The following is a 143,767-nucleotide window of genomic DNA, read 5'->3' as shown; positions in this document are numbered from 1 at the left end:
TAAATCAGCTCATGTTTGATGTTAACCCATAAATGCATAGCACATGTCAAGCAAAGCACAGTGTGCATGGCCCCTGGGCATGCATGGAGGAGCCCACCCTGCTGCTCCCATCACTTTGTACAAAATAATGGACCCCATCAAAGGATTGTGGCCCTGGCTGTGTCGGGGCCGTGGCTTTCAAGAGGTTAACTCTCAGAGATGGAGCATGCTAAGCTGTTGCTGTTTGATTTATTGTCCCTCCTTTGTTCTTGTTTCTCCTTGAAACATAAAAGCTCGCAGCCCACAGACTCTTGACATTTCTTTTAAATGCTCTTGTCATTCAGAAATTGCCACAGCCATCTCCTGCAACTTTGCACTTAGTGTTCCCAGCCTGCTTGGGGTTACTCACAGGAGTTGAAAAGGAAATATGAACAGATTACAGGGCTCAATCCAGCAAGGTGGAGAGTGTCCTAGCTCTGAACCAATAACACACTCAACCATTTACTTAACTCCCAGGGTGGGAGCAGTCTGACAGAGCTGTGTGGCCAATAACTGAGCTATAATCTTGAGAATGAGGTGCTGAAGAAGTCTGCAAAATAAGCAGCCACAGGTGATGCTCTGTGGGATTGTAGAGGATTTTGTTGATTCAGGAGCACAACTAGGACTTGCACTGGAACCTGCCACTTCAATGTTTTTTTAAAAATCTCCCTCTCTGGGACCTGAGGTCAAGTCCCTGGGCATTTTGAATCCTCAGCACAGCTGATTTTCTGCCTGACCATACCAGGTAGGACTCCCTTTCTCTAGCAGATGCTCATGAGGGATGAAGAGCCTTTCAATGTGCAAGACAGTTCAAAATTCTTGTAACTTATTATCCCAGACCCAAACAACTCCATGGGAAACTCATTCTCTGGGCTGTGTAGGGTTTTATTCTAGGATTTTATTCTCTGGGCTTTATTCTAGGGTTAAGAATAAAAGTTGAGAGCTAAGAATAAAAGTGAGGAAAGTCCTGAACTTTTGGGAAAGCACATTTATTTGCTTCAAGGGAATGCATGAATGCCAGGCTGCCAGGTGGAGCTTTCATACCTTCATGAGCCATTGAACTAACAGCACATTTTTTAGCTCTATTAGCTACATATATAAACAGTGATGGAGCTAATCAGCTTGTAAATGGCTCCACACTCAATATGAAAACAAGCATAACATCACCTTCAATATTTCCTTCTGAAAGGCAGCCAAAGAGAGGGAATACACTTATCAGGACCTTCACCTATCTCCTAACCTGAGTGGTGCTGTTGATCCCAGATAGTGCTTGGGTTTGGTTTCTCACCTGTTGTGAACCTTATCCTCCAACCAGTGCTCATAGCCAGAATAAATTCTCTGTGATCCAATCCCTGTAAACATTTTTTTTCTTTTCTTGGATTTTTTTTCATTAATCCTTTTGGTGAAATCTATGGTTTTTTGACTTATGCTTCCAAAATCCTTTTCTTTCAGCCCTGAGCTACAGGGAGCTTGAATACTAGCCAGCTCTTCCAAGGACACATGGAATTTGGATTTCCTAGTTGAATCCTGACAGTTCACTGGGCAAGAAAGTTGGGGTTTTTTTGGTCTCACACACACTGTAAATTGGAGTCAAAATCTAAAGTTTTTCAAGTAGTTTGTGGCTGACTGTAGCAGTTGTTTCAATGAAAAGGTCATGGAAATAAAGCAAGGCAGGGTGGTGGAGATGGGGGTTTCAGACATCCCCTGACAGATGAAAGGAATGGACCCAAATTCTCAACTTCTTGGGTAGGTGATTGAAGACAAGATGTCCATGGGAAATGAGATCCCTTCTCTTTTCACTCTAGCCTGCCAAATGCAGTGCTGCTGGAGTTCAGAGAGCACCTTGCTCTGCCTGGGGCATCCTGGACATTTAGGGCAGACACCAGAGTGGCTGTGGGGCCTGGATGGGCCTGGTGAAGGCAGGGACATCCCCAGGCACAGGGACAGCAAAACTTCAGGGAGCCTCCTCAGATGGAAATAGAGACACAGCTTTCCAGGCACCTGAGTGGGATGGCTTCATTTTTCCCCCACATCTCTCCTTTCAGCTGAGGTGTTTATATTCTGTGCAACTGCTGTTTTAAATGCTGCCCTTTGGGAGTTGCAAGATGAGGCCTCAGGTGGCTTCAGGAAGCTGTGCTGCACTGAAGAGGAACAGCTTTGTCTCAGAAATCCTGGGCGAGATAGCAGCAAGTGACATGAAAGGTGTGTTTTTGCATGATGTACATTGGAAAAGCCAATTACATGTAATTAATGTTGGTTAAATGCTTTGAAGATGAAAAGCTTTCACAGAAGTGTGATTAACATCTCTTCTGTCAAAATGATTGTCTTTCTAATGTTTTAAGAAGCTTAATAGCATGCTTCAGCTTTTCAGTGTTTATCTCTGAGATGTGATGACCCCATGGAAAGCATTCACTGGAAAACTGTATAAGAAAGGCCTTCAGTGGGAGTTGATGTTGGCCACAAACCAAAAGTAAAGACTGAGACACTGTGGGATAGAGATGATTTGTCTGCTGACAGCACAGTATCTTACAAAAGCCCCTAAGCACCAAACCAGTTGAACAATGCTAAAGTATTGTTTGATACAAGTCTTTAATTGTGAGTGCTCACTGCAGGGTGGCTTGAGAAGCCTATGGAAATGTGGTCTGTGTCTGCTGGATCCAGGTTTAGAAGGTGCATGGTGAGGTGTACCAGCTTAGGCTTAGCAGGAGCCCAGCACCTGGCACAGGACTGGACTGACACCTCCAAGTGGGAATTTTGCCACTGGTTTCAATGAGCACAAGAAATGACTACACTTTAGCATGCACAAAAATGAGCTGTTATTGACTGAGGGCTTATAGTCAATTGTCTTGCTCTGACATATTTTGCTTTCCACTGTAAATAAAGCGGATTTGATTGTAAACCACTCACAGGAGATGAGGAACAATAAGGGCCGGACACTGAACAATGGGAGTTCTGAGAAAATAGTGATTTCATACATTGGCAGTTGTTGTTATTTTCTGAAAATGAGTGCAGATGTTTCACTGTGCTGAAATCACTCAAGACTTTTATGGCAGAAAGAGGACATGGAGTAAATAAACTGGTGACAGGTACAGTGAAAGGCATTCCATTTATTTGCCTGTTCAGAGCTAGTTTATTCAAGGGAGCCCTGTTTTGCCTACCACAGGAAAATCCTTAAGACCATCTTGAAGGAGTATCTTCCTGGATAAAAAGAATTGTGCAAGATCATTTAGCAAGCCCAAGACTTCTGGATGACAATCAAATAGATTACTTAATTCTTTGTAAGCAATTCCTAGAAAGCATCAGTTCCCAGAAAAGACATATAGGAAGGCTCTGCTCTTTATTTGTTGGTGGGGAAATGCAAAAGCTGTGCCTCCAGTAGTGAAGTGAATGTCATTTGAATTGCTCTCAGTGCTGTTGCCAATAAAAGTGTCCAGATATCACTGCACATCAGCCAGATAAAGGTCAGGAGGTTTGCAGGCCTGTAGGAATGGCACAGATCACACACTTTCCCTCTGTCAGTAAGTCATCTTCCTGTATGAGCTGATCCATTTGGGTTAGGATCAGTGCCTGCAGCTTTTCCCTGTTCAGTGAAGGTGCCAGACAGCTCTGAGTTGCTGGGACCTCCAATGCCCAGCCAACCTGGCCAAACCCTGACCTGCACTGCCCTAGCAGGGGTGGGTGAGGGGGTGCTGGGGTCAGCATTGGGATCACTTCCAGCCATGTTTGCTCTAGAGCACCAGGACAGTGCCACTCTGAGCTGTCATCCTTCAGGACAACTCTCTTGAGGCTCAACAGATCCCTCAGAAGCACCAGTGATGGGAGATGGGGGCACTCAGCACTCACAAGGTGCCACCTCTACCCAGTGCAAGGTCTGTGCTTACCTTGTCAGTCTGCACAAGGAAACCAGGTGAGACAACTTCAGCTTCACTTGGACCTGCTAGCACATGGGGAAGATAGATGAGGTCCTCAGGGCTTATCTCTGTCAGTTCACATTTATTAATACTTTGTCTGCTTTGCCTTCACTGGGATTTTACCTCGGGTTAATTACTCTGTGTTTGCTAATGCCATGTAGGAACACGCATTTTTTTCCCCTGGTGAAGAGTAGCTGGATCCAGAGAAGAGCTCACTTTTCCTGCAGCCTGCTGGGGCACTGGCATCTTTGTCTTTCAAAAATGCAGCTGGAAAAAATACCAAAACCATTCCCACAAGACTGTTGCTGCAGGTGAGGATTTACACCCTTTCCCACCAGGCACCAAGCAATGCTGCCAGAAACCAGCTTTGTACCTATCCCTGGTATTTGTTGTGATCAGACTTTCAAGTCCACCACCTTTCCTAAACACAAAATACCCAGAAAAAGAGTTTTAGAGAGAGAACTGCAACAACCTTTTGCTCAAAGGGAGGCATATGATAACTTCAGCTTTTGTTCTTGTGACCTGCCCTTGCAAGACTGAAAAGAGCTTTGAGCACACACCCAGGAGAGCAGGAAATCTCTCCTAGGGATCACTTGTAAAATAGCCCAGTTTGAAAAACACGCTGCAGAAAGAATGAAGCCTGACTGCAAAGGAGAGCAGGGGTTTTTTTTCCACCCGTGAATAGGATTTCGAACTAGCAGCCAAAGTGAATCATTATACATCCTTGCCATATGCCACTTTCAATCAATAAGGCCTTATGCTCTGCTAACAATCATCCTAAACCATACCTATTAACAAGAATGCACATTTCTGTAGTAATATTCCATGCACGTCACGGCACACAGACTGCAAACAGTCGAGAGCGATCACAGCCGAAGGGAGATGGCTTCTGCAGCGACGTGTGGACACACACCACACTGTAGAGGCTGCCACTCTTACACGTGTGGGCTGCCTTTCTGCTTCTTGCTCCTACAGTCTGATGGGTTTTTTTCCCTCTCTTTTAGGCACAGTCTTGCTTGATGACCCAGACAGTTTATTTCCTGATGGCCCAAGACTTCCTCAGAGGCAGCTGATGCTCCGAGGATAAGGAGCAGCAATAGCCACGGGGAATGAGATATGGCTACAACAGGACCCCTTCAGCTGGGAGGGAGATGACAGCAGTCATCATGAACTAATCATCACTATGATGAGTTCACACCTGAACTAATGTCTCCTTGAAGATATGAAAACCTGCTATAAAAGAGACACAGGTTTTGAGGCATGTGGTGCAGGAGCAGGAAGCACAGACTTCATTTCCTACTGAAAACAGGCCACCTCTGTTTCCCACCTGCTGTTCCTTTTATCTACTTAACATTGCAAACTCCTCCTGAGGGGTGTCGTTTCTCCAAAAATACTGAGCTTGCTGAAGCAGTTATTGACTGAAATGCCACAGTTTGAGCTGCTCAGAGCAGCCAAGTCCTACACCATGGGCACGAAGCTCTCGGCAGGTTCACCCCAATAAAGCAGAAATCTGCTCTTGGGCAGCTCACCTGTGGCTCCCTTGTGAGTCAGTGGAGAGCCAGTCAATACTGTTGATGGAATCCACAGTGATTCATCTCTTCTTAAAGGAGATGCTTAAAACAGGGCAGATGAATGGCATAATAAACCCACCTATTTCTCCTTAATAAACCTTCCTATTTCTGCCTGGAAAGGCCAGAGTGGCAGCTCCCACTTAGAAGTCTACTCTGTAAATACCTAAAATGAGTTGAGTCTCATCCCAGCACCACCCTTAAGACCTTCCCCTGTCCTGGTGCTAGTGGTGCACCTCAGGCATTTGGTGGTGCAGCTCTCCCTGTACCCCACAGTGCACAGAGATTTACAACTGGACTGAAGAATGCCACAGCAGAGAGGCAGTCCCAAAACTCAGGTAGCTGAAACATTCCATTCCTGAGCAGCAGCTCACAGCCCCTGTGTGCCCCTAAGACCCCAAACCCAGCAGTTCCATGCATGGGCCAGAGGCACAGCACTGTGTGAGCTGAGATTGCACTGCCCTGGGTGTCTGGCAGTGCAGAGCTCCACAGACTACACAAAGTCCTGATGACTAAGAATCCTGGATTAGTAGAGCATGTACAGCATGGCAAGTCTTAATACAATGGCCTGCAGATGCTACCACATCAAAACCTCTCCTATCTTCCTCTCAAAGAGTGAATTTAAGCTTTGCTTATTCATGTTTTACATCTAAAGGCTGTTTCTGCAACCCTTGTGTAGATAATTGCACATGGTCTGTGTGACACTCTTCCCGAGTAATCCTTGTGTGTTTTGCAAAGTTCAACATAAAAACTCGTTGCTAATCAAAATGCATTGCTGCTCAGATGTTTCTGTGTTGCAAAATAACCCCCAGTCAATCAAAATTCCCTCTAACAACCCCTGTCTATGCTTTTTGCTTTGCAACCTTGTTTCCTGTAGGCGAAGGTGGGAAAGGAGAACGTGCTTACCTTTGAGCACAAAACCGTGCAACTTTGGGTGTCAGTGATACCTCCAAAATATAGCTGAGGTGCTGCAGTGCCCTTTTTCTGGCTTTCTGTGCGAGTACACATCCATAATAGCATCATCTCTCGCAAAGATTTCACTCTGTTTCTTCCTCTCTGACAGGGTGTGCACCCATTGAATGGAGAAATCCTTATTCCTCAGACAATTCCTCTTGCCTTTGATGAAGATTTGCAATCCTGGAAGGACTGTGCAAAGTTAATTCTACTAATTTATCATAATTGCAGATATTAATGATGTACAAGCTAGTGAATCCAGAACCAGAGAACTACTGCAGTCTATTTTATGTGTGAAATAAATATATAAGATCAAAGGGTTCCTTCTGGTTTGAAAAGGCATTAATACTACTAATATCAGCTGGAGTAATTAAAACACATGTTTTTGTTTAAGTGTTTAGTGTAGGTGTTGACCCTATGGCATCCTCTCCTTTCTTAACATCCAGAGACATTCTGACATTGGTGGGATTCAGGAATGAGAGCAGACAAGGTGGGCAGAAAATAAGTTTTGCCATCACAAGAATGCTCGAGACCATGAGAAATGAAATTTCAAAATCACAATCCTAGAATCCAATCCTCACAATGACAAAAGCAGACAGTCCCATCCAGTTTCACATCTGGAAAACGCAGACAAACACCTCCTAACACGTTTGGCAAGATGCAAGATGCACCTGCTCCCAAAGCAGCCCTGCATCCCTGGGGAGCCTGTGGATGCATGGATGGGGCTGTACCTTCCTGATGGTGATGCCAGCAGATGGCTTTATTGGGGCTGAGCACACAAGGTGGTGGATATTTCACACAGAAAGTCTCCTTTTACATGACTTCAAAGGGCTGTGGCTGGTTGAAAGATGGATCCTGATTTGCCTGTAGTGATTTCTTCCTGTGGTGTCCCCAGGCAGGACACGTTGAGAATTTGGGACTCAGAGCTGTTTCCTCACACGTGTCCTCTCTGAGTTTGCAGGAAGGATGGCACCCATTGAGATAATGATTCCATTTCTCCACACTACACCCAGAAATGCAGCTCCATCTCCTACACTGATGTGTTTTTTCAGGCACAGCCAGTGGGGCTGACTCTGCTCGGACATGTTGGGCTGCATTCAGAGCAAACCCAACTCCCTGAGCTGCAGCTAATTAGAAGGTGCTTCCAGTGGGTGAGAGGAGAGCTGCAGCCAAACTGTGATCTCCAGCCAGAATTCAAATCCACACCCCCAGTAACAGCACAAGTGTGTTTCCTATCCTGTGCAGACATTTATTAGTATTTGTGCGTTGTCAGTTTTTTCATCCCTCATTTCCCTTTGCGTAGTTTTATTTTTCCCAGTCAATAAGAGTGATTTTATTGCTCTTAATTAGATTTCTTTAGGTTTCCCATAGTAATTAATGCACTTTTCTTTGGCAGTATAACCTATTACAGTAGTTAAAATATTAAATCATGACTGTAGCCAGATGCAAGGGAACAAGAAACATAGGTTTTGCAATAACCACTTTGTCTTCATCTTTTGAATTAGTTTGCAGCCTGCTTTACATTTTTGGATAAGTAATAAGATTTGTTGATTTGAATGAAGAACAATATAAAAATAAATTGCATTGTACTTTTAATTACATAGTCTTAATTTTTTGTGGTGACACTCCAGGCTCTCATATAATGTTGTTTAATGTTTACATCTCTTTATTGATTTGATAATTTAGATACAGAAATGTGGCTTAATTTGCAAATTTCTACATTCATCGTCGGGGTGCTGTGCTCATTAAGGAATCTGGGGAATTGTGCATTTTCCCCCATCTCCTTCACACACACACAGGGATGGATGTTCTGTATTTGTCTTTTACTTAGGCAGCAAAGCTCAGCTATGGAGACGCTTTTCTTCTCCACTGTTGTGTGACCATGAACCTCCCTGTGTCTGACATTCCAAACCAGGGGGCTCAGTGTGAAATGGGCTGCTGTTGAGTTTGTGAGGGTCCCCAGGATGAGGTGAGAGATGAAGAATCTGACTCCATGTTCTCAGAAGGCTGATTATTATATTATATTATATTATATTATATTATATTATATTATATTATATTATATTATATTATATTATATTATATTATATTATATTATATTATATTATATTATATTAATGCCATACTAAAACTATACTATAGAAGAAGGATACAGACAGAAGGCTTAGCAAGAATGAATAGTAAAAAACTCCTGACTCCTCAGAGTCTGACACAGCTGGCTGTGATTGGTCATTAAGTAAAAACAATTCACATGAAACCAATCAAACATTCACTTGTAGGTAAACGATTTCCAAACCACATTCCAAAGCAGCAAACACAGGAGAAGCAATCAGATAATTATTGTCTTCATTCTTTTCTGAGGCATCTCAGCTTCCAAGGAGAAGAAATCCTGGCAAAGGGATTTATCAGAAAATATGACAGCAACAGGCTGCTGCTCCAGGGAACCTTTTTTGGGGACTGCTTGGCTGTGGTTGAAGATAGTGGTGGGCAGGGGTCACATCAGCCTTGGAGGGCTTTGTTCTTCACCTGGGAAATACTCTCACAGAATTGAGAGGAGTTTGAGTCCATGGTGGAAGCAGATCTTGCAAAACTCCACAGAAAATGTGGGATGAGCCCCAACATCTCTAAGCCACCTCTTCCCTCACCCCAGCTCTCCTGGGATGGAGCCTTGGACATCTCTCCATCCTACCCCAGGCACCAACAGCCCCTTGGTTAAATTCCCCCTCTACAAACTGTTTTTGAGGTGGTGGTAGTTTAGGTTTAATGCTCCAAGCACAATTCAGAGTTTCTACAAGTTAAGCAAAATTAAACTTTTCTTTCAAAAATCCATCACCACAAAACTGTTTTCCCCTCCTCTTCATTAATGATTTACTTTCTGTGGAATAAATGCACCAACTGAGGACAGAATCATTATTAAAATCTCAGTTAACAACACAATATTACTTTGGTCCTTTCATTTCCTCCGCTATTATAAAATTCAAGATTCATTTCACTTATTAATATTAGCAATCTATTTTTTTTTTAAATTTTGATCAGGCACAAATTAAAAGGGTAATGATATTATGGAACTGGCACTAGAACTTATTCCTTCTTATTCTTTTTTGTAAAATTTGCTTTTCCCTTTCCTTCAGTTCTTTCTTTGCATCTAATACTGCCTTCTTTTGCATTGATATTCTGGGTGAATTCATTTGATACCTGGCATTACTCCCATGGAAGTCAACTGAAAGGGGACAAGAGAATTTATTGGAAGGTGATTAAAATAAGGGTCAGTGAAAAGAAAGGCTTGCACATGGGTTTGGGAGCAAGGGAGCTGGACTCTGGTCTGTGCCCTGCCATGAAATTGCTCTGTGACTCTGTGCAAGTCATTTTATTTCTCTGTTCTGCAGTTTCCATGTGTTTAAAATAGGAACAGAAGTGTTTGCTGCTCATTGTTGAAGTCTCCCCGCAAATAAAACGTGATGTATCAGGGCTAACTGAGCAGGCAGGCACAGACCCTTCTCTCAGGAAAGCTGACAGTGAGGACAGGGCAGAACACAGACACAGTATTTTTTTGAGGGCTTACAAATTGCTCCTGCTCCTTTTATAACTGATCATTGTTGTTGGGCTCTAATGAGATTTCCCTTGTGCCTCTGTAACACTAAATATAACCTGTGATATTCCTCACGTGAGCATCTCCCTGTGAAAGAAAAGATGGATTTTCAAGCCTTTAGAATAACCAGCTTCTCCAGTTATAGCACAGGCACTTCTCAGCTTGATTCTGTGCCCCCACAATCCTGGGAGCTGCACATCAGCTCAATATGCATTTGATTGCTCTTGCAATCCTCTTGATTACAAACAGGGGATTGCTATTGTGGCAGGACTTCCCAAACGCTGAAGAACTGAATTCCAATGATGTCAGTGGCAACTGGAAGAAATAGGAAAAAAACCCAGATGGATAAATCCCTTTAAGGGGATCACAGTACAATCAACAACATCTCAACCATCCCTGCAAGAGCTTTGTCTAAGAACTTCCTGCAGTGCCAGTTCCAGGAGAGCCTGTGGGAATATCCCTGAACTGAACTATCCAAAACACTGGGAATTTTTCCTGACCTTTTACCCGAGCTGCTCCTGCTGCAGCTGAAGCCCATCATTCCCCTATTTGCAGAAGGTACAAGGGCACATTTTGCCATTCCTCTTTGCTTCAGCCTGGCAAGTATTTGGCAACTTGTTTTGTGTCAGCTCAGTCCCCTCTTCAGGCCACACATTTCTCTCTCTCAGCTTTACCTCAATGGCAAATGTTCTACACCTCCAGCCACTCTTCATGCACCTCTTTGGGTTTTTCCCAGCTAAGCCATAAGCTTAGAAGTGTGGAAATTGTCCTTGAGCCAGGACCATTGCCAAGTGAAATGGAGAGGTTATTCCATGTCTTCTGCAATGTGCCCCTCAGAGCAGGCATCCCAGGAGAGCTCCTGGATTTCTGCAGCACTGGGTTTGTGCTGTGCTCCCAAGCATCACAGTCCTGCATCCTTTTCCCCCATGGCAGAAGCCTGGCCAATTGCTCTTCATCTTGCATTTGAGAAATTGATTTTAACTCCCCCTGCCAGGAAGTGCAACATTTTAATTACTTCTGTGGATAAAGTCTGTTGTTCCCACTCTGATCTGGACTTAAGAGATAAGTAAAGCAAAGCCTATCAGAAATTCTGCAGAATCTTGAGCTGGAACCAGGATAGCAGAATACCCCAACCAGTACCACTGCCATATGTCCTTCACCCTCCTCATCCTTGCCTCAAACTATCCTTGTTTTTTTAAAAAAATCTTCTTTCTCCCTCCATTTTTATTAAATTCTTTTCTCACCTGGTATTAGCAGCCACTTGCAAGCATCTGAACAAATGCAGGTGAATAATTAAGGGTCTGTGCACCATCCCACAGCATGGATAGGCCACAAGAATAGAAAACAGATTGTTTGCATTCTGCATTACTGATAATTTCCCAGCTGCCAGTGCCTGTTTCTCAACACAAATGAGTGGCAAAAATAAAGGACAATATCAATGGCCTTTGGGAGCAAGAGAGGACTGAATGCATAAAAGCCCTGAAAAGTCAAGACATAAAATGCATTCTTCCTTCCAAAGGGCCTAATCCCTATTTGGGGAGCACCAAGACACCTACAAATAGATAAAAACTTGAGGCTGGCTATAAAAATATTTCTGTTTCATTCGTCTGAAATCCACAGAGAGGCAGTGCTGATGCCAAGAACCCATAATAATACCCTGGCATCACAACCTGCAGGGCTGTCTGCTCTCACTTGTGAATACATTTATCACTGATAACGTGCCAAAATGTCCAAGAGCTGAATCCTGGGAAGGAAAGCAAGTTCTCATAGGCATGTCTGGGTGCAGCAGGACTTTTTCTGCATCTGTACTGGCAGTGTGTCACTCTCACCTCCCTACAAAACTGATGGACCAGTTACTGGGATCTTAACAAAATGGTTTTTACACTTCATATTTGTTATGATACATGGAATGTCCTATGCAGAAAGTGCACTGACACAAGAGTTGGTAGGCAGGTAAAGAGGCAAGACCAAGGTGGAAGAACATGAAAGCCAGAAATGGCTTGGATGAGTCCATCAGAGAGCTCTTCAGCCTCCCAGGGACCTGCAGTGCAACTGGGAGGGATGGATGGATCCAGAGGAACCCCCCAGAGCTGAGGAGAGGATGACAGAGATGTTGGCATGGGGAGTCTAGGACTTCAGCAAGGAAATGTAGACACTGAGATTTGGGTAAGCAGCCAAGGGATGGAGTGAGGGCCATGCTGCACAACCAGAAATACAAGGAAGGGACAAAAGAATTGGATTGTTTGGGTTTGGCAGGACGAAGAGAGACAATCTTTCCTTGTGAAAAAGCTGAAGAAGAGAGAAAAGGAGGAATTGTTTCCCAAGCGCTCAGTAAGGACCAAATTACATCAGGAAAGGCTGAGGTTACACAGGAGGAAAGAAGTTCTGCAGGTGAAACTCTTAATGCCCTGGGAGGCTGGAGCACTGCAGGACGAGGCTGGGTGAGCATTTACCAGAAATGCCATAGGCCAATTAACCACTGCCAAAGGGAGGAGGATGGGATGATAAAATGGATGGGATGATATGTGAAGATCCCTTCCAACATTATCTCCCTGCTTGCACGCTGCCAGGATGTGGGATGAGCCTTGTCCAGAAGGGTTACACCAGCATTTCCACACAAGACAGGCACTTTACACAGTGTAAAAGCCAACTCTGCTCTCAATAAAGGAAAAAAAGGAAAACTACCTTGTTATAATGTCCAATTCATTACTCAATACCATGTAACACAATAATGTTGCACTTTCAATCTTGGTGCATCTGCCTTGCTCTATTTATACTGTGGTCTTGAGTGTTTATCATCTCTTGCTAATGGCAATAGAGGATTTGCCACAAAAACTTAATTATTTGCCTTCTCTGAGAGGGTATTTTTCCTGATTAAAGCCTTCCTGAGAGCAAGGCAGGAAGCACTCAGCCCCACCAGGCATTCTTATACCCTAACCACTGAAATCTGGGACAAAGGCCAATAATCTGGGACAAACTCTAAAAATACACCAAACACTCCAGGACATATTTTATTGGTCCTTCCACACATGCCTTGAGTGTGTCAGGAGGCACAAGGCCACAGGTAACAGTGAAAGTTAACCCTGCAGCGCAGTCCAGCTGGCAGCAGCAGGGATATGGATGATTTTCTTCAGCAAAGCCATTTCAAAGGGATATGGCACCTCTGCAAGAACTTTCCTGTTGTTAAATCTTAATTGCAACCAGCTTAAAAAGCCTGAGTCGAGCTTTTTAAATAAAACAGTGGAATTTGAAAGATATTCTTCTGCCAACTGAGCACCTGGGGAGAGAGGAAGGCGAGGGAGGGAGAGATGACAGGCTTTGGCTCTAGGCTGCTGTAGCCACCATATGTGCTTTAAAAGACCTGCATTGCATTTCCAGGTAAAACACCAACACCTGAATGCTATGTGGGTGAATAACTCCCATCCTCTTTCACAGGGGATGGTGACTTAAGCAGAAAAGGTTGAGGGGCAGCCCGAGGGCTCTCCTCACCCTGCAGGTTCAAGGGCTGTTGTGTTCCCAGGCTCTTTTTCAGGTGCTGCAAAACCCCAGAGGTTCTGCTGGCAAACACCCAAAGGCACAAAGCTCTTCAGGCTGCCCTGACCTGGCTCAAACACTCTCCAAGCCCAGAGCAGGTTTCACACCTCACCCTGCCCCAGGCAATGTCAGCAGCAAAGTGGAACGACCAGAGCACCTCAGCAGCCCCACACCTGCAGTGTCACACCTTGGCTGGCCTCCTGCCAACGATGGGGACATTTTCTTCAGCCTTTCTGCTTGTCCCTCTCACGCAGAGGCTTTGTAGACAGCAAGAATGCCAGCAAAATGATGGACCTGCATTTATTTACCTCTCGCTTTTAATGGAAGGAGGACAGAATGCTTTATGGCCACAGAGCAAGAGATTAATAGATTGCCATTACTGGAGGCTGTCAGTCAATAGGGCTGTCACCAAGAAGTGATTCCAGTGTTACTACACCAATTTGAGAACACATTTTCCTGCCAGGCAACCAGGCAGTCTTAAACAGCAGGAATTTTGCTGCCGTGGCACTTGGTAAACTGTTTGAATGGTCACATACCATCAGCTGGCAGAAATACCTTCCTTCCACAGAATTTAACCTGCACTGACTTCAACTGCCTGCAAAACATGCTCTAGGAACTTAGAAATATTTATTTTTTTATGAGCTACACCTCATCAATGCTGTTATTTGTATTTTACAGGGAATCTGAGGCAGAGAGCTTAAAAGCCTGAGACGTCTAAAGTTTAGGATTGTAGTTTGCTTCTCTCTCTCTATATATATATATCTAAACCATGCTTTTCCTGACTCCTGGTCACTGGCTTTGGAGCAGCCAGAGCTTTTGTACCTGATGTTAAGGGAAGGCCCTCTGTGAGCTGTGAAAGCAGCACAGCCTGGTGTTCCAGGGGAATTTGAATATTGGTTTCCCGACACTAAAAGGCAGAGTAGTGCTTGAGGGCATAAGACAAAGCTGGCAACTACAGTAGCCTTAAGAACACTGCTTCTCAATGAAAAAAATACCTGAAAGGAACCTCAAACATCAGACAGTCCTTTGGCACTGTGACCTGGGGTAAAAAAAGGATAGAAAATGCAATTCTTTACCAATTAAACGTGCACTGTCATTGCAAAATTAGTCATGTGCTGTCCCTTATCCTCCTTGTCTGCACACAGGAGACTCCAAGTTGAGTGTGGGTGTGCTTTGGTACCCAGCAAGCTGGCATGACTTGGGGGTATGGATTAGAGCCTGGATTCTCCTTTTTGGGGACAGGTAACGTGCCAATAGCACAGTCACTATCCAGCATCAACCATCCTCCAGAGCCTTCATGCAATTAAGTTCCCCACCCAAAAGGCCAGACAATCTCTCCTGGATTTAAAGAGGAATAATTATAAAACAACTGCTGGTCACAGTGGTAAAAATAATGAGCTCTGCCCCAGAAGTCCTAACGAAATCCATCGGTGAGCAAAATGACACTAAAGCTCCGACCTGAACAAAGCTTTGGCACGTGGCTCTGATGCCAGCTGACATGTGCCAGGGGCTGGTATTTACACTCTAATCAAAACAGAGCTGAAAACCAAGGAAAAAGTTCAAATTCTGGGGGACAGCAAAACTGCTGGATTGTGGGCATTTCAGTAACAAATCCCTTTGCTCCGTATATTCCCTGCTAATTTGTCAACATCTGATGCCTTGCTCTTTAGTCTGGAGCTAAGAAAAGCTAACGAAAAATATAGTTTAGGGCCCATTCTGTCTGCTGCATCACTTGCTATTTTTGCTAGCTGCACTGAAGCCAGACTGCAAAGGGCAAATTTGTCAACAAGGGTGGGCTTTTTTAGAGTGAAGCCCAAGGGCTCACACAGACAGCAGCAAAGACTATCTGCATCCACGTCTGGAAGTTCAGGCTCTCATTTCAAGCTGCTTCAAATATAGAAATTCCAGCAAAGTTAATTGTAGCTGCATTATGGAGAGGTGACAGCAGTGAGTCCTTAGAAAGCTGGGGAAGGTCTAAATCTGCCTCAGTCGTGTTCCCTTTGGAGTTAGGCAAATCCTCTGGGAGCAGAGGATATTACCCAGGCTGATACTGGGTAAAAACCCTAATGGAAAATTTGGCCAGTGAGATTTGATTTTGTTGACCACACAGGAACAGCATTTGTTGAAAATAAGGACAAGGCTCTTTAGCAAACCCACCTTTTCTCCGCATGTTGAGAACTGTGCAACATCACCCTGCTGTATCAACTGGTCTGGGCTTTTAAAAGCTCCCTAATTCTGCTCACAGCTGAGAACTTGGCTTACTGTTATATTAAGAGACGGCTCTGTGGTGTGGGTTGGTTATTACGGGGAAGCAGTTAATTACAATAAAATGTGTAGTTAAAGTGACAATTTATTTACTCAAGGTTATGAATATAAATTGGTTTTTCTTACCCTTGCATTTTAAAATGGGGAGGTACAGGCTGGGATCCCAGGAGTTTCTTTAGGCTGGGGGTGATTTTCTGCAAGTAGCTTTAGGGGCCAATGTGAAAAGTGAAGCCTGTGAACCAGTTTGCTGCCTTGAGGCCACAGCACACAGTTCCCACCTGTTGCAAGCAATGTGAATATTGCTTAAGAAGTCTGGAAATGGGTCCCTTTAATTGCACCAGGGCTCTGTAACCTGCAATGAACCAACGCTGAGCTGAAAAATAAATCCCCGTTAGTGAACACTTGAAGAGATAAAGAAAATGCTGGGTCCTCTCCTCCCAGTATTTTCCATGTTTTATAACACCTCTGTCAGTATAAATTTCCATTCACTGAAGAAATTACACTTCATGAGTGCTACAATAGGATTTTAAGATAAATGGCATGCGAGCACTGCAGTTTTCTGCAAGCTTAAGTGATCCAAGTATCTTAATCACGTGCGCAGTATCAAAATACATGAATTTGACTTGTTACAGGAGTCACACAAGAAAGATTGAGTGTCATATGAGGCTGCAAAGCATAAACCACCTCAGCTAAAATTTATTTTAGCACGGCAGAGTTTTTTAACTGTTAAGTGTAATTATTTAAAAGCAGTCTGAGCTGTGCAGCTCTAATGAAAAGTGAAAACAAAAAAACAGCTCTTGAAAGCGCTGCTGGTAAGGGCACTTCTTGCAAGCACTGCCTGCTCTGAGCACTTGCTGCCTTTATTCACCACTATTTCTGAAATTCTTGGAAGGCTGATGAAGTTTTAAAGTGTCATCTTGCCAAGGCTGTAACATTATCTCCAGTGACAATACTCACTCCTGGGCTTTGGTGTTGCAAGATGAGAAAAAATTTTAGCTTTTTGGGTGGTAAACACCTCCCTGTGAAACGCCACAAACTGTCACCATGATATTTTCTGAGAAATCCCTTCACCAGGATTTCTTCTCCTGGGAAGCTGAGAAGCCTCAGCTTCTCCTTTTTTTGCTGCTCTGGAATGTGATCTGGAGATTTTTTATCCAAACATGTGAATTGTTTTAACTAATGACCAATCACCATCAGTTGTGTTGGACTCTGAAGAGTCAGTCATGAGCTTTCATTATCATTCTTTTCTAGCCTGCTGATGTACCCTTTCTCTATAGTTTGGTATAGTTTTAGTATATAATTTATTTTAATATAATATCACAAAATAATAAATCAACCTTCTGAAATTCTCATCTCTCACCTCATCCTGGGGACCCTCACAAACAGCATGGCAAATGAGATAGGAGGGTGTGACTGTGTTTACAGAGGTTTGAGGATGAGGGAAGAGATGAGGGTTTGATTCTGTTTTAGAAGGTTTGATTTAGTATTTTATGATATATATTATATTAAAATTATACTAAAAGAATAGAAGAAAGGATTTCATTAGAAGGCTAGCTAAGAATAGAAAAAGAAAGAATGAATAATAAAGGCTTGTGTCGTGGACAGAGTCCGAGCTAGTTGACTGTGATTGGTTATTAATTAGAAACAACTTTATGAGACTAATCACAGATCTACTTGTTGCATTCTACAGCAGCAGATAATCAATGTTTACATTTTGCTCTTGAGGCCTCTCAGCTTCTCAGGAGGAAAAATCTTAAGGAAAGGATTTTTCATAAAAGATGTGTGCGACAAGAGGGAGTTTAATAAATGAAACTTCAGGGTGTCCTAAACTCCTGGGCAAAAATCCCCCGATTTTCAGCTCTGGTGGGTGGCTCAGTGTGCCTGTGCCACGCAGCAGGAGCTGCCCTGGTGCAGGAGGGCCAGGCTGTGCCTGTCCCACCGGGTGGCTTCAGGACAACATCCGAAACGCCCTGGGCATGTTTCCTCAAAAGCGACGACAGGCGCGTGATGGACGCGCTGCCGAGCCCCTGCTGCAGAGCAGCCATTCAGGTGCTGTGCAATGGAGCTTTTCATAGCACAGCCATGGTTAAAAATAGGAGCAGAACTGGCCAGGGAGTGCTCTGAGCCCAGGCAGGGAGCGATCCTCTGTTTCTCAGCCCGCCTGCTCCCCAGGGCTGATGTTTTCTTGGACCGAGCTAAATGTCTCGTTTTAGCTGACCATGGGGATGCTGGTTCAGTGAAACACTGGGTCATATTTTATCACCCTACATATTTCTCCATACTTTAGACACGTGGTAGCTGTTTAACAACTTATTCCCCAAATGAAATAAACAGAAATATTGACTCATTATTTGCTTTCAAATGAAATAAGCAGTTTTATAGGAAATATTGACACATTATTTGTCACTTCTCTTGAGGCTCCAAATGCATCCTGAGCTGCTGCAGCCCACAGCCAGGACATTTACTTCTCATTTGACAACTGATTTCCATTCCCTTTTTCATCTTGCCCGGCCTTCTCAGTGATTTTTGCCACAAGCAGGTGACAAACATTTTGGTGGCAAAACCAGTTCTCACTGTGTGCAGATTAAGAAGCAAGAAACCCAAACTCTACTTATGTGTTTCTGAATAAACAGTGATCAGCCCTGACCCATCCCTTTGACAATCTTATTTTCTGTTCTTGGTTTCACCAGCTGCATGGCACTATCCACCTTGCTATTTCTGTGCCATAGAACTTGATCTTTGTGGGCTTTTGCTCTAAAAATTATTTTCTTGAGCCTTTCACATCGTTTTACCAATTGCACTGCCCTTCAGTGCATGTGCTAGCTGTAACTTTTCCCCCCAAGAGTATCATGTTTAAAGTCACAACCACCGTGCTCCTGCCAATGTATTCCTCTTAACTTACAGGAAACCTATGAATGAGGTATGATACCATGAATGATACTATTAATCACTTTATTGCAACTGCACCCTGGCATCCCATTCACTGTTGAGACCTTGTTACGCAAGTGCTGTACGTATATAAAAACAGTCTCCAGCTTCAAAGTGCTTACAAGCCTTTGTAAAAGCCTTCTGAAGTTTTCTGTGAACTTGTTACTGTAAGAAGAAGAAGAAGGAAAAAAAATTACAGATTTCTTCTTGGAACAAAATGCTTTTCAAACTTTTAGAAGAATGATTCATGTTTACTCTTATCTCCCTCCAGAGGAAAAAGAAAATGAGTTTAGGAATATTTTCAGCCTTAGTCCCCATCGGGTGAATTTGAGGGAGCTGACCTGGGACTCACTGCTATGCACAGCATCCATCCCTGCCACATTCCTCTCTCTGATGAGTCAGTGGACCTCACAGACCCAAAGTCTTGAGAATGACCCGACTTCAGCATCTCCCCCTTCCTCCTCCTTCCCCTTAAGATTCCTTTGCTGCTCCCTATAGCCATATTATTGAGTTAGAATTAAAATAAAATTGTGGAGAGCCTTCAATTCCTGTAATCCTGGCAGTGGAGAAAACCTTATTAACCCTGAAATGGCCTAAAAAAGGATTCTGCTGAGGTGTCCCTTCTGCCCTGGGGACCCTGGACACTGAGCCATTGCTCCTGCTGGATCTTGGGGTGCAGGGGGTTCCAGGACACGAGCAGGGAGCACACATTCCCACTGCCTGGAAGTGGGGGATTGTTTATTCTGCAAGAACACTGTTTATTCCTGGCCTGGTGGAGGCTGTGCTGCCCTCTCCACTGGGAAGGCAAGGAGACAGAGAATTTCACCAAGACAATGAGATGGTTTTGCCCTGTGCTACCCCACCCTCCACCCCATCCACAGCCCTGTCCTCCACCATTCCCCGACCCCAATCCCCCCCAGCCACCTCTGCCCTTAAAACCTCCGCCCCAGCCCCCTCTGCCACCCCCTGCCCTATTTGCACTGCAAACCCTGCCCCATAACCTGCTCCATCGACACACACCTTCCACCACTCTCTTCCCCTAACCCTTCCTCTCCAGACACTCTCTACAACTGCCCCCCTACCCCTAAACCTCACTTCCTCTCCTCTGTTCCTAAATCTTCCCCCGTCTCCTAAACCTCCCCCCTGCAGTCCCTTGCCCCAAAACCTGCTTCTATCCACACTGCCAAGTTCTGCCCCTATATCTCTCCTTTCCCCTAAACCTTCCCCCACAGCACCCTGTCTTCAAACCTGCCCCTATCCACACATATCCTCCACCTTGTCCTGTCCCTAAATCTTCTGCCCCCAAATTTCTCCCACCAGCCCACTCCACCATTCCCTGCACTATTTGCATTTCCCCCGCTCCCTGCCACCCCCATGTCCCTAAACCTGCCCCTATCCACACACACTCTCTGCCACCTTCTGGCCCTAAATCTCCACTTCCAGCTCCTGCCCCTAAAACTGCTGTGATGCACACATCCCCTCAGCCACCCTCTGCCCCTAAACCTCCATCCCCCCACAACCCTCTGTTCCTAAACCTGCCCTTATCCATACACACCCTCTGCACACATTTCCCCTAAACCTCTCCCTCCAGCTCCTGCCCCTACACCCTCTCCCAAATCCCTACACCCTCTCCTAGCAGTGCCCTGCCCCTATCCACACACACCCTTCTGCCCCCCATGATCCTAAATCTGCACTCCCACCTTCTGCCCCTCTCCACACACATCTCTTTGCTTCTTTACACTCCTAAATCTGCACTCCTACCCTCTGCCCCTAAATCTCTCCTCCGCAGCCCCCTGCCCCTAAACCTGCCCATGTCCACACACACCCTCTGGCCCTAAACCTGCCCATATCCACAGACACTTCCTGCAGCCCCCTGTCCCTAAACCTGCCCATATCCACACACACAAACCGCAGCCCCCTGCCCATATCCACACACACCCTGTTCCTGCCCCTAAACCTGCCCCATATGCACACACATACTCTCCAGCCCCCTGACCCTAAACCTGCCCCTAAACCTGCCCCATTCCTACACATACCAACTGCAGCCCCCTGCCCTAAATCTGCCCATGTCCACACTGATCTCCTCTGCCCCCTTATGCCCCTAAACCTGCCCATACCCATACACACCCTCCGCCCCTAAACCTGTCCATGTCCACACACACCCTCGGCATTCCTCTGCCCCTTAACCTGCCCATATCCATAGACACCCTCCGCAGCACCCTGCCCCTAAACCTTCCCATATCCACACTCATCTTCTCTGCCTCATGCTCCTAAACCTGCCCATATCCACACTGATCTCCTCTGCCCCTTTATGCCCCTAAACCTCTCCTTTCCAGCCCCCTGCCCGTCAACCTGCCCATCTCCACACACACACTCTCCCTGCCCCTAAACCTGCCCATATCCACACTGATCTCCTCTGCCCCCTTATTCCCCTAAACCTCTCTTCTGCAGCCCCCTGCCCCTAAACCTGCCCATGTCCACAGTCATTTCCTCTGCCTCATGCCCCTAAACCTGCTCATAGCCACGGACACCTTTGGCAGCCCCCTGCCCCATATCCACACACACCTTGTCTCTGCCCCTAAACCTGCCCCATATCCACATACATCCTCTCCAGCCCTCTACCCCTAAACCTTCCCCATTCCCACACATACCAAACGCAGCCCCCTGCCCCTAAACCTGCCCATGTCCGCACTGATGTCCTCTGCCCCCTTATGCCCCTAAACCTGCCCATACCCATACACACCCCCTGCAGCCCTAAATCTGCCCATGTCCACACACACCCTCGGCATTCCCCTGCCCCTAAACCTGCCCATATCCATAGACACCCTCCGCAGCACCCTGCGCCTAAACTTGCCCATATCCATACTCATCTCCTCTGCCTCATGCCCCTAAACCTGCCCATATCCACACTGACTTCCTCTGCCCCCTTACTCTCCTAAACCTCCCTCTCCAGTCCCTGCCGTAAACCTGCCATATCTGACACCCTTCCATGCCCCTAAACCTGCCCATATCCACACTGACTTCCTCTGCCCCCTTACTCTCCTAAACCTGCACAATACACACACACCCTCTGCAGCCCCCTGCCCTAAACCTGCCCATATAAACACACACCTTTGGCAGCCCCCTGCTCCTAAACCTGCCCCATATCCCCACACACCCACCGCAAGCCCCCTGTCCCTAAACCTGTCCATATCCACGGACACCGTCTGCAACCCCCTGCCCATATCCACACACACCCTCCCCCTGCCCCTAAACCTGCCCATGTCCACACTGATCTCCTCTGCCCCCTTCCCTGCCCTATACCCATACACACCCCCTGCAGCCCCCTGCCCCTGCCCATCCCCGGTGCCCAGCCCCGCTGTAGCCGGGGCTCCCCGCGGGTGCGGCCGTGCCGGACAGCGCCGCTCCCCGCTCAGCCCGCGGAGCTCCCGCGCCGCACCGCCCCCTCCAGCCCCTTTGTATCCAACATCCGGGTTTCCCCGCTGGCTCCGCGCTGGCTTCTCCCTTTTTTTAGAAGCCATTTTGGACGCGGTTCAGTTTTTTTTTTTTTTTTTTTAATTATTAAAACAAAACCCCAAAACAACAACAACAACAACAAAACCCCAAACCCCCATCAAACCTCCCTTTCCCTTCCTCCTCCACATTGTGGTTTTGTTTTTTTATTAATTTCCCTCTCCCTCCTCCCCATCCCGCACATGGCACCTCCCGCCGCGCCCCCGCGCCCGCCGCCCCGCGCAGCCCCGCGATGCCGCGGCCCCCCGCCGCCTCTTCCTCCTCCTCCTCCTCCGGACCCCGCGCCCCCTCCGCCGGCCCTTGCCTGCCGCTCCGCAGCCTCCCGCGATGCGGGGTCCGTACGAACGGCGCACGGTCCCGCTGCCGCCGCCGCCGCCCCGCTCGCTGCCGGCGTGGGTTGCGCGGGGAGGAGGAGGAGGAAGGGGGGGGGGGGGGATGCGCGGGGGAGCGCGCAACCCGCGCGCGGCTGCGCGGGAACCGCGCGGGAACTGCGCGGGGGGGGGGGGGGGCGTGTGCGCGCTCGCCCCGCGCTGCTGGGGGAGCCGGAGGGGCTGGGTTGGGAGGAGGAGGAGGAGGAGGAGGAGGGGGAAGGGGAAGAGGAGGAGGAGGAGGAGGGGGAGTCGGTGTGTGGTGCACGCCGCGCTCCCAGCACAAAAGCCCAGGGAAAGAAACTCTTGGAAAGCTGGGAGCGAACGGTGGGGCCGGGCAGGAGCAGGTCGAACCGTCCGGGTCTGTTCGTCTCCACTGGATAAATTTTGCAACTGCGGAGGAATTAAATCCGATTTTCTTCTTGTTGTTGTTTTTTTTTATTTTTCTTTTTTTTTTCCCACCCCCTACCCCCAAGATTTTTTTTTCTTCTTTTTTTCTTTTTGAGAGCGAGAGAGAAGGCAGAGCCGCGCTTCTCTCCCCCCTCTCTTTTCACGCGCTCGATCTTTTTTATTTTTATTTTTGTTTCCCTTGGGGTAGAGGTGCACGCGAGGAGGGAAAAAAAAAAAAAAGTAAAGGACTATGTTTGCTTCGTGGCTGACTTTCGCCGTGCTCTGGGGAACTTTCTGTGCAGGTAAGAGCCTCTCGGCGTGTTTACCTCCCTCTCGGGCTCTCGGTCGCGTCTCCAAATGCAGAATTGAATGGGCCGTGCGGTTCTTTGCAGCCACCCTCCAGCACCCTCCGAAGCACAGCACCCGAGCTGGGGAATCCCCCCACCGCTGCATCGCCTTCATTTCCTTTATTGTTGCTATTATTATTATTTTTTTTTTTATTTTCCTTTTCACTCCCTCCCTCTCCGTTTTCTCCCTGCTCGCAGGACGAGCCTTCCCGTGCTGCTTTTTGTTCCCTCCAGGCAGCCTGTGGGAATTCATGGCAATGTAAACACGGCGCGATCTCGAGGAAACTTTGCAAAAATGGGCATTCACTCCTGGGGCGGGGGCGTGGGGGACAAGCCGAGGATGTTGCGGGAGGGGGGCACAAGTTGGGAGCAGCGGGAGGAGACCCGGGCTCGCTCCGGAATGCTGCGGGCTCTCTCAGGTAGTGGCCATGTGTGCGCTCCGCTCCTGCCGGGCTGCGCTTGTGTAACTAGGGGAGGGTGTGGGGGACCCCCCCTCCATCCCAAAGGGACCCCCCCCGGTTCCCCTTTTCCCCCCCGGGACGCTGCGATCCCATAGGGTTAGCACAGAACGAGCCTGTGGGGGCTGGCTGCTCCGTGGGGAGCGGGGAGAAAGTTGGGGAAAAGGGGGTGTGTGCGGCGGGGGGTGCCTGGGGAGCATCCCTCCGGAGGAGGCTCTGCGGGCGGAGGAGGGTGTTTATTTTGTAATAATCATCCCGTTTATTTTACGGACATGGGCTACAAACTTCATCATCTCCATCCTGCGGGGTGCGCGCTGTGCCGGAGGACGCGGGTGGAAGTTCGCCCAGAGCCCGAGCGCGGCCGGGGGAGTTGGAGGGGACGGCGGGCAGCTCTGGGGGACGCGGGTCGGGCTCTCCGTGGGGCGGCGGGAGCGGTCCGTGGGGCGGCGGGAGCGCTCAGCCCCTCTGTGCTGCCCTCGAGCACCTGAACACGCGGGCACGCTGGAAATCCCCGCGCTCCCCGCTTTCCCTCCTTGTTCTAATTATTCCTTATGTTATTGTTGTATTTCCCCTATTCTTTTTTATTGCCGCCGCGTTTTCCTTAGGAGAAGGCAGTGCGGCAGCAATTTTGCCTCCCCCCTTCTTGCCTGGTCACCAGGATCCCCCCGGGGCTGAGCCCCCCGCCCGGCCCTGGGCTGTGCCTCGTTACATCCTTAAATCCCTTCCATCCCCGGCCGGGGCTGGGGGGACGCGGAGGGGTCAGGGCCGGGGTTGGGGGGCTGTGTGCGGCCGGGGGGCTCAGGGCGCGGGAGGCAGCGATGCTGCAGCCCCGCGATGGGCAGCCGCGGAGTTCCCGGCGCTTTGGCATCGCCGTGGTACGGGTGGGGGCCCGAGGGGTTTCCCCGCGGATCCCGGTGCGGATCCCCCGGCCCGGGGAAGGCGCTGCCCGGCGGGGCCGCGGGGGGAGCGGGCGCGGAGCCGGCCCCGGGGCGCTCCTGCAGCCGGGCTTCCTTTGTTCCGAGTGCCCATTAAATATGCGCTGCCACCGCCTGCCTCTGCCATTACCCGCCGTGCCACAGCTTCCTTATTTTTTTTTAAGTCACACCAAAAGTGAGTGCGAGCGGCAATAAAAAAAAAAAAAAAAAAGGAGTGGACAATAAAAAATTAAAAAAAAATTAATTTCTTAGCGAGCAAAGCCAGCTCGGGATTTTTTTATCTGATGGCCGGGACACTTGTACGCAGCTTTGTTTGCATGTGTTGGGAAGGGGGATGTGCGCGTTTGTATTTACATAGCAGCGCTGAGCAGAGCAGGTATTTTGGAAGGAGGGAGCGGGGGGGCTGTGTGTGTGCCAGCAGCATTCCTGGTGCTCGGCGTTGCTATCATCACAACAGCTCTCCTGGCTGGAAAATTCTATTATGTGCATAAAGGAGATTTATGGTCAATGTATTTTCTTTCCATATATCTTGGAATCCTTTTATCTCGGGTGATTCAATAAAAGAGATGGCTTCCGGATTTCTTTTTTTGTTTTTGGTTTTGTTTTTGGGTATGGCGTTGGGTTTTTGTTTGGTTTGGTTTTGGTATTTAACCTGATCCTATGGCTGTGTGCACAGAGTGGCTGAAATCTAAGTTGGAGGGGAGAAAAGCAATTGCTCTAATAAAAAACAACACCCTGAAAGCTTCTTAAATGTATCATGATATGAAAAAGATAATCTGACAGGGCATACCTATGCTGAATTTTTCCTCACCCCCCTGAAAATACAATAAAGAAACCCCAGAAAATGAATATAATTCTGTTTATATGGAAAGGTCCTTTTGAATCACTAAATCAGTGCATTAGAACCATTCTATAAATCCCTCCCTCTTCTAAAGCCTTTCTTGTGATATTTATGAGTATTTATCAACGTGATCTTTATTGCCCAGTTTTTCCTAAAGCTGTTCAGTAAAAAAAAAAAAAAAAAAAAAAGAAGGAAAACAAGCTGAGATACCCAAAGTTGGAATGTGTTGCTGGGATTCAGAGCACTGGGCTTTGCTCAAAGTCTGCCTTTTGTGTGTGTACATGTTAGGGCTCTGTGAAAGTGGTGGGCTTTTCGAAAATCACTTAACCTCCATTGTTGATGCTTCTCATCTCTACCTTGGCTGGATGTAACAAAGCAAGCACGGGCTGCTGTTCTATAAAAAAAAAAAAAATCTGTCACGCTCAGTTTTTTGGAATATTGAGGATTCGTTGAGGAAAACATTATGTTTATTTTTAGCCCTTTGTTTGCAAATTCTCTGCAGCCCAAATGTTCAGAAATCATGTTTTAATCGACGAGCTTGAGAAAATACAGAAGGTGTAAAAGGATTTGTCTTGCAGAATGCATTGCTAACATGTTTTCCAAGCCATTACATTACTTTTATTTTGGTGCAAGTTTAAGTAATGCCATGCAGCAATGAACTGTGTTGCGAATGGATCTGGTCTCCTCTTTCACTGTCTTGTATTTATTCTCTTGTGCTTGAGAAAGGGAATAAAACTGGCTTCATTAGCTTGCTAATTAAACACAATGAAGTGCGTGGCCCAAGGTTAATGGCAATGGCCTTTAAAAACACAAAACTCTTGAACAGGTGTTTTGGATATATATTTTTTTAATCCGCTATCAAATCTAGATAATTACACCACCGACATAGCCACTGTCAGAGTTCTGTGGAGAAGAAAATGCTGTGTTAGAGATGCCAGCCATCAGTGCATTAGTTTTAGTGACATTATTTATAAACACCTCTTCACGTCCTGCACAACCTGTGGTTAACTCCCCCCTCTCCGTTTGGAAGCATCTCCTGCATCCTCCCTTTGGCTCCTGCATTAAAAACCCTGGATCCCTGCACCAGAGTGAGGGTTTAACCCGAGCTGGGGAGTTGATTAAAGTATTTACAGGCTGGAATTTCTGCCTTTGCTGGTGCCTTTGAGCAGCCCGTGCTATGGGAAGGAGCAGCCGATTAAAGCCGAGGGCTCACAGTGCCGGTGGAGCTGGAGCTGTCAGCAGCCTCCTGTCCACTCTGCTCTCCATCAGCTAAAACATGCTTGTCAGGCTTTTTTGTGCTCCCTGTGACGCAACAGTTGTGGACCTCCCCTGCTGGCACTGAATAGATGGTAGGGAAGAAAGAAGCAGGCCAACCTCACTGGTTTTTCTTCCCCCCCCTTTCTTTTTTCTTTTCTGTTTTGTTGTTGTTTTTGTCCTCCTCTCTCCCTCCCACCATTCTCCCCCTTCCCCATGCACACACTCCTTGCTTTGCAGATCAGCTCCCTGTCTCCACTGCACAGGGAGAGATGGAAGAGAGAATCTTTTGAAATGTTGGTGATGGGATGATGGGACCAGCCCAGGAATCCTGCTGCTGTGCTCTCCATGGTGTGGGTCCTCCTGCAGGTGTAAAAGGAACCAAGGAATGCTAATCTTTTTTGATCAAGGGAGAAGGAGATGGATGACAGAGATTTTTTGAGGCTGAACACCTGTCAGGGCTGTGCTTATGTGCTCTGCCCAAAGGCAAAGTTGCCTGTTCCTAGAAAGCCATGCCACCTTTAAAATAAAATAACTAGAAGGCAAAGTTACTCCATTTTTGGGGCCTTGTAGCAGAAGGTGTTTTGGCTGTCGTGTTCCAGGACCTGCTTTTAGGAACATTTCTAAAATTTAGTGTTAAAGTAGTTGTTTGTGGTGCTGCACTAGAATAGTCAGAATTAAATGGGATTTCAGGAGCACAGCACCTTTCAAGCCCCATGAAATGTTAACAGAAATGACCTTTCTATCAAACACACCCAGGACAGTGGTCTAAAAATTGTGATAGTGTCTTTGTCACCCTTTGCTTCTGGCTCTGCAGGGCATGGCAAGGAAGGACACTGATGCTCTGATGTCTCCTTGGAAATCCGTGTGTCCAGCCCTGTCTGCTGGCACTGGAGAAGTGTGGCTGAAAATTGGGAAGGGTGTAGGAACCTTCTGGAGCTGAGCAGTGATCTAGACCCAAATGAAAGCCCTGAAGGGATTGTGCCCCCGGGCAACTGGAGAAGTGCTTGTGCACTGGGAAAGTCTCATGGAGGCAGCTCGGGCAGTCAGGGTTGGTCAGTGCCTGCTGCAGAATTGGCATTTTCTTGCTAAATGGGCAGGAGGAGCAGTGTCACTGGGGCAGGTGGGTGAGTTTCCCAGGTCCTGAGGTGGGCAGGGAGGTGGGCAGTGGGATGGGCACTGAGGTGGGCACTGGGGTGCTGTGCCTTGGCACCCCCACAGCACCCGCGCTCCAGCGCTCTCCCTGCAACCAAACCTTGTGGGAACTCGGGAAATGGGAACCATGGAGTGTAATCTCTGCTTTAAAGAGGTGTTGTCTTTCTCTTTTATCCCTCCTTGGCCTTTGATTTTAAAGCTAGCAGGGGAGTGTGATTTTCCTGCCTGGCCAATAGCGCTGCCTGGATCTGAATTATTCAGTGTAGCACTTGGCATTCTGCACCCTGTTCCCACTTAAGCTCTTTTTCGCCTGTTCCTTCATGTGGAGATTTTCACATCAGTGAAATTGGATGTGTTTAAGAGAGGTGTTTGTGGCCAAAGCATTCACCAGTATAAGCTCTACTCTTCCCCTTCCCTTTCCCCTCCATTAACCATTGAGGATCAGCTAATGTCTAATCTCTTCTCTTCATTATTACTTCATTCTGAAATGATTTTGTATGTCATTAGTCATTTGTTCCTTTAAGGTATATTAGAAAAATATACATCACTCCCCCCCAGCCTTCTTTGTAAGGTTTCTTGGAGCCACTGAAGTCAGAGGGGCAAAGAAGTAAATTAAAAATGAAACATTCTGAAACGTTCTGCCTGTGTATTCTGCAGACCCAGCACATTTTATGCTTATATTTGAATATAACTGTTGGTCTTTTTCACCAGTTTCATGTTCTTTTCTCTCTGTCATCTTCCTCCTTTACCATGGTATAGCTTCAATTCAAACTTAAAGAGCAGCAATTGTCAGTGTACACTGTAAAATAATAATATGCTTCCCTCCAGCACACAAGTGCCTCTTGTTTTGCCAGTATTTGAATCTTTTACTCTGGTTAGGTTATTGCATGTGGCATTGGTCCATCACGCTACTTAAGGAAAAAAATCTGTTGCTGGTGTCTAGGTGCCTCAGAAAAATACTGCTCCTCTTTTTGCAAAGTGTAGAGAGAAGGTCCCTGCCCCAAAATCCCTGAGCAGAGGGGCCAAGAGAGAGAAAATTCTGCCTGCAACCTCTCCCTGCTGCATCACCAAGTGGCTCAACCAAGGTCACACCCAATATTTTGTACCTGTACTGAAAGAATAATCTGCATGAAGAAATGTTTCTGTCTGGGGTAAAATTTGGCTTAAACCTGAGTATGCTCTGTCGATTTTATGTGATTTTTTTAAATTTCTTTTCTTCTGATGGCTGTGCTGGAGGTGGTTGGTGCATTTTTACTCTTGGAGAGATCCTTTTCTCTCAGGCTGGGCTGCCTGCAAGCAGGGACTGGCTCATACAGGTGTGCAAAGAGAAGCACAGAGGGAGGAACAGCCTGATGTGCCTGGCTGGAGGAGGATGTGAATGCCCCGTGTGAATGATGAGTTTCTCATCAATAATTCCACAATTTCCACCTTGGTGTGTGTTTCAGCTCAGATTCAGTTTCGGGCTTTGGGGGAGCTCTGCTCAGGGGATGGCACAGCCCTGGCTGCAGAGCAGGAGACAGCCTGGGCCTAGAGCACCAGTTTTGCCTTCATGATGGGTTTGGGCTGTATTAAGGAGCTGAAATAAAGCTTTGAAAGTGTTTTCTGGAAGTGAAACTTGTATCTCTGGGTGTTTAATCTGGGAACATAAAAATTTACCAGTTATTCCTTGGTGGGAGTGACTTCTCTGAGATCTTGAAGTCAAGGGCAAGGACATTGCTTCCATCCTCTGGGGTCCATGGCTGGTGCTCTGACCACCTCATTATCCTTTCTTGTCCACCTGGAATTAAATTTGCTGGGAAAAATAGAATGTTCTGGTAATTTTGTTAAACCAGAAGTATCATTTTGGGTGTTTTTTCTCCTGTCTGAGTCTCATAGTAATGTATAGTGTATGAATGCCTCCTCTTTAAATAAAGAGAATAAAGCACATGAAAAGATGCAGTGCTTTACAATCTCAGCTCCATTAATTTTCACTCAAGTGGATACTCAGGCAAATTTAGATGTGGATTTTTGAACTGGACTTCTCCTGTCTAATAAGTACTTTTGTGTGACAAAGAGAGAGGAAAAAGGTGCTCCTGGGAGCAGAGGGGGTGAGTTAATCCTCCTCCAGTAAAGCTGGAAATTGAATGTATTGCTGTCAGTTTTATAGAGAAATAAACAAAACCTGGGGGAAATGAGTGTGTGTCTGGCACTTTCTGGACCAACCCCAAGTCCCAGCCTGTGCTGAACGAGTCCCAAACCACAGCAGCAAAGGCTGTCATTTTAAAAATTCCATAGTAGCTGACACTGTAAGGTCTTAGGTGCTGTGACTGCTTCTGCAGGTTTTTTTTTTTTTTAATTATTTATTTTTGTTATTTAAAGCTTTTTCCCATTATAGAACTTGTTTTCTTAGTGGTAGCAGAACTTGAAATTTTCTGTGTGGTGCCAGTAGTGCTAATGCAATGCTTCTTCCTAATTTATTTCTCTAAGGTGTGAGATGCTAAGCCTTTGAGTGGATGAGAGGGATAAAGTTAGCTCCATTTGTGCCTGATCTATCAAATGGTCAATCTAGGTCGCTAACTGTTCTTTTCTTCGACATTTGGCTATTTAAAAATGCCTCGTGTAATTGGTGCAACCTCTAAAATTTGGCTTTTAGGAATATTTTGCTTATACATAATTTACCTCTGCTGACTGCTTTGAATTCCTGGGGAGGGAGGAATGCAGCCATGGGTCTGAAGTGAAGAAATGTTCAATCAAAACTCGTCTCTTTTTTGTGACTTTTAAGAAGTACTTTGGAAAATGAGAATATTGCAGGGTTTTTAAGCCCTTTTAGTGCTGTTCTTATGTTTTGCAGTCTCTGGATTGCTACTGAGGGCTGGTGGCTGTTGCTGCAGTTTGGCTGAGCTGTCTGCAAACTCCCCCCTCCAGTTTGCTACTGATACTTTCTTCTTCTGGGAAAAGAGGGAATTTGAGCTTTGCACAGTTGATGTCCAGGCCTTTCTCTGAGGCAGCAAGCTGAGCTTTGCAATAAGAAAGTTCTAAGGAGGCCATGGCACTGCTTCTGCAAGAGCCAGTGAGCTTTGTAGGCACTCAAATGTGGGAAGGCACTGGCTTTGCTTCAGACCTGGGCATTGCCACATGGATTTCCAGGTGTTCCTTACTCAGCAGAGAGAAACTGCAGTTGGCTTGGGATGCAGCTGCCCAGCAAAGTCCAGATTTGTGGTGATCCTGGTGGTGGCCTGTGATGGTGCTCACAGGGGTTTTCAGATCGGGGAAGAGATGAGGATCTGACTCCACGTTTCAGAAGGCTTGATTTATTATTCTATGATAGATATTACATTAAAACTATACTAAAAGAATAGAAGAGAAGGTTTCATCAGAAGGCTAGCCAAGAATAGAATAGCAAAGAATGATAACAAAGGTTTGTGGCTCAGCTCTCTGTCTGAGCCAGCTGACTGTGATTGGCCATTAATTAGAAACAACCACATGAGACCAATCACAGATCCACCTGTTGCATTCCACAGCAGCAGATAACCATTGTTTACATTTTGTTCCTGAGGCCTCTCAGATTCTCAAGAGGAAAAATCCTAAGGAAAGGATTTTTCATGAAAAGATGGCTGTGACAGTAGCCTTGTCCTCCATTCTTGGGACAACAGAGCCATGGCAATGTGACCTCCAGGCTCCCAGCTCTCTTCTTTCTCCAAATCTTTATGTTTTGGGGTTTTATTTCCCCTCAGTATGGGGAACAGTGGGATTTGTCTGGCCACTTTAGTTCCTGAGGGTAATTAATGGGTTAAGAATGCAAATTCCCCTGTATATTTGCAGGCTGAGAAATTCAGTTGTCCTTGGGTTTCTGTGGTGAGAGTATCCAGTTACAGCCCAGCAGCAGCCATTGGGCAGCTCTTGGGTGAACAAAAGTTTGAACTCATAATCCTTTGCTTTCACATGCACCCACAGCTTATCAGGCACTTTTAGTTTTATAGGAAAGCTTCTGTTAAAGCACATTCTTACACCTGGGGCAAGGCATTTTTCCAAATACCTGTTACAGTTGTGCTGGAAAACACTCAACAGAAAAGTGAGTTTTTGTGGTGGGCAATAGGCACTGGTGCTGACACACCTGGAGCAGTGCTCTGCTATGAAATTCCTTTTTATATAAGGAGCTGGAATGCAGATGAAGCTTAGCACAGCCTGAAGCAGGATGGGATGGTGCTTTTTGATGCTTGGTGCTGCCTTCCTGGGATGCTGGCTCTGGTAGCTGCCAGAGATGTGGAATTCAGGTCTGGGGAGGGTTCTGGAGCCATGGCAATACCATCTCTGAATGGAAGCTTAGGTGGAAATGCTGCCATGGGGTGTGCCCTGACACTGAGCTGTCTCATCCCTGCTCCTGGGCTTCCTTTGAAATATTTCAGAGACAAATGTCTTAAAAAACCCCAAACCAAAACACAAATCGTAACTTCCTCTCCGTCGAAAAAGCAAACCTCAGAAAAAGGCAAAGAATCCCTCCAACAACCCAAAACTCATGGAAATGAACGTTTTGATCTCATTGCTGTTATTTTACTGCCATAGGCTCTTCCTCAAGCTCCTGGAGCATCTTTGTAAAGTGAAACCATGAAGCTGGGCCCTGTGGAAGGGCTCAGTAATAGCAAGAAATTCCTGTGTAGGTTTTAATCACCTTTTACAGTGTTTGAAACAACACAGTGTCCCTCCAGTCCCAATTTCCAGGCTTCTTTGGCTCTGTGATAAGGACCAGCAATGCCTGATGGAGCCTTCTGATGAGCACACTTGCTGTCCCTGGGTGTTCCCTCTCCTGGGTGCAGCATGGTGGCACAAAGCTCGTTCAGCCTGGATTTTGCTGGATGTTAAAAAGAAAAAAATGGAAAGGGAAAAACACCCAGCCACTGAATGTGCTGTCCCCAGGGCTGCTGTCTCTGATGCCCTGACACTCTGCCTGTTCACATTTGCTGCAGACTGGCTGCATGTGCCCGTTCCTGGAGGGTATTTTATATATTTTAACATTTATATTGTGCCTTAGATAACTGTGGAAGTCTTTAAGAGCTAATTTTTATTGCTGTAGAAAGTTTCCTCTAGATACATAGCTTCTGTTGTCATCTAATGGGACAGAGTTAGTGTTGCTAAAAGCAAACACGAGAAAATTTTTTTTTTCTTCTCTTAATTGGTAATAGAATTTCCTTTCCCGTGCAATCGTGTAGGGATCGACTGCTTATTATGTAGCAGCTAAAAAGAAACCCTCCAAGGTAACTGTGAGCCTCAGAGGTAAATGAGATGCAAGTGTATCTGTCTGGGTAACTGTGTCTGTGGGCTCCTTCTCAATGAATCCCTGGTGAAAGAAGAGACCCTGGGCGAGGGACGTGCCCTTCTCCTGCACCCAGAGCCGCTCTGATGATATCCCCAAAGCTTTTTGTACATGGAAATCATGTTGGAATGAGCTAACATGCACAGCTTTGAAGTGTGGCACAACAAAATAAAGATGGCTAAAAATAGGCCTGGATATGAAAGGCAAAAAAAGTGGGAGAGGGGGGAGCTGAGAGTCGTTTTCCAGGCATTGTTGATAGGATTTCAGGGTCCCGAGGAGGGGAGATGAATGTCTTTCTGTTACAGGAACAGCTGCTCTCTGTCCATCCGGATCCAGTGTTTGCCTATCCGACTCATAATAATTAAACAAAAGAGTTATTTCATAGCAGCCTTGGTGGAGGATTTATGTTGGGATTTTATCTTTTTCAGATTTATACTTTTCTTTGTCTAATTCAGAGAAATATAAAGTTAAACCTCTCACCTGGGCTGGGGCTCAGCCCTCATCAGATCTGTTACAGCTGTCTGGTGACTGGGCCATTCAGAGCTGTATTAATTAAACAAACCAAAAAGAAAAGAAATAAAATCATTAAGCTTCTCTATTGCACTTGTTCTTTGTGAGCTTTGTGTCCTGAATGTGTGATTCAGGTGTTAGTAGCTCCCTAGTATGGCCACTCAGTGCAACATGCAGATTTCTTTTCCTCTTTCCTTTTACTTTTTACTGATTTCCACTCCCCTGCCCATCTTGAGAGCTAGGAGGTCTCTTGACTCAGAGAAGGGACACAAAGAAGTCTCAGATGCAAAGTGTAGCAGCACTTTGGGAATGGATCTGCACTTTGGGAATGGATCTGCATTTTGGGAATGGATCTGCACTTTAAAAATGGATCTGTGCTTTGGGAATGGATCTGCGCTTTGGGAATGGATCTGCGCTTTGGGAATGGATCCACACTTTGGGAATGGATCTGCATTTTGGGAATGGATCCGCACTTTGGGAATGGATCTGTGCTTTGGGAATGGATCCGCACTTTGGGAATGGATCTGCATTTTGGGAAGGGATCTGCACTTTGGGAATGGATCTGTGCTTTGGGAATGGATCTGTGCTTTGGGAATGGATCCACACTTTGGGAATGGATCTGCATTTTGGGAAGGGATCTGCACTTTGGGAATGGATCTGTGCTTTGGGAATGGATCTGTGCTTTGGGAATGGATCCACACTTTGGGAATGGATCTGTGCTTTGGGAATGGATCTGCGCTTTGGGAATGGATCCACACTTTAAGAATGGATCTACTTTGTGGGGCTTTATTCTTATGCAGTTAACCAGCAGAACCCCTTGGTGTGGGTCAGTCCTTGTGGCAGAGTGAGGCAAAGTTTCCTTACCTGGTACCTTCTTGTGTATTCAGCCACAAATTTAACACAATTTAGGGTTGCAGCCTCATCTTAGCAGAACTCTTCCACCACGTTCTGTCACTGCCCCCGTGCAGGGTTTCCAGAAGATTGCACCTGGAAATTGCTGGTTTTCACTTCTTTTCATCACAGATTTTTTAAAAGGCATGCTGAAGCTACCATTCCTTGAAGATCCAGGCTAGAATTTACCCAGTGCTGAAGCACCACAAGCAGCTCCCTGATGTCCAGGGCTCCCATCACAGGATCCTTTCCCAGGTTTTAATGGGATCCATGCCTCCATGTAGCTGCCTTTTGAACCCTGTCTGTTAATTTAATACCATTTACCCCTCTCCAAAGGAGAGTGGGCCCAGTTGGATGGTAAGGTTAAAGCCAGAGCTGTGCTATGTTTATATTAATAATTTCTACTGGTGAAATATGGATCTGAGACTTTGCTCATTCATTTAAACCTCGTAGTTAATAGGCAATAGTGGAAATGTACCATGTGCATGATTATTGCAGTGACCTGATTTCACATGCACTTCTTATCTTATCTGACTTCTGATAAAAAAAAAAAAGAATTATATATAAAATTGATTTTGGGAGCCCTGTGAAGGAGAAGGAAACCACTTATTTCAACCCCCAAATTCCTCTGAGCTGTAGAAACATTGTCAAAGTAATTGTAGCCTTTTCAATTTTTTTTCTGCGTAGATTTCTTTCTGTGTAGTCTCAGAAAAACCTGTGCTCTGTTGATGGATGTCACTGGTTTTTTTTACTTGTGACAAATATCTCCCAAGGTATTGTTTGAGTGATGTAGAATTGGTTCATGTGTAAAATTCCAGCTTTTCATGAATACTTTATCACGAATATGTGCATGCCAGGTTTTTCTGGATTAAGGTGTTATACCTTTAGAGGTTTGCTGTGGGATATCATCTTAATCATTTTTTGCTGTAATTTAATCACCTTAATTAAAACTGCATTGAATTGTGGAAAGTAATTTGGATCTGGAGAGCAGTGGGGTTCATATTTGTATTTTTTTTTGTCTTGTTAGATGATGGTAATGGTCTTGGCAAGTTTCTGCTAAAAATTAGCACAGTGTATAAAAACTCATGTTGCCAAGTTAGTCCAGTATTTCTCCAGCTAATTGTGGCCTTGAAGGGTACAATAGAAAAGGTCATCTTTGTTAGAGAACTGCAGGCTTCTCCTGCGAGACAGAAATCCATGTCCTTATCAAGGATGAAATCTTGGCTCCTTGGTTACACAATTGAGCTTTGCTATAATTTGGACATCATTAGGCTCTTTATTAAAGCAGAGGAACACTCTAATCAATCTTGGTGCTTTCTTTTCTTAAATGTACTTCTCTTTCTGCATTCCTGTTATGGCTTCCCTTTCTTTTCCTGCTCCATGAACCCCATGAAGGAAAAGGGTCTGAAAAATTAAAAGTTGCTGGTTTTCCTCTTTTTTGGGGTGTTTCTTTCCCTGAAAGCTTCTGATTGTGACAAGGGTTATGAGAGCAGGATGTTCAACCTCCTCATCTTGCATTGAGACGTGTGAGGAGACATTCTGGAAACAGCAACCACTCCGTTTGGTTTGTGCTCTTAAACAATAAAAAAAAGACCCATAAAACTCCACAAAACCAAAATTTATTAGTGGTTGGCATTGCTTTTGCTTTAAACACAAACAAAAGGGGTTTAATTGTTTTTTTGGTGGGAAAAAGGCTCCTACCCAAGCCAGATTTTTTTCTGTGGCACACGATCACGGGGCAGAATTGTGGGGGAAAGAAAGAGGTTTGTATTGTGCTTTTATCCCTTTTTTTGTGTTCTGGGATTTGTTTTCATTGGGATGTTGGCACTCCCAGGAACATATTTTTGTGGCTCTGACTTGTGCATTGTAAAACATAGCCAACGCTTGCCATTTCTTTGTTTGTGTGCTGTTTCTTTAACCAGCAGATATTTTTCTAGTTGGATAGATAAATGGATTTTTCCCAGTTACTGGCAGTCAGATCTGATTTTGGCCAGCTATTATAGTTAGATCTGTGCTTCAGTAGAACTTCCTTCTCAAGGTTTTGAGTCTAGAATTTGGTGGCTTCCATCACCTCTGTTTGGATGGATGATGTGACAAACACTGAGTAGTTTTGCAATCAGTCGTATATGTGCTGTGGCTCTGCTCAGATAAAAAATTACACCTTTGAAAACAAGCAAAAACTGGAAAACAGACTGTGTTGTGCTGTTAGCTCTATCCAAGGATTTTGGTATCTAGCAACTTCTGTTCAGGAGTCCTGTTACTTTCAGTTAGATCTGACTTTGCACAGCTATTATAGTTAGATCTGTGCTTCAGCAGAGCTTCCTTCTCAAGGTTTTGAGTCTAGAATTTGGTGGCCTCCATCACCTCTGTTTGGAAGGATGATGTGACAAACACTGAGTAGTTTTGCAGTCAGTCCATGGCACTGCTCAGATAACACATTGCACCTTTAAAAACAAGCAAAAACTGGAAAAGAGACTGTGTTGTGCTGGCAGATGGAGAATGCTCTATCCAGGGACTTTGGTATCTAGCAGCTTCTATTCAGGAGCCCTGTTTTCCCCTGAATCTGCTTGCAGGGGCTCCCTGCTCGCTGTGTGATGCATGCTGAGTTGGAATCAGGAATGGGCTGTGCACCACCTCATTTACAACCCCCTGGCTGGCACTTCCCCAGTTGCTGCCTAATGGATCCCTGTGCTCTTCAGGAGTTCTCCCCTGCACTCCCTGGTTGGTGCAAAGATTTGCTCTTTGGGTAATGAGGAGAACTGAATGGTTCTGCTCTGGAGGGGTGAGCCTCCTTGGGCTGTGAGTTTTTAATGAAAACTTCAGGTTATGAATGTGCCATCATCTCATTGCCGTCCCTTGCTGCGTGGCATCCTGTTGGTCTAAGGTAGTTTAACTGTCTCCAGCCTAAATTGAGTACTGCTCTTGGTATTTATAAACTCCACAACTGTTAAACCAAGCCAAATCTCCCATTTCAGCAATGGCAGAGGGGTTGAAGACAAGGAGTTGTCTCTGAGGAATACATTCTATTATAGGTTGGGTATAAATCAACTTCTGACTTGTGGGTGTTGGGAGGAAAATTTCCTTGGGGACTAGTAATCCAGAATCAGCCTCCCATAAATCTGCTTGGATCTTCTCCTGGAGCGTGTGGAGCTGCTGGAGAGCTGATTATGGATGTAGACCATGGGTCTGGGAGTGTGAAATACTGCTGCTCACCCCCTTCCATCACCACGCTGGACAGACAGGTCCGAGGAGCAGATTGTTTCCAGTGTGGTAGAAGCGATGAGTTCATTGTTCTGTCCCCTCCCTCCCTCCAGTAAAACTGCAGACTTGGCTTTAGATATTGGGACTTGAAAGCAGACAGCAACAAATATAATGAGGTTGTTTTTGTTTTCCGGGGTTTCAGGTGCAAGTATGCACGTTAATCATGTTTTTGTGCTTTTCTGTATTTCTTTTCCCCTTCCTTGAGGGTAGAAAATATTTTTCTTTAAATGAGAAGCAATGTTTTACATCTTTTAAATGACCCTGAGGGATGTAGCAGCAAAAATCCAGCTCCTCATGGGGTAGTGAGAAATCCTGGGAAGGAAGAGCAGGGCAGGAGCTGATGCCACCATATCTGCAGGGACAGGTTGGCTCTTGTCAGCTGGAGAGAGGCAGTGTTTGCCTGTCATTGCTTGCTTTCTTCAAACAATGGGTGTTTTTGTTGTTTTATGGTACCACCCTGCTCTCTTGGTGCTGCAGGATCAGGCACCTCCTTTAAGGTGTTGGAATTGTCCCTACCTCATGTTGGTCACCTCCTTTTCACACCTGTGTCCATCCTGGTTTGCCCAGGGCTCAGATGCAGGGTTTACAGGGGGAAACACTGTTTACAGCCAGCTTCTCCTAATGGGAAACATGGCCAGTAGCAAATGACACCTGAGCTTGGTTTGTGAGCCTTTATTGACCTTTTTCTTTTATCACTTCTCGTGCAACTTGCCTCCTTCTCTCATTATTTGGGTTGTTTTGCTTTTTGTTTGTGTCCTCTCCACCTCTCTTTCTCTTTACAAGAAGTTGTCTGTTCCAGCTTCAGTAATTGTTTCCTCGCTTACCAGAACAAAAGCAGCTGAGCCTGGTGGATTTTTTTGCTTGTGTGTGTGCAGGGATTTTGCCAGGGTGTTTTTACGGACACTGCTGCTGAGCTCATCAGCAGTGCTGGGTAGCAAAGCCAGACTCTGGCACAGATTAGATATCTTTACAGATTTTTATCTGTAGGGAAAGGTGTCCTGAAGTGAATCTTCACAGTTCAGGAGAGGAGAGGAGGGATGGGGCCTGTGGGCAGGGACCCTCTTGCAGCATCTCCATCACTGCAGAGATCATCCTGCTGTGATGATCCTGTCAATCCTTCTGTGTTTGCAATGAACTCTTCCCTTCCCCTCCCCAAGTGCCTGTTGCTCCTCACAGCTGGAGGAACCTACCTGGAACTGGAGAAACCTGTCCCTGCTCTTTTCCCCACTGAGGCTGAAATCCTCTCCATTGCCCAGAGCAGCTGTGGCTGCCCCTGGATCCCTGGAAGTGTCCAAGGCCAGGCTGGATGGGGCTTGGAGCAACCAGGAAGGTGTCCCTGCCATGGCAGGGGATTGGAATGGGATGATCTATAAGGTTCCTTTCAACCCAAACCATTTGGGGACGAGATGATCCATAAGGTTTCTTTCAACCCACACCATTTGGGGATCTTCTGGCTCTCTCATTGGGAGATAATTCTGGTGACAATTTGCAATTGGTCTATTCTTCTTAAAACCTTGTCTGATAAAAGCTTTTTATTTATCTGTCTCCTCAGTAAATGTTCGTGGGTGGATGCTTACATGCTTACAATGCTTTTTGCTTATTTCTTTTCCTCTTCCTTGTCGACAATTCCAAGAGCCCTGGAGGGGAGCTGAATCAATCCCTCCAGCTGGAGCATCCCCTGTCCTGGGCTCATCCTCTTCCCACCAGGATCACACTTGCCACATTTTTTTTTTGAAGTTCCTGCTGTGATTAGATCCATTTTGGCTGCAATTTATAGACATTGCAGAGTCCTCTGGTGTGGCACTCCTGCCTCCCCCATCCCCTGGGTATCTGGGACACTGTTATCTCCTGCAGCTCTTGCTTGGTGGAGGATGAGCTGTCAGGAGATAGATCCCAAACAGGCAGCAGGTAGCTGGACTGAATTAAACTGAGAATGCCCTACTAACCCCCTTCTCCCTCCCCTCGTGTGTTTGGAAATGTCTTTTATCTGGACTGTAAATTAAATTATCATTGTTGATGTGGCTTCAAAGAAGCAGCAAGAATGAGTTGATGGGAGCTCTTGGGAGAGGTCTTCCACAAAAGCCTCCTCTTAGTAAAATATTCTGGCATCTTTTTTTCCTTTCTTCTCTAATTTTTTCAAACTTAGAATGGAAATAATAATTCAGTGTTTTCAACTTTCATGATACATTTATAGAGAAATAAAAGTCCTATAAATGTCTGATATATTATCTCTTCTTGCAGGCTTCATTGTAAAAATATTTATTGAGGTTTCATGGGCTTAAAGTGTTGTGGTCAGCACCATGAATGTAATGGTTTTGTTTAGGTGTTTCTTCTTCAATGGCACTTAAAAAAAAGCCCCAAAACCAAAACAAAGCAAGAAAACCCTCATAGCTTGTTTCTGGCTTTCTGCTATTTATTTACCACAGATGAATCTGAAAAGGAAAAGCAGCAGTTCCTTTCTCTTGTCAGAGCTGATGTAGCACCAGAAAATAAGTGTGTAAAATAATACTTGGGTTTAGTGGTGTACTAAGTTTGTTTAAAAAGATAAGGTATAAAAGGAATAGTTCTGTGAAGGATGTTTGTCTTTCCTTTGTTGTTTGTTGGGGTTTTTTTGGCGGGGGAGGAAGTGTTGGTTTTTATTTGTGTTTTTGTTTGGTTGGTTTTGTTTGGGTTATCACAGTTTTGGAGCTTCAGAGGGTCCAGATCCCAGGGAAGAGAAGGAAGGGGAACATGGAGCATTGACACGATTTAGAGAGGAAGGAGTGGAGCAACGGGAAGATTTGCAGGAAGAGAGACAAGGCAGCCTCTCAGTGCCTCCATTATTTTTTGTTTGTCCTCTTCTGCCTCCGGATCTTGATATCACATGACTTAACATTGACAAATGGAGCACTTAACATTTAAGGATGGAGAACTTCTCCTGTGGGGAAAGGCTGAGAAAGCTGGGATTGTTCAGCCTGGAAAAGAGAAGACTTTGGTGTGATCTTATGGTACCTCAAGGAGCTGCAGGGGAGCTGGAGAGGGACTTCTGGGGAGGGCATGGAGGGATTGGACATTGGCTTTAAATTAAAAGAGGGGGAATTTAGGTTAGATATTAGGAACAAATTCTTCACTGTGAGGGTGGTGAGGCCCTGGCACAGGTTTCCTAGAGAAGCTGTGGTTCTCCATGGATCCCACCCCTGGAAGTGTCCAAGGCCAGGCTGGATGTGATTTAGAGCAAGCTGGCTCAGTGGAAGGGGGAGGCTGGAACTACATGATTTTTAAGGTCCATTCTAACCCAAACTATTCTATTCTATTCTATTCTATTCTATTCTATTCTATTCTATTCTATTCTATTCTATTCTATTCTATTCTATTCTATTCTATTCTATTCCATTCCATTCCATTCCATTCCATTCCATTCCATTCCATTCCATTCCATTCCATTCTTTTATTATTCAAACAATTCTATTCTATTATTTTATGGTGTCTACATCTCATACACATCTGTTTATCCCTCTGCCAAACCCTTCCTGTTGAAATGTTGGTTTTCACCCCTTGGGGCTGGACAAGGGACACTGAGGCATGTGGGTGGTGGCGCAGACTGGGGTGTGGACATGCCAGGGGGTCACTGCAGGTTCCCTGGGATGTGAATCAGTGATTATAAAGTAACAGGGAGGTGTTCCTGAGCATTCTCAGCACCGATGCCCCTTTGAATTTCCCCTGGAGATGTTGATGTTTCTTGTCAGATGTGTAGCTGAGAACATGCAGGGGCAGTGGGGCATTTCTGGGTACCAGAGCAGAGCTGGAAATCCCTGGAAATACAGGGGGGGAAAGCAGCTTGAAAGTTATGTAAGTGTCTCAGGCTGATATCTTTTTATGAGCTGTAGCTACCTAAATTTTCCTTCTCTGTAAAGGCATGAGGCTCAGCCCTCTTGTGAGCTGTGGTGGCATTTAGCCAGGCCTGGATGCTGGGGCTGGCACAGATCAGATTTTGGTGCAAGAGACAGACTTTCTGGAAGTGACTGATGAACTAATTCCCCATATTTGTCCCCATGTTTGTTTTTCCAAACTTTGGAAATCTTGCCCCTTTGTTGGCCAAGAAAAGACAAAACCCAATTGTGGAGAGTTTCTGTAACAAAGATATTGCTCCAAAACCCAGCAGTGGTTTCTTGGTTCTTGCTTCTCCAGAGCACATTGCAACTTCTCCTCCTCAAGTGGTTGCAGTGGCTGACATAAATATTTTTCAAGCAAAAAAATAATATTTTCTGCAAAACATGGAGGTGCCTGTGTGTGTGTGCAAACCTTCCATCTGCAAATAACATAACCTGTGTCCTCCCAGGCTTCACCTCAGCTGATCTGTAGCACATGTCCTTCCAGGTGAGCTGGGTAAGTGGCTGGCAGTCAGAGCAGGGGAAGAGAAATCCCATTTGAGGCTGACCTGATGCCATCTGACATTTTGCTTATTTGAAAAGAGGAGTTTTGAAATGGAAGTGGCGGGGCTGGTTTGGAGCTGCTTTAGACCCTTACAGCATATTAATCTTCAGGTTGAATTACAGTCATGTAAAATGAGGGGTTTTTCACTCTGTGGTGAGCACTTATTATTCTTCCATGGGTCTCCTAAGTTTGTTTGGGTCCTTGACAGGTTTGGTGCCTCACTTGGAGCATGTTGGGATGCTGTTGTGTACTTAAACTTGTGCATCCATTCTGTCAAACAGAAACCTCCCTAATGATCCATCTGCTTACGTTTTATGGATGATGTGCTGCATGTTCCCTTGTAAGTGGGACCAATAGATTCTTGCTCCCTTTTTAGCCCTCTGTCATGGAGGAGCTGCAAGTTTGCAGTGTGCTTCCAGGAGGAAGGAGATACCAGTGCATCCTGCCTGTGCTCCAGCAGCCCCTCCCCTAGGAAGCATTCAGCCAGAGGTTACAGAAAATAAACCACCTCTCCATACTGTAATATTTTTATTTTTTAATGGGGTCTAGTATTTTTAAGCCTGGGTAGGACTTTACAACTGCTGCTCTGCCTGGTTTTTTTTTGGTCTTTGCATAACAACGTTGGCTTTGAGGCATGGTGATACTTTTTGTGGAGTTTGTGCCAGGGTGAGGGTTTCTGAGCCTGCCATCCAGCTTTCCATGCTATACGTTTGGATTGTGCCATCAGCAGGCAGCAGATCCCAGCGGCCCCACCTTGGTGTGGGAGCTGTTGGGTGCCCTGCCCTTGTTCCAGCTCCTGGTGCTTGGGCTGGCAGAGCAGGTGCAGAGATGTTTGAGGCAATGGAATGCCTGCCATTGGGAGCAGGAGCTGCCAAAAGATCGTGTTTTTCTCAGTTTTCATTGGCACGTGTGGTGTCTCCAGGAGGAAAGGCAGCGACTTCTCAGTTCATTGCATTTCCCAGAACCCAGCAGCTGGGTGAGCTGGCTGCTCCCCTGTCCCATCCACACCCCCCTGGGTGTGCTGGGGTTGCATTTCTCATTGTGCTCTCTGCTGGGTGCAGCCAGAAGAAAGATCTGATGGTCCCCATCCCATGAGGACTCAGGGAGGGGTGCTCTGCTGTTACACTTTCTGCCCACACCCCTTCTACAGCTGCATCTCATCCAACCTTCCTGATCATCCTGGGTCCCCTTTAAACCACACTGCAACCCAGACATTGGCTCTGTGTGGTCTGTGGGCCCACACCAGCCAGGCTGTGGGGCAGAAGCTGCTCTCCATGGCACTGCTGTGGCCTTAGGGACATCCACACAGGCATCCCCACCAGATGTGTGGGAACCCAGCACATCCCTCTGGCTGTCCAGGATGGCCAAGACCCCTGCCAGGGGGCTCAGAGACCCTGGCACAGAGCCCAAGATGCCCCTGTGGGTTTGATTATGACCCATGGAGCAAATTACCAACCTTACATGAAGATCAGCAAGCCACAACAGTTTAGGTAGAATAATAGTGAAGTTATCATGGGGTGAAAAATAGATTTTTGGGGTTTTTGGTATGGAGGTTCAGGGGGCAAGATGGAGGAATCTGGGCATGTCCAGCCTTTCTCCTTCTTGGCCTCCATCTTCTGCTGTGATGGTGGCACCTACAGATTGGTTTAGAGTAGAAGCTCACTGTCTGACATAGGTGATAGGTATTGGAAAGTGATTGTAAATATTGTACACGTAGTTTTTAGTATAAAAAAATAACACCTCCGTGGGGCTGGCAGAGTGCCTGGAACTGTCCTGCTGGACAGACCTCAGCAGGTCAGGAGAAAGAATTTTATAGCTAAGATACAATAAACAACCTTGAGACTGAGAACTGAAGAGCCCTGACTCCTTCTTTGACTGCTGGGCTGGCAAAAGAGACTTTCTAACACATCTTGGGGTCACTCTGACAAGCTAGAGACCCCGACACAAATGGACATCAGGATGGGCCAAGGGGCTGTGGGGAGCATGAGACAGAGTGGACACTTTCCAGAGTAGAAATCCATTTTGGTTTAGGTGAAATGCACATCTTTGAATCAAGTCTGTAGCTTGCAAACACAGCTGTTGTGAAGTTTGTCTGCTTCCACAAATCAAGCAGCAGGAAGGTGAAGAACATTGGGGATCTGCAGGGGAGTCATCCCAGGGCAGGAAGAAGGCTTGCATGCATCTGGAGGGTGCACATGGTGGTTCTCTCATACCCCTTACGTGTATTTAGGAGAGGCAGTCAGGATTTTCCTTCTAAGAAATTTTGTACTTTGAGTACAAATCCCTGTGTGGAAAAGCTGCTGCTGTCCTGGTAGAATCACATTTGAGAGTGCCATCTAATGTGAAATCACAGCTGAATCAAGATTTGCATCTTTCTTTTTTTTCCTTCCTTTTCTTTTTGGTTTTGTTTGCATTCCTAAAAATCATCCAGACATTTTCTCCTCTTTAAAAGCAGCAGTGCTCAAACCTCTCCAGCTGCCGTTATGAAATGAGTGAGTTATTCCAGCTAAATTGAGTAGATTGGACTGGAAACACTTCTGGAAATACTGTGCAGGTTGTGGACCAGCTGTTGGCAAAACCAGCCAGGGTTTCATGCACATAGTGGGTCCCAAAAAAAGAAACAGCATTTTGCCATAGTGATTTCTCCCCCTCTATTTATTCTGCTACAAGCACAATCCTGCATTTTTTAATTAAAATTTGAGCTGTGTCAGTACCAGGAGAGGGCTGTATGTCTGCAGCATGAAAGGGCAGTGATTTCCTTCTCCATGGCTGGTTCTTGTGCCTCCATCAGGCATTTGGTGACCTGAGACAATGGCATGTGTGAGGGACTGAGTGGGGAGAACTGTAGCAGACATCTTTTCATAAAATTTTTTTCTTTAAGATTTTCCCTTCTGGGAAGCTGAGGCTCCAGAAAAAGTATGTAAACAATGGTTATCTGCTGCTGTGGAATGCAACAGGTGCACCTGTGATTGGCCCATGTTGGATGTGTATAATTAATGGCCAATCAAGGACCGAGCTCTCTCTGGGACAGAGTTGGAGAGAGCTCCTTTGTTATTCATTCTTTTCTATTCTTAGCTTAGCTAGCCTTCTGAGAACTTCTCTTTCTATTCCTTTTTAGTATAGTTATAATGTAGTATATATATATATCATAAAATAATAAATCAAGCCTTCTGAACATGAAGTCAACATTCTTGCCTCTCTTCACCTGAAAACCGTTGTGACCACTGTCACAGAGAGCTGTTTCTCCTCTGATGGCAGAGTTTTCCTTGTTTTTCCACCCCCCTGGTGAGGTGATTCTTCCTCTGCTGCGCTCAACTGGTGGCCCAGCAGCAGAGAGAATAGAGGAAACGTTTGCAGTGATTGAGATAGCTCAGGAGAACACCCAGAGGGGAGCAGAGGGGTCCACTGGGGACAGGCACACCCGTGCTGATCCTAATCCGTCCTGGCACTTGTGAGCATCTCTGTTTCCCCTCATGGTCTCTGCACATCTGCCTCATTCTAATGCTCTCAGGCCCAGCCCAGTGTCTTGGAGATTTTGTGCCTTCCCAAGAGTTTATCTGAACCCTTAATTAGGGCAGGGTTGAGCACTGAGGGCTCTCCATCCTCCTCCTCTGCCCAGCATCTGGGGCAGGGCTGGGGGGCTGAATGAGGGTGAGCACAGGACAGCCACACAGGTTTATGAGTTTCTCTTCTCTTGGATGTATTGTCAAAAATTCCCCCAGCAGCATCTGCTGTGGAGTTTTATCTTCTTTTTGCTAGGGATTAAATGTATGAGATGGTATTTCTTCTTTGGACTAGGATGTTTGTTAGTTTTTAGCTATATTACATTCAGCTATATTACATTCTCACATCTTTCACTGGGAAGAATATTATCATCAAGAAAAATGGAGAGAGTAAAATTCTTGTGTGTGAAGCATATGTCCTTTTTGACTCCTTAAATATTTCTCCTTCCCAGTTTGAGTCTCCTCTTAATCCATCAGGTTTTCAATCAGGCACACACAGTGAGGAATTTTGTTCTTGTTTTCTTGCTGCACTTGCTTTGTTTTCTGCTGTCAGGTTCAGCTGGAGGCAGCTGCTCTGCCCAGGATCAGCAAAACCCAGACACAGCCTTGCCACCACTGCTGGGGTGATCTGCTGAATGAATCCAGATTTAATCATGCTCTCAGGGGTGCTCAGCTATTTAGGGACACAAAGATGATTGAAGGGACGCAACACCATCTCTCTGAGGGAATTCTGAGAGATTTGGGATTGTTCAGCCTGGGGAAGGCTCTGGATGACCTTCAGTGTCTGAAGGTGGCCTGCAAGAAATCTGGAGAAGGTCTTTGGACATGTAATGATGGGAGAAGGGGGGATAGTTTCAAAATGAGAGAGAGTAGGTTTAGATTGGATATTGGGAAGAAATTCTTCACTGTGTGGGTGACAAGGCACTGGTACAGGTTGCCCAGAGAAGGCCAATTTGGATGGGGATCTGGGTATCCCTACCCATGGCAGGGGGGATTGGAAATAAATAATCTTTAAGGTCCCTTCCAACCCAAACCATTCTAGGATTTCTATGATATTTGAACATAAAGGGGACCTTTTCCCCAGGTTATCCTAAAGGGAAAATCTCCAAATGCTTTGAAGTGTTGTGTTGAAGAGTCTGGAACTTCCTCCAGCCAGCTGACCAAGAGGGTGACAGAGCTGGGCAAGTGCTGCTGGCTGCACCCATCTGCTGCTGATGGGATGTTCTGAGAAGTTCTGAGTCCTTAGAACCACTTTGAAATACTCTTTGCAGATTGAGAGGTTCCTGTCTGCACTGAACATAGCATCTAAAACCAAAAGAAGAGGTGGATGCCAGCCCCTCTGTCCCTCCACAGAAAACCTTGGAAGTGCTACAGATCCTTGAAGGCTTGGCCAAAGGCTTGCTTCCATTTTGATGCACTTCAGCAGGAGTGGGATACTGGGGGATTTGGCAGCTCATTTCTTGTGGCAGAGTGGCAGCTGTGAGGGGCAGACTCCCACAGCTGCCTCTGCAGCATCCAACTCAGGTTTTGAAGTGCTGCTCGTGGTCTAACACAAACGTGGCTTTCAAGAACATCTTTAAACTAGGCCATACTCTGATTTTGGGGAGGGCCAGGTGATGGGGAGCTGTGACAGCATCCAAGTAGGCGTGTTGTGCTGGGATAGCAAGAAATTTCATCTTCCTTCCTGTGCTGTGAAATTTGCTGGAGATAAGGCACACACAGTGTTTGTGGTGACATGCTGAGGTGACCTCCCTGTGGGTGAGAACCCTCCTGCTTTTCCTCTCTGATGATTTCAGAGGGGTAGAGCTATCATGCAATTGTTACCTTGTGATAAAAATAAAAATTTTGGGGAAATTTTACTCTTTAGCTGCTTTATCTTTGTTTATTTTGCTGTTTGAATGAAAACACCTCATTTCATAGTGCTGTGTACGGAGTCAGAGACCCTGCATTCCTTGTCTGGAACCCAAAGGCACTCAGGAAACTCCCAGGAGAGCTTGATTTGGGTAAAGTGTGCTATGCTGGGACTGTGCTATGCTGCTGCACTGCTTCAAAATGCCATGTGCACTGTGGCTGGGGATTTTTGCTGGGGACTCCACGTGCTTTGGAAAGCCCTGCTCTGCTCCAGGCAGGAAAACAAGGACCTGAGGGGGCTCAAATTGCTGTGATCGACCTCGGAAATCCTCTGCCTGGCTGTGCTGAGTGAAAGCCTGGCTCTTGGCGTCGCTGGGGAGGGATTTCACCCTTTGGAAACGTTTCAGGACCATGAAATGCTGTCCCTCCCTGGGCTGCATTTTCCCCCTGCCCCCTCTCTCACCAGGGGAACTTTTACACCGGCTAAAATTTTCCCTTGTGCTTTTCAAATCTGCATGATCAGCACAAATTGCTTTATCTCCTCTCTCTCTCTCAGGTGTAAAAAGCCATTTTGAGTGGCCAGCGTGCTTTCCAAGGAGTTATTTAAGCACAGTAGGTCATCGATGTATCGCACATATTACGGCCATGCCTTGGCATTTGTTTGGCGTTTGTAATCCAACACCCAGCTGCTTCGGCCTCAGACTCCAGGCAGCTATTTAGTGCTTCAGCTTGTGCTGAGGAATGCATTGTGGTGCTGTTTACTTCATTACGTGCAAGGCTCAGATGGAGTACAGTGAGCTTCAGTTAAAAAAACCCAACAAGCCTAACACAACAACCAAAGCTGAAAACTGAGGGTAGAAAATAGGTTTAATGTAGATGTTAAGTCAGGGTAGAGGGACCCAACAGAGAAAATTTGGGTGCATTCTGCAGTCATTGCAAGCATTCTTGCTGATGAAAGCAGAGATTACTTACAGTGCAATAGGGAACTGCACCAAAAAAAAAAAAAGCCCCATCTACTCCTCTGCTGCAGCTGTTCTGTTGCTTCTCCATCTCTGGCTGAGCAAAAAGCACTGGAAAACCCCACCCCAAGCAGTAAATGGGGCTTTCCTCTGGGAATACTCAGCTTTTGCTGATCCTGATCTAGGTTAACGTTTCAGTTGCAGAATTTGGATGGTTTCACCCAGCATTTCCCCCTCCCCAACCCCTCCAGTGGATTGCCATGGGGTCAGTCGCTCCGCTCCTTATTTTGTATCCAGTGAAAGTGTGTGAAGCCAAGGCAAATTCATTACGTGTAGCTGGATAATTAGGATGCTGCCGGTTACGTAAGGGCTGGTAGTAAGCAAAGCTTTTGATCAGCTGATGAGGATTTTGCACGTATTCCTGCTGAGGCTCTCTAAGCCTGCCCGGGGGTGAGGAGCCCCGGTGGCCCTTAAGCGGATCGAGGGTACGGAACCCTTGCTGCTCTGGGAGAGAGGGAGAGGGTACAGCTCCCTCCTCCTGCTCTTCAGCAGGTGAGCACTGGCACACTGGGGCTCTCTTGGCTGCAGAGGAGCCTCTCATGGCAGAAGAATTTGTTCTCTGTGAAACGAGTGGTGATTAATGGGGGGCTATTCCCGTCCCCTGTGCTGCAGCAGCTGGCGCTGGAGGAGGGGGCAGAGGATACAGAAAAATTCAGGAAGCTGAGCTCCTGTCCCTGACTGTCACCCTTGTGCATGGATTTGGTGGTTAGCTGGGCTCCCAGCTTAGGCTGACCACAGCAGCCTCTTTTTTTCATTCATACATACTGGTGTTGCTCATAAAAGCTCATTAAAAAGAGCTTTTCTGGGCTGGAGGCTCAGCAGATACCTGTGCAAGCTCTTGGAAGAGACACTGCACTGACACCTCCAAATGCTCCAGCTGACAGGGCAGGATGCCCAGTCACAGAGCTTTGGTGGTCCAAACAGGTAGCACATGGTTGAGTCACTTCATGGCTTTACTGGAAGTGAGTGATAACCTTCTCCTCATGCTTTATAAAGCCTGGGCCCACTGAATGAGATTTCTTTAAAGAATATAAGATGGCCTGAAAAGAATAAAGGTGAGATTAGGATACAAATCTCATGATAGCTTGGCTGTGTGAACAGTGCACAGTAGGTTGGTGGTTTTTTTAGATATTGGGGCTAGAGAAGAGTAATTCAAGTTTTAGGCTTGGATTGGTTTTTGTGTGTTTTTATTTCCCTTGTTTGATTTACCCATTTGCCACTGGGCTTTCTAAAGATGAGATAATCTCCAGTTTAAAGCAGTCTGTGACTGTTTTTTAGCTTCTCACTCTTTTTGTGATCAAGAAACAAGTGACATTCCGTGTGATGGTACAAGAATACATCCAGGTAGTCCTGGAGTGCTGGATGGACACAGTTATCCACAGAGCAGGTTTAAAATGCGTTTGGGTTTATATCAGCAAAATGTTCCTTGACAAATGTAGCTGCCTCTGGCTTGGCATTTGTTTTTTGGGTTGAGAGATCTGCTTTAAGGCTCAGGTGTCACACATTTTTGAGGGATGCCATTATATCCAGAAAACAAACTCTGCTGGGCTCTGGGAAGGATTTAATGAGTAAAGGTTGGATCAGTGACCTTTTCCACGTGTATTGTTTAGGATGTGATCCTGCTGTAGAGCCTAGTGTCTGAATGTCCTACATTTGTGCCCAGAGTCAGGGCTTTATCAGTTGAACTCAGCCCTGCTTATCAAATCCCGAGACAGGAGTTCAGTTTCACTGCTAAAAGGCAAAAATACTTTTTCTTTTTTTTCCCTTTTATTTTTTTCCCTTTTCCCCTCCTTTTTTCCCCTCCATCTCTTCTTTTTTCCCCTTCCCCTTCCTCCTCTTTTTTTCTTTTCTTCATAGGCTCCATCCTTTAGAAACTATCTCTGCACTGTGTTCCCGTGTTGAAAAGAGAGGAGAGAAAGAAAAGAAATCTAAGCCTATTTATAACAAGGCAAATAAAAAGAGCCAGTATTTCATTGAGAAGGGACTAAGACATCCCTTAATTCCAATAAGCTCTTTGTCCTTTGCAGTAGCAGTAAAGAAGGATCTTCCTGCCTCAAAGCTGATGCTTCCAGAAGGGTTTTCCTTCTGTCTTTAGACTCAGAGAGGTGTTGGATCCTGCAGACGTCTCGAGCTGTGAAATTGTTATTATCCAGCTATTTCTGTAGCAGAGGGCAGGTGGAAGTGGCTGTGTGGATTCTCTTTGCCTGTTTTCCCTGTCAGGGTATGTTCAGTATCTTACACTCTGCAGTGGCTTTCATTAAGGTGGTTTCCAAGCAATAGCACTTCAGTGGTTTTGTTTTCTTTCTTTCTCTCCCTACTTTTCTGTCGGCACATCTCAGGTTTGAGAAGAGTTGAAGAAAGCTTAGACACATTTTCTGTGTTTTCTCACCTAACCTGCCAATCTTCCCCTGCAACCTGAGACCAACTCCTACCTGTGCCCCATTTTTCCAAACTCACAAACCTTAGCAGTACCAGGCTTAAAAAAAAAAAAAAAGAAATATTCCCTAGCTGATGCTTTCTTATGTGTTATGGGATAGTCTAAAAATAGTGTCCTGCCCTTTTTAACAGAACCATGTATTATTAAAGAAGGGAATGAATAGGCGATGGAACCAGAATAAAATCTCCCTTCTTCTCACTGAAGAGGAGCTTTAAAAACCTCTAAGTGAAAATATTTGACCCTTTAGAAAACCAGAGCTTCTCCTTGGGGGCTGCAGTGTAAACTTTGAATTTCTGGGCTTGTGGTGAAGTGCTTGTTTACCTTCCCAAATCCAGTACCCAGGTGATGGGTGCATTTTTTGGGTTTCTTTATTTTATTTCCCACCAAGAGGAGCAGCAGCAAGGATGGAGCTGGAACAACCCTCACTTCCCTACCTCTGTGCCCTTGTGTTTCTGCCAGGTGCTCGTAGGTGGTTTATATGCAGCGATAACGGGGCCAATTGCATTTATCTTGGGATGCAGAGGTATAAAACACTCCTAAATCGGGCTGGTGGCACCTGACACTGCACAGCCACTCACGGGGGTGTGAAATGACACCGTGCTGCTGCCCTGGCCTCTTGGATTGGCACAGATGGAAGTGAACAAGATGCCCTGTGCCTGTTCCTGTCTGAATGACCGGTTGGGACAAATTATTGCAGGGTGTTTCTAAGCAGCAGACTCCTCTCTTTGGCTCGGTTTTCTCTGTGTGGTGCTGGTTGAATAACAGTGTGTGTAATAAGCAATTAATGTCTATACATTTAATTTTAGAGGACACTGTAAATAACAGGTTTTACTTCCCTCCCTCCCCCAACTGTTGCATTGAATTTCGTTCTCTTTAATTATACTAACAAATGTGGGGAAAATTATAAATATTTATAGTGGAATGAGTGGCTTTATTCCATGAGTGAGTGAATGTCCCAAGGTTGATTATAATCTTCCATTCAGTCACAAATCAAAAGTATCTATTATACAACTTCAAGAATGAAACCCCAAACTTCTGCCAAAGGCAGAATGAAGCAACTTCAGATGTCGGGAATGTTGTTAATATGAACCATGGTGTGACTGGCCAATACATTTTGTTATCCTTCTTTCTTAGCAGCTAAAAAGTGAATTATATGGCTGTAATTTTGGTGTGACAGTGCATTTTGGATGCTGCCAATAACTAATTTTTGAAAAACAAATGTCAGGCATTGTGCTTTGACATTGACTTTGATTCAGCGTGTCCCTTTTAATTTGTTAAAGGATATTTAGCCAGGCATATGAAATGATGGGAACACCAGTATTTTTCCCACGTTTTCTTGCATTTATTGTAAAGCCCCTTCTTTCAGTATTGCATTTATTTCCCAGGTTTCTCTTTGGCAATCTGGATTTCCTCCTGCATCCTTTGCATGTATGCTGGTCATAGGAGAAGCCATCCTCCTGGCAGACCAGGATATTACTGGAAATGCTGTTTATCCATTCATCTCAAAGAGTATTTATTAGCAGCATAACCCTTTGTATGTCCTCAAAAAATTTTTTTTACTTAGTTTTTTTGCTTTTTTGTTTTTTCTCATTTGAGAAGTGCTGTGCCATTACAGAGATGATCTTGCTGCAATAAGAATAGTTTCAAGTGGAGCTGTGGATGAGTGGAAATTGGTTGCTTGGTGGAAAATAAGAGCTAAAAGTTTGGTGTAGTTTAAAACTAGTTAGTTTACATCATGACTCTGTGGCTGAGAAGAAAGAAAGAACATCTCTGCTTTCACTACTGAATGTTTGATTGTCACTTCAGTGTCAGTGCTGTGAGCAGCTCTTGGTGGATGAATTCCTCACACTGTGTTCTGCATTTCTGCTAAACTGCTGGGACTGCTTCTGTGGGCTCTGCTTGTCTATTTACAGCCTCTGCTCCAAAGAGAACCTGCCTGAGCTTTTTATAAATGAAGGAAAAATTTTATATATATATCTATATGTGCATGTGTATGTCTATATATATACTTATATAAAAATACAAAAAAAGCATTGCAGCTGTAACCACTGAGTAATGGTCTGTTTGATTAAAATATTCTACAGAAAGAAATATAGAGAAGACTTTCAAACCTTCTTTCAAATCTTTATTAGCTATTCTTCTTTGTATCATCCAACTGCTGTAAGAGAGCCAGGTAGATTTTTAATGGTGTGGATTGTATTTTATAAAGAGCCCAGCATAATAGAGTCCTAACTGGAGCCTGTAATAGAGACAGTGATCATTATTGCCAATAAAAAGTGGAAAATTTGCTGGAGGTGTCTTGTGATTTTATAACTTCAGATGTCTATCTTAGTACTGTGCTTAACTAAACGGGTCTCAAATTAGGAATTTTAGGTTAGCCTAATATTCCCACAGGTTTCCTGATTTGTTTTGACTTTGAAGAGCTGAAATAAGTTCACTTTGGTTTATGACTCTTCTCCATTATTATTGGAGCAGACAGAAGTGGCAGTATTTTCTAAGTGGTCAGATGAAATATTGGTTGTGTAACTTTTTTAATAGGTGCCTTCAACTGCAAATGACAGGTTTGAGTTGAAGTTTGAGTAGAAGATGTCAGGCATAAATTTCTACCTTTTTTGTTGTTTTTTCTTAATTTTTAGTTTTTGAAGTAAGTTGTAGTGATGGACAAATGGTATGTACTCTCTGATGTCAAGGCTCTTGGCATTTGGCAAGGTTCCTTTGGCCTTTCTTCTCCACCCACAAACACTTCAGCCACCCCTCACTTCTTTGAACATCTCCCAGCATTTTCTTTTCCCCTTCAACATGTCCTCCATCCCTGATATCACACATTCTGTTTTTAAATTCCTTTTCCTCATCTTTCAAGCTCCATTCCAGGTCACTTAGGTGAATGTGGTACTTTTTCCTGTCACTTGGATGATTCTGGCCTTAATCATCCATTTGTCTGGGTGCCCACAGCAGCTCTTTCCTGTGCTCCTTAAATGGGTCCATGAAGATGCTTTTCTTTCTTCTAATTGTTCTTTAGGACCCCAAGGACCTTACAGAGGATTGGTATTCACACACAATAGGAAAAAGGCCCTTTTTACTATTTACTCAGATAATTCAGAGAGTCCTGGATGTAAAATTCCACAGGATGATAAGGGATCTTTCCAACCCCGATGAATTTTAGGTGGTGCCTGTGTAAGATCACATTATCTGAGTGTCTGGTGGATTTCTGTTCTTATCTCTATTGCTCTCCCTTTCCATTGTTTCTTCTCAAATTAAATTGCAAATGACAAGGTGGCAGAGCAGAGAGGGGGCAAGGGCAGGAACCCTTCATGGAATCAGGAGGAAAGGCTGGAAAATACCTTCAGGATGATCGAGTCCAACCATTAACCCAGTACTGCCAGGCCCACCATGTCTTGAAGCACAGCATCAACACATTTTTTGATGGTCCCTAGGACTCTGAGAGATTTGTCCCGTTCCAGACCTTTGGATACCACTTTAATTCCACAACATAAGCATCCCCTGGCACCTTCCTGGAGCTACTTTGTGCTCTCTGCATGGACAGGCAATTTTATAAGGACCACAATGACTTTGTGATACTCAGCAAGAACTTCCTTCCTTCCTAAAGTTGGAGTAAGTTACTCATGGAGCATAATTGCTGGTAAGGCTCCTAGTAGCCCAGCTCCGTAAGTCAAACCAAATATTGATTGTGGAGTGCTTCCCTTGTATTTTCACCTCACATTGTGTCACACTGGGCCTCGATGGCCACGCCATTGGGAAGAGGACGTGTACTCACCACAGTGGGAAGGCTTGGAGTGCTCTCCTGCAGGGTTTTGCCATGTTTGATGAAAGTGATGTTCACTGATTGAGAGCACACACAGTCCCATTCCTCAGTAGTGCTGATTTGCACTTCCCAGTGCAGGAGGCACCCAAGTGTGTGCTGAGGTGAGAGCTGTGAAGGCAAGTGCAAGAAGGAGGGGGGGCAAGCAAGGTCCTAATTTTTCTAAAGGAAAGCATGGCTGAACACCTGCTGTTCCCCAACAGAATAATATGAATTTGCATCAAAAAAGGGTCCCCATCAGTTGTGCTGGCTGCTTTTGAGGAGAGCAGTTGTGTCTGGAGGCATTCTGTTGGGGGAGATGTCTTCCAGTGAAAGCATTTTCCACACAAGGGCCGTGGGGCCCACCCCGCACGGCTGGCATTTACAGAGGGGTAGAAATGCTATTTAAATTTCAAATGGCCTCAAGTTTTCACAGTTGCCATGTCAATAGATCAAGTTCCTTGAAATACATTTTAAGCGGAGTTTACACAGAGCCGCGGGAGCCCGCATTGACTCCAAGGGCTGCCTTTATTGTGCCTCCAGCAGCGGTAAGTCAATATGGCACATTGAAAGCAGCCCTGCTCTGCCACTGAGTGAAAGTTAGCAAATTCCCCCGTCTCCTTCCAAGTCTTTTTTTTTTGGTTAGCAGCATGTTTAACTAGCTGAAATGGTCTTTTTTTCCTCCCCTTCTTTCTTCTTTCTGACTCGTTTTGGGAAGGCGGTAATTAGATCAGGCTACCAAACTCATCACAGCTTCCAAATGCATGTCCAGGCAGGGCTGAAAAGCTGGAGTGATACAAGGGAAGGTAACAGGAAAACAAGTGGCACCGGGGCAGTGCTGATAAGGGCAGGCTGTTGCTTAGTACAGAACAATAGAAAATAAAACTTGGAAAACAAGACGGGCCAGAAGAGTGGTCGTATTTCACTGTAGGAGGTGATGAAGGTTACAAAGCTGTTGTTCCAGGAACAACATCCTCTGGGAGTGACCTGATCTGAACCTCCCTCCAACTGTTACCCATGCCTGATTGTAATTCTCACTTATTTATCTTCTCCCCCTGTTCAAAATAGCTCCAAGCAAGGTTTGGGTCTTGCAGAAGATGTGGGTTATGGGCAAAGATTGCTGCAGATGGGGTTGTCTCCAAGGAGAGGTGGGATGGATGTGGCTGCTCCTGGGAAAGGCTTGAGATGTTGACATTGACTTCCCCAGCTGATCCATCAGGGTATGAGTGTACCTGACACAACTGCCATGGGTTAAAGCCTCTGGGGTTTTTTTGGAGGGATGGTGTGAGGAGCAATGCCCTGTGCTTCTGCAGTGCTGCTGCTCATGGCTGATGCTGGAATCCAATTTCCTCTCTGGTCTTCAGGCGTGTGTCTGCATTTGGAGCATGCAGTGAGTCTGCAGCACTGGAAGCTGTCTTCTTTGATTTCTGCAAGGCATGTTTGACACTTCTGGAGATGCTGTGTGTGCTTCATTATTCACTCGTGCATGAAAAATCATCATTTCTCCTTGGTGTGACCACCATACAGGCTGTCCCTTGCAAAATGCTCTTTAAATATTTCTCCCTATGCCTTCCCAATGGATAAATGAATCTGAACATACCCATCTGTGGTGGGCACATCTCAGCACATTCTGATTTTGAGTTTGGCCTGCTTTGATATTTTACTATTGCAGTCTTCTCACTCATGCTGTAGTGGCCTGTGAGGAAGCTGCAGCAGCCTGGAAGCTGGAATGTAGACTTTGAATTTTAAATGATCTGGTATGAGCTGTTTTGTTTCTGTTTGGATTGTGCCTACGACTTCTATCCTCTGGTCCTCCCCTGCCAGGATAAATCACTCCTGAGGTGGCCACGCATTTCCTGGGGAATGCCATTAACTTGAGCAAGCAAAGGGATGACCTGGCATGGCACCATGTGGTGCTGGGTGCTGATTGATCCTTTCATTCTGCAACCCAGGGAATGTTCCTCTTCCTTTTCCAGGACTGATAAAGCTCTGTGATTGTGGCGCCCAAAAAAGGATGGTTAGATTTACATTCTACCAAAAATAGAGGGTAGCATGGCAGAAACATATGTCTTGATTCCTAAATGGGAAAAAAAGGAAATATTTAGGAAGGAAAAGCAGTTCTGTGACTAATTATTTTTAATTGTTGTCTTTAAAAAAAAAAAAATCAAGATTGTTAGAGTGCTTCTTTCCCTCCAGAACATCTACAAGTGATCAGGCTACCAAACACACTAATTAGATGTCAAATAGACTTCAGTTCTTAAATTGGTTTAGTTACACAATGCAAAACATCACATTGGGAAGCAGATGGCGTGTCATTTTTAATATGTCTTGTAACTTGCCTGAAACCACTTCAAAGTTTCCTTAAAGAAAATATTGTTACTACTGACCAAAAGAAATGCCACTGAGTAGCTTCTAGCATAACAACAGGATGTTGGGTCAGTGTCTTGTAAGTGTTGTCAGTGCCTGAAAAACAGAGGTATCAATTTAAAGGGGTTTATATTCAGTGGATAAAGAGCTGGGGCTCTGTTAAAGAGTCAGGACCCAACTGGACATCAGAAAAAATGAAGGCTGTGATATAATTAGTTTTGAAAAATTCTTTCTCTGTGCCCAGACTATGTAGTTCAGTTGGCAAGTCTGTAGGGCTGTGCCTTGCTTAGGAATGCCTTTGTTGCCCTGGAATCTAAATGATGCATTGAACGGGAATATGGGGAACAAGAAACCCTGCAGCAGTGGGGGGAACCCTCACCCTCATTTGCAAAAATATGAAAATATCTCACTATCTTGTAACTTGAGTCATTACAGCATTAATAAAAGCAGCATTAAGTGCTGCCAGGCTGTTCCATTACAACCTTAATTACAGAAAGAGTAGGAAATGAGTGTTTGGGTGAAAAACAGCTTTAGGATTTTGGTGGGGATTAAGCAATACCAAATTGGAGAGAAAGCTGTGCTCAAGTGATCAAAGCTGGGAGATAACCTCAGCTATATTTCAAATCCATCCCCAAAGCCATGCTCCAGTGGCTTTGGAAGGGGTTTTTGTCACATGGGTAGAAAAGTCCATGAGATACTGACAATAGTGATGAAAACGAAGCCAGTAGTATGTGGAGGGATGAGATTTTTTTCTTATAGGCTCTGATATATATGAAAGGTCAGTTCAAGTGTCCTCAAGTGATTTAATGCTTGAAGAAACACTTCTTTCCATTATAGGTTTCACTAAATATTGTTAGAAGAGTATTGGTTTGGGTTGGGGTGAAAAACAGGAAATAAATCAGTGTAAGCAAAATAAGGCAGAGTTCAATTTCTCTCTAACATTCTTCTTTCATACACAGCTATTAGTTTCTTCTTAGTTACTTAAAATTCCATTTTCTAAGGGAAAGTGATAAATGCAAGGAATTAGTTTGAAATTAGTATCTTAGCGAGTTGTGCAAACTTTGGAAATATCTTTTTCTACCACAAAATAATAAAAAAACTAATAAAAAATGGAGGATTTTCCTCTTTTCCTTCCATCCAAGCTCTTAAATGGCAGGAATAGCTGGGTAAGCTTTGCCATGGGGCATCCTCATATCAAGGATGCTTAATTGCCTTGGAGTCTACTAATCTAATATATGAACAAATACCAAACCCATTAATTGTGTTGATTTAAAACCCATTTCCCCTCTTTTCTTTCTGCTTCCCCCTCCTCAAATATTCATGTAAATGAATATTTACATATTCATCCTGTTGGTGACAAATCATCACTTGTGAACTTGGGTGATGTATTGACTTTTTTTGGGTTGGGATGCTGTGGTTTGGATGGTTAGGGCTGCTTTAGGAGGAGTTTGGATGCCTTGGTGGGGGGGGATGTTTTGCTGGGATGAGGTGTGGTCTAAAAGCACTGTTGGATGTGGGACCTTTGGTCATTCCCATGTGGAAAGAGGCAAACCAGGCTGGATAAGGGAAGGGAAGAGGGAAGATGGCCCTTTTGAGTTATTTTCACACCCTTCAGTCCTCCTGCTGGTAACACAGCTTTTAATTAACCTCATTAAAAGGGGTGCAAAGGGCCTCAATCAATCTCTGGGCGAGGATGTCTTGCTTGGGGACTCTCTGATAAGAGCATTTGGCACCAGAACGTGCTGAAGATCTTTGTCTGTGATGCTAATTGCTTGTGTCATCCCTCTCCCTGCTGCCAGCTATGCAAGGTTCTGGAGGTTTTCCTGAGCAGCAGAGGGTTTCTTTGGAAAGAAAACAACCTTGACTGTACTTCTGGTTGTTTTAAGTGGCAGCAGTTGGTTTTCAGTGCTCCTCAGGGACCTTGGAGGAAGAGGCAGAAATTTGGAGAGGAGGCCCATGGGGACTTAGTGGGGAGCTGGGGAGTTTGGAAGAGCTTGTCTCTTTTGGGTTCTTTGGGAAAATCTGTTTCTGAAATAAATATAAAAAGCAAACCCAATATGTAAATCAAAAGGAGTGATGAGCAGGATTGCTTGCCCTTGGTTCTTTGTGGCTTCCCCAAAATGGGGGTCTTTGACAACATGGAGCTGCATCAAGGACATGAAGTTTTGCAGAATAGCTATCAGGTGGGACAGAAGGCAAAAGTGAAGCCAAAAGACTGGAATTAGTTCAGTTTTTGGTGGAAAATGGCCATCCATGGTGGTTTTGTTGTGTGCTGCTTTCTGTTGTGTATGAATCGCATCACAACATTTTATTCATCTCTTGGATTGACTTTGCTTTTTAGTGCCTCATTGGTATCATCCAATGTGGTTTTTTGGGCCCATCCATATTTTTACTAAGGATTCAAAGATCTTGGGGAGCACCTTTTAATAATATTGGCAATACATCAATAGACTTGTTTTTATTTGCTGCTTTCCTAGACCCTTCATAGACAGTTTGTGCATCAATACCTTCAAAATCATCATCTCTTGAATCACGATTTTGAGAATTTGGATCAAATAGATTTTGATCCATTCAATTCTCTTTTTTTAAGGGCAGAGCAAAACTTAATTTTTTTACAAAGGCACAATCACAATTTTTTACCTCATTGTGGGAGTAAAGATGCCAGAGCATTTAAGAGAAATTGAGGGGGGTGCAGGTGGGTTCTGGGGGCCTTTGCTGGTGGATGTGGGTGTTTTCTTACCTTCCTGGTGGCATTGGATTGTTGGCTTTGTGTGACTCTGGAATAGGAAAAGGTGTTGGAGAGGAGCATCTCTATTGTCCATCTCAAATGTTGAACCCTACCCTGCTTGTTATTCTAATTACAGATGTTTTAATTTGCTGTTTGTTTGCATGAGGGTTCAACTGTCATGGTAGCCTCTTGACCATACATTCATATGAACAAGAATCACCCCAAAAATCTTTCATTCTCCAAGCTGTTTTCAATAACTAATTTTTGTTTATGCCATATCCAAAAGAATCCACCTTTTTAGCAGCCTCCCTTGGTAGCCTGCAGAAGAATGGGAAGGTCCCCTAACCATTTCCCCCATTTTATTTTCCATGAAATGCAAAGATTTAGAACAGAAAACCTGACAAGTTGTTTCCTATCATGCTTTGTAATTATCTATTATAATAGGGAATAAAGGATTAATTAGTTTTCAAGCTGCAGATATGATTTAATTAGTTTTCAAGCTGTATCTAAAACACCTGTCTTGGCAAAATCAAAGTGTTTTCATGTGGGGGAAGGAAAAAATGGGGGAGTGGGAGGGAAGAGAAGAGGGTCTGATGTTTGCTGACCTGCAGGGTTGTTCCCCTATTTTCCACCCTTATTGAGGTGTGATGTGTTTTTTAAATGGCCAGTTTATAATGTGTTTAATTGTTCTCATGTGCACACACTTGCTCAGCACACACAATTGCCAGTTCCTGCCACTCTTCCCCAAAATCAAAGAAATTTTGAGTGTTCTGTATACAATGCATGTTCTGTCTGCAGGGATGTCACAACAGAGAGGAAAGGACCAAAACCCCAGGAGAAGCTGCTCTGCCTCAGAGTGAAACTGCAGTCTTTGTACTGCCTTTCCCTTCCAAAGCAATAATAATGGTTATAATAGTAATAGTGGTAATAATAATAACAACAACAATAACAGCATCAACCACAACAATAACAATAATAAAGGATATTTTGTTATATGTAGGATATATATACTATATATATATTTATATACTATATAAAGGATATATATAGTAATATATAGTATATGTTACAATGTATAGTATATATTGCATCTATATTGTATATTTTATATGGTGTTTGTAATTATTATTTTTGTTAATACTATAATTGTCATTATCATCAAAATCTGCACGAAACAAAGCTGGCTCTTCCTCTGTCCTGTCCTGTCACAACACCATATTTCAGAGTCACTCTCTCCTCTGACAAAATCATGTTTCAGTCACTCCCTTCAAAGAGGTGTGCAAAGGAATGAGAATTTTTCTTTTTGGAGGTGAGAAAAACAAATAATTTTTGAAGGAAAAAAAAGGGTTTTTTTTGTTTTTTTTTTTAATTCAGTATCTGGGGTTTTTTGCTGCATATATTTTTTCTCTCCATCTCCCTTTCTCCCCCCACCATTTTTCCTTGGAAGTTGTGCAGCAGCCCTCCCTGGGCAGGCAAGCAGGGTGCAGCGTGCTTCCCTCCTGTAGTAGTAGTAAAGGTCACGCTTCCCTGCCGTGGCTTTTTTGGCTGGGTTTATTTTTAACTCAGACCAGCCCATCCAAGCTTCTCCCTCTCCCTTACACCACTCTCACCCTCTTCAGTACCCACAGGAGCAGCACAGCGAGCCGGCTCCACATCAATTTATTTTCTTGTTGTTATTATTTTTTTTTTTTTTGCATTTATTTTCGGCTCTTCTTTTTTCTCTCTCCCTATTTATTTTTTTTTTTTTGTTGCTGGAACCGCTGGAGCTCTGTGGTTGGGTTGCTCCTGGGTGCTCGCCAGCAGCTATAAATAGCCTTGTGTACAAGCAAGAAGTGCCTGAATGAGGTTGAGCGGCAGGAAAGGAAAAGCCCCTTTTGGCTTCCAGCTGGCTGCCGGCCAAGCAGCGCATTGCTTCAGCAGATGAGTGCTTGGAGGTAGCGTGGGAAGGAGAGAGCAGTGAGTAAGATGGTCTTTCTCTGGTTAGAGGTGTGTGTGGATGTCTCTGTGTGTGTGTGTGTGTGTGTGTGTGTGTCTTTTGTTGAGCTCTGATTTTATGAATGGCTGCCTGCAGAGAGGGTGGCTGGGGATGCTGAGGGCAGCTGTGGTCCCTCGAGCCTTGGGAAGCACGTGAGGATGCTCTGGAGGATCCCCGGTGCAGTGGTGCTGGGTCTGGAATCAGGTGGGGTTTGGGTGTGATTTTACACCTGTTTCTGTCATTACTTGAGTTTCTTCTGCTTTTTCTCTGTTCAGGAAATGCTGCATTTGAAGTGGGGTGCTGCACATGTGATAGATGAGAAATGTGATGATTGTCTCTCACAATTAAGAGACAAATATAATGGATATAAGTTAAGAAAAGATTTTTTACTCCCTGAGTAAAAAAGGATGCTCTGAGGATCCCTGGTGAAGTGGTGCTGGGGTTTTGGGTGTGATTTTACACCTGCTTCTGGCATCACTCGAGTTTCTTCTGCTTTTTCTCTGCTCAGGAAATGCTGTGTTTGAACTGGGGTGTTGCACATATGATAGACGAGTAATACGATGATTGACCGTCACAATTAACAAATATCATGGATATAGGTAAAAAAATGTTTTTTTACTCCCTGAGTAAAAAAGAGTGCTCTGGAGGATCCCCAGTGAAGTGGTGCTGGGTTGCAAGTCAGGTTGGTTTTGGGTGTGATTTTACACCTGCTTCTGGCATCACTCGAGTTTCTTCTGCCTTTTCCTCTGAGTGAGAGTGAGACCCTCTGGAGGGAATGGAATAGGGTGGGAGCAGCTGGCTGGAAATGCCATTAGGCATGAGCATGAGAAGGTCACCAAGCCCTTTCTTGAACTCGAGTTAAGGTTGTAAGACCCAAGTCCTGGTGGGGCAATATCCTTTTTCTCTGGTGTGGAAATGCTGCATTTGAACTCTGGTGTTGCACGTGAGATAGATGAGTAATATGATGATTGACCCTCACAATTAATAAACAGATATCAAGGATATAGGTTAAGAAATGTTTTTTTACTCCCTGAGTTAAAAAGGATGCTCTGGAGGATCCCTGGTGAAGTGGTGCTGGGTTGGGAGTCAGGTGGGTTTTTGGTGTGATTTTACACCTTTTTCTGGCATTACTTGAGTTTCTTCTGCTTTTTTCTCTGAGTGAGATCCTCTGGAGGGAATGGAATAGGGTGGGAGCTGCTGGCTGGAAAGGCCATTCGGGGAATTTGAGCAGAGAAAGTCACCAAAGCCCTTTCTTGAACCCAAGTGAAGGTTGCGACCCCCAAGTCTCCTGATGGGGCAACATCGTTTTTCTCTGGTCTGGGAATGCTGTGTTTGAACTGTGGTGTTGCACGTGTGATAGATGAGTAATGTGATGATTGTGTCTCACAATTAAAAGAGAAATATCATGGATATAGATTAAGAAAAGTTTTTTACCCCCTGAGTTGTTATCAAGGGACAGCCAGGTTTGGGATATTTGGGAGGTTTGGCTTTGTCACCATGGTGACATCTGACTTTCAATCAGGATTTTGGGCAGAGATCTCCACCACTGCACAGTGAAGAAGGAGTGGATGGACAGAATTTTGGGAGGGGCTAAAGGGTTAAAAGGCAAAACCTCCATTGTGTGGGTGAGCACATGGTGGGGAAAATCCTTTGCTCCCTGAGCCAAAACATTTTCTCTATTCAGTCTTCTGTTGTATTTTTGCTAAGGTTTAATAAACCTTTCTAAATCTGTGAAAAGTGAGTGGCTGTTCCTCACACACACATGGATGGGTGTCCCAGCTCCAGGGCTTCTCAGAACAGCTCCAGATCCTGGTGGGTTTGCACCCCCAAGCTCCAAATTGGGAATGATCCCTCTGCAGCAGAAGGGATGGGACTGTCATTGCTCCCTTGTCCCCCATCATCTCTGGGGCTGAGCTGCTGGCTGGGTACCCCAAAGAACACCCACAACCCCAGACCTGCTCCTGAGGATTTTCCTATCCAGGGGATGGTGATGATTTCTTGGATTACTGTAGCAACTGAGGCTGTGCAAACAAGAAGAAAACACTCAAAATCAATGCTTCAGAAATACATTTTTACCCTCAGTGCCTAGATAACTGATTTTTAATCAGACTTTTTAAAAGAAGACTTTTATCTCTTTTTCTCTTTATGTATATATTAAAGAGGCAAGTAAAAAGCACCTTTAAGTGCTGTATAGAAGCATGGATTAAATGGCAGTTACTATTGAATTAAATGAGTTTTTATCAGAACACTTAGAGATGCTTTTTCAATAAAGACTGAATTGGAATGGGGAAAACCTGAGTTTTCTCTGTCCAGTTCTTTCAGCTCCACTGAAAAGATTTCTAGGGAGAACCACTGCTCAGCCTGGAGAGCCTGCCAGGTTTGGGGGAAGGAAAGAGGATGAGCAGACTTTGGGGTGTATTTAAAACCAACAAAACTACCACAAAATTTCCTTTCTTGAATTTGCTAAATTTTAGTCTAAAGCTTCAGTATTTCACTGAGTTATGAATAATAAAACCAGGTGAGAAAAGTAGAAATTAAGGAAATTTTTCACTTTTCCCTCTCCTTATGATAGTTTGTTTGCAAACTCAGTGAGAAACATTTATGCTAAAGCAATACAATATTTAAGAGGTACAGTTAATGATTTACTCAAGTGGGTAAGATTTCCTTAAAACTTTCAACCTGATGAATTAGCACTGCAAAAAAATGAGCAGGATATTAGGGATCAACTGATCTGCTGATGATGGCAGCAGTGGATTCAATAGTGATGGTGATGAGTCAATGATTGCTTGTGTGGCAGGACAATAGAATCAGATGTTTATGGTGCCCTGTGCTGTGTCCTGATATGATTTAGCAGTTTTTGTCACCAGAATAAACTCAGATCTTCCCCAATGAACCTCAGAAAAGCCATACACTGTGGGGTTTGCTCTCCTAAATATTTTGGGGACTTCCTTTCTACCCCCCTCCTTTTTTATTTGGAGCTTCCTGTTAATTGTGTTGACCATTCTGCAATGCAGGTAATGCAGTGTTAATTTAAAAAAAAAAAATCAATCTCCCTCTTTCTGGTTTCATAGCTGCTCAAATGCTATAACTTCATTGTATTGCTGGGTCATTTTTTCTTTTCCTTCTGTAATTGAATAGTCTCAAAATGCAGGAATGACACTCTATTTATTTGAACTGTTTAGAGGAAAATTAATAGGGCTATTTTTATGATTGGTCTTTTGTGGCATGGTCTTATTTTTCACTATCTGATTTATGTGGCTAAAGTAAAAGGACAAAAAAAAAATTCAGCCTCATTTGAATTGCTGATATTTCTTTTATAGAGGTTTAGTTTGGGATTTTGTAATTTCTGCTTTTGCAGCAGGACACAGAGAGGTCCAAGCAGGAGGATGAAACATGAAGTGAAACATGAAGTTTCTTTTGTGCTGTTTTGGTGTCAGGGCTGCTTTGATCTTCCATGGTGGAATGTAAGATCCCGCAAAATGCAGGGTGGCTTGAGAGACCCAGGGATGCTTTTCCCCCCTCCTTAAATTCTTCAGGTGGCTGGATCAGAGAGAGACCCTCTGGAGGGAATGGAATAGGATGGGAGCTGCTGGCTGGAAATGCCATTAGGGGAATTTGAGCAGAGAAGGTCACCAGAGCCCTTTCTTGAACCCAAGTGAAGGTTGTGACCCCCAAGTCCTGGTGGGGCAACATCCTTTTTCTCTGTCTGGAAATGCTGTGTTTGAACTGTGGTGTTGCACGTGTGATAGATGAGAAATATGATGATTTACCTTCACAATTAACAAATATCATGGATATAGGTTAAGAAAAGTTTTTTACTCCCTGAGTAAAAAAGGATGCTCAGGAGGATCCCCAGTGAAGTGGTGCTGGGTTGGGAGTCAGGTGGGTTTTGGGTGTGATTTTACACCTGCTTCTGGCATCACTCGAGTTTCTTCTGCCTTTTTATCTGAGTGAGAGTGAGACCCTTTGGAGGGAATGGAATAGAGTGGGAGCTGCTGGCTGGAAATGCCATTGGGGAATTTGAGCAGAGCAGGTCACCAGAGCCTTTTCTTGGACCCAAGTGAAGGTTGTGACCCCCAGGTCCTGGTGGGGCAGGATCCTGGTGGGGCTCCCGATGGAACCCAGACGTGCAGGGCTGGATTTCCCCTCTGGAGAAGGGAACAGTTTGTTCTGCACGGCGGTGTTTGCTCAGCCCGGTCAGAGATCAAACGCCAGCCCGAGCTGGGAGCTTGCAAGGGACACTGTGGAGAGTCTGTAAAGAAGTGGACATGGGGACACCGCCTTCCCGACCAGGTCTGACCCCTTTCCTGGGCTGTTTTCTCCCTGGTGGGGCTGGGGAAGCTATTTCAGGGGTGCTGCTGTATTTATTTGTGCCAACACAGAATTTTGGGTGAGGGCAGTGCGTTGGTAGCTGGAAATTGGTGACTGCCTGGCCAAATGTGTCTGTGCCAGGACAGTGGGGTGGCTCAGCCCCAGGAATGGCACAGGGGGCTGGGCTGGATGTCCCTGGCAGTGCTGAGGGGTGGGTGATTCCTCAAACCCAACCCTTACTCACCTGGCATATACTCTCACCCCCTCTCTTAGCACAGGAGTGAAGCATGAAGTCCCACTCTGCTTTGCCCGTGCTGAGCAGCTCTGCTTTGGTATAACCCATCTAAAATGCTGAAAGTTCCTTTTTTTCACCTCTTTGCCTTAGAAATGGTTTGAAGCAGGTTGATATCATCAGCTTGTGGTTCTGTCCTTTCCTCCCCTTTCCTGGTGTGAAGGTCTGGAGGACAGGAGGGGGTGCAGAGGGACCAACCACCCCTCCAGGGTCTCCTGGCATCACCGAGGGCTCCTCGCCTTTGCTGGCAACAAGAACTTGCTATCCAAAGGGACACTGTTATCTCTGTGATAAAATGCTGTTTATGTGGGGGGGTTTATTGTTGTTTTTGTTTGTTTGTGGTTTTTGTTTTGTTTTGGTGATTTTTTTTTTTTGTTATTGTTGTTTTGGTGGGGTTTTTTTTGACAAATAGCCTTATTATAGTCACAGTTCTGTCAGAGTTAAATCATCCAGCTTTAAGCAGCCTGAGCCAAGCAAGGCTTTTTGCTGCCTGGTCCCTGGGAGCTCCCTCTGCTCGGGGTGGCCTTGGCTTGTTTGTGGAACCAGAGCTGATAGGGAAGTGTTGTCCTCTAATAAACGAGAGATAGCGACTAAGGAGATGTTGAGAGCAGGAGGTGCCACATGAGAAACAAACAGCCTGAGCACTTTGGGGGCTGCTGGCAATGATTGCCTTCCTGTGTGGACTTTGGTTCGTTCCTGGCTTGCACAGTTCATGGATTCACCACATCAGGGTGTTAGGGAGTTGCTGTTCTTTCTGGGGACAAAGCCTTCTTTTGCTAATTATGACACTATGCCTCTGTATTTTATATTTTACATTGATTTATTTTTTTAAACAGTACTGAGATATTTTAAGTTAAAACCTGGCATCATAAGAGTTTTTATTTTTTCTCTGAGCACTTAATGCTTCTAGTTAGGAGCTGAAAACCTTCTGCTTAACGTGGGGCAATGCACCCAAGTTTCACCACCCCAGAAGGGGTTCACATCTCCTGGTGCAGCTTGGAAGGGGGTGCATCAATGGTGAGAGGCTGAAACCACTGCTCCTTTGAATGACAGGCAGAACAAAGTATGAGACTGAAAAAATTCATGTTTCAGCTCCTCTGCTAAGCCAGGGAAAAAGGGCCATGAAAAAATAAACTTGTTCCTCTTAGAAGATCCCATGCTCACATTGGTTCTATAGATGTTATAGCCATAGTTGGTGGCCACTTTTGCTTCATCCTGAAGCAGTCATCAGACATGCTGGACATGTGGAAATGCTTGGGTTGATCCCCTCTTGCTCATTTTCCCTTGGGTTCTCCCTAAATCACTTTGTCTTCCAGTGCCCCCACCCCATGCCTGTAAGCACAGAAAACACTTTCCAGCTGCACTGGGAGGCTGGAAGTGATGTATCAGTGTTTGCAGGGTACTCAAAAATTAGAAATAATAATTAAAAACTAATGCATTATTAATGGTTTATTAATAATAAATAACAGGCATGAATGAATAATTATAAGAAAAATAAACACACAAATAAACTTAATAGTTTAAGCAGCAGTTATGTACTCACCCAGCATGTGCCTTATGAAATTGTCTCCTGGTTATGTGCAGGATAAATTGCCACTGTGATAATCCTAGATGAGTATAAAGTGTCTTAGGAGATGAGGTTGTATGAGTTCAGGTTGGATTGAAGGATTTCAAGTGAGTTCAGTATGCAAAGAGCCAGATGCTTCATCCCCAACGAAAAGATCTCTTCTCTGTTGCTACTTTATTTATTGTTATGTACTTCTTATGTTTTCTTATGTGTCTGTGCATGGAAATTATGGAGAGGGGTTTGTGGGGTCATTTCAGCAGCAAAAGCATCACTGGATACTTCCTCTGAACTTTGGAGTGTGAGATTGCACCTCAAAACCACAACTCTGTACAAAGGAGCATATTGGTGTGTACAGTCTAATTAGAGGTGTAATTAGCCTTCTAATTAATGAAAGTCTTTATTTTGACATGCAGAATAGTATATTGGTGGTAGGAAGAATACCTGTTGCTGTGACAGGGTTGCACAGAGTCCCTGGGACTCCCTGAGAGCTGCCGGTCCCAGGGAAATCTGGCAGAGGGATCCCAGTGAAACAGGTAGGGCAGGGATATTATGTGATATTGGGAGAGTGATATAGGCACACTGACACCGAAGTAGAGGTTAAACCACTGTGCCCTAATGCAGATTGGCATTAAACCTTGCCAAATTAAATGTTCAACCTTTTCTCTGTCAGGGTTGCATCAGCCACCGGTGTAATTAAGAAAAAACAGTAATTTTACTTGGAGAGAGGGTTCAGAGAGGTCTTGTGCCTTGAGTTGCGAGAGTGAAGAGTGCAAATGTCAGTCAAATTCAAGTGTTCATGCTAACAGGGTTTTACCAAAAATGAGCCAGCAGGGAGAATGAATTCTAATGCCAAGCAGGAGCTCCTGCTGCAAAATGCCATGGCCTAAAGAAATGGAGAAGAATGGGGGGTTGAAAGGAAAGGTAAAAACACTCTTTTCATTAGTGAGGTGTTAATGATGATGAGATGCTTGATGGTTGCTTTAGCTGTATCTGATGGGCTTAGACCCCACCCCTTTCTGTTTTTCCCCATCAGAGAACATTCTTGAGATAACAGGTTTTGTGCTGGATCTTGCCTTTCTTCTGCCTGCCTCTTTCTAGCAGTGTGGAGCTCTGCTAGTTGTAAACTTGGTTCTAAATTAGCGAGTCTTTATTTTGTGGCATGTTTTTCTGTTTTCTCCACTGAAGGAGGAGATGCCCTTCTCTAACTCTGCATTTAAATCCAGTGTCATGGAGATCTCCTCTGAGCAGAGGTGGCAAACAGCTGCTTACTCTTTCCTACTTCTCTCCTGTTTCAACATGGAGGCAAATGGAAGGCTTGATTGCTTGTGGTATAAATGATTTTAAGCAGTTCAGCCATTTAAACCAGATTTAATTTTTGGCTTGTGTTTTGGCATCATGGTTCATTCACACCAATGAAGTTTACTGGTGACCAGTGCAGCCTCCAGGTCTGAGCTCTGCAGGGGCAGTCATGCTGATATGGTGGCCCAGACCTTCATCAGTTTTTATGTAGCTATGTCGTGTCATCTCAGCACACTCTGTGCAGAACTGATCACTTTGGCTGTGATGGCTCTGCAGAGCTGGAAAGGAGTGGTTTGGTTTTTGTGTTGGGATGAGGTGTTGGGTTCCTGCTCCTCTCTGCGCCTGGTGAGCAAACTGAGCTGTCCCACTGCAACTGCTCCTTTCCGTTGTGAGGGACAACTGCTCACTTTGAAAATTTAACAAGGTTTATTAAACCTTGACAAAAATACAAGGGCTACACAAGGAAAAATCTGCAGCACTGGGAACTGCCCCATGGCCAGTTCATCTTCAAGATGGATGCTCAGTGTTTTATACCCCTGGGGGTTGCATCAGCCAGCCCTGGCCCCTCCCAAAGTCTGTCAGTCAGCTCTTCTTTGCCATTTATCAGGGGAAACTGCTTTCTCTAACTGGATTGGAGCTCAGGTGTTGCCATGCCCATCCCCTAAGCACCCCCAAGCTTTTCCATTCCCAGGTGCCCCATGCAAGGGACACCTGTGCAGCTTCTTTGTGCCTGTCCTGGACAGCCCAGGCTGTCTGATGGCAACAATACAGGGGGGAAAGGGAACTGTGGGGAGAACAGAGGACATCTAAACTCCAGTAACATAACTCTACATCACTAAAGCTTCTCTTAATATTCACACAATAGTTATATTTTAATTGCGAGAGCCAATCATCTCATTACCCATCTATAACACCATGGGGGAACCAACACAAATGTGGGTGTGAGGATATGGAGGAGAACATCCACTCTCATGGAACAGAGGACCTGTTTCAGTGGGAGAAAACCTATTTCAGTGGGGAAAAACCTATTTACATGGGAAAAAACCCATTTCCATGGGCTGGAGGGTCAGTGCAGGCTCATCAGAGTGACAATCTGCTAGTGAGGTGACAATCACCAATCTGCAAGAAACCTTCAAGTGGACTGAAACTCCCAGGAGCCACTCAGTCACTGATGGTCAAGCCCAGGCTCAGCAGCTGTGCTGCTCCTTTCATCTTTCCAAGATGACCCAAGTGTGACGGTGTTCACAGGGGTTCTTGGATTGGGGAAGAGATGAGGATCTGACTCCATGTTTCAGAAGGCTTGGTTTATTATTTTATGATATATATTACATGAAAACTATACTAAAAGACTAGAAGAAAAGGTTCTCATCATAAGGCTAGCTAAGAATATAATCCGAAAGAATGATAACAAAGGTTTGTGGCTCGGGCTCTGTGTCCAAGCCAGCTGACTGTGATTGGCCATTAATTTGAAACAACCACATGATACCAATCACAGATGCACCTGTTGCATTCCACAGCAGCAGATAATCAATGTTTACATTTTGCTCCTGAGGCTTCCTACCTTCTTAGGAGAAGAAAATCCTAAGGAAAGGGTTTTTCATAAAAGTTGTCTGCAACACCCGAGTGCTGTCACAGTCGTTGAGGTATCATGAAAAATTCCCGATTTAATGGCACGGCTGCAGCATCAACCAGGAACAGCCCCTGTGGGTGTTGTTTGACTTGACAGATTGAAGGTGCTCCTTCAATTAATGCTGTATCATAGTTCTCCTGCAATAAGGCAGGAGGTGTCAGCAGTTTTTGTTTACAAGCCTCCCTGCTCCCCCATTTAAGTCGTTCCTGACAAAAGGAAGTTTAAATGCTTGCATTGATTCCTGGCACTGCAGTGCAAAATATCCACATGTGGAAAAGACGTGGAGATTTTTCAAAGCAGCCTAAAGGATTTAAAGTGCTTTTAACTGCTCACAGGCCTTGGACCACTGCTTTTAAGCATCCCTGAGTCACAAATAGATTTAGTAGATAAAATGCTGGATGCTACTAGTTCCCTCAGCACATCCTTTGCTTATTTATTTTTTTGAAGAAAGCATGCTGACTAAATTTACCCTTTGTAATGTTTGGAGATTCATAGTCACATATTTGGTCCTTCTAAGAAACATGTTGGCTTTTGTAAAGAACGAGATGGCTTAGAAGTAAGATTTCTGGAGACTGTCATAAGTCTCTAGCTTGTCACTGAATAAACTACCCAAAAATATAGTCCTTAACAATTTCATACATGACACATGCAAGAAACTAAGATGCTTTCTAGTTTTCAAGCAAAAGCTTGAAAATAGCAAGATGGGTTGTGGTTTTGATTTGTGGTTTAGGTTGGGTTTGTTTTTTGGTTTTTTTGTAGAAACCCAAGTTTTTAAGAGAAGTTGTTAACCCTTTCCACTTTTCTGTAGACTTAAAAATGTTCCACCCCTGAATGCTTGCTTTGAATTTTTTAATGGCTAATTTTGTGTTTCATTCAGACTGTTGTATATTAAGAAGGCCCAGTATTGGAGCAAAAAATGTGGAAGGAGAAAAAAAAGAATAAACACATAGAATTTCCAGTGTGTGACTATTTTACATGTCAGATATGTTGGAGTTAATTGGCTTTTGTATGGTGTTCATCTGCAGTGGATCTACCAAAATAGCCTAGATGAGAGCTCTGCTCCATCTAGTTATTATCCTGCTTGCTGTAATATCCCTGTGCCACGCTGCTGTGGCCAGCCAGGGCTGGGAAAAAGCTCTCTGGAGATTCCCAAAGATCCGCTCTGTGATACGTTTCCAACTTGTCAGGGGCTCACTTGACAAATTGAAAATTAGCCAAATGCTTTTTCCAAGCCAAAAGTAGCCTGAGATGATGTCTATGCATCATACCAAAGAGCTCTTTTGAGTTCCTTAAGGTGCCTGACTCCAAATACTCCTCAGATTATTAATAGTGCCCTAATAAACCTGGAGAGCGATCCTATAAATTTCAGCATGTTCGGAGGTCAAGCAGTGAAGTCAATATTAATTAATAGTCAAAAGCAGTGTTTTATTTCATGTAATCAGCCTCCTGACAGTGTGAGCAGTCTTGGAGGTTAGTTATGCTCCAAGAGTGGGAGCAATGCCAGGGCATCCCGTGCTCTGTCACTATAAAACACCAAATAATCTGGAGCTGCTGCATGGAATAGCTGAAGATTTAGTGAATCTCCTGAAATACTTGTGCCCCTTCATGAGGGGTTGTAGGAATGATGTGCCACCTCAAGGTGGTTTCTCTTCATCCTCTCCACAGAAGAAGAACAAAAACACAAGAAGTTGGCTTTATTTAAAGTGCGGGCAGAATAGAGGTGCAAACACCCAGGGTATGGTGTCTGTATCAAGATGTGTGTGTGCACATCTCAAGGTTGGGATGTTTCCACATCTCAAGGCTTATTGGTGACCTTATTGGTGGGTGGAAGCTTCAGTGGCTTCGTGGTGGCAGCTCCAAAGCAGAAGTTTGCAGGGGGAGAGGAAGGAGATATGAAGGAGTTCTGCGCATATAGCATAGATGGGAAAAGGGAGAGGCTCCATTGGAAGGGAAGGTGAAGGTGTGGTGCTTGGGGATGCAGCGCATGGGTGGACCTGGCAGTGCTGGGTTCATGGTTGGACTGATCTTAGACTGGGTTCATGGTTGGACTGATTTTTGAGGTCTTTCCCAATCTTAATAATTCTGTGATTCTTAGCGAATGTCCCTGATGCCCTGTCCCTGATGAGTATAAATTAAATTACTTCAAATTTGTTTAATGTGCACTGCTGAGAATATTTGAAGGTGTAATATTCTGTTTTGAGGGAACTGTCATATGACTGTGCTCAAAAGCCATTCCATTAATTCACTTAATTTTGTAGGAGTGATTTATAGATTAGTCTGCCTTTCAATAGCTGACCTGCTGCTCCTGGAAATTCCTCATAAACTCTTCTCCTTTGCCTGCCTGGTAGATGACATCTCACCTGATTTTGGCTGTGGTGTAGAGTCACCCTTGGTGGACAAGGGTGTGAGATCCCAACAACTCATTGCAGAATGCCCATCTTGCCCAGAAATTCTGCCTTCACTCATTTTGATACTACCTCAAAACTACAACATGCTGCAAATGCCACCTTCCAAAAGGACTGAGGGGGTAAGAGAAAAACAAAAGAATATTTGCCAGGCAGATGCACAAATTGCTCTTAGCTGAGGTGCAAAGGTGGATGCTTCATCCAGGTGTTTGTATTTTCTCCCCAATCCGTTATTAGAGTGAATTAAGATACCTTTTGGCTACCATCTCTCCTCATAAGGCTCCTCATAAGTTATTTATGTGGGATGTATCACCTGATTAATTATATTCCCATATAACCTGACCAGGCTGATGCAGACTGTTCCCTGGATTCACTGTGATGGAGCCGTGCTGGATCCACGGTGCTCATCTCCAAACCTGCACCACACTTTGTTCTTAAGGAAGGAAAAATATAAAAACTTTGCAGAGATTTGTGGCCAGCTAATCCAGGCAATGCTTCATTTTTGTGGAAGGAAAAAAAAAAAAAAGATTTGTGGCCAGTGAAAGGTTTACTATTGAATTTTTTAAATATCACGTATACACACATGCACCCATAAATAGAATACATGAATATAAAATAAACATATATTCACTGCCAGTGCTAGTTATGGGACATTAGTGTTTTAATTCAATTTAAATTTGTTTTCCCTGCCATCCCTTGCAGCTGGAGTTGCAGTGTCTACAGTGGAGTCCCTCACCATGGGACAGCTGAGTGCAGGGTAGAGTTGAGCATGTTGATTCTTCTAAAGCAAAGCTTCCCTCTCTTTTCATTTATTCTGCTGCTGAAGCTGCTCAGTTCACTGCAAGAACATGAAATTTTGGCTGAAGCCATCCTATGTCCCAGTTTTGGCCCCTGTTCAATGGAGCACATCTTGTTATTCTTGTTGCGGCATGTATTAATTTCTAACAAGCCTTTGCTTATAGAAAAGGTGGGCTAAAGCATGTGGTCTGAGTGCTCTAGATTGGTTGTTTTTAATGACATTAGCCAGATGTTAGGCAGTCTTTGGGAGGGATGTGTGTAAATGGAATGGAGCAGTGACATGCTCTTTGTCATCCACATTTTTATATCCTGATGAAAACAAATGTTCCAGGTTTTAGCTATTTTTCAAAAAAAGGTCTCAGTCCTTTGCTGTATCTTGAGCTTTCTTTCCAAGAGCTCTTCTTATCCCAGGTGTTTCCTAAAGGAGATGTTTGGTGATGGCATTGCATCTCTGTCTGTGACAGTGTTCACAGGGGTCTGAGGATGAGGGAAGAGACGAGGATCTGACTCCATGTTTCAGAAGGCTGATTTATTATTTTATGATATGTATTCTATTAAAACTATACTAAAATAATAGAAGAAATGGTTTCATCAGAAGGCTAGCTAAGAATAGAAAAAGAAATAATGATAACAAAAGCTTGTGCCTCGGACAGAGATTCCGAGCCAGCTGACTGTGATTGGCCATTAATTAGAAACAACCACATGAGACCAATCACAGATCCACCTGTTGCATTCCACAGCAGCAGATAATCAATGTTTACATGTTGTTCTTGAGGCTTCTCAGCTTCTTAGGAGAAAAAATCCTAAGGAAAGGATTTTTCTTGAAATGTGTCTGTGACATCTACCTCCTCTGTTTTCCTGCTCAGCCTTTTGACACTGGTGCCATCTCAACAGATTGACGTTTTGAAGGTTGTGTGTTCCTGCTGCTGGCTTGTGAGAGCTTTGCTCTGCCATCATCTTGGCCAGGTGTTTTCTCCTATCTGGGGTTTTGGGGTGCAAAGCCCAATGCCTCAGGGCCCAGCCCTCCAGAAACCTTCCAGCAAACCTCTGCCTGCTGGGGCACCCAGAGCTGCTGCAATCCTGCAGACTTGTACAGCTGCTGCCTTCCCCACCTTTGTTTATTCACAGCATTTTGACTTCATCCCTGGTTGTAATGGATTTTGTGCAGTTGAGGATATAGACTGAGAAGCTCCACTCAAAGGGGCCTCATTGTCAGATTCTCCTGCCACAGGATTCAACCACTTGTGGTTTTTAGCCTAAATCATCTGAGTTTTGGGTGTGGACTGTCTGTCAAGCACATCTCAAGGCTTTATGGTCAGCAAAGCACAGAGCACTGAACGGCCCAGCATCACAGTGGGAATCATATTTCTTCTAATGGCAACTTATCAAAATTATTTAACTTGGTCCTCTCCTTCTATACAAGCAGGAGCAATAACCAGAGGTCAAGTAATTTATTGAGAGATGGGCTTTTGGGGTGCATATTTTTTCTTTTAATCCAAGGGGTCAAAGATTAGTTTCGGCTTCATTGGGGATGAAGGTGTGTTCCTGTGGTGTGGGTTTAGATTTAGCTGCAATCTGATATATCTTCCTATGAGAAAACTGGGAGCCTCCTCTCCCCTGTAGCATTTCTTGCTCTGGTTTTGTTGTTGTTTGGTTGGTTTTTTAAGTTCTTCATAGAATCACAGAATGGTTTGGGTTGGAAGGGATCTAAAAAATAATCTATTTCCAACACCCCTGCCATGGACAGAGACATGTACCTCTAGACCAGCCTGAGCATATTTTAGTTTCAGTTTAAACAAATGCTTATGTGCTCACTTGGCTAGGTTAGGATTAAGTCCTGAGCTGCCACTTTCCCTGAGAATTTGTCTAAAAGAATTGTCACAAACCTCCAGCTTTTTTCAGCTACACCTGTGGCATGAGTAAATAAACAGGTCAGTGCTTTTGTACAGGACAAAATACATTCCAAAACTATATCAAAAACCCTTGTTGGTCAGACAGGGGTACTTTGGGTGAGACCATCCACCCATCTGGTATTTTTTTTCACTTGTATCACTGTGCCTGTACTTGAGCTTTTATTGCTACTTCAGCCAGGGGTGCTTCAGCCACAATGCTGGGGGAAGCAGAATGTGATTAAATATCTGCTTTTCAAGCAAATTCCTCTTTTGTGGGATAGGTCTGAATGGATGGAGCCTGGTTAATGCCCACAACTGAGTTTGGGCATTCATGCCTGAACTCCAAGTGTGATTTTCATGATAGGGAGAGGCAAAAAAGCAGTGTCAGGAGCTGGTTTGACTGATGAAGAGTTGGTGTTAAATGAGAGGAAGGGCATGGTGGGTGGGTGGGAGTCTGGGGTGCCTACCTTGGCTGTGCTCTGTTCTCCAGCTTGGCAAAGATGTGGTAGGCCTCAGCCATAAAAAAAAAAAGTATTATTTTTTATTTATTATTATATATTTATTATACTTAAGTACCTTGATATCTGGCCAGGTCAGAGCCTTAGATCTGTTTTTTTAAAGGGTGTTGGACCCCTTGTGTGATTGTTGGGTTTAGGTGATACCTGCCCAGGCACACCCAGGTTTGCCAGTGCTGGAGTTTGGTCTCCCATCTTCATCCTTTTTTTACCAATTGCTCAGAGGCTTTGGGTGGGATGCTGAGATACCTTTTTTTCTTCCTCCTATGTTTCTAGGGGAGTTTTAATGCATGTGCAGAGAGAAGATTTAGTGCCAATGCATCCTCCATCAATATTTGTACTGAATGGACACAGGGCTCACTGAGCTCCCCTCATCTCTGGTTTGTGTGGCTGAATGATGGAGGCAATCTTGTCCCACTTTGGAGAGAGGAAGGGGATGTGTACAGGGAAGCAGGAGCTGGAGTTGCTAGGGAAACACGAGCAGGGATGCTGGCATGGCTCTCACCTGCTCCCTGTCACAGCAGCTCTGCAGTGCAGGTTCCCTTTCACACAATCTCATGTGGCCTCCTGGGTGAATCCACAGCCACAAAAAGCTGCTGGAATTGTCCCAAGGCTCAAAGGGCAGCAGTTGTGCCCAGCAGGATTCCCCCAGAGAGTTGGGGAGTTGGGGAACTCACAATCAGCCCCATGAGTGCTCTGGGGACATGCCACCCATGGGCATCACAGCTGGTGCCTGAGGGCTGCTCTGAGTCAAATGGGGATTTGCTCCTTCTGGGGAACTGCCAATTCTCCCTCACTGAGAAGGAATTCAGCAGGTACAGTGATTTCCCAACTTATGCCCATATTGTGGGAGGTGGGGATGATGCTGGGCCCATCTGGGATGTCCCCATTTTCATCATTTTTACCATTGTTGTTCCCATTTTTCCCCCTGCATTTTGAATCCCAGAGTGCTTTGCCATTTGAATAATTACTGCCAGGCCATGTACCCTGTGCTTAGCACACCTCATACCAGGAAAGATGACTTCCATTGAATTTCTGATTATGCAGGTATTTTATTCCTTGCAAGTATTTTATTTCTTGCAATGGTTATTGATAGCTGCACATACCAATTCTGTTGAGGCAAAACAACCTTCTACAACCGCTTTTTTTATTTGTGTGTCTGAAGTAAAAATCAATCCTGGCAAAAAATTTGAATATCTGGATTCCTCTTGGCTTCCCCACCTGGTAAAATTTAATAATAGCTTGTAAATGTTTTCATCAGCTGCTCCTCTGTTCTTTAATTGAGCACAGATGAATCTTGAATGGGTAGTTTTTGTATGACTGGGTGGGTTTTTTTCATGTTTAAGCACTGAGTGCTTTTGGGGTATGGATAGAGGACTGTTTGCAGTGTGATAATTTTCTAAAGTTTGGAATGAAACAGTTGAGCAGGAAAGCAAGTGAAACTTTTCCTGTGCTGGTGGGTTCCTGGAAAGCAGCTGGTACCATGCAGGAATTAGAAGCAGCTGGCTTTGCTTTATAACAAATCAAGGGAGTGATTATCTTGCGATAATCTCACCCCCTGCATCTCTTATTGCATGAGTAAACACAGCTCCAGCTTGTAAACTTTGAGTTTGGCCTTCCACCTTTGCTACCAGAGATGAAAATCCAGGCAGGCCAGGATGTGCTGCCCCTCCATCAGCCCTGCCTGTGTCCCTGGGGTGGTGCAGGGAGGGGATGAGCTGGGCTGGCTCTGTGATGGAGCCCAGTGCCAGCTCATGGGTGAGCTGTTCCTGACTCAGATGAGCAGGAGCCACGTTTCACAGCCAAAAAGCCACGTGGGGAGAAGGTGGGTGCTGCAGCTGCACTCCATGAACTGTTCTTTCTGTGACATCTGGCCAGAGACTGCTGCTTTCAGCTTCTAACAGCAGAAAGGTGATGAAGTTTTTGGTGTTGAGATAACTTTGAGGTGTTAGAAAGTCTCTTTTTCTTAGCTTTGAGGCTGAAGAAGAAGACAGGATTTTTTGGCTTTTGTTCTTAAAGTTGTTTATTTTTTTCTTATTTATAACATTTTTTCTTTGACTTGCTGAGGTCTGTTTAGATGGTTGAGTTGAGGCACACTGACTGCTTTTAGGACAGTGTTATTTTTTTATATTAAAACTACATGCACATTATTTACAATAATTTTTAAATATGTATTACTTATGTTAGACAGTTTGTTTCTACTCTAAACTAATTTAGAAGTGTTACTATTACAGCAGAAGATGGAAGACAAGAAGAAGAAGAAGGAGAAAGACTGGACATGTTTCGATTCTTCTATTTTGCTTCTTGAACTCTCATTCTAGAAACTTTAAAATTTTGCTTTTTCACTCAGTGATAAATTCACTGTCGTTTTATTCAAACTTTTGTGGCTTGTAACTCTTTGCACAAAGTTGGTCATTGTTTTTATGGGCTAAACTCAAAGGCACAGGTGGTTTTGACTCTGTGCTAAGGTCTTTGAGCTTTTTGTCAGGGTCTTGAGTTGTTTAGGGCAGTCAGAGGAATTTTTTGGGTTCTGATAAAATAACAGATTGAAAGGCCCCTGCTAAGAGGTGAGGGTGAGGCTTGCCCTGTGGTGCCAAGGAGCCGATGCCTGGAGTTCAGCAGGGTGGCACTGGGCGAGATGAGCTCAGATTAGCAGAACTCCTGTCCTTAAGAGCCTTGCTTACATCTGAACCCATGATGGGCTTGAGAGGCAGCTGGCACGCACACCATGGCCTTCAGGGCCAAGCCTGAAATCCCTCTTGGCCAGCTCACCTGGGTGCTGCCAGCAGCTTGGCACTGCCCCTTCTGCACGTCCCAGCACCTCCGGCTGGGCTTTGCCTTTCCAGCCTGCTCTGAGGCCCTGTTTAAAAGGAAGAAGAGAATCTCTAAACAGAAAACTCCTCATCCATCTCCATTTCATCCCTTGCCCTGCCGTACTTTCCTGCTGGGAAGGTGAAACCATGATCTGGGAGGATCTGGCTCCCTGCTCGCAGCGGCGCCGGCGTGGCCTGCAGGCGGGGGACGCTCGGTGTCAGCTCCTCTCCAAAATACATTTGGTTTCTAAATTGAGACAGGGATTCTGCACAAACACTTGGCATAGGTGAGCTGGAAAAAGGTTTTAAGGGTAAGCAGGTTATTTATACTCTGCCTTGCGTGTCCAGCCCGTGTTTGTGCTGCTAAGTCGTTTATGTTTATTTTATGGAGGAAGACCTGGGCCATAAATACTGCTCTAACCAGCAGTCAGCAGCAAGAGCAGGGTGCCACAGTGGCCAGCTTGGATGGAGGAATATGGTTGGGAAGGGGGGTTTAAATAGGATTTAGTCCCTTCCCAATGACTGTATCTAGTTTGGGTACCAGCCAGAGGTGTCTGGCTGGGGAGGGGGGTTTAAATGGGGTTTAGTCCCTTCCCAAGGACCATATCTAGGGCATAGTATCCAGTTTGGATAGAGGAGTCTGGCTGGGGAGTGGGAGTCTAAATGGAATTTAGTCCCTTCCCATGGACCACATCCTGCACCTTACAGCAGCTTCCAGAGTTAACAATGGGGTGGGTGGTGCAAAGCCTCTGTCCTCCATCCCTGAGCAGCTTAATTTTCAACACTAGAAATATTTTCAGGTGCCTTGGGCTCAGAGCAATCACAGCTCCATGCATATGATAATCTTTTAGCAGGTGTTTGTCCTGCTCATATGGCAGTGATCCTACTTGTGAAGTCCTTGGAAAGTACTGTGTAATATACATTTTCCTTCTTGGGCACTCAGATGAGTAAAAGGGGTTTGGAGATGGTTTAGGGTACTCGTGGTTTGGGGTAGAAAAAAAGGTTTCGAAACTTGTGGGATATTAAAGAAAATCCCTGTTGTCCCATGTTGATAGTGCACTTACCCTCACATTTGTCTCTTTAGTGGGAAAGAGTTAAATGTCTTGTCACATGTGTTCATTGCCACAGCCTTGAGGAGATTTCTTGTCTTCAAGAAATAAATGCAGCACGTGTTCAGCTAAAAATATTGCAGGAGGAATCCTTCCTTGGCCAGGGCCAGATAGAGGAGAGCAGCTGTGAGTCGCAGGGATTTTGTTTGTTTTTAAACTTCATCTGTCTTCAAAGTGATGCTGTCCTGGGGTGTTAGAAGAGCCAAAGTCCCTGTTGACCTTTGTTTGCATCCACTGGTGGCCATGGAGCAGGACTTCTGGGCACCTGTTTGCAACAGGAGTTGGAGGAGGCTGCTGGCTTTGCTTGAGGATACCTGGAAAAGCAAAAACCTGGAGGTTGCTGAGATGAGTTTGGTGGAGCTGCAGGGTGGAGCACCTTCGAGGCTGCTCCTCAGTGTGACAATCTGCTGCTGCACAGAGGTGGAGGCTGAGGAGAAGGGTCTCAGCCTGGCTTTTTACAGGAATCACTCTGTGACACCAAAACTCCCTCTTTGAGCAAGGTGCCTGGTTTGCTGTTAATGGGCAAAATGGATATTGACCCTGAGAATTCACTGTCTTCCTTTGATCAGTTCACTGCTCTTGAAAAGTCAAACCATTCCCCTGCGTGTCTCAGTGGGGTGGGATTTCTTAAATTTGGCTGAACCTTCTGCTTTAGGGCCTTTTACCCCTGCAGGTAACCTCAGTTTAGTGTTTCTGTTGTTAAACTCTCATAGTGTGGGGTCACTGCTCCCTTGATGGGTGGGTGCCATGGGATGGGGCTCCTGGCCAGCTGGGGTGACTCTGCAGGTGGATGATGCTGCTCATTGACACAGAGGTGCTGGGAAGCTGCACTCCAGGACTGCCATGCCCTGTGATAGCTGCTCCCACTCCCAGACAGCTCATTTTAAATGATGCTCCACTTTGCATTGTAAAAGCAACCCTCCCTCTTTTTTTCTTTTTCTTTATCTCTTTTTTTTTCCTTTTTTTTTTCTTTTTGCATTGCTGTCCAGTCCTTTGCCCACCACCCCAAATCCCAATTGAGACCTGATGCTGAGGGCCAGATGAAGCAGTGAATGCATTCAGCCCGATGATTTCCACATGAGCAGGGTTCTGCTGGTGAAAGAAGTGAACTCATTGCAGAAACCTCCCAAGAACAAAGCTTTGGAGAAAGGATCAACCTTATTAGCACATTCAAGGAGAAAGGGGGTTTGTCACTGTATCAGTTTATGCTTCAGCACATTAGTGTTGTAAATCTCTTTGTGGAAAATTGGTTAAAAAACTGGATTTGCTTTCCTCTGTTAAAAACCCAGGAAAAAAAAAATCAAATCTCCAGCACATTAGTTTGCTGTAAATCTTTTAATACAAGTTTATGGGGTTTGATGGTTTGAAGCCTCCCTCAATTAAAATGATTTTTTTTCCCAAGCAATCTTTTGGTTTCCCAAGTATTCTTCTGGCCTTTTCACTTGAAAAGGAAAGGCAAACTTTCATGAATTGAGCAGGGGCACTCTTTGAATGAAATGAGGGTCAGTGCTTCTCCAGGCTTTTTTTCCCATTGTTTGAAGAATACACTGAGGATAGTGGGAGCAGATGTGCTGCTTCTATTTGGGCTTATTTTGGCCCTAGTATGGATAGATGTGAGCTGCCATTGCCTTAATTCCTCCCATGGCTGCTGTGGCTTACTCTGTGTTCCTTTGTAAATACAGAATGTCTTCTGATAAAGACTTGGTGCTTTATATTGACACCATCCTATAAAAAACAATAAAAAAGGTGAAAAATATCAGTGGAAGGAAAAATCAGTGGAGAGTCTCTTTGTTCTGTGATTTATGCTGTGGGGCAGACACCCTGCACACCACTGGCAGAGCTGCCACAGCTGGGATGGGCAAACCTGGCCAGCTGTGTTAGGGATTGAAGGTGAGCATGCATCACCCAGCCCTTGATTGCTGAATGTGACTTGTCTCTAACAGTACCTGCCACAGAGATTTAAATCCATGGGAAGGAAAAGAAAAAAAAGGAAAAAACAAGTGGAAGTTGAAGAAGATCGCATTTAAAAACCTGCTTGTGATCTGCCTGTATTTCACACTACACAGGAAGATTGGCCATACTGTGAACACTGGACTGCTAATTTTGTTTGGCCAGTGACTCTCAATTTAACCGTGCTATAAATGAAATGGAGAATGGACACTTATGGGCATGAATGTTTTAATGTTAACAAAGGAAAATCTCTGTTGTGTGTTAGGGTAAAAGGGTGAGCAGTTTGGCTTTGGAACAGAGATGCTGCAGTAATTAAAGGCATCCAGAAACCTGGCAGATCTTTTGCTTTTGGAGGGAAATCCTTCAAACAGAAGCTTGATTCTACCTACATAAACTGATATGAAAATCTCACCTTTAGTTACAAAGGTGTCACCCTCAGATGGGCTCTGACCCTATAATGGAAATACTCTTCTGTCACTGTATATTATAGCTGGAATCCTGCTTTTAAGGGAGGTGTTTTCTCATGGGCACACATCATTGCAATCACTGCTTCAAGGACAGTATCTCTTTCATGAGGACCACATCTCTTTCACCTTCTGAATCTCCCATCCTCTTGAAACAGAGCAATTGTTCAGTGGGGAATGTAAAGCACACACTCACCCTGCCAGTAACAATGGAGGTGGTTTGTTTTGGTTGAGGAAAAATGCACATAATACATAAAATACATGTAATTGCTCAGCTATTCATCTCCCTTTCTGTGCCATTATCTTACCTTGTTCACACAGGAGCGTGGGGTGTGGTTTACCCGGGGGAGAGGGCAGAGGAGGGCTCAGGTCTGTGCCACACAGGCAGCTCTGGGAAATCCCTCCTGCAGGAACAGTGGCTCATCATGGTCTGCTCATTCCTGTCCAAAGTCAAGGAATGATCTTTGCCCTGTGAAATGCCCATGTGGGAAATCATTGGCTTGTGTCCCTCTTCCCCAGAGGGGGATGGACTGGAAAGAAATCCTGGTCTGCTCTGCTGGAGCTGCCTGTGCTGCAGCCCCTCCTAACTCAGCCTCATCACAGGGAAATTACTGCTTTGCACCTGATGCATTATCACAAAATACCCACTTGCAATGAGGCTGGATTAACCATGACATTTTACAGGGCCAGCTGGGAGGAATGCTTTGTGATTAAGTGAAGCTTGTTTCTAATGAGCCCTGAGCTTTACTTTCCAAAAGATCTCATTTTGTAAGGTGGGATGTGTATTTCTCACTTTCTTTTCAACAAGCACATTCTAAAAACAGGACTGAACTGCAACCAGTCAAACCTACTCCATTGCCCTGGTCAAACAGGGCTGGAGGGATGCTGTCTTCAGCAGGATTTATGATGTATCTGTGTGCTTGGAATTTGCTGTGGGATACTCAGCCATTGGCTGACCATTCAGGGAAGAGTTGGGATGACAAAGCAATTATCCAGCAGAAGTTTAGTGTGATGGGCTTGAGATTTTGTAGGTGTTAAGGTTTGTGCTGCACGAATTTAGCCTTCTACATAGCATGGACAGAGGAACTTGATCAAGTGATAACCACAATCTGTAATTTTTGTGCTGGATGCTTAAAATCCAGTCCAAGATAAGGGGCTACTTAGGCCTTTAAGATTGCTTAGCAGTCAGTAGAGCTGGAAACAGCACAGTTGGATGAGGAGCAAAATGATACTGAGTAAATCAATTCCAAGTCCTGAAGGGATGCCCATGATGTGGCAGAAAGCTCTGCTGAAGGAATAGGACCAAGAAACCTAAAGCATCATGGAGTTTGAGTTGAAAACCATCTGCCTGAGCTCTCCTGCCAGTCCAGCATGAGAAAATAGTGTGGGAAGAAGTTGTGTCCTTCCTCTTTAAGTGGAAGATGGAAATAAGAATCAGGGGATAGAAATCTTTCATTATGTGATAATGAAGAAATCTTCCATCCTAGAATAGTGAGATGAACACTGAAGAAAATACCTGTAAATGCACATTTGGCCGATGGACATGATTCCTCTGAAAAAAGGAAAAAAAAAAGTAATTTATTAATCTCTTACTGAGGATGCCCTGACTTTGGGATTCCTCTTGTGCAACAGAAAACATCTTGCAGATTCACTGGTCTTCCCTGTGTGCTAAAAAGCAAGAGAAAGTTGCTGGATTTCCAGCACTGCTGCAATGAGCTCTGTCCTTGCTACCCCTTAGGCAGATGCTTTTCGAGGAGGGATTTCCCAAAAGCACATGATATTGACTCAGCCCTGCTTCCAGAATCCAAGGGAAATATCTGCTGAGGCACTTGGGAGCTCCTCCTGGAGTTGCTCAGGTCACTGGGGACTTCCACATGTGCTTTGATCTTTCTTGTCTGAAGCTTTTTTGCAACAAAGATTTTGTGGGGAGCAGATAGTCAGCATTCCTGAGGACTTTTAATTCCTGCTCTGCAGCAGGTCTCAGCACGTTTTGCCTTCGTGGTGATCTTTGTTAGAAGTGAAGACCCAGATCCAGCACGGGGAGACACAGAGGGCATTCCCAGAGCTGCATGAGGGATTTTCAGAACAGATAAAATCAGAGCAGTGGCTTTCTGGTTTGCAAACTCTCCTTGATGATGAGCAATGCAATGTTCTGCAGAAGGGGACAGGTCAGGAACATGGGAATTTGGATGCAAACCAGCAAATTGTGGTGCTAAAACAAAAAAAGCAGTGGAGGTGTCCTTGTGCTGAGTGCTGTGCTCTTTGAGTTCTTGAGTGGCTTTGAGTCTCTGGGAAGGTGGCATGTCAGGAGCCAGGACATCCCTCTGGCTGTTCTGAGCAGCCCAGACCCCTGCCAGGGGGCTCAGAGACCCTGGCACAGAGCCCAAAACACCTGTGGGTTTGATTATGACCCATGGAACAAATTATCAACCTTAGATGAAGATCAGCAAGCCACAGAAGTATAAGTAGAATATTAGTGAATTTATCACAGGGTGAAAAAGTAGATTTTGGGGTTTTTGGTATGGGGGTTCAGGAGGCAAGATGGAGGGAACTGGGTGTGTCCAGCCTTTCTCCTTCTTCTTCCTGGCCTCCATCTTCTGCTGTGATGTTGGCACTTTTAGATTGATTTAGAGTAGAAACTCACTGTCTAACATAGGTGATAGGTATTGGACAGTAATTGTAAATATTGTACATGTAGTTTTTAGTATAAAGACATAACACTGCCCTGGGGGCAGGCAGAATGCCTGGAACTGTGCTGCTGGATGAACCTCAGCTGATCAGGAGAAAGAATTTTATAGATAAGACGCAATAAAGAACCTTGGGACCAAGAAATGAAGAGCTCTGACTCCTCCTTCAAGCACTGGGCTGGGAAAAGAGACTTTTGAACTTTTCTAGGGGTCACTCTGAGCAGCAAGAGACCTCAACAATGGGAAATCACCAGTGAAATCCCATCCACGTGAGGCTTTCCCCCAGTGACACAAACCTGCCTGGTGCTGCTGCCAGCAGCTCCTTGGATGCTGCACTGGGCAGAGCTCTTTGTACCACTGTTGAAAAGCTCTGGCTCAGCACAGCCCCTGTTTGCCTACCTGGTTTAAAGTGTTACTAATTCCTGAATGGAGGAGCTGTCTGCAGCAGCTCCCCTGCTTTTCAGCACTGCAGCTTTGAGGAAGTGACTGCTGCAGATGTGGTCAGATGAGCTGTTGAAATTAAAACACGATATGGATTTAATGTGAAATAGCTGCTCCCAAATGGCTGCATCCATCTAGATATTCCTAATCTGGAGTGGAGATTAATTTTTAATCTGGTTTATGTCACTGCAATATATCCACGAGGCTAAATTGAAACAAAACAGTGTTATTCCAGGATAAACACACTCTCCTGTGGGTATTGAGAAGGAACAGGAGCCTGAGCTGCTCTGCTGGAACAGCTCCATGTGTGCACAAGCCACAAACCCATTGCAGGCAGCTGCAGCTGTAAGAGGGAGCCCATGATGTGGAAAATCCCTTGCAGATGATATGTCAGTCATACCTGAGGATCAGCCAGGAGGGAGGGATAACAAACAGCATTTTTGCTTCCCAGTTAAAGGTGTGCAGCTTGTTAAAAAACTTGAGTAAATCTGGAAATAAGATGCTGGGACTTAGTGGGGGATTGAAGTGAGGGGAGCAAGTGGTTTTAGTGTTGGAGAATAAGAAGTAAAACCAGTTGAAAAAACAGAAATGGGAGCTGGTGCTCCTGATCTTGATCAGTGTTTAAAAAGCAGCAAGATTAATGAAAATTCCTTGCAAAGCAGCATATTATGGGGTGGTGGCATGAGCCTGTTCTGAGTTAGGCAGCTCTGTCACAGGTGGCTCTGCAGGACTCGTTGGCACTGAGGGTCATGTGATGAGATGAGGAATTTTTCAAAGTGGTTCTGGGAACTCATTAGGCTAAAAACCCCACCTAAATCTGTGGTGGGTGTAAGTTATCACTGTACTTTCCCCTTTTAATGTGCCTAAGCTGGGCTGCCTCACCCCTCCATCAACCTCCTCTCTTGGTTCTTGTCTGCCCATGTGGACAATGCCAGACCAGAGATGCCCATCCCTGACCCCCTTGGGCAGATTCTGGGGCAGGGAGAGGAGTTCCCAGCTCACAGGGATTGAGGTGCATTCAGGGGCCTTCACACAGCAGAAGTTTCCCCACCAGGCTGCCTCCTCATCCTCTCGCTGCCTTTGCAGCCAGGCAGGCTCATTGTCCCCAATGTCCTCACACTCAGAGCTGTTGTTATTTTAGACTCCTGGGCCCTCTGTTTGGAAGCAGTGCAGGATGCCACATTTTCTCCTTGATAGAGTTAAATAATGATGGTTTTTTTTTTTTTTTTCCTTTTATTGTCTTTCTTGCCTTCTCTTTTCTTGGGGGATTGTGATGCTTTTTTTGCTTTGAGTGTTTATACATCCAGACAACCAACCCTGCCTGCTGGTGCTGGTCCCCATTTCAGCACAGAGCAGCTCCTTCCTTTGAGGTTGTCTTCACCTTTATTGTGATAAAATGAGCTCATCTTCACTCTGGTGTTACTTTTAGGGCTCTGAGTTAACCGAATTAACAACTCTGGTGTTTTTCTCTTGGTCATTTAGAGGTGCTCAAAGCCCTGGTGCCAAACAGCTGATCCAAGTTCCAGCCTCCCAGGGTCAAGGACTTGTGGAAACTGAGTGAAATACCCCTTGACTTTTTGGGGTTTTGTCTAAATTGGCTTTTGCAAATGGAAGAAGCTCTCAAAACTGATTTCCCCGCTTTGTTGCTTAAGAAATCAAAAATCCATTGTTCCAAAAGAGAGAAGAGGTACAGGGCTGTGACTGAAAGTGCAAAGCAGTAAAATGCTGTGGGATTCTGGACTTATCACACCCCTGTGGCATCTTCTTGCCATAGGGGAACGCTGGATTTCATCTCATTTAAACCCAACAAGTGCTTGGGGATGACAGCTGTGACACTCCTTGTATTTGATAATGTGCTGTTTCACCTCTGGTAGAAATGGGATGCTTTTCATCCATCCCCAACGTCATCTGTGCTACAGTGGTTGATGGTTGATGTGATTTCCCCCCTAAATTCAGGGAAATCTCAGCAGAGCAGGAAGCAACAGCAAACACCATCTCTCTCTCTTCCTCATGGGAAAAGATCCTCCTCCTTCCCTATTAGGAGATTAACAATAATGAAATAATTATTTTCTATTCACAGCTGGTCAGGATACCCTTGCCTGTCTCCAGACTTTCCTCATGTGCTTGCTGGCAGTTTTTACAGGATCAGGGGGCTCCCTCTCTCTTTTTTCTATTTCACACCCCTGGAAGCACTCAAGGCCAGGCTGAACTAGGCTCTAACAATCTTCTCTAGTGAAAGATGTCTCTGCCCATTTCAGGGGATTGGAATGAGAACATTTTTAAGGGCCCTTCCAGCCCAAACCATTCCATGATTCAGGGAAATTGCATCCTTGCTGGGAGCAATGCTGTAATAATGTGTTGGTGGGGAAGTGATCCAGGCACTTTGGCTTTCTCTCAATTAAACCTTACTGCAAGTTTACCTGTGGAATCAGGAGGATTTAAAATGAAAATGGAGATATTCAAATGAAGGTAGCACACAAGTCTGATGGTGATGGAAAATGGCTGTGAAACATTAGGGATGGCAGACTGAAATCTCTGTCAGAAGGCAAATGAGGAAAGATAAAAAGTTCCTTAGAGGTGTTTCCTTCCAAAAGAAAAAAATTAAAATAAAAATACTGATGCACACCTGAAAGATTTGGCAATTCAAAGAAAGAAAGTGCTAAAAAAATAAATTAAAATTCCATGTATTGTTTGAAAGGCAAGAGACTGCTGCCTTAGAAGTGCCATTGGCATGTGTGGCATGTTCTGAAATTGCTTGGGAGAGTATATTGGATTGGGGTGGGGAAGGGAGGGAGAGACTAATTATATATAATCTTAAAATGAATTAGGTGATATAAATGTAATGAAAGCAAATCCTGTTCCTGGAGAGACTTTTCAGTTTGCATTTTGATATCCTAGGGCAATGGCATGTTGCTCTCTGACAGACAACCATTTGATTTGGAAATATGTGAATAATTGGGAAGTAAAACCTCTTTGAATTTGTTCCTTTCCCCTCTAGCATTTGAAGGACTAATTATAGGAAGAGATGCAGAATGCCCTGTGCGGGCAGGGATGCAGCCAAGTTTCTACTTTGCTGCTTGCATGAGTCACTGTGCTGCATCCTGTGCACTTTGATATGTGTCCTTGCTTCAAAAACAAATTATATATTTATTTTACAGAGGGAGAGGTAAGAGTGTTCTGCTCCTTGCTGGAGACACCTGTGCCAAAATGATGCTCAGCAGCTGGAGCCTGGCAAGGGCTGGGTGCTTGGGGAGGAGTGAACACCCATGTGAGGAGTGAGAGCTTCAGCATCTTGGCAAGGCTGGTGCTGCTGGCTCGACTGAGAGGCAGCACCCTATTTTGAGATGGTTTTAAAATGGGTCTGAGGATCCTCCTGTGTCTGCATTCTCTGCTTACCAGCAGCCAGATGCTGACCCTGTTCTGGGCAGGAGGGACAATCTCCCCACTGCATGGCACAAGCAAAATTGGTGTGTTCAACCTGAGCTCTCTGAGGAGAGGAGAGGGTTAATCAGCCTCGTGGCTGGTCTGAGGCACTTGGTCTCATTTATCATCCCTGCCTGTGCTCAGCCCCAGGATGGTGGGTGTGCCAGGGGAATTAGGGCCAGCGCTGGGGCGGGAGACACTGAAAGCATGGATAAAAATACTCCTCAGTCTAGGAAGAAAAGCAGGATTTCACCCTCTGGAAGAGCTCACAGATCCTGAATAATAATGCTGTACAAAAGGATGAATGTCTTAAAAATATATGAAGTCCTCTCCCAGTGAAGGTGACATGCGTGATGGGAGCAAAACTGCTGCTGGGTTGGGCTGTGTCGGGGAAAAGAGGGAAGCATTTACAGCAAGGTGATGGATAAAAAGCTCCCAGCCTGTGTGTGAGATCTGTAGTTCCCAAACTGTGCACAGCAGACCTGTTATAGTGCCTTCTCTCAGGCTCTTGTTGTTTAGGTAACATGGAAAGTTTGGGATCTTCTGACATGGATGAGTCAAATATTCCTGGTGGCTCGTTCCCGACTCGATGTATAACCTTGAGCTTGGAGCTGTGCCTCCTCCTCTGGCTCTCCCCACCTGAGATAACTGGGATGGTGACATTTGCTGCTGTTTGTAAAGCAGAGCTGGCATGGAGACCTGCAGAGTGAAACAGAGTAGGATGCAGGATGCTCTGTTCACTGTTCTGGCCGAGAGCCCGCGCGTGAGGTTGCTCAAAATGCAGCACATCCTTTGTCTCACCATCTTTAGGCAATATGGTGTTTGGGAAGAATCTTAACACAGTGAGGACCAGATGTATGTAAAGCCCTTGGGGCCATATTGAAATGCAAATGGAAATGAAATAGTGCATTACTTCCAAGAGTGGTCTGAAGATGAAAACGCCGTGTTGGGAGACTGTGCATCCAAAGCAGAGAGCTGGGTGTGAGCCCTGACAATGCTTGGGAAACCTGCATGCAATGCAGTGTTGTATTTGGGGTTTTGAGGTCATTGTTACGCAGATTATTAAAGCCTGGATGCATTTTTAGCTGGACTTTGTCTAAAGAATAAACACAGCCAGGGCTGTTTTCCAGTCATCAGCTAAACGGGCGGATCAAGGGCTTGAGTCAGCGATTCCTGCCAAACATTACTGACTGTCTTCAAAAATATTTCCTAACACTTCTTGCTTTTGAAAATGTAATCATGCATAAAGTGATGTACGTGAGTTTTGCTTTGCAAATGATTCTGGTGCCTGGATTCTGTGTGTGTGTTGGCTCTGCTTCTCACTTGCTTGTATGATGCTCTGCTTCCTACATGCATGCCTGAAATACAACCCAGAGATGGGACTCATCCCCTTCCAGGAATAAAAGAGCTACATCACCTCCTTCTGCAAAACCTGGGTTTATATTTTTGCTGCATTAGGGATGTGTGGCTTGTATGAGCAAAACTAACCTGCATATCCCACTAAAACAGCTGCTGCAAACAAAGGGCTCCAGCTCTTGCTGCAAGGCTTGTAGGTGAGCCTTGGATTTTGATTCAATCTGTAGAATTACTTTGCAGTAGAAACACCAATATTCTTCATAGTTAATGGTGAGACAGCTAGTCCCATTAGTTGTCCTGTTTAGAAATTGTATTTTCTATAGCAAGGAAGACAAAATGTTAATTTTTCACTATGCTGAGATGCCAGCTTGGACCAAGCACTATGGTGACTTCTCCTTTCCACTTAGATTTTTCAAACTGTATATTGACTCGAGGATACTTAATCTGAGATGTTTTAAACAGTTTTTGTTTTCTCAAGAATGAGGCATCTTTTCAAGATAGCTTAGGCTGGCTATCCTGCATGAAAATATTTGCTCCCTTTGAAACTCCTGGCCCTGCCAGAATACAGCCAGGCAGGCACGTGGCTTCCTCTGCTTCAGTGTAAAGGTCACTTATGATGTGTTTTTAATGAATAATTACTACTGCATGCTTCCCTCTTTAAATGGCAGGGGCATCCTTGCTACATGAAACATTAAAAACTTGTTAAGATGGAAAATACCAGCAAAGAGATAAAAAGCCTGTGCAAAATCTCTGTCTATTGGGAAATGGTTGCAAGGGTATCAGGGAAGGACTCTGGCAGGAAGAGGGCTTTGTGTTCTTCTCTCAGCAGCTGTCAGCTCCAAATGGCACTTCTGGGCTCAGGGCAGTTGTTCAGGGGGATTGGGTTTCTCAAATCCCAACATGAAAAGAAATGCAGGCTGGCTGGATGGGTGGGGATGGAAATCAGGAGCAAAGTTGCAGTCAGTGGCATAGTGCATTTGGTTGGTCAGTAGCTGCTTGGGTCTTTCAGCATTTGAATTATTTTTAAATGATGTTTTTAGGTTGATGATATTTAGTGTAGGAACTGGACAGTGGCCAGACTAGGCCAGAACAAAAGCCCACCCAGCCTGGTGGTCTGACTCCTCCTTTTGCTGAAACGTGACAGGGGAGGAACAGCAGAGCAAGCGAATGCCTGTAGTTCTTCTTAAAACAATATGGGAAATCTTCTGAGAAGGGGTTCCCCACATCAGCTGCCCTTTGGGTTTGGAAATGCCTTCTCCAGATGTGCTTTGAGCCTGATCCACCAGCTGTGAGTGGTTCACCCTTCATCACTTGTTGTTTACCACTTGTTCCATCCTTCATTACTTGTTTCACTCTTCAGCAGTTGCCTCACTCTTGCAAAGCCTTATAGAGATGGAGGAGGTTGATCAGCAGTTTTATTCTCTGGTTTTCATTCAGCACAAAGAAAAGTGCATCTCTTAGTGCTCACCAGAGCTCCCAGGCTATAGCCAGAACAGCAGGTTATGTTTTCCTGGGCTTATTGTATTAAAGAAAGTGAATCCTGTACTAAAGTATTTATATTGAAAAGCTTGAACTGCGACATGATGCCCATGGAAAATACATACAAGCAGCTTGGGCTGACACTTTCCTCTGGTCTTTTCTTTGTTCCCAAAGAGAGATATAAAGGTGGAGGGGTTCCTTTATCTGTGCTGCTGCCTTGCCTGGGGCAGGTGTGTTCACTTGCTTGTTGGTGTGGAAACAGATGGTGCTGCACCTTCCAAAAAGTTATCAAAAGTTCTGTTTGCTCTTTCCAGATGGCTGCAACGCCTTACCAAAGTTCAGGGAAATTGGCTGAAGAGCCCTGGGATCCATGTGCCCCAACCTAGTGGGGAGATTAGTGGTTTTATTGCTCAACTGGCTGCTGTCACTGTGAAGCTTCTCACATTGCCTTGGAATTCTTTATTTTCTTTAGTGAAAAATGGAATTTACTGGTGGCATGTCTTCCATTTCTGTTCCTGCTGATTAGCAGGAGTGTACAGTAATGTCACAGAAGGTATCTTTTTATTGGGGACTTTGCATGCCTGTGTCTCCAGGTAAATCTGAGCAAGGGGAGGCAGTGAAAAGATGTGTTCAGGGCTGTAGTTTGCTCATGTCTCTACAGCTGCCAGTCCTCTGTGTGCACATTCCTCTCCCATCTCTCAACTGAAGCACATGGAGCAAAACAAGTGATTATTGCATCTTGCTGATGAAGCTCTTGAGGCAAAAGGAAAGGGTTTGACTGCAGCCTAAAATGATTTTGTAACAGGTTATGGAGGAGAATTTGAAAGATTTGGGTTGGAAGGGACCTTTAAAGATCCTTTTGTTCCAACCCCCCATCATGGGTAGGGACACCTTCCATTGACCAAGTTGTTCCATATCCCATCCAAAGTGGTCTTGAACACTTCCAGGGATGGGGCATCCACATTTTCTCTGCAGTGCCTTACCACCCACTCAGGAAAGAATTTCTTCCTAATTTATACTCAACATCTTTAATTTTAAAACTATTTCTCCTTGTCCTATGACTACAGGCCTCGATAAGAAGTCTTCTCCCACATTTCTTGTAAACCTCCTTTGTACACTGAAAGGCTGCAGTAAGATCTCCCTGGAGTCTTCTCTTGTCTTGGATTCTTATTGTATTTCCAGTGATAAATCCCTCTAAATATTCATGGTGTTTCTGAAAGTGCCCAGACAAGGGCACCCTCATCTCCTCATTCACAGACATCAGCATCTAAATATGTGGGAGCAGCATCAGAGATGGTGCTAGTGGAGATCCCCACCTGCCCAGGGTCAGGAAATTGAGAGTTCTGTGCTGAAACTTAGAATATTACTTTATGCTCTTTTATGGAATATTGGGGCCTGATCACCATGGGAACTAAATGGCATCCAAATAGAAAGTTGGACTGGAAGGGAATGTACCCAGATTTCGGGCTGGAGCTGTAGAGCTCAGGTCATGCAGAAAGCTTGGATGTGGATGGAGGGTAAGTCATTCTTTCACTCCATGTGCACACTCTTATTTAGTGTTTTAGTCTTCCTCTGGTGTGAGAAAACCAGGAAGGAAAAGACCTGTCCCACAGCACACGGTTATTTTATTGCTTCCCACCTGTGAAACAGGCAGAATTTCAACTTCCTGGGACAATCTGCTCAAAATAATTTTTATTTCAAAGTGGGATCTGGATGCTGCTTAATGAATGTAATCAAAATAAAAGCTAATAGGTGACTTTATTTCCCCCCATGCCCCTTTACATAAAATCTCTTCAGCATCTCTTTTATAACTTGTCTTTGGAGAATCACTGCAGTTATCCAGACATTTCTAGCGTGCCTTTCATTATTGTAAGAGAAACAATCACTGGAAATTGCAGGATGCTATTGAGTTGTGCTGCATTCCTTCCTCAGGTCGTTTGACAGCAGCTTTTTTCAGTAGACCCAGAGGAGAAAGGTGCATTTCTGTAAACATGAGACAAATCCTAGATGTGCTGTAGCCACCTGGGAGAAAATTCCATTGTAAAAGAGGCTCTTAAAATTGCTCAGGTGGGATTTGCCATTAAAAGGATAAAGACTGGAGAAATGGACTTCTGATTTGGCTGGCAACTTGCTTCTCATCCTCGAGGAATTTTAGGAATGTCTTCACTTCCTTTTGGAGGGCTTAAGGCTAGTTTGTGATTTCAAGGGCCAGAAACTTGCTTTTTTCCTGCCTCCCTTCTGCTTTAGGGCTGGCTTCTGCTGGCTTGTTAACTCTTCATATACCAGTGTAAGCTGGGGAAAGAGCATTTTAAAAATCAGTGGTTTCTTCTGCAAACCTTGGATGGTCTGAAGGTCTAGAGCGTGATGCAAAAGATGTTGCTTGCACCAAGGAATTATCAAGTGTTTTCACATGTGCTGCTGTGGGCTGGATGGAGGAATCTCTGTTTGGGATGTGGGAATGGATGCTGGTCCTTCATCAGTGTAAAACTGGCCATAAATTATGATTTTTTTCTGCATTTTTTGTGCTCTTATCTTTGAGCTGAAACACACCAGGGTGTCAGACGATCAGTGATTGCTCAGATGCTGGGGGGAAATGCAGGTGAGAGTGGCAGCTAAAATGTGCATGTTTATTCTCTAGAACATGAAGAAATATGAGGATTTTGTCATAGTGTATTTTGTATAGCATATGAATGGTCTTTGCCCAAAAGGGGCAAAGATTCCCCATCAACCCAGTGAACCCTCAAGCTTTGCTGCAGCTCAGGGCTCTTTGCAAAGGACTGGGCAAGCATCCCCTGCATGCTCCTGCACCATTTCTTGTCACTGAAGCCCTTGGTTCCTCTGAAGGAGAAATTTGGTTCTCTCAGGTCAGTAAAGATGATGCCCCAGTTGGCACCTGCCAACAACCATCCATCATCATGCTGGATCTGAGGTTTGAACTTAGACATCTACAAGATTTTCTCTCTGCCTCCCCTTCAACTGGCTGGCAAGGAGAAGCTGTGATGTAGCAGAAATCTTAGAAACCTGATTTCTAGGTAGAGATAATCTTATTCTATCTACTGAGAGCATTTTCAAATTAATTCTTCCTTGAGTTTCCCACTTGCTCATGTAATCTGCTGATGAAGTGACTCATCTCTATGGTGTGTTTGGATTCTGGTCAGTGATGGAGTTTTAAACAGGGATTTTTGAACCGGTTCCATGGTTTAGAGTGGTTGTGGTTTTTATTGCCTTTCTTCCTCCATCCTGCTGAGAAAACTGCTCAGCTCCAAGCTTTGATTATTCAAGTAGAAGAGGGTGACAGGAACACAAACAAGCATCATTTAGTTCTTGGGGACACGTTTTCCTGATGCTTGACCTTTTGGACTTCCCACATCTTCTTGTCCATTTACATGCATTACAGTTTTTCCAATTACCAGTGAATTAAATTTGGAATTGTGGTATTTGGAAATGTCAAGCAGAATCAATAGAAAAGCACTTGGGGCCCAATCTTAGTAGACTCAGCAGATTTTAAAGCATATTTGAAATGTCCCTGCTGATAAATCTCAGAGGACCCTGTGTAGATTATGAATTGAGGTGCTGCTGTTGTGGTACCAAAGCTCTCTGTGGCTTGCCAGGTGTGCCGTGCTGTGTTGGACACACCTCACTCTCTCCCTGGAGAAGACCTTAAAAATCAGCTCTGCAAAGCATTTCTGCTGGTGGCAGTGTCACAGGCTGGTGAGGACAGTGGGATGGAGCAGATGCACGTGACAAAGCTGGGAAAGGCATCACCACATGATTATTGCTGTTCCTTAAACCTCTGCACTCCACCAGGAGATGCTCCCTTACCATCATTCCTCTGCCTGGAAGGAAATTAATTTTCCAGGCTTGCTTTGAAAGCTTTTCAAAACTTCACTGTGTGTGGGGAAAATATTTATGAACGTTTGTGATTTCACTTCTCCTCCCATGCTCTTTGCAGACCCCATGCTGGCTCCCAAGGAGAATGGAGAGAACAAATGATTGTGTTCTAAATGTCATTTCAGAACTTGCTGCATATTTTAGTTAGTGATTTGTGGAATCTGGTCAAGACTTGCCCTCTGTTTGATTTTCAGGAGTGCAGTTAGAAATACCTTAATCTTGCAATTAAGCTCTAATATTTTCTGTTTCAGAGGCTGCAAAGTTTGGCTGCTGAGACACTTTGCTGGTAGCTTGTGTGTGCAGAGTGCTCAGCCCACAAGGGGCCATTTTTCATGCCAAAGAGTAGTCACTGCTGTCACAAGCCAAATAAATGGCCTGCTTAATGCTTTTATAAATGCACACCTCAAACTCAAGGAAAAAAAAAACCATAAAAATTTTAATAACTTTATGCCTGTTTGGAAACTCGTGGTCTGGGGGAGGAAACACAACCTCTCCTTTATGGAATTCCTCTGTGGTGCAAAGGAAGCCTGGAGGTGAACAGGGGGGATGGAGGAGCATCATTCCAGAGATGCTGCCTGGGGTGGCATCCTCAGGGCTGGTCACACATGGACAGGGAGCAGCTCTGGGGGTTTGGATGGGATCTGCAGCTTCTCCTGCACCCCATGCCATGCACAGGCTGCAGCACTGCCCTTTTTGGATCTGTCACTTCGTGCTTGTCAGGGCTGCCTTGATTTTGATTTCATTCTCTTGGGTGTAGCTGAGGAGGAGTATGTATCTGTGCAAAAAAAAAAAAAGAAAAAAGAAAAATAAATTAGGAATTAGGCCTTTTTTGTGTGTTATTACTAATCTGGTTTGAGCTCTGCTGTCCAAATTGCCTCGTTTGTGACCCAAAGTGCATTTAAACATGAACTGCAAAAGCACCACGGCATTAAATGCTTTTGATTGATCTCCCTGATGGTTTTATTAAAGAACTAAAACCTTTTTGGGGGAGACAGATACAGTTAGTGATGTGAAGGGAGAAATGTAATTACATTTTTGGCTTTGTCCTTAACTGAAATGATACAAAATAGAATTTTTCTAATGGATAACTAAAATGATCTCTTCTTTAAATAAAATATAGAAGTGACCCTCTGAGTTCAAGTCAAAAATGCTCTGCTTCCAAAAATTGATTAACTGCTGGCAACGTTTCTGTCCTGCTGCACACCAGGCCAGCCAGCAACCTGGCCAAACCTCCTTGGATCACTCTGCCTGGCCAGAGGAATGATTTACTGAACCTTTTCCTGAGTGATCCTCCCCTCTGGGCCAGGAGATTACTCTCATCAGCTCTGTGTGCAGGCATGTGTGTGTGGACACTCAATATTTCACTCAGCTGAGTATTGCTGTCATTTCACTCTGCTCCATCCTCCCTCTGTAGGGTCTGCCTGATTTTGTGGCTTTGTGAGGAGCTGGGATGCTCCATATCCTTCTCCAGGTCCTTGTCCTACCCATTCTGTTTGACTTAAAATACCAGGGAAATTATTCAGAAAAATGAAACCATTGAAATGAAACCTATGAAACCATGCTTTCCCTGAGCTGGTAGTAATAACTCCTAAAACACACTCCTTACATTTTATAAAACAGGTTTTGAAGTCTGTTTGGGGGGGGGAAATTCTAATGAAGATCTAATTCTTTGGAATAATTTTCTTGTTATCGTTTACTGACTTAAAACCCAAGTTAAAAAAGAGATATATTTGGGGAGGGGTTGCTACACAGATGTCCGTGGAAGCTGTGAAGTGTGAGTCATGGTGTGAATATAGAAGCCCTGAGTTGTCATCCCTGGTGAGCAGGGAGGATGTATTTCTTAATATTAAAGTTCCTTTTTTAATTTTAAAAGAAAATGTCTTAAAGCCTCCTGTCCTTTCGAGAGTAGTTGTCAATGGCATCATTGCAGGTTTCCATGGCAATATATGCTGAGATAATAGATTAACAGCCATTGATTGACTCAAAAACTTGGAGCTCTTTTACTGTGGGATAAGCCAAATCTATTGACAGGAAACAAAATTCCAAGTAATATCTTCCCTTGGCATTGCACCTTTGCTTCCTCTGTGCTGCCTGTGCCCAGATTTACCCAATCTGTTTTAGGAACCAAAACATTTTGCAGGAATAAATCCTTCTAATTAACCATCCTTGCATCCAGCTGGTTGGATGGGGCATCTCTGCCTGGACAAAACGTGGCCATTGAGGTCCCCAAAGGTGGAGTGAAGTTTTGGCTTGAGAAAAATGCTCTGCAGAGTCACAGGGACTTGTTTCTGCTCTGCTGTTTAAAGACTTTTGTGAAAGAACAGGAGGATAAAAGCAACAAGTCTCCAAATCCTCATGTGCAGTTACGTGCTTAACCACAGATGTCATCACGAGTTTGATGCTTTGCCTAAAAATGTATTTAGCCCCTATTATGTAAGTACAGCAGGAATGAAATCACCCTGCTTGGGGAATAAGTGCTGGAGCAAGGCTCAGAAATCTCACATTCGTTTTGGAGAGATGCAACTGGGTGGTCTCTCTCCAAACATTCCCAGTTGCAAGCCTTCTTCAATCTGGCTTGATTTTGAATTTCTAGCAACAACTATTTGAAATTCTTTCATTTGCAGTCCTGCACGTGATTTCTGGGCAGGTGTCTGGCAGAGGGAGGCAGCAGCCCTCTTTCCCTGCCTTTCCCTCCCCACCAGTGCCTCTGAAAGTGCTCCACACATGCTGAGATTGTGGTCCCCCACTGAAGGCTGTGCCAAAATGCAGCTGTGGGTTTGGAGGCAGCTGGTTCAGCATCCCCTAAAGGGAAGGGGGTGAGTGGCTCATCCCAGCAGATGCTGCCCTGCAAGGTGAGCTCCCAGCAGCTCCTGATTCCCCAGCTCTGCTCATCCCTGCCATGGTTTGGGGGAGAGCTCTTGAAAGCAAACCCAAACCTCAAACAAAGGGCCCGACTTCCATAATGGCACGTGCAAGAATGCATCCGCAGTTGCTTAATTGCTGCATGCAATTACCCTCCAAATTAGAGGGCAATTACCCCAATTCAGTGCACAATCTCTGCCGTTTTATATTATAAAATTACATGCACAAATAGCTATATAGGGACATAACGAAGTGTTTGCAAATAACTTCACTTGCATACACTGCTTCATATAGAAAGCCCTGTGGTTTTGACAGTCAGGCAAACAGACTGTCTGGTAAATCACTCAGTGTTTATGCAGACTATTTTGACACATCCCATCTTTTCCTATATACTTTCATTTTAGGTTTTCAAAAGGGGACAGGCAGAGATAAAGAGCTGAGATTTATAGCAGCCTTCAGCCTTGGGGAAGATATTCCCTATGTATCTAATTATGAGTTAGGAGCCTGGCAACTGCTAACACCTAGACCTGGAAGTTGCTACACTGGATCTTGGCTATAATTTAGAAGCTGTTGGATAATGATACAGCCTCAGTGATCTGTCAGCGACTCCAAATTAGGAGAGCAGGGTTTAGTCTCAGATCAGCAACAAGGTCCCATGTCTCAGCAGGCTGAAGTCCTTCAGTTCACGAGGATCTTTTTTTAATGAGCTCCCTCTGTGCCTTGTAACTCCCAAGTAGAGGCGAGAGGTCTTCCCATGTCGCCTGGTGCTTCGACTGCTCTTCCCATCATTATGTGCCTCAGATGGGTGCTGGGGGTCTTGCTTGGCAGAAACCCAGTGATGCTGCAGTCATTTGGAGCAGCAAATTGACCCAGGGGAATCAGCATAATGACAGCTCCTCAGGACTGAGGTCAAAAAGTTGATTTCCACCCCAAAAGTGGGTGATGGTGGGTAGCCTCCCTCTGCCTGTGTGATGTATGGGAGTTATTTAGGCTTGGTATTTTGTGTAAAGGTATTTCTGTGCAGCTTTTGTTCAGGGACAAGCCACGCTGCGTCATCCCCGAAGAGCTGGGTGGATGCAGTGGGATGCCAGAAACCCATCTGCTCCTGCAAAGTCTGATTCTTCCTTAGACTTTGATTTCAAACAGGACTTCAGGCTTTATTGCTTAAATGACTATTTGTGGATGGTGATATTAAAAAGTTGATTGTTTTTGCTTGGCTGGCACGAGGCTCTTTTCCATGGAGAGAGCTGGGGCTGAGAGTGGGATGCAGTGCTGGGGATGCTGTGCTCCTGCCCTGTATCCATGCTCCTGCCCCATGTCCATGCTCCTGCCCTATATCCATGCTTGTGCCCTACACATATGCTTCTGCTTTGCAACTTTTTTCCCCCAAATTTTGCATTGTGGCTGGAGGAAGAGGCTTAGGGAGGAGAACAATGGAGGCCCAATGAATGAGACCAGGTTCCAACAGTGATCTTCAAACACTTGCTTAGCAAAGGTTTTGTATCTCGTTGCACCCAAGTCCCATTGATTTTTTGCCAAAAGTTGAGCAGTTCTCTGGGATGTTTATTTGCCATCCCGCATGAGCAGGATGTTACCAGGCAGTGCCACCAAATGAAGGCACTCAGGAGCTTTTCTATGTACCAATACTGCTATGAGGGAGAGGACCCCTTTAACCTGTCTCAAGCTGTGGCTTGTGACCGCACTGAAAGACTTTTGTTTCAGGAAAGGCCCTTTTGGCCAAAATGAATGGTGTCACTCTTGTCAGATGCTCAGGTTTGGTACAAGACTTCTCTTGAGCCAGGTTGTACTGCTGGGGGCACAGGGGATCCCAGTCAAATCCTTGTTGTGCTGATGCATCAGCTGTGTCCAGTGGAGGGAGACAAGTGCTTCCTGCCCATATCTTGGGGGAACACCCTCTGATTCTTCTTGCAACTTGAAATGAGAAGCAGGACGTGGTTATCCATGCCTTTGTCACTTGGTAGAATCATGGCATATGATTTGGGCTGGCATGAACCTTTAAAGGGCATCTAGTCCATCCATCTAGTCCAACTCCCCTGCAGCTGAGACATCTTCAACGACACCAGGTTGCTCAGAGTTTCCAGAGATGAGGCATCTACCACCTCCCTGGGCAGCCTGTTCCAGTGTTTTATCACCCTCATTGAGAAAAATATTTCATCCTTATATCAAATCTAAATATTTTTTTCATTTAAAACCGTTACCTAATGTCCACCTCAGTGTTTCTTACAGACCTACGGTGGGGTATCCATTGCTCACTGGGGGAAGAGGAGGCACAAAAATCTACACAGCTCTCTGGGGATGGATGAGTAAAGCTCAGATTTCCTTCTCTTAGTCGCCACCTTTCTCTCTCAAAGGGACAAGCCCCTGTTTTGACTCCCCCTCCCTCTGTTGAGCGAGGATTTTACCGCAGCGAGTGCAGAGCAGGCAGTTAGCTGCAAACTTTGGTCTCTGCGTGATCCATTACAGAGCAAGGTGTGAGTGTTTCTTGATGAGCTAAAGCAGCAGGTAAATTAATACCCAGACCTGGAGCCGTGCCCCTTCCTGCTGAGACCATCTTGGGTACAAACAGAAGGGTTTCTTGCAGTCGTGAGCACCCAGCGGGGCGAGGATCCTACCAAATGGCTTTTAAAGAGATCTGAGAGCAGGTAACAAACACACAGGTTTTTAAAGTGTCTCCTTAATGCAAGCATCCTTAGGAGCTGTTATAAAGAAAGCATACATCTATTTAGTCATCTCAAACTTTATGCATGCTTTTATTCAAATCATCTAAACTTTAACAGCGGGGGGAAAACTGGGAAAGGCCTTTTTCCTGGCGCGGTCGCTGTTTGCAGAGTTGGGTTTGCGTGTTTGCAAGCAGCTCTTACTCTTCAGCTGAAACTTGTTCCAGAAAAGACAACTGTCTTGGGGGAAGGGAGCCTGGGCTCAACACAGGATTTAGCAGCCTTGGTTTGCTGGTCCCAGAGCTGATACAGCTCCTGCTTCACATCTTTTCCACATTCCCTTTCCAAAGCACAGTGGAAATATCAAATCGCACCGCGGCTCTGTGCATCGCATTGGCTGTTGTTTATGGTGGGGAAGACAGAGGCTACACAATATTGCCTGAGGTTGCAGATGATGGTGGCTGAGCTAGGATTAGATTTTGGGGCTGCTTTCCAGTGAAATTGTTCATTAAACCTTCCAGCTTGCTGGGAGACGGAGTTGGGGAGGGAGAGGAAATTTCTGTCTTGATCAAAAGCCATATTCAGTTTGGGATGATAAAAATGATATTACAAAGTGAATTTCCAGGAGTGGAGAAGAAGATGATAAGTGAGGATTAGGTGTCAGGTACCAGCTGGAAGCCATATGATTTATTACAATAAGGATGGTAAAACTCTAGCCCAGGTTGTCCACAGAGGTGGTGGCTCTAGAAGTATTCAAGTTTGAATGGGGCTTTGAGCAACCTGGTCTAGTTGAAGATGTCCCTGCTCATTGCAGGGATATTGGACTAAATGACCTTGAAAAATCCTTTCCAACCCAAACCATCCTATCATTCTATGCAGTTAAGATATTTATTATTTCCTTTATAAGTAAAAAAATATTGCCCTCCACCCCCACACACAAGAGAAAGCTCTTTTGCTTTCCTGCTGATTTAACCAGTATTTAGCAAAAATGCTTAATCTGCCCTAAAGAAGCACGGTGTAAGTATCAAGAGAACAAATATCAAGGCTTTAACAAGGAGTGTCAATATTGACATTGTTCTGTGTTGAGGGATATTGGTAGGTTGTTTTCATTATTGTAAGCAACTTGTCAGAGGAAAACTCTGATGGAGCTTTGCAAGAGCTGATAAAACCTGCAGGTGCTATTGAAATTGAGCTCTTGTTCGTGTGTGCTTTGAATATAATTTCCAGTTTCAGGCGTCAGCTTTATGACATTCTCATACCCTTATTCCCTTGCAGTCTCTCCCACGATGCAGATCAACCAGTCTTCCTAAAAAGTGTTATTGAAGGATTGAACACCTCAGCAGCTTGCAAAGAGATTTTGCTAGTGTGATGAGTTTGCTCTGTGCCATGAAAATTACTCATTGCTGAGTCCAGGTGTTGGCATTGGGAGCAGGTTAGACCCACCACCCCTAGTTTATTCAGAACTGTGGTTTTCTAGCTAGAAATTTAGTTCTAGGTTTCACAGAGGTCTGGCTATTTTGGGAGCACAGCACTTTTGTTTCACCATCCTGCGGGACCTATTTGTGTTTTCTACCCAGCTGTCAACACATTTTATTGAGACACCTACATTTTCCATGATTGCAATCCATCAAAATAATGGCCAGGCCTGACCTTACCTTAGGTTGGGTAATCCCAAGGAGAGATGGCTGCAGGGCATTTCAGGATTTACAGAATCATCATGGTACAGGGCTCAGGATGTCTTTTGTGTTTGTCTGCTTACAAGACGTGTGTTTGTTTCATTCTTCGTTCTCTTTTAAACTAATCCTCAAAATGCCACAAAGCAGAATATTTCCAGATGAAGAGAAGATTTCTAAGGTTTAGGACAGAACAGGTCACCTGCAAATATCAGTGTTCCCTTATTTGACTCTGGTTTTAGTGGATGTGTCTGCAGTTGTATTTCAGTTCTTCCACACGGTGGCTATGGGGGAATTGTTTCCTTGGGGGCAGTACGAGCTCCACAGTCCTTTGGTACAAGGCTCCAAAGGAGGGAAGACCCACAGGCTATGGAGACTCCTTTGTTTGTGGTGGCCAAGGATGCATTTGGGGTGGCCAGTGTTGTTTGGGGAACAGAATTTTCTGTTGCTGAAGGTCTTGCTTGGGTGGAGAAGCACCATGAGCCATGTCAAATGCAGCCAAAAACATGGCACTTATCATATGGAGTCTTACTCAAATAAGCCTGAACCAGGATCTAAGTGAGGAATGGCCACTGGTCTGGCCCACCTGTGCAGGATGAATATTCCCTGTTCTCAGTTACATCCATGGAAGAAACTGTTCTTTTTTAGGTGGTGTTTCCCAAAGTAGTGGTGCAGAGAGAGAGTAACTCCACTGCATGACATCCCAGCAAGCATCAAGTAGCACCCTGGCAGGTTGTCTTTGCTAAACAATGTTTCTGTGGTTAGACATTCATGGGCATGCATTGCCTCGTGCATCCCCTGTTTTAGAGTCCTAGGGTTGAAGCATTGCCCAGGGGAGATCTGGGAAGGTCTCAGCTTGGCTCTTGACTTTGCCATGACCTGAGGCAAACCTGACCTCTCCATCTCCCACCTCATCCTAGAGAAGAGTAATCTCCACACTGTGCTGAAGCTCCTAGGGAATCAAATGCAGGCATCACCTAAAACAAAGCCATACAATTCCCTATTTCTGACTTTACCTGAATGTTCTTGGGGCTTGATTTTTCAGGGCCAGGCCACGGGGAGGCAGAGACAAGGGAGTGCATCTACTACAATGCCAACTGGGAGCTGGAGAAGACCAACCAGAGCGGCGTGGAGCGCTGCGAGGGGGAGAAGGACAAGCGGCTGCACTGCTATGCCTCCTGGAGAAACAACTCAGGCTCCATCGAGCTGGTGAAGAAAGGCTGCTGGTTGGATGACTTCAACTGCTATGACAGGTAAGAGCCCAGATGGTTTATCCAAATGCAGGTTTAATCGACCCTCTAAGTGTAAAAGCTTGTGATTTTTTGCATAGAGGGAAAGAAGGCAAGTCCAAGTTAATTGGCAAAAGCAGCTCTCAGAATTGTCACTTATCTGCTTTGACTTTTTAAATAGAAGCTGCAAAAATCACTTTTTTCAGGGGTTTTGTGTTGTGTTTTGTTTTGTTTGTTTTTTCCCCTAGCAAAGCTTTGATAATTCTGGCATTCTTTGAAAAACCTGTCCTGTACCATCGAATGAAGAGCAATATGTTCTTCCAGGAGCATTTGGTGATAGAAGTGAAAACTTGGAATCATTTGGAGCTGTCTAGAAAAGCACAGATATCTGGGGGTGGTTAGGGGTTGAGATATTCTGACGTTTGTGATGTTGCAAAAAGTTCCACTGGTCTTTGGCTGGGTGAAGAGGAGTGGAGAGCAAAAGCAATGTGAGTTTGTGTGTCACTGCTTGTAGCAAGCTGAAAAGGAGTGAGGTTTTGTAGAGTGAAGGCTCCAGCCTCATTAAATAGCTGGGAAAATTAACTAGTCTTTTCTCACTTCCCTTGATGCACTTCTACAAAGGGGAAAAGAATAACAGCTAAAGAAAACGGCCCTATGAAGTTTTGTAGTTGAAAAGGACAATGTTGAGTAGCTCTGAGCTCAGGGTTTTTGTTAAAAAAACCCAAACCAATGACCAACCAACCAAGCCAAGCCCAGCCCTTTCAATAAGGATTAGCCTACATAAAATTCAAGGATTTCCCTTGATATAGCACTGATGTGGGTCGATCTCACCTTTGTGCAATTCTCTGTTGTGCATCTTTGTAGTGTCTCATTCTGAAAGTTTTAGGAAGATCAGCTGCTAAGCTGGGGTTAAGCTGGAGCTAGATTTGTGCCATGGCTGCAGTGTTTTCTCCCTTTGGTGCTGTACACTTCCCCTGCTTTTGTGCCTGCTGTCTTGGCTTATCTCGGCTGTAAGTTGTTCCTCATCTTTGTTCTATTATTAGCTCCAGAGTTACTTTCCTACCACACCTATTCCCTTGCCAATTGAGTAGCCAGGCTCTATATATAGTTAAATTTTTATTCTTTCCCAATAAATCAATCCTCCTTGGCCCATTAGTCATCTTAATGCCGATTCTTCTGAGAATAGAAGGTCACTGGAGTTTCCTACTTGCAAGCAGAAGTGTTTACTGTAAACAGATTTCTCCTTTCAGTGCCTGCTCTCATATCCAGTGACACTTGTATTGTCACTGAGTGTCTCTGCAGGGATGTAGTGTTTCTTAAACTCTGTCATAATGTGTTGCTCTGTTACAATGGTAAAAAGTTTCCAGGGCTCCTCACCAGCCTTTTGCAGCCCTGGAATTGAGCATCCAGTATTCCACTGCCTGACTTTTCAAAGCCACAAGCTCCAGGGCAAAGCTAAAAGCCCTTCTGAGAATTAAAAAACAGTACAAATATCAAAAGCAACATTTGGAATAAAGGTTAGCTTTAATTACATAAAGGAACAAACCCTCTTTAAATGCAGTTCTTTTCATTTTTTCTCTTCCCTTGAGTGCCCTTGGCAGACTTCCATGCAGGCAGTTTTGCATCCCAAGGTGGCAAAAATGGCTAAGAAGATGATTTTTTGATCAGTTGTGCTGTGCTGATGCCCTTTGTGTCTCTGGCACCTTTGAATGCCGAGTTTCTGGAAGCATCCTTGGCAGATGCACCTGTATTTTGTGTCCCTGGATGCAGGGCATGGTCCTGTTCTGGCTGCTGCAGCTGCTTTTGGAGCAGCACGTGCTGGGATGTGCCAAGTGCTGCCTCCTTTGTCACCAGAATGTGGAAAAATTTTGGAGTGGAAGGGTTGGGACGTTGAGGGTGACAGCTCCTTACTCTGTTCTTTATCTTGAGGAAACAAGAACGTGGCACATGTACATTTAAGGTTATAGGGAAAAGGTAGTGTTTAAAAATCGACTTGTGCGCTCTCCTTTATTTACACAGCCCTGCTGGAGAGGTCATGCTCACATTCCCCTGCAGAGCACGTGAACCTCTCTGAAAAGTGCCCTCCCTGCCACAGAAAAATGTGTCATTCTCTCCCTCTGCCTCAGCTGTAATATTTGCTAAGTGTAACATGTCATACATACCTGGATGGCTTCACTCAGAGACAGGGATAATGAACTGCAGATGTGGAGCAGGCTGTTTTCACTCATTAGCTTGATTTTTTTAACCAACAGATTTAGCAAAGGATGTGTTTTCTATTGAAGGCTCCAACACTGATGCTGTTAAATCCAAAGGGCTTGTTATCTGATTTCACAAAAGCATCTGGAAACGCTGTTTAACTTGTTGAAACATCTTTGTTCATTTGAATAAGTCAAATGGCTGCTTTTTTGCTTTGAAGTTGAAAAAAATCAGAGCCTGAAAAACAAACCAAGTGCTTCCCAGCTGAGACCTTGGAGGAGACAGTTTGGCTATAGCCATTTTTTCCCCCAGAAAGGGAGAAAAGCACTGAAAACTATCCAGGGCTAGGATTGAAGGGAGCCCTTTCCATTCTTCTCGTGGCAGTATGTCAGTGATAACACAGAAAGGAAGGCTTGGCATGGGTTCAGAAATGAGTAATAATGTCAAACGCTTATGATTGTTTTGCTACTTCCTCCAAGTGGTCGAGGGAAGGAAGTTATGCATATAATTTAGCTGGGCTTCAGGAAATAGTTTGATACAGTTCTCTGTGGAGAGCAGCTCTGCAAGCATAATAACTAAAACCAGAGCATAGCACAGCAAAAGGTGGCAGGGAAGGGAAGCAGCATTGAGGAAACAGAAAGAAATGACAGGTAAAGTACTGCAAAAATCACTGCACATCTCTTTTGGCATTGATCTGTGGGGAGAGGGAGGATGTGGGGAAGTGGAGTTGGTTTGATCCATGGAAGTTCCCTAAGGCCTTGTACAATGTGGAAGGAAATCTCAGTGCTGGGAAGGCTGTAGTAGTACCTGGATAAGAGGCAAAGGCAGAAAATGAGAGCTGCAACCTGATTTTCTTAAAGGTTTTTGTGCAGAAATAAGCTTTTTATGAAGGAGACAGCACTTGAAAATTAAACTTAAAAACTATAGAGATGAAATGAGAATCATAGGAGCCTCAAATGGTTGGGGTTGGAAGGGACTTTGAAAGATCATGTAGTTCCAGCCCCCTGCCATGGGAAGGGATGCATTCCACAGGCCCAAGGATGATCCAAGTCCCATCCAACCTAGCCTTGTAACACTTCCAGGGATGAGGCATCCACAGCTTCTCTGGACAACCTGTTCCAGTGCCTCACTACTCTCACAGTAAAGAATTTATACCTAATATCCAACCTAAACCTGAGGAATTAAGGTTGGATATTAGGTACAATATCCAGCCCTAATGGCTTTGAACTGAAAGAGAAACCCTCCTCCAGTTTAAAGCCACTACCTTGAGCTGTCACTGCATGACCTCAGACCTGCAGCTCTCTCCTGCTGCAGCAAGGCTGTGGCTGCTGCTTCTGGTGCCCTTCGAGTGTGCAGGGCTGGTGATGCTCAAGGCTGTGGGAGCAGCCTTAGCTCAGCCCTTGTCGTGTGTGCTTTATGGCACAATCTTTAATTGCATCATCAAATACTTCTCTGCCCTGGCAGCGTTCATATGGGCTGTGGGAAAGTCACTGCTCAGGGACTGAGGCGTCTCTCTGTCGTTTTTCTCCTTCTCATTCTGTTAGCAGCAGCGGCTGTTATTTATTACTCACCATCTAATGCCCTCAGTACATATGGAAGCATTTGTTTCCTTTGCAGTCTTTTCAAGGGTCTTTGCTATCCACTGGGGTGTTTGAGTGCCAAGTTGTTCTCCATAAGTGGAGACTGCTGATCTGTGCAGTGCAGCTGCAGGAAAAGGTGTGTGGAGAGGACAATTTGGGGCAGATTGGCTCCCAAAGGCAGGAGTTGGCTGACAATGTTTTTCTCTCCCCTTCATTCCATGTCTGTCCCTCCCTGGTGCAGGCAGGAGTGTGTGGCCACAGAAGAAAACCCTCAGGTGTTTTTCTGCTGCTGCGAGGGCAACTATTGCAATGAGAAATTTACCCACTTGCCTGAAGTCACCGGCCCAGAAGGTGAGTGACTGGGAGCATGGGGAGTTGGGGGCTGTTTCTCTTGACACATTTCCCAAGGACTTGAATAGAAACATAGAATGTCCTGAGTTGGGAGGGAATCACAAGGATCATTGAGTCCAACTCCTGGCCCTGCACAGGAAACCCCCAAGATCCACACCTTGTGCCTGAGAGTGTTGTTTAAATGCTCCTTGAGCTCTGAGCTTGGTGCTGTCACCACTTCCATGGGGACCCTGTTCCAGTGCCCAACCACCCTGTGGGTGAAGAACTTTCTCCTAATATTTGTCCTAAACCTCCCCTGATTCATCTTCATAATCAACATTGAGTTGTTGGATGTTTTGGTTATGAAGTCAGAAATCCTTTTGCTACAGTTCTTTAAGAATTGCTTGTTCCACTCTACAGCTAAGGCTGTACCAACACTTTGAATACCATCAGTAAGGTTAGGTTTTCTTCATGGTGGACAGTTCACTGCAGGATGTTACAAAACAAAATCAACAAACACAAGGGGAAGAGAGCAGAGTGATTTACAAAGCATGGATTGAGCCTCAGACTCTCAGGTGGTGTTTAACATTAAATTCACAGGTCATGAGTTTCCAGATACCTTGAGCATCTGGGATTTTTGCATTTGATTCTGTTTTGTTGGTCTGGGGATTGAAAGGGAAAGGGTGTGTGTCAGCTTTCAGAGTCTGTGGATATGCATCAAGGAAGAAAAGTAATAGCAGGACCTTCTTCAGAGGCTAATAGGAAAACAACGATTCTTTTAGATGTATAATATTTAAAGTATCATTCAATAAAAACTATTAAAACAGGTGAATCGTTTCCTTAGGTTGGTTTGAGCTATCTACATTTACTGAGATGTTCCAATAGACTTTTATCAGATTTTCCTGGGCTGTCCTGATAGGTTTTTAATTGTTTACATGGGTTATATTATCTCCTGTTATTAACGTACCCGTAGCAACCTAGTAGCAAATATTCTTTTTCTCACAGTTTTTTGTTTAATTTGGCAAGTCTTGCTATTTTTTCCTTCCCTGTCTCCAACATAGCAACATGGCTCCATTTAGTATTCCCATTGTTTGTGTCTCAACTGCACTGATGTAATTTGGAACAAGAACTACTGTGGGAATAGTGCATTTGATTGTGGCTCCTGCAGCATTTTACTAAAAACTGACAACTTGTCAATCACTGTGAAAGGTAAAGCAATGCTGCAAGGGATTTCATGCTGTCTTAATACATTTGGAAGGGTTAAGAGGAGGAAGTGTTCTGCTTTTATGTATCCCAACAAGAAATACCTAGCTTAAATAAAGGTCAGATGGAGGCTCAGCTTGCAAAGTGTGGTTTGGGCCATTGTAACTCCATTAGTAACATTACTTCTATGGAGAAAACCATGGAGCCTTGTGAATGCTGTTGCTTTGCATACAAGAACTGTGAACACAGAGTTGAATGATGGCATGTTTATGGCATGTTTGCCCTCAACAATGCAGTTTTGCCCGTTGATCAGCCAAAGCCCAACATTTGGGTAACCTTAGCCAATGCATTAGGCTTAGATACCATTTGTTTAACTCATTCAAGTCCTGAACATTTTCAACTTCTTTGGTCAGTTTGCCAGTAGACACTTGGCCAATACTGAAAACCATTCCTCCACATCTTTCACCATTCATTATAAATCCCTCTGATGGATGGGGTGTTTGGACCAAATTCCTTCCTGAAGCATCCTTTGAACCCCAAGAACTGGAAATTCTTGGTTCTATACAAATGGATTTTTGCATCAAATTCAGCATTTTTGGGCTTGAACAAAACAAAGACAAAACTCCAGATGTCACTCCCTATCACCTTGTGTATAAAGATGTGGATTCTTGGTGTATTTTTACCTTAGTTTTGTTTTCAGCACCTAGTCATACCCCTTTACAATTACCATGGGGGATATTTTTCATCTGTGGAGCTAGAGCTTGGCCAGCCATCCCATCCAACACCAAAAGTGGTCCATGTAGCATTGGAAGCCTTACTTTGCTGAGCCCCAGTGTAAATATGACTAAAGACCATAAACACAGAGGAAAAAGGTTTGTCCATCAGTATGAATCAAGCTGTAAAGATGATTTTGAACCTTGTGGCTATCATCATAGGAGTGGATGATATCAGCCGTGGATTGGAGGGACACATGGGGTTTGGTCGCCTCTGGATGTGCAGCTGGCAGTGCTGCTGCATTCCTGAAGCTCCTTTTCCCTCTCTTACCATGTTTTTTTCCCACAGTCATCTACGAGCCGCCGCCTCCGACGCCGTCGCTGCTGAACATCCTGGTGTACTCGCTGCTGCCCATCGCCGTGCTGTCCATGGCCATCCTGCTGGCCTTCTGGATGTATCGGCACCGCAAGCCTCCCTACGGCCACGTGGACATCATTGAGGTCAGGGACTCGCTCCCCTTGGCTTGGGCCTTGTAAAACTCTTCTCAGGTGGCCTAACTTTTCTTCTTCTTGGAGTCTTTGCTGGTCAGAGTGACCCTGAGATGCATTAGAAAGTCTTTTCCCAGCCCAGTGATTGAAGGAGTCAGAACTCTTCAGTTCTTGTTCTCAAGTTCAACTCTTCAGTTCTTGTTTATTGTTTCTTATCTATAAAATTCTTTCTCCGACCAGCCGAGGTCTGTCTGTCTGGCAGGTCAGGTTGAGGCACACTGGTGTTGTCTTTTTATACTAAAAACTATGTGTACATTATTTACAATAACTTCCCAATACCTATCACCTGTGTTACACGGTGAGTTTCTACTCTGTAGGGGGATAGAATATAAGTAAATAAAGGTAGTATAGAAAGTAATCTTACCCCCTAAAGAGTTGCAGCTGGGTTTATTATTAAAGATTAGGGGCAGGCCTGATTTTAACAGACCACAGCTGTAGCCAAAAAGAAGAGTGTTATAAAAGAGTGGATTGGTTGTTTGAGAGGAACTGGAGTCAGTTGGCTGCTGCAAGGACAAGGAAGAGTCAGTGCCTGGTGGAGCTGCCTGCAAGAAACATCAAGGAGGTACAAAACTCTGGCAATATGGAACCCTTGCAATGTAATGACAGCACTACTCTAAACCAATCTAAAAATGCCAACATCACCCAGAAGATGGAGGCTAGGAAGAAGAAGAAGTAGGAAAAAGGACAAGGCACACTCAAATTCCTCCATCTTGAGATTCTGAGACCCATTCTAAAAACCTCAAAAATCTATTTTTCACCCTGTGGTAGATTCACTATCATTCTACTTAAACTTTTTTGACTTGTAATTCTTCATGTAAGGTTGGTAATTGTTTTTTCCAAGGGCTAAATCAAAGGCACAGGGATCTTGGGCTCTGTGCCAAGGTCCCTTAGCCCCCTGACAGGGTCTTGAGTCCTCCAGGGAGCTGGAGGAATTTCCTGGGTTCCAACACTTCACTGCTTTTTGGAGCTGGTAGCACAGTTGGCCTCCATGGAAGTGTCAGACTGATGGGTTTAGGTGGGTTTGCCACCATATCTGAGATAGCTGAGGGAGGGAATTAGACAGCCCTGCTTGGTGGCTGCCCTTCCTCCCAAACTCTCAGACCCATTGCCTGATTTCAGACAACTTTGTAGAGCCTCAGAGATCTAAGAGATGATAAAGTTCCTGCCAGCTCTATGAGAGGAGGGAAGGTGCTTTCCCTGATGAAGCTCAGGTTTTATGAACCCTCAGAGAACAGGTGCAGGAGGCTTTGGGGTGACCTAATTGCAGCCTTCCAGTACCTGAAGGGAGCCCACAAGAAGGAGGGAAGGGGGACTTTTCACAAGAGCATGTGGTGACAGGACAAGTGGGAATGGGTTCAGATTGAAAGAGAACAGATTTAGATTAGATATTAGGAAAAAATTCTTCCCTGTGAAGGTGGTGAGGCCCTGGCACGGGGTGCCCAGAGAAGCTGTGGCTGCCCCATCCCTGGCAGTGTTCAAGGCTGGATTGGATGGGGCTCTGAGCAACCTGGCCTAGTGGAAGGTATCCCTGCCCCCATAGTAGGGGTGTTGAAACTGGGTGATATTTAAGGCTCCCTTCCAACCCAAACCGTTCTATGATTCTGTGAACCTTTCCTGTCTGAAAGCAGGTAGGACAGAACTCCAACCCCACAGGTCCTACAGAGTCACATTGCTCTCCTGGACAGAGTTTAAACAGATGTGATCTGTGTGATGCTGACAGACCTGTTCACTGCCCATGGCTGGGGTGGCATGGAACATGCCAATAAAGAGCAGTGGGAGGTTTTAGATGCAGTTGGCTCTCTGGTCACAAAGATCTTAAGGTTCCCACTTCCAGCAGGAGGTAGCCTTGAGGACATTGGTGCTTTACAGCCAAAATAACTTTTGCTTTGAAAACACAGGAGAATTCAGGTTTTGCCCAGAGCACGGCAGGCTGTAGTGTCACAAAATGACACTTGGAGGTGTAGATTGTTTTATGTCTTCTATACCAAAACCCTACAGAGCAAGCAAGACAAGGAATTTCAGGCTGTTCTTGCTGCAAACAGTGCACCTAAATAATTTTCAATAAATAAATGTTATCTCTTCACACTTCTTTCATATGCAGTCTCTTGATTTCTCCCCTCCCTTTATTTTACAGCCCAGCTTCAGCTGCTGCTGACAGTGGTGTTTTTCTCTTGTGCAGGATCCTGGCCCACCACCCCCTTCTCCCCTGGTTGGCCTAAAGCCCCTGCAGCTCTTGGAGATCAAGGCAAGGGGACGCTTTGGCTGTGTGTGGAAGGCTCAGCTGATGAACGACTATGTAGCAGTGAAAATCTTCCCCATTCAGGTAACAGGGACATGGCATTAGGTTCTTACTTGCCAGGGGCTTCCCCACCAGTGCTGAGATGCTCTAAGTGCCTGTAGAGATTATGGTTTTTGAGACCATGAAAAGATGCATTTGGGCTCTTCTGCTGGGGGAAAAGGTTCAAGGACCCTTCCTTCCTGCACTTCTCCCTGTGTTATCTCATTACCAAATGCTTCCTGTAGTAGTGCTTGTTGCAAGAAGGGCAAAAACAAGCACATTCTGAAATCTACAGGCTATGTTAACTTCCCTGCAAATGCAAATAAAGTGTGGTTTAAATCCAGCAAGGCAGGGTGCAGCTGCAGTGCCCAGAGTGCACACAAACGGCCAGAGCCCTGGCTTTGTGTCCTGCCTGGGTGGGTTGTAAATCTGGATTCAAACCTAGTGAGCAGTTTACAGCCTCCAAAGGCAGAGCCCTGGTGCTGTGAGAGATAATTGTGCTGCAGTGTTTCTGTCAGCTCCTGTCTTCTGCTCTAGGAAATCTTTGAACATTCCTGACTTGGTTCTCTAGGAACTGCAGATGAAAAGAGTAAAGCAATCAAAAGTCAAGTGAAACAAAAATTACAGAAAACATCTTTGTGCTCCTCTGCTGTCTCCTTCATTACTTTTTCACCTCATATTTGTTGTCAAAAGAGATCTGCACATCTTCTGTCCAAGCCAGCTGTGACCTACTAGTAAATATTCAGTAGAGCCTAGATTAGATTTTGCAATTGCAGCAATTACACTGCAAGGCTGATCCTGGGTGCTGTTTGCTCAGGCTTTCTTCTTGCAAGTATCCTTAGGAAATCTTGAAAAATATTATTTGTCAGTAAGGTTGGGTTTGGCTTCCTCTCCACTCCCCACACATGTCCTCTAGGAACAGCTGAGGATAATTTTGGAGAAGGGAGACTGAGGACAGCAACTTGTCTTTCTTCTTTAGGGAAAACAGCCTTTTTTTGCAGGGATGCATCACATCCTAACACAGGAGCGTGATTTTTAGAGTAGTGTGAGCAGCTCTGACTGCACTGAAGGAGCTGTTTGCTTTAAAGGGAAGCGTGATCTTTGATGGTGCCTTTCTCCCTGCTTCAGGATAAGCAATCTTGGCAGAGTGAGAGGGAGATTTTCAACACTCCTGGCATGAAGCATGAAAACCTTTTGCAATTTATCGCAGCAGAGAAAAGGGGGACAAACCTGGAGACAGAGCTCTGGCTGATCACAGCTTTCCATGACAAGGTAATGTATCATTGCATGTACATTTTGGGAAGGCAGAGAGGGAGGTATAGCAGGATTATAATCTCTGTAATTCCCCCAGTGTGTTCCTGGTGGGCCATGATTCTGTGGTAGCAAAGTGCTCCTGCTCCCCTGATTCAAATGCCCTTCCTTTAGTTCTCAAAGCTTTCCTATGCAAATAAAGGATTAATAAAAGTGGGATTTAGGAAGGGACAGAGGCACAAAAGGCCACAGCTCACATCTGTAGTGGTCACCATCTCTTGATGTGCATAGATGAGCATCATGGGAGATTTCACAGATCCAGCTTGGCTCCTGCAGATGGGCTCCATGTTTGCTTTTGAGGCTTGGGGCACATCTCCCCCTTCATGGATTGCTTTAGTTATAAACCATGACTAACACTTAAAACAAACGTGCAAATCTGGGGTTGAGCCAGCAGTGTTATCCCCCTGGTAAATCCAAGGTCTTCTTGAGTCAATCATTGCCACAGCCAGCTGATACCATGCTTCATCTTGCATGGAAGGCTTTCCCCTTGCTGAGGTTGGATGAATTGTTCTGGTTAAAAAGGATTTTTTCCCTTCCTTACCTCCCTCCCTTTCTCTGGCAGATAAGTAGACATCAGGAGGTCTGTGCTGTCAAGGGCTGAAAACTCATGGACATTTCTGATCTTTATTTTTTATTTTTGCTTTCATTAGAGATTCCCCTCCCACCATTAAATCAAGGCTCAGATTTTTCAAGCATTCTCTAAACTGATGAGTTGGCACATCTGTCACATAGAGGGGTCTGTGATTAAGAACTGACAGTGTCCTGTTCTGCAGGGTTCTCTGACAGATTACCTGAAGGGCAACATCATCAGCTGGAATGAGCTCTGCCATGTTGCAGAAACAATGGCCCGTGGCTTGTCCTACCTTCATGAAGATGTCCCCTGGTGCAAAGGTGAAGGACACAAACCTGCCATAGCACACAGGTAAAGCCTCTTTTGTTGACACTGTCTTTGAAATGATGCTGTTGAATGGAGGAGGAGGTTGTGCTTTTAGGAAGTAAAGGCTTTTTAACCCAGCAAATCCTGTGCTAAGACAAGAATTTTTTTCAACCACATGTAAAATGCTGAGGGGCAAATAAGTGTCTTGCCTGTGGAATAGCACAGTTGGTAATGGTTGATGTGAATGTCCAAAGAGTAGGGGCTTCCCTCTTCCATCAACTTCCTTTCTGGTGGAAAGGGAATTCTGCTGCTGCAGAACCATTCTTTGAAAGGACTTGGCTTGATAATATCATCACATTATGGTCTGTGTATTTCTATGGCTGTGTCGCAGACATCTTTTATGAAAAATCCTTTCCTTAGGATTTTCCTCCTGAGAAGCTGAGAAGCCTCAGGAACAAAATGTAAACATTGATTATCTGCTGCTGTGGAATGCAACAGGTGCATCTGTGATTGCCCCATGTTGGTTGTTTCTAATTAATGGCAAATCACAGTCAGCTGGTGCAGACAGAGAGCCCAAGACACAAGCCTTTGTTAACATTCCTTATTATTCTATTCTTAGCTAGCCTGCTGAGGAAATCCTTTTCTTCTATTCTTGTAGTGTAGTTTTAATATAATATATATAATAAAATAATAAATCAAGCCTTCTGAAACATGGAGTCAGATCCTCATCTCTTCCCTCAACCTGGGACCCCTGTGAACACCGTCACAATGGCTGTACCAGGAGCTGGACCCTATTTTTCCTTGATTTGGACTGATAACTCCACTGTGTCTTTCCACAGAGCCTTTGATCATTAGGTAAAAAATGGAGAAACAGTGGAAATGCAGAAAATGGCTCCTAGTTACTTTTCCCTGTAGTTTTATAAGGCCCAAATTGTACCAAGATGCTTATAAGAGACACCACAGCAGGTGCCACTCTGCCCTGAGACCTCCTGGCACTCTCTTCAACCCCCCTGGGTGGCAGTGCAGAGGGGACAGCAAGAAAGCAGCTGGGTTAAACCATCCTCATGCTTCAGCCCTTCTCCAAAGTCCCACGCTGCTTGCCCTAGATTAAAGCATCTCTTCTGAGTGCTTTGCTGTGGCAGGGCAGGATGGGGGAGATTTCCAGAAGGGATTTACAGGCTGTAATCCGTGGCCATACTCCTGCATTTCATCTAGGAGGGACTTAAACCCCACATCCAGCTGCAGCAATTTGTACCTGATCTAGCAGGCCCGGCTTCATTTATGGCAAGATAATCCCTGTTTTTGCAAGGGTATCCCTGCCCCCAAAACACCCCACCTCCCCAAACCTGAAAGTTTTGGAGAGCTGGGGGCTTTTGAAAGAACCTGCAGCTGCCTTTGTGCTGCTCCTGGAGCTGACCCCTGTGTCCCTGACATTTGTCCCTGTAGAATAAAGGCAGCGGTTTATAGATGAAAATTCCTGAGGGTGGGGAACAGAGGAAGGCTATAGAAAGGCTTTAAAGCAACAGATCGTGCTCATTAGTGTCCCTGTCCATTTAGCTGGTGATAAAAGCTGTAGAATGCAGCATTTGTGTGAATTTAGCACATACCTAGTGGAGGAGGGGTTTCAGAACACAAGGGATTTCCCTCGGATTATCCTTTTAATTTTATTTTTGAAAGAAAACACTAAATGCATTTTAAATCTGGGGAGGGGGGCGTGGGGGCTGTTTTTGAATGGCTTCCCACAGTGCACATGGATGGAGATGCTGGGGTTGCCAGGTGGGACTCCCCAGTCACTGCTGGGCAGGGGTTCAGCCAACTCCTCTCTGGCCCCCGGCACCACAAGGAGGATTAAGGTTATGGAATCACTTGTTGGTGCAAAAGTGCCCCCACGTGGAAGCTGCAAATAAAATCTCCTGTGTCTCAATCGAATTAACTCACCCATTACTCATAGTCTGCTTGTTCTGTATTCCCTAGTTTGAAGTGCTATATGAAAAAATAATAAAAAAGAATCTTCTTTTCACGCCACTTTTCTTTGGCAGTGACCATTTTAGGATGGTCTAATGCATATGGGAAATCTACTTGGCATGGCTTGGATTAAGTCCCTCTCCCTGGCCTGGGTACATTTGCATTGCAGCTCAGACTTGCCAGTTCAAGGTGGTTTGTGAAAGGAAGAAAGGAAAGCGTGGAAAAATGGGGAAATGTATGGAAATGGGGGGAAAAAATGGAATTGCAAAGGAAAATCCCTGCATGGTGTACCAAGATGTAGGAGTTAACTGTTGCATGCCTGAAGGGCACTGCAGGTGAGGAGCAGCACCACATGCTCATACAGTAATGCTGGTTTACATCTTGTTTCACCTTGGAACCACATGGTTCAGGCAGATTGTCTGATGATTTCTGTGTGGTCCTCATTGAGCCACTGCTTTGCAAAAATCTCGTGCACAATCTGTACCATCCTGAGGGCATAATCCCCTAAAGCTGAACGAGCAAAGGCGTTTATCCATGTCATTAGATGATGGCTGTTTCCTAAGCCTGTGGGGAAACTGCCATGGCATGGAAGCAGGCAGTCCCTGGGATGCCAGATAGAGTGAAATGCAGTTTTTCTGTGTAATGGAGGGGTTCCAATGTTGGGGAGGCTCTGCAAAGCTGTACTCAGTCCCTAGAGCTGATGGAAGCTGGTTTCTGCTGGGGTTCACTGGCTGCACAGTGCCCTCCAATTCCACACCCACTTCCCCCATCTTAATCCTCAAGCCAGAAATGCCCATCACACTGTGTTCAGCTTAGAGAGGATAAATCCTCTCTTCTGATATTTTAAGCTCAGAATCAGGGGCTGGGTGATTTTTGCTTGCAGAGCTTTGAGCTGATGCTCTGGCATGTGAGGCTGCAGGGAGCAGCCCCTTCTCTATGGTCCAGCAGTTTCTCTCTTCACAAAGAATTTTGACAGGTCTCTCTAGTGCAGAACAATTGTATCTGCCCTCATTAATTATTTTGTGCAGGCCTGCAATGTCCTGCAATCAGCAGGGTCACCGAGTGAATTGATGATAGGGAAGTTATAATGCTGAGCATACAGGACAATTGCCATCTGCTGTCTAAGGTCTGTAATTTAATTAGATTGCCAAACATTCCTTTTCAGATGAAAATGCAGGAAGCCCAGGGAACAGGGCTCGACTGGTTTGGCATCTCAGTGTGATCTTCCTCCACCCCCAATCCTTCCCAGCCCCTGCAGATTTACCTGAGCTGCCCTGAAATGATCCTGCTTCAGCACAGCACTGACACAAATGTCCCCTTCAAGCACAGAGCCACCATCTCTACTGCAAATTCTTACACCTGCCTGTCAGCTGCCTGCTCTGACCCTGACAGCGTGTCTGTGTGGCCTCACCCCCTTCCCTGCTTGCTTCCCAACCCTCTGAATTCTCCAGGGAAGATCAATCCAGCAATTACAGCAGAAGGCTGATGGATGACTGTGGCAAAAGTCTGTTGAAGCATGTAGTGAGGGTGGGGAAAGTCTCACCAGCATCTGCTGATTTCCAGAAAGATCTGATTTTGTAGATAGGAGCAAACATCCTTACTAGGATAAAGAGTAATGGACTCCCTTAACCTGCCTTGGTTTTGTTCTTGGGAATGAGAAGCGTCCAGAGCTGGTGCTTGGAGCAATAAATGATGCCTTATATACAGCTTGCTCTAATTAAAAGAGCCCCTTCAGACCAGGTTTTATTTTGAGATTAATTCACTGTGGAGTTTGGCTGACTGTACTGGTCAGCTCAGGGCTGCTTGGTTGTGTTTTGGGGACAAGGACAGTGAGAAGCAGCCAAGTTTGCAGCACTGGCCATGCTGGGACTCTGAGGGAGAAAGGAAGAAAGGAGCTGATTTACTGGGAGCTGCTGAGCCTATAGACAATGTGTGTGCTGCAGTGTGATTTACACACATGCCATGATAAACCTTCCCTTGCTTCTTGCCTTGTCCGTAGGGACTTCAAGAGTAAAAATGTCTTGCTAAAGAACGACCTGACAGCTGTGCTAGCTGATTTTGGACTGGCTGTACGGTTTGAACCTGGAAAACCTCCAGGGGACACTCATGGACAGGTAATCATTACCTTTAACTATTAAAAAAGTTGGCCTTGCCATTGCTTCTCTGGAGTGGGGGCTAGTTTATGTAGATGCATTTAATTCTCTTTGAGATATGTATTTTTTCCATGACATAAATTCTGGGAGCTGCTGTAACCTGGGTGAGTGGGGAGGGTGCTCAAACTTTCTGATTGCTGTGCAGGTGAGGTCCCTCCAGCTCTGGGGTCAGGTGGCTTCCTCCTTCAGACACAGGGCTCATTGTCTCTTTATTGTTTTGGTATAAATATCCACAGAATCACAGAATACCATGTTGGGAGGGACTCAAGGATTATCTGCTCCAACCTTTCTTGACCAAAGCAAGGCAAGACAGCTCAGCTGAATGTTAGAAGTGTTTAGTTTTGGAGTCAGCTGCACATCCCACTTCTCTAGGCCATAACACAAATATTAAAGCTCCTAAATACTAATACTGATACCACAAATCTAGTATTAATAATCCTAAAATTATTGATTTAATTTTAAGAATTCAGCCAGCTTGGCTGCTTGGGTGACCTTTGGCACAGCTGGCTGTGAACTGTGTAAACAATATACTACAATTTTATGTGTTCATAATTTTCTGCCTTTTTGTTGCAGCAAGCAGCCCCTCATTCTGCTCTAATGCCAGGACAGCAAGTTCATCATCCCCTCTTTGTGCCTCCAGTGCTTTCTGAATTCCCATCTCCAGTGTAGTCTCCTTTTTTTTTTTAACCTTTATCTCAGAAGGAATGAACACTCTTCTGGGTTAGCCCTACTCAGTTTTCCTCATTTTTGTCACCTTTTTTTGATTTTTCCAGTATTTTGCACATCATTCCATGGCTCCACTCAGTTCCCACTGGCTCAGCAAGAAGAGATAAGAATTTCCTTAAAGAAAATTATTAAAAGTGTTTCAGTTCTCAAGAAAGCTGCTTTTTTTTTTGTTATCCTGTCTACTCTCCTACATTATAAGCTATACTAACCATAACAATGGAGGCACTATAAGCCTATTCCCTCAAAACAAGAACAGATCTTTTCCAAACCATTGCAAGCCAGGGTTCATGTTTTCCTATTCTGTGGATGCAGGAGAATTATTTTATCTAGGGCTGTCAAAACAACACCTTTTCCTACCATTTCAGGATATATAATTTTTTCCCTTTTCTGTTTTTTTTTGATTCTGTTTTTGTTTATTTGAGGGGTTGTTTGTTTGGATTTGGAGTTTTTTATTGAGAGTTTTTATTTTGGATGAAAGAGGACTGAACTTTTCAAGCCAGACTTGACCTCAGGGTGTTCTGTGTGTCTCCAAAGACATAATTTCATGCAGGGTGTTCTGCCAGAGCAACATGCAGCAGGATGCAGACCTGCAGTGTGCACTGAATGAGTATCACACATGTAGCCTTGCACTTTGGCTCCCTCCTTTATGTTGCTTATCTGGACTGGAGTGATCTTAATGAGAATCAGTGTCAGAAGAAACAGCTCCCCTTTGCTTGTTTTTCGAGCAAGGTGCTCCTTTAGCAGCAGTGGCCTCCAGGCTAATGAAACCAGCTGTCACTCACCTCCACCCAGCAGAGGCTGAGGGGCCCAAATGCAATGTGGCTTGAGCTGTGTTTTTTCTCTGTAGGTGGGAACAAGGAGGTACATGGCTCCCGAAGTGTTGGAGGGAGCAATCAACTTCCAACGAGACGCCTTCCTGAGGATAGACATGTATGCAATGGGACTGGTGTTGTGGGAGCTAGTCTCCAGGTGTAGAGCAGTTGATGGTAAGAATAAAGACTTATTCCCTAGGGAGGGTTCTGTTTCAATGTGGTTTAGTTGGCCAGAGAATGGACCTATCTCTGTTTAAAAAAAAAAAAAATCAATTGCATATTTTTTATTAAAAGCAGCTAACCTGTTTTTCCTTTGTTTTTTAACATAAGGTGTTACTCTCTGTATATTATAACCTTTGTAAGTGCTCCAACCTCAAAGTACTTTTTACTAGGTTGGTTACCTTGCAAATTGCTGAGAATTCAGATCCCTAGGGTGGGTGTCCTTTACTCCTGAGCCTGCCCTGTGCTGCTCTCAGTGGCACTCTACATTTCTGCCTGTGACCAGGGCATGCCTTGGGCCCCTGAGAAGAGCCACACAGCCAGCTTGGCTGTCACCTGGCTTATGCAGGGCAATGGGGTAGCCTGAATGGAAAGCACCTTAGTGAAATAGCAGAAACACAGGGCTGGAAGGATCTTTCTGGGTCAACAAGCCCATTTCCCTGCTATTATAAGTCATTAGTTATTGATCTTTGACTTTTGCTGATCAAACCCTCTCTCAGGAATGGGCTAGGTTTGTTGTTTCATTCACAGCTTTGGAAGATCTCACTTTCTCCTGAAGGATCTAAAAGTTTGAACTTCATGGTGTCTTTTTTCTCCTTTTTTTTTTAAATATTAAAATGATGCTGTGAAGTGGGGCATCTTTTCTGTCCAACCAGCACATCTGTCCTTTAGTGACCCTTGCCATGTCCAGGACATGGAAGCAGTCACATCATTGTAGTAGCTCCAAGGCTGCTTCCTCCAGCTTTTTTCTTCTTGTATAAATATGGGTGCTCTGAACTGAAAATCAAGTTCATTAAACAACAGCATCTTGCCTAGACTTGAAATGTTTTTGTTAGCATTACAGTGGGACTGAGGAGTGTAATTATAATTAAAATGTCTCCCATAAGTGTGTGGTAACAGAAGGTCTCATCTTCAGAAATGTACAGTCTTAAGAGGTAAAATGCAGGGAGCTGGGAGCACAGTAGGTAAAACCATGGTACACAAATCATTCATATAGGAATTGCCCTTCTCTGTTGAGGTGCCCCAAATATCCACTTCCATTTTTCCTGTCATGTTTGTGATCTCCTGCCAGTCCAGACAGCTGAGATACCCCAGGTGCCACACACAGCACCACTGAGTCAGAGGGAAGGCTTCCTTTGGGGTGATGGGGAGTTACACTGAGCCTCATCTGCACTGCAGCTCAGAAGTGAGGCTGTGTAAACAGCACATTTAACTTGCAGATCACCAGTGCAGCTCTCTACAGCCTGGGTTCCTCTTGGAGGAAGAGGAAAGTCATAAGTGGCCCTGATTGGAGCAAGTGTTTCAGTTTGGTTTAGTGACTGCCACTGAGTAAACAAAAATAATGATAAGCCACTTTAGTGATTTCATTCTTCAGAGTAGACATTGTGCTGTTGGTGTCAGAATTCATGAGCAGATGAAGTGGTCAGCTCTTTTATTTTAATCTGGAAAGAGCCTTTTGAGGTATCTCTGCTCTGAAAAGAGGTCATTTTTTGCTACTGAGAAACCATAAGTGGTGCCGTGGAGCACCCTGAGAAGCCCATCAGTTAAGCTGGGCTGCTCTTTGTGAGAGAGCATCTACACATTGCCAAAAGCCAAATGCTGTTTCAATAAGCACAAGTTGCTGCTATCATCCAGCATCTGCACTGATACTCATAACAGTTGTCTCATTCCCATGGCCCTGGGCAGTTCACAGCCATAACTGGTATAAGTAAAGCACTCAGAAATCATTTTACACTTAGGAGCCAGTACTTGGGACAACCGCGTCCATTGTGTCAGAGCTGACTCAAACCTACGATCAAACCAGATCACAAAGCAAGAAATTATGTGTTGTATATACTTGACCTTGTTAGTCAGTACTAAAATGAAATTATGCTCATGCTGAAATCCTTCTCTAGGTTATTGTGTGTTGAATTGTTGTGTTAAAGTGTGGGGAGGATGAGCTGATCTGCTCTTTATATTAAATAAATCATGGATTACCTGGCAAACTTCCTCAAGGAAAGGGTGAGATCTGGAGGCCTGGCTGAGGGTTTGGATTTGTAACTCAGCGAGGTGGAAAATGCACGGCCAGACAAGCAGCAGGGACAGCAGAAACCATTGTGCAGGAGGAATGTAAATCACATTTGTCTGCAGTGACATGTGAACGTCAGCCTTTGTTGCTGTAGGTTGAGGTTGCTCCAGAGCTGCAGCTCACTCATGCATGGGGACACCGTGGCTCTGCAGAGGCCATTCTTGCCCTAACCTGATTCTCTGTGTGCACTGCAGGTCCAGTGGATGAATACATGCTGCCTTTTGAAGAAGAAATAGGTCAGCACCCGTCCCTGGAGGACCTGCAAGAAGTGGTGGTTCACAAGAAGATGCGCCCCGTGTTCAAGGATCACTGGCTAAAACATCCCGTACGTCCCTCCTGGTTTAACAGTGGAAAATATTTTCCTGTGTGATGGGAATGAGGGATTGGTTATGCATTCCCAGTGTTAGCCAGAGTCAGCTCTGGGGAAGGAGGGGGTTGCTCAACATCTTTGTGCTGCCTTTTCTTTTTATCTCTTGTTTTTAGAGACTAAACAAGCTGCATAATCAGCTAGTGCTGAATGTGGAGCGTGTGGTGCTTTAGTAGGGCTCCTTTAGTATGGTGAAAGAATGGAAAATAAAGTCCTTTCATTAGGAAAAAGAAAACCATCCATACCATTGGAGACAGACTCCTCACAAGGTAGATACCAATGCAAGACTTGGAGCAGTTTATGGAGGAAAAATTAATTAGATGTGAAAGCAAGCAGACAATGAAGCAAAATGCAGTGTGGGTTTCCCAGAGGTAGTTCATTTCAGGCTCACGTTTTTAATAAAAGAGCTGATTTTCCTTAGATCGGGAAGATAAGAGATGATGACATCTCACTGGGCTTCAGTAAGAAGTCAAATGCCTCTATTTTGCTCAAACTGCTACAGATTTTGCTAGAGTCAGGTGTACTAACTCATTTCCCAGAAGTTAAGGAGAGCTGTGGATTGTTAAAATAAAGTGTTCCACTTCAAATGAGGGTTCAAATAAAAGCTGTGTTCTTCAAGCACTGTTGAATTCAGATTTTTTGGGGATACTGAGAGAAGTGATTGCAAACAAAGCAAATGGTTTCATAGTAACTGATACAGTGCTGCCAGCTCTCACAGTTTCATCATGGGAATCTTAATATTTGTTGTCTTTTAAAGCCTCAACTGCTGAATCTTGGGATTTATTTTGATATTAAAAAAAGCACTTCTGGGCCGGAATGCGACCAAGCCCTAGAAAGCAGATGTTTAAAAAGAACCATGAAAACACATATTTAAAGTAATTTTTGAAGCTTATCTCATGGTAATTGTCATACTGTGGAAAAAATACTTGTAGGGGTTTTTTAGAGCATTGACTGTGTTAAGTGGATTTCTCCAGCCACTGACAAGGTGGTGCCCATGATGCCTTAAAGATATAGAAATAAAACAACACATTTTTGAGACAATATTAGCACAGGAGATAATATAAAAACTGATCTTTCATTGGAGGCCTCCAGGGGCAGATGTGGAAAAATGTCCACCCCCACACAGGGCAAATATATCTTTATAAGTTTAGCTGATTAGCATAATTAACAAGAATCTCCAATTAGAAACACAGGTGATGAGGTAATTCCTCCTCTTGGTTCAACCTTTTCTGGACCCCCCCATTGGTAACAGCTGTACTCTGTTTATGAAAAAGTGTCCTGGGAGGGTAACTTGTCCTTGGTTCTCAAGAAAACACAAGGTAGGACAGGAGCCTTGGGAATGTGTTTTGTCTTTCTGCCTATCAGGGTAGGAAAATGCTGGAGCTAGCTAGGAGCTATATAATTATATATAAGTAACATTTTTGGCCTCAATTCTATGCCATAAGTCTGCACAATGCCATTGTCAATCTGTTCAAACTATCTGCTTATGAATCCTGCCTGATCCTCATGGTAGAGTTGAAAGCCTGATCTTTCACCTGTTAATATTTTCACATTCGTCCTTAACTTTGACAAATTCTGTACTGTAAAGTTGACTTAAGTACAGTTTGATGTCAATTCTTGTGGAAAGAGCTTTCTGCATGTAACATTGCCACTGTCAATCTGTTCCAATTATCTGCTTATGAATTCTGCATGATGCTCATGATAGGGCAGGTGACATTGCTTATGAATTGTGTGATGCTCACGATAGGGCAGGTGATGTTGCTTATGAATTCTGCAGATCATCACAATAGGGCAGGTGACATTGCTCATGAATTCTGTGTGATGCTCACGATAGGGCAGGTGACATTGCTTATGTATTCTGCGTGATGCTCATGATAGGGCAGGTGACATTGCTTATGAATTCTGCATGATTGTCACAATAGGGCAGGTGACATTGCTCATAAATTATGCGTGATGGTCACAAATAGGGCAGATGACATTGCTCATGAATTCTGCAGGATCCTCATGATAGGGCAGGTGACATTGCTTATGATCCTCATGATAGGGCAGGTGACATTAGTTATGAATTCTGCATGATCGTCACGGTAGGGCAGGTGACATTGCTCATGAATTCTGCATGATCATCATGATAGGGCAGGTGACATTGCTCACGAATTCTGCGTGATGCTCACGATAGGGCAGGTGACATTGCTCATGAATTATGCGTGATGGTCACAAATAGGGCAGGTGACATTGCTCATGAATTCTGTGTGATGCTCACGATAGGGCAGGTGACATTGCTCATGAATTCCACAGGATCCTCATGATAGGGCAGGTGACATTGCTTATGATCCTCATGATAGGGCAGGTGACATTGCTCATGAATTCTGCGTGATGCTCACGGTAGGGCAGGTGACATTGTTTATGAATTCTGTGTGATGCTCACGGTAGGGCAGGTGACATTGCTTATGAATTCTACATGATCCTTACAATAGGGCAGGTGACCTTGCTCATGAATTCTGCCTGATGCTCACGGTAGGACAGATGACCTTGCTCATGAATTCTGCCTGATGCTCACCATAGGGCAGGTGACCTTGCTCATGAATTCTGCCTGATGCTCACGATATGCAGGTGACTGAAGGTGTTTTCTGGCTGTTGTGTCCGCAGGGCCTGGCGCAGCTCTGCGTGACCATCGAAGAGTGCTGGGACCACGACGCCGAGGCGCGGCTCTCGGCCGGCTGCGTCGAGGAGCGCATCGCGCAGATCCGCAAATCCGTCAACGGCACTACCTCGGACTGCCTCGTCTCTATCGTGACGTCCGTCACCAACGTGGACTTGCCACCCAAAGAGTCTAGTATCTGAGTGCTGGGTCCTGGTTCACTTTTGTCTTTCCAGACTCAGCGGATTTAAAAACAAACATACAAAAAAACGACAAGGAAAAGAGTTTAAAGAAAAAAAAAAAAGTACAAAAAAAACAAAATCACAAAAATTCAACAAACCCATGAATGCAGCTGCTATTTTATCTTGACTTTTTATTATTATTGTTATTATTATTATTATTATTTTTTTGGATTGGATCAATTTTACCAGCACATTGCTCTACTGTATTAAAAAAATGGACATTTCAGCAAGCATTCAGGTGCCGACTAATGAATGCAGAAAAGGTGCAGGTACCTCAGAACCTCAACAAACTCACTTCAGTTGTTTTTATTTTATTCAGTTTTCTGGGTTTCTCTTTATCAGTTTGTCTTCTGAGCGGAGCATCTGTGACGTAAAGGAAAACCACCTACCACCTTCGAAAACGCAATGCTGCAAACTGTGGAGGAAACTTAAGACTGTTATGTAAAGAATACACCTTCCTCAAAAGCATTTTTTCCCCATGTTGGTTTTGGGTTCAGTTCCTTTTTTATTTTTTTTAAATTTTTTTTTTTGGAAGTGAGCTTCAGAAAAAAACAGCAGATGTGTCTTTTACGGATCTAACGGGTGTCATTGTAACATGGGAAAAAAAAAAGTAACTGGGCAGAGAATGTTAATTCTTGATGGTATAATTGAAGGGGGGAGCGTAGAATAGGGGTGGGGAGAGTGACGTTGGACTTGGCAGCATTTGGGGAAACATCATTTGCTATGGAGCTACTTCTCAGGTAATCATTAGAGGAGGGGAAGGACATTTCTGGGCAGAGTATTTACGGCTGCAGCGTATGGAGAAAGCGGAGTTAAAGAGGCAGTGGTTGGAAGACAGGCACTTGTTTCTTCCTCCAGAGTCTGGGGTTGGGTGGTAAAAGAACAAAACAGGACTATAACTTTTATTTTTCAATTGCAGGTAGTAGTAGGAAGGATGCTTTCAATGTCATCAGGACAGGTGGGGAAGTGTGATTTCAGAAGCACTTTGGTAAAATACTGGAAGATGAGAAAATTTTTGCATCTCATTTTAAGTGTGAGTCAGCTGAGACAATTTGGCCTTGGGTTGATTATCTTTCAGCCCAAGCTAATGGCGCAGATGGTGGAAAGAGGAAAAGGGTGAAAGCTGGTTATATAATTTTTTTTTCTTTATTAATTTGGGACTGGGGGAGTGAATGGTGGCAGCTGGCTTCTGTAGCATCTGAGAAGCCTGGAGAGCTGCCTGGCTGCAGGGAGCTGAGGCAGCTCAGCAGCAGTGATTCCCACAGCACCTCTCCCACTGGTTTCTTTGACGCTGCTTTCTCCTTACTCTGTGATAAAACTCTTTTGTCTTAAAGTGGTGCATATTCAAAAATACCGTTACTCTTATTATGCCATAAGCTCGCTCTAGTCAGTGAATGTTCCTAATGCTGCTGATTCAACATTGAAATATTTTTTTAATTTGCAAAACATGCAATGTTTAAAAAAAGAAAAAACTTAAAAAAAAAACCAAACACAAAACATACACACACACGTTACGTGGCTTCCGAGGTTTAAACTGAAAAAAAATTTAAAACTTCATGACCACAGACCACCTCAAACCAGAAATACCTCAGAATTTTCTACTTGTATGAGTTTTATTATATATTTTGTTAGTTGTGTTGTCTTGTAGTAAGTATATTTTAATGTAAGTTGGCTTTTATGACAAGGGAGTTTTAAAAAAATTAAAAAAAGAAAAAAAGTTCCAAAATCTTTTAGGAAGTGCTACCATTTTTTTGTTGTTTTGTTTAATAAAGCACCATTGTAAATAACTGTATACAGTTGTGGAATAACTGCCTATATAAGGTACCTGGGCATTATTCACTCTTATTTGTGAAGGCTGTTTCCATTCTATGTTGGGTTTTTTTTTCGGTCTGTTTTAGTGAAAGGACAGTACATCTTTTTTTTTTTTTTTTTTTCCTTTTTCTTTTCTTTTTCTTTTCTTTTTTAATTTTTTTTCTTTTTTTTACTTTGAATATAACATGAATTTTGTGTCTTGCTAGACTGACAAAGTTATGTCCATTGGATGGCCAGATCTAAATTTTTCTTTGTGTTAAGCCAAAATGCAGTCCTAAACTAATCACCCTGTAATGGAAATGTAAAAAGTCTGTATTATATATAAATGAATTGGGCTTCTCTCCACTGCCAAATTATCAGTGTGCACCCTTGCACAGATATAATTTATTAAGCAAAAGAAACTGCTAATTGGAGAAAATATAAAAAAAAAATTGAAATATATTTCTTGAAAAGTATAGCTTTAAAACCTAAAGGTCACAAATGAGGACATGGTCCTTTATCTTGAAGAGACATTAAGAGAATTGCCTTAATTTGTCTATCTGAATAAAGTCTTAACCTATTCTTTCAAGTTACTGAATGTATATTGCATATTAGTATGTACACACATGTAACTGTGTTTCCGTGTGTAGGTTTGAAAGTTTCTGTTTCTTGATGTGCTTCTGTTGAGAAAACCTTGACAAAACCAGACAGAACGATCCCATTTAGACCCAGCCAATGTCCCTGGTGGCCATTGGCACCTTTGGGCCTGATGCTGCAACAAACCTATGCTTAGCATTGAGGGTGTAGGTAGCTCTTCTGGTGTCATGACATTAGGCACTCACTTAATGTTAAGTGTGGTTGTAAATGTTTGCAGGATCGGTATTTTTCATGTTTAATACATTTCTGCACTGAGATTTATATGAAAATGTGATTATGTCTTAGAAGTGAAGTGATGTAAGGGTTGGGGTGGAGCGTAGAGCAGTTAATGAGTGAATACTTGTTTTGAGGTGGGCTTGCTCCCTTTCCCCAGGGAATGGGGGCCAGTTCCTATTGCTGCAGAAAGAAAAAAAGCTGTACTGTCTTTTAACTGTTAATATCTGTTTGCTCTTCTGGATTTTTTCCTTCAGCGTTATGTATTATAGCTAAAACAGGCTCATTACAGCAGTTGCTTTTTTATCCTGATTTCTTTAAAAAGCTTTAAAGTATTTATTGAAAGTGCCATATTATTTTAATAGCCTATTAAACAGTGTCTGAAATCTTCTCTTTTGAGAAAGCATGAACACAAATTCTCACACGTAGCTTATCTTACTGCGGGGAACTGCACGACCCTGTACAAACCTTGACCGAATGTTGATTGTAAAGTGTTACATCTTCCTGGTGCAATGGTTCCTTATAGATCATCTTGTCAGCAGGATTCAGAAACTGATTGGAAAAAGAATTTCCAAATTGGGTGTGTGCTGGATAACAAGTTTTACATGTGTGTAGGTACGTGTGTCTTGCTATTGTAGCATAGAAGGAAATCCTGAACTTTTAATGTGTACCAATTTGGATAAAGCTGTTTCTTAAACTGGTATTTATTTATTTTATTAACAAAGACAAGCTCTGATTAACTTGTTGATCTTTCAGAAGTTGAGCTGTCAAGCAAGTAGCTTCCTCACCTCTAATCCATTTGAACTCTCATTGACAACATGATTTTGGTTCTGTTTGGTACTGCAGAGGCTTTTTCCAAGTCAGGAATTGAGCACATCCATAGGTGTAGCTGTCATAAGCAACTGCAGCTCTTTTCCTTTTAACACTCCCTTGAATAAGACAGTGACAACAACTCTTACTTTACTTTCCAGGTGCGAAATTTCGCTTTCCATTCAGACTTAGAGGAAGTAGCTCTTCAAAAATTTGGCTGCAAAATTTTATTGGTCACCTTCCTCCCTCATATGGAAGTTCTTAGGTAAATATTACCACTGAATATCCTAAGTAAAAATTCTCCTTGACTTTAGGAGCCAGGATTCCCCATCTCTCTGGTGGAAGTCCCTTTTATGAATTTATTGCACTGGCTGGGATGGTTTCCTAGGTGCAGAAAATTTGACTTTGCATTTTAAACTGGAAATACCACAGGAACTAAAACTGGAGTATTTTTTTGAGACAGTAGAGCTGTGACTTACTGATGAAATTTCATGAATACAGCAAGGCTGGAAATTGTATATGGCTTATATTGAAATATACATGCATTTTATAAGAGATGGCTATAAACCAGCCTAAGCATCAGTTAAGTAGTAACAGGCCTATTCATTATAATTAAGGATTTTAGCTGGTCCTGATCATTAAGAAATCTCTATTTAAAACAAAAGTAACTCACTTTTTATTCTGCTCAAATTCTCCTACAGGATATCTTTATGTGCTAGACAGTTACACCTATGGAAGTGCAGAGGTCTTTGTTTTGAAGAGAAGGTCTGTGAGTGCCCCCCAGTAACTCCCCTGTGTTTTCCTTGGGTCTCCTGACTCCCTGCTGTTCCCACTTGAAGTCAGTGGTTTCAGTGGAAGCAGACATTTCCAGGCTGGCTGGGTCAGGCCTGGCTGTTAGGAATCCTGATCCCCCTCAACATTGCAGCACTGAAATGTTTTATTCTTCTTGTACAACTTTCTAAGCAGAGTGTCAGAGCTTGCCCTGGTTTGCAGGGGAAAAATTCTGGTTTCACTTAGCATGGAAGGAACTTGTACTGCAGAGGAAGGTGCTGGGGGATAAGGTGTGACAGTGCTGTTGTTGCAGTCCTCTTCAAGCCACACTCCGCTTGGGAAGTTGCTAAGCAGGAAGTGTCCCACAAACTTTTGTCACTTTTACATACAGGATATTGTTTGGTAACATTGTAAATAAAATAGACTATATAATATAGGAAAATAAGGACATTTTGACTTTTTTACTTTTGGAAATATATATATATATTTTAGTTACATATACAAACAAAAATTCTACATTGTGTGAGAATTCTTTTATACCACAAATTATTTTTGTAATGTCTAATATGTTTCTGCAGGGAAAAGGGAGAAAGGTCTGTGTATGCACAGCAAATAAATAAAGAAATTATATATATAATGTTTAAATTAAGTGTGCACTACATCAAAGTCTAGAGGATAGAACAAGTGTAGCCTGAAAACAGTTTGAGGAGCAAGTTTGGATGTACTTGGACGTGCTTTTGAGGACAGCACTGAGTATATGTTTAGGTTATCTTGCATGTCACATCCCTTCTGCTAAAGATGCTTATTGCTTTTCTATGGCCATCTTAGTTAACCCAGGAGGAGGTTTTTTCACGTGTTCATGCAAGTAGCCATGTGTGGGCAGAGTGTCTTTTGGCATATGCTGTGGTGCTGCAGTGAGTTGTGAAGTCAGGGTGTTGAGAATTTACCAAGGCCAAACAGCCGGGCTGATCCCGCTCGCTGCCGTATCCGCTCACAGCAGCTGTGTCTGCTGCACTGACAGTATGATCTGTAAGGAGCTGTTGCCAGTGGAATCCTGATAAAACCAGTCCCTAGAAATTCCTTCTCTCTGAAGTGACACAACTAATCAGGCTTCACCAGAACACACAGCTATGTGCTCTGCGCTCCCAAAATCAGATTTAATAGTCTGTGTTGGAGGCACTAAAAAAAAGGGAGCACTGTCATGTCCAAAGTTCTAAGAGAAAGAGCTTCCCAAATCTGTGTAAGCAATCCAAGGTATTCTAAAAAAGGGGGGAGCCAGGGGGATGTAACCTAATTTTCCATTGGACTTAAAATTCACTCCAGTCTTTTTAGTCCTCCCAGCCATGATAGCACAGTGTCAGTGGGTGAGAGGTACTGAAAAAAGCTTTAAACCAAACACATGGCACTGCCTTGGAGCTGCACTGACAGTGTGCCTCTTGCAATTAGTGCTCGCTAATTCAAGCAGACTCCTGCAATTACTGAGTCCCTCAGCTGTGTTCTGGGGAAGTCCCAGCCCTGTGGAAACCAGGAGGAGAGTTTCCATCCAACCCTGTGTGACCACGAGTGTGTGTGTGTGTTCCTGGAACACTTTCTAAGCACACCTGGTCCCTTATTTACATGGGGCTTCCTTTTCCATGACTCTTTTTAGAGTGATGCTCAGTTCCCTGACTGAAGTAGTAGCCTATGGAATAAGCAGCAATGCTTTTTGTCAGGACACTTCCACAGAAAGAGATCATACTTGTGTTATGTCCATCCAGCTGTTCTGAAATGTAATGCTATTCTGTTGTGCCTTTATTTTTCCATGTAAAAGCAACTGCTGTAAGCTTTCTTTTTCTTTTACTAGTTTAATTTTTTTTTATCTCTGTCTGAAAAAAACCACTTTTCATTCATTGCCCAGCTGTCATTTCTGGATGCAGTCTGTGATCCAGGTATTTCAAGAACCAATTACCTCAAACCTCATGTTAAACAGTGTTGCTATCTGGATTCTCCTTGATACTACAATATTGTAACATACACAAACAGGAACCTTGCTCTATATGGGTGTTTATATATATGTATCATAATATATATGATATATATATGTAAATGGAAAGTGATCCCCAAGGACTGAAGGAAAAAAGCAAAACTTATTTTGTATTCCAACATTGAAACCAAAAGGGCTTTTCTGAAGCTCTATAATGGCATTGTGCTGGATATCTACAAAGAAAAAGTGTTTTCAGAAAAAAAGTGCTTCCTTTATTAGCCTTTTATTTCAGTATTTTAATGGGGCAGATGATGTGAATAAAACCCCACTTCTGCATTTTTGGCCCATGTTGAAGCAGAAGCCTCTTAGTCTTTCCAGTTGTTAAAATAAACAAAAACTCAGTTTATAACATTCCAATAAGGTTGGTATTGCAAAACTCAAACATGTTCTAGGAAAATTCCATAGCTTCTGTTTTTGTGACAAGAAAGGCCATACTTCATTCAATTTTCCAGTATTTTGAGGAACTGAAGTTTAACCAGTAACCATCCTAGTCAATTAAAATCCTAATTCAGTAGTCAATGGCATCTCTGCATTGCCACGTCTGTTAGAACACCAAAATAAACTCCAAAATAAAAAACAATTGAAACCAAAAATCCAGCCATGATAGAGGAGGAGGAGATTGGAGAATCTCATAGCTTTGGAAAGTGGACTTGGCAACTTTGTGAACAACAAAAAATATGTTGGCAAGACTAGAACCTGTCTGGCCTTTTCCTTTTCCAAATACCTACTCCCAAGAACTGACTCATAAAATCGGACCTTCAACTACAGCAACTTCTTAATGGTAATTTGCTGAAGAGAATTATGTTCAGGCTATATTTTTGGAGGAAAAATAAAAGTGGGACCATTTTTTAAATGACCATTTTATTTTATGTGTTCCCCTCCCAAATGTCTGGTTTTTTTAATGTACCCATGTAGTTGATACAACATTAGTCTGTATTTTACTTGGAAAGCATAGTAGCTTTCCTGTAGCTTTCCAAATACTAATAAATTTACCATTACTAGTAATTCATTTAATTACTGGTAATGAATGGACAGCAATTAATTTACTGTTACTAAAGGAAATGAACATGATATTTCCCTATTTTTTTTTCTTGACTGCCTAATGTTTCTATGGCTATTGATGGTTGATGATTATTATCTCTGGTAAATCAAAGTACTAAAATCTCCCAGGAGGAGGAGAAATTTTGCAATGCTGCTGGCCTTCCAATGGAATAACTATGATGCAAAAATCAATCTCGTAGTGGGTGAGGATTGAAGGAGGTGGTTACTGCAAACTAAGTAACATTTTTGGCCTCAATTCTATGCCATAAGCCTGCACAATGCCATTGTCAATCTGTTCAAACTATCTGCTTATGAATTCTGCATGATCCTCATGGTAGAGTTGAAAGCCTGATCTTTCACCTGTTAATATTTTCACATTCGTCCTTAAGTTTGGCAAATTTTGTACTGTAAAGTTGACTTAAGTACAGTTTGATGTCAATTCTTGTGGAAAGAGCTTTCTGCACGTAACATTAGATGCATACAGTTAAACAACACAGCATAGTACAAAAACTCACAAGAAAATGTTTTGGCACCAGCAGGAAGAAATCTCACCCTAACCATTTGTCATTTTATAACCATCCTATTGTAAGTTTTACCAGCTACTTCTAAATTTGTGCTTTATTTAAAGAAATAAAATAAAATCCTAAGACTTGTCTAGCGTAGTGGAATATGTGTATATCAGTTTTAGGATAAATAGCTAAGTCTTATTACGCTGTGTTACTTAACTTGTATATATAGAGTATACATAAGAGTTTGCAGTAACCTGTTTCTCCAGGATTTCCAGTTGGAATGGATTTAAACTCAAACTATGAGATTAAATGATTTAGAAGATTGCAGAATAGACTGAGTGTAAATTACAGGAAGCTCTATCAGATGGTGAAATAATTTTTAAAGAATCTTTTGGTCCTTGGCTCAAATTCACTAAGTACTGTTTGTATACCAAGATATGTGAAATGTAAATGTTGTAGGTTATATTTCACTCTTGTAGCTATAAAAATGTAGAACAGAGATAGCTTGTACTACTGAGTTAACAAAAAGTTATACTAAAGTATCCTGTTAAAGAAAAAAGTATAGAGAGTTAAGCTCGTTGCTGTAACCCCTTTTGGATTGAAGTGTGCTGATTTTCATATATGTACATTTTATATATATATATATTCTGCAGAAGTATACATATATAAAATGTATGTATAAAATGGCCTAATGCAGACATCCATTGTATTGCAGTTATGAAATGAAGACATTTTGGAAAGAACATTGTATCATAGTTCATGAATTTGCAGTGGATCTTTGTTCCTTTTTACTGTGGTATTTTAGAAAGAGTCTCAAGTTTGAAATTAGATCTGCCAAGTTGGAGTTTTGCTGCTTCAGCTTTGCACTGGGTGTCTGAATAAACCAGTATGAATGTAGTATTTGCCCTGTGTGAAGCAGCTACACCCCAACAGATAGGAGGAAAAAAACCTAGAAAGAACTATTTCAAGTTTATCTTTTTGTATATGAAAATAAACAGTAAATTACAAATAACTGTTTCCCTCGTTGGTGTGACATTAAAAATCATTGTTATTTGTCTTTGGCATCTAGCTGGAGGTTTTCCTTCTTCATAGATGAGTGTTTTTAGTATTTCAGTGGCATTTCTGCTATCCAAAATCCGTAAAAAGTCCCTGCAGATGCATAGCTGAGGCCTGCCCCTACTACCCAGCACTTGCAAACAGTTCCAAAGAGAATTGGGAGTTATCTCAAATTCACAGAACCATAGAATGGTTTGGGTTGGAAGAGACTTTAAAGATCATCCAGTTCCAACTTCCCTGCTAAGGGACACCTTCCACTAGACCAGGTTGCTTCAAGCCCCATCCAACCTGGCCTTGAACACCTCCAGAGATGAGACATCCACAACATCTCTGTCCTACTACTATTATTATTATTATTATTATTATTATTATTAAATTTCCCTTTTTAGTGTGTTGCCTCTTGCAGCACTGGGGTAACGCTGCTTATCACTCCTAGCAAAGAACTGTTCACATAGGACAACGTGCATGTGAAGCTGTATCAAGGCAGTCCAGCAATGTAGCTGCAACTGCCAGAAGCCAAAGGCAGGGGAACTTGACCAGAAAAAAGATTAAAATTAAAAAAAAGCCTGAGTTCCCTGTACTCATAGCACCACACTGAGGTCTGTAATCCTCACATGAGGTATGAAGATGCCCTCAGCTACACGCTGAGACCTCTCCAGGAAAGCTGCCTGCAGTAAAGTGATGGTGTGGCCATGAAATCCTTATATTCTGGTGTTTTCCATTGCTAAACCAATCCTGTTTTCCAGAAAATTGCCTCTGGCTTGGCGCTGGGTTGAAAATGCTTAGTTTGGGTGGATATGAGGCAAATATGAACGTTATCAGGCATTTGAAAGGGAAAAATAGAAATAATCAGGCTGGTGGTTTTCCTGAAAAAAAGCTCAATGTAACATCACCCTATATTGACTAAAGCCCCATACCACAGTCTTCAGCCTGGAGAAGATGCTGTTCTGGGGAGATCTTCTGGTGACATTCCAGTCCCTAAAGGGGACTTGTAAGAAAGATGAGGACAAGCTTTTTAACAAGGCCTGTTGAGATAGGACAAGGAGGAATTGTTTAAAACCAAAAGAAGGTTGATGCACATTAGATATAAGGAAGAAATATTTCACAGTGAGGGTGGTGAGGCACTGGCACAGGTTGCTCAGAGAGGTTGTGGATGTCCCATCCCTGGAAACATCCAAGGTCAGCTTGGATGGGGCTCTGAGCAACCTGGTCTGGTTGAAAATGTCCCTGGTCATTGCCAAGGGGTTGGACTATCACAGAATCACTGAATTGTTTGGGATGGAAGAATTCTCTGGAGATCACCCAGTCCAACCCTCCTGCCAAGGCAGCATCACCTGGAGCAGGTGACACAGGAATGTGTCCAGGTGCATTTGGAATGTCTCCAGAGAGGGAAAACTGTGACCACCCTGTTCCAGTGTTCTGCCATCCTAGGTGTAAAGAAGTTCTTCCACATGCTGAGGTGAAACTTTTATTTTGTGGCGATTGTTCCTCATCCAGTGACTGGGCATCACTGAACAGTGTCCAGCACTGTCCTCTTGGCATCCACCTTTGGGATATTTAAATGTATTAGTGAGATCTTCTCATTAATAGAACGCCAGCTCCCGCAGTCTCTCCTCATAAGGGAGGTGATCTTTTCCTCTCCAGCTAAAGACTTTAAAGCTTCTTTCTGACCCAAACCACTCTATGATTCAATGAACCTCTGCGCTTGAAGCTCGGGCTGGTCACCCCCAGCCAAGCTGGATGGGTGCAGTGTGGCCACTACAGTCCCTGTAATCCCCATGAGGGAACTCACTTTATTTTTCCACAGCCATCGGGGAAGCCCCGCCAGCCTCATCCCTTCACGCGATGCCCCCTTACCGAGGGAACGCCGCCATGGCGCCCTCAGGGCAGTGCCGTGAGGGGGCGCTGCGGGGCCGCGCCCGCCCCTTCCCTCTCCTTCCCTCCCTTCCCTTCCCTTCCCGCCGCCGCCATGGCGGCCTTGCCCCGCCACCGCCGCTTCCTCGGCGGCTTCGTCTGCGGGGCCGCGGCCGGGGCTGCTGCGTCCTGCTGGGCTACATGGCGGCTCCTCCGCAGCCAGAGCCAGCCGGAGCCGGGCCCCGGGCGGGCGCCAGCGCAGGGTAAGAGCCGCGGGCAGTGGGGACGCCGCGGCCGGGCGAGGCGGGAGCGGTCGGTTCAGCGCGGTCCCAGGTCCCGCAGCCGCGCTCCCCACCGCCGCTACTGTCCCCAAACTCTCTCCTTCCCTTCAGAAGCGCCTTTTCCCTCCTTCCCCCATTCCCGGAATGCCCAAATAGTGCCGGGAGATCGTGGGGTTCCCCTGGTGCCTGCGCCGGGCTGAGTGGGAGGAGGTTATCTGGGGATGCTGGGCTGCAGCTTGTAATTAACAGCGCTTCCCTTTACACCTGCTCACAGCAGTGCTGGTGGCAGGAGAAGAATGCATATTTAGTTTTAAACACACATTTCGGGTCAGACCATCCCTAAATTTCAGCTGTTGCTGCCCTGAGCCGAGACTCATTTATGAAATCTGGGGTCTGGTGGGGTTCAGGTGTGGGGAGGGATGTTTGGGGCACCTGAGGGAGTGAATGGTTTTCTCTACAGCTTCAAGGCTTTAAAAGTACCGGATTATGGGAAAGCAGAGGAAGAATGGCTCTAAAAACATGAGTTGCTGTTGGACAGATGGCTGGAGAATGAACAAGACAGTAAGATAGATGTAAATATTCCTCCTTGAGAAAAAATAATGAAAATTCAGTGAAGCTTTCATTCATTCAGCAGAGTACAAGCGTTCCCAGAGAGGGCAGGACTTGCTTGTGCCCAGCTTGTAAATCTCAGTTTGTGAGGAATTTGATTTTCAGCTCCAAAGGGTGAAATGTACGTGTTGATCTCCTGTGTCTGTAACTCCCTGTTGCCTGATTTGTCCCTGCACATCTGAGAGCTTTCCTTCTGTAGAAAGAAAATATCTCATAGCTTTTCTACTGCCTTCTGTAGGCATTAGAGTAGATAGATGACTTACTCCTAGAGCTGAGATTCTCGTGTTAAAACATGGTGAGAACCACAACTGTTTTGGCAGATGAGAGTTTCACTGGATAGCTCTCTTAATATATTTTAGGACTTAATTATGGCTGTAGCCTCAAGTAATTCCCTATACAGTAGGTTTATACCCACTGAGATGTGGGTTTTTTACTGTCTTCTTTATGATCACATTTCATCTTTGGATGGTTTTCTGTTTATTTTTTCCTTAGAACCAGTAGAAGAGGCTCTGCTGGAAAGATATGGATTTCCTGAGGCTGGAACAGAGACCAGATGTTACACAAATCATGCACTGTCTTATGACCAGGCAAAACGGGTGCCTAGATGGGTGATTGAACACATTTCCAAACAAAAGATGCTGGGTATGTAGGTGTTTATTTGTTGCAGTAATAAGCAGACAGGACTCAGTTTCTTCATGCAGAAGAGCCAATCTTTAATGTTACTGCTCATTTTTATACAGTTTTCAAGACCTGGTGTATAACTCTTAATTGGTTCATAATTTTCTTGCCACTCAGTTCATTGGTTAGTAAATGGCATTTTACATGTCCATCAAATTTCACATGTTCCATCAAATTTCCTGTACAGTTTACATATTTTGTTCACTGATTCCCATGGGACAGACTTTATGTTTTTGCAGGTGTGAAGGGTTCTGTTACCAGAATAGATTGTTGTGCTAACTGACTTTCATTCTTATGATTTTTTCACATGGGAAGTTACAAGCTAACTGCTAGCTTAGCTAGAGCAGCAGGACCTAAACAATATTTTATAAAGGCTTTCTTTAATAATACCTCAACCTATATACAACATTTAGCTCCTTAAATTTGTGATGCTCTGAATGAGCTTTGCTGCTCATAGAAGGTGAACCCTGGAGCAGCCAGGGAGAAAAGTCCTATAGTGATCTCAGGGAGGGAAGAGAATGGAGAGAAGATGAAACAATGAAAATTAACCTTTCCTTACTTGATTTGGATCTGCAAAGGTGCTTGTGTGCATAAAAATGGCTCCTGCTTCCTTAGCAATGCAGTTAGTTCTGAGGTCCAGTTTATTTCAGTGTAGGCAGAGCTTTTCATGTACTGATCTTAGAGATTTGCTCAGAATGGCAGGAGAATGTCCATTTGTGAGCTAAAAACTGAGCAAAGGGCATCAGTTGTTCAGAGCTAGATTGGGCATTAGCTCCTCACTGCAGCCATTATTTACTCTGATACAGTTCTCATGCTCTCTCCCTGTTCTTTATGCAAGACAGGCTCAGTGATTTTCTGCTGTCAGTGGTGAATGAAATATGAGTGGTATACAGTCATTGTAAATTAAGTTTATAGCATTAGTTCAGTTTTTATAAGGCAGATTATTACTAATGGAGGTAACCATGTAATTGTAAAATGCTTTATGAAAGCAATAGCCCTCTAAATGTATCTAAATCACTGTCTTCAAATTACTTTGAAAATTAAAAGCAAGATCTTGAAAACATTATGACCAACCCTTAAGTAGCATCATTGATCCCACTTCTTTCTGAGAAGAAAACAGTAATTTCAGGCTTACTTTGAAGAGGGCCTTAACAGCTGAATTGTTAAAATGTTTTCCAAATAATCAGATACAACTAACTTCAAGTTGAAATTGAGCATCTTGAGGCATTCAGTTCTGATTTATGTCTGTAGCTACTCAAATTGAGATTTGAGGCAGAGCTGTTTTGTTTGAGCTGTTTGGGGGAAGACTGAAAAGTCATGATGCAGAACCCCATCTATTTTATTGGTAAGTAAGGACTTAGATATTTAAAACACATGGCAGAAAGAAATTAACATTACCTGTAAATGAGATGTACAGAATTCAGATTAGTGTACTGGATCCTTAAACATGGGTTATCTGGCAAGATATGACAGGATTAGATCTTTTTGTCTTGTGATTATGATGGTTTCATGGTAATCTGACCATTTAATGTGTTGTTATTCAGGTGATGCAGATCGAAGGCACTGTAAATTCAGACCAGACCCAAACATCCCTCTGATGTTCAGTGCTGTCAATGAGGACTACCTTGGCAGTGGATGGTCACGGGGACACATGGCACCAGCAGGAGATAACAAATTTTCAACAGTAGGACTTTGTCTCCCATCTTTTTAATTTGTGTTTCTCAGCTGGAAAGGGTCAAAAGACCCTTTAGAAGTAATGTGCAATGTTCCTTTTGCAGTTTGTTTTGAGGTGGAGCATGATGTCATTATTGATGCACAGAGCTGGATTTGGAGTTCCAAGGTCTGTTCCTGACTGAGCAGTGTGGGATGCTCTCACACTCTGCTTCAGGCATCTAAATCAGGTGCATGCTCTGGTGCCATAGCTCTCTTCATTAAATCACACCTACATCAGCTTGTTTGGCAGAGGTGATGTCTTGAGCAGTGTGGTGTTAAGCAAATTTTCTCAGCCTCTTGCTGTCACATTGTCTACCTGTAAAATGAAGATGGTAACCTTCACCAAGAAAGCCCTGCAAGGTTTCAAAGCTCAGTGAAAGGGAGACAGGGACAATGATGTCATTGTGGCCAGCAGCTGCTGAGATATTTAAGGCTAGATTGAGCAAAGCAAAGATGCTGTTAAGCATTGTTCTGTATTGGCAAGGGGATTGCCTGGGTGATTTAAAGGGCTTTTTCCTTCCTTGCAATGTGTATGAGGTAAATTAGACCCTTTTGCCATGGTTCTTTCAGTCTATAAAATGTCTTCACCTGCCATTTATTCAGGCTGTAAGAGAAGCATGCCTTAATGCCTTGGCTGACTCACAAAGCAGCTTTGAATTTATTGGATCCTCTTGTGAAATGTGCCTAATGCAGCAATTTGTTAATTAAGAAGCAGTTTGAATTTGTATTTCTCCAGACAGATAGTATTCAGTGGGGTGGAGTGACAGCACAGTGGCATGTGGTAAATGAAAGAATCAGTAGTTTTATTTCTATTGGAAATGTCTTTGTTGTTATTTATTTGTGATTTCTGGGGTATTTTTGCTGGTGCACAGAGATCCTGGACCTGGTTTGAAATGCAGTGAGATGATGCAGTCTTGCAAATAAAGGATTGCAAAAATTTAATTTCACAGTCTAATTAGTGGAGGTAATTTGCTCATTATCCTGAAGAGTTCTGTCAATCCCATCACTTGCAAGAGTAGTATGTGAAAAATATTGAAAAATACAGGACCTGTGAAAATTCTGGATTAAGATCTTGGAATTTTTTCTCTCTGTATTTCCCTGTGTATGTCTTGTGATTTATCACCAGGTCCTTCACCTCTGGAGGTATGTGAGCTTCTGTTTAGAGATGTTTATGACACTTCTACAAGATGAAATTAAGCAGATATATGGATGTTTGACTATTATGGTCTCATAAATCATTTCATTGCCTGTACATTATATATGTGTAAAATATTGATGAGTATATCTAATAAAAATTTTTCTTGTAAAAGAAAGAAAAAGTTAGCCATTAAGCAGTCAAATAAATGAAAAGCATGCTTGAAAGTGTCCTTCCCTTTCAAAATGAAAAATGGCTAGTTGCTTCCAAAGACATTACCAAACTGACACTGGGTGATAGTAATTCCTGTGCCTCTAGAGTTGGACATTCTTATGCTGTTTCTGTCAGGAAAAAAAATAGATAACTTTGCAAGGTTTCACCTCAATTGTGCACCTCTTAATCCTAAGTAATTTTGTAGGTGTTCTGACTTCAGTTTTTATGATTTTCTGTGTTAACAGATGTTAAAACTAAACTAGAGATGGGATTCTGATCCACAAACTGCTAAAATGTGTCTTCAGCTCATGATTGTTTCAGTGAAATTACAGTATTTTCTTTCTCTGTGCAGAGAGCTATGGCTGAAACGTTTTATCTGTCTAACATTGTGCCTCAGAATTATGAAAATAATGCTGGCTTTTGGAACAGGTGAGAAATTACTTGTAAGTAAACTAAGTGAAAAATACCAGGCAGCAGCATAAATCAAAAATGGTTTATTTTTAAAGGTTCTTCACATTCAGGTATTTTAGAGCAGTGTATCTGTAGAGGTCATAGGAGCTTTCTCTGAAATAAAAGCCAGCTCAGTCGTCTCAGTGAAAAAACAGTATAACAACTATATTAGTTCTTTATTCAGTCAAACTGTTGAGGACATTTATTTAAAATAAACAAAATTATTTCTTTTGGCTGATAAAAAGTCCCAGGCTTAACTGTCCTTAAGGAAGTTCCAGCAGAAGCAAGGAGAGGGTTTAGATCTTCCTTAAAGAAGCAGTGTGAGAGTATTCCCATGTCTGTGTGTGGCTGTTGGTTCCCTTTGAGTTGCAGAACTGAGCGCTCCCCACTGAGCCATCACTGCTCAGGCCTGAGGTGTCCCTACAGGTCCTGGCTCCCAGGGAGCACTCAGGCAGGAGCTCTGTCACTTGTGAGTCCTGACTGGATTGACTTTGAGGTGCAGTGGTTGATAAATTTAAACTTGCTTCATGTAAGAGTTTTATTCTTCCCTCCCTTTGAGCAAAGATAGTAAAAGTAGCCTTCATCCAGTGCTTCTTGCACAGGACTTAGAGAATGTGAAGGCTCAAAAATAGGAGGAGGGGAAAATGATAAATTTCTCAAGGTTCACTCAAGGGAAGGTCAGCAAAATTATATACAGTGTTATAATAAAAGTCCATCAAAACTGCATCATCATTCATCTGCACACTGCTTTCCTGTTTTACAAGAATGTGTATAAAATCAGATGAGCCATTCAGTAAGGTTATACTGTTTTATAGACAAATAAAAGGCCATAACATTTTAAGAGGGTTTTTTTCTTTTTTTAATAACTCAAATATTTGAGCATAAGTTTTCCTTATACCA

The 143,767-nt window shown here is 44.2% G+C and overlaps 2 protein-coding genes across 2 annotated transcripts in view; both read left to right on the top strand.

Moving 5' to 3' along the window:
• Positions 1-23,161: 23,161 nt before the first annotated feature.
• ACVR2B (activin A receptor type 2B) lies at positions 23,162-127,151 on the top strand. Its single transcript, XM_064703853.1, has 11 exons — positions 23,162-23,340; positions 104,653-104,860; positions 108,854-108,963; positions 111,208-111,359; positions 113,587-113,730; positions 114,814-114,957; positions 115,770-115,918; positions 119,838-119,952; positions 121,565-121,703; positions 124,011-124,141; positions 126,830-127,151. Exons 1-11 carry the CDS (start codon positions 23,289-23,291, stop codon positions 127,022-127,024), a joined length of 1,539 nt encoding a protein of 512 aa, XP_064559923.1. The 5' UTR covers positions 23,162-23,288; the 3' UTR covers positions 127,025-127,151.
• Positions 127,152-137,865: 10,714 nt separating this feature from the next.
• EXOG (exo/endonuclease G) overlaps positions 137,866-143,767 on the top strand; it is a 19,231-nt gene continuing 13,329 nt past the window's right edge. Inside the window, exons 1-4 of the mRNA XM_064703852.1 lie at positions 137,866-138,051; positions 139,171-139,320; positions 140,901-141,040; positions 142,770-142,846. Of these exons, the coding sequence (XP_064559922.1) occupies positions 137,904-138,051; positions 139,171-139,320; positions 140,901-141,040; positions 142,770-142,846 (515 nt within the window). The 5' untranslated portion in view covers positions 137,866-137,903. The remainder of the gene's footprint in view (positions 138,052-139,170; positions 139,321-140,900; positions 141,041-142,769; positions 142,847-143,767) is intronic.

Source organism: Zonotrichia leucophrys, chromosome 2 (genome assembly GCF_028769735.1).
Source record: "Zonotrichia leucophrys gambelii isolate GWCS_2022_RI chromosome 2, RI_Zleu_2.0, whole genome shotgun sequence".
Lineage (NCBI taxonomy): Eukaryota > Metazoa > Chordata > Aves > Passeriformes > Passerellidae > Zonotrichia > Zonotrichia leucophrys.
The sequence above is the reverse complement of the archived record's forward strand: the minus strand, read 5'-3'. Positions and strand labels throughout refer to the sequence as shown.

Bases quoted from the DNA above. Each gene is read 5' to 3' on its own strand.
- ACVR2B (XM_064703853.1), top strand. From the start codon at position 23,289: ATGTTTGCTTCGTGGCTGACTTTCGCCGTGCTCTGGGGAACTTTCTGT. The intron at 23,341-104,652 runs GTAAGAGCCTCT...TTGATTTTTCAG, and splicing joins CTGGGGAACTTTCTGTGCAG to GGCCAGGCCACGGGGAGGCA. The intron at 113,731-114,813 runs GTAACAGGGACA...TCCCTGCTTCAG, and splicing joins TGAAAATCTTCCCCATTCAG to GATAAGCAATCTTGGCAGAG.